The sequence below is a fragment of the Carassius gibelio genome, chromosome B6 (genome assembly GCF_023724105.1).
Source record: "Carassius gibelio isolate Cgi1373 ecotype wild population from Czech Republic chromosome B6, carGib1.2-hapl.c, whole genome shotgun sequence".
NCBI classification, from domain to species: Eukaryota; Metazoa; Chordata; class Actinopteri; order Cypriniformes; family Cyprinidae; genus Carassius; species Carassius gibelio.
Window position 1 is genome coordinate 9,790,762 of NC_068401.1, and position 116,064 is coordinate 9,906,825.

Here is a 116,064-nt window from a genome sequence, read left to right on the forward strand (position 1 = left end):
TGCTATTCCACAGTTCCTGAAATGTTTGAATGATGCCTAAAAACCTGGAAAAATAGAACCCCACATTGTCATTCTAAGATGCACATATTGTGTTATGTAATGACCTGATTACAAAGCGGTTTCCCTCCATCCGCAGGGTCAGTGAGTACAAAGATTACTCCGTCATCCAATATGATCCTACAGAATGGGAAAGACCCTCCCCCAGTACACACCATCACCACAGACTGGCCATTCCCTTCCCCCATGTCTCCTCGCTCTTCAAGACTCTTTCTGTCTGTCACCTTATTCTTAGATTTAATATGTAGTAATTAGACATCATTTCCTTCTTTGGTGCAGCTGATATACTCCGCATTATTCATGACTATGGCAATGGCTTTAATTGTGAGATATGACACAAGGTTAGGCCCTAAATTGGCTGAACTGATAGTGTCAGGTTATAAATCCAGGCAGGTGTTTGGGTGCTGGTGTACGAGAACAATACCTCTCCCGCATGACTGCCTTATACACTGGATAACAGCAGTCTATGGAGGGTGATCACTTTGTTTTAGGAGGGGATTTGTCTTGTCTGAACTGATTAGTGTAGTGTGGCTGTTTGGGGTATCTGATAACAAAAACCAAAAAGAGTATTTAGTAGTCAGACTGTAGCAATTAAACTAATGTCTGGTCACAGTAATAACTTTTTACTTCAAAATGTCACATTTAATTTCATGTGGAACTTGCCATTTTTTGTAATTTTGAAAACGTTTTCTGGAACAATACTTTAACAAACATTGAAACCACACATAGGTTATGGTTTTACATGGTTTATTGAACAAAAACAACAAAAGAAAAAGGGATGATACCCGAGCTAATGAAGCGTCCACAGCTCTAGTGTGCTTTACACAAAGGAAAAAATTTCCAACATTTGCACACTAAAAGCAGAAAGTGTTCCATTAAAAAAAAAAAAATCATAAAAGGAACAACAAATTGCCATGGTCTGAGCAGAGCAGCATCATACAGTGTCAGAAAAGAAGAGGTTGCATAGAGTGCGCTGTACAGTCATAGTTGGAGCACAAGGAATACAAAGAATTGAAGCAAAAGAGATTATAGAACAGGAAGTGAGCTTTTGTTAAACTCGGTTCACTCTCTTCAGTGCAAGTGCAGTCTAATACTGTGGTTCGTATGACTGCTAAAACTCATTTCTCTGTGTTTATGCTCTCTGAAACATTCCAATTGAAAAGAGTCATAATTAAAAGGACAAAAAAGCAAATGCACAAACATTTACCAACTCTTTCCAGGATTAACTGAACCTTGTAAAAGACACAATCATTTAAATTGCCATTCGGGAAAATTAAAGTGGATTTAAAAGAATCCGAAAGAATGTTCCCAATAAAACCAAATAGCATTAGCTGACAAAATAAAAACATAATTGAACACTTAAAAAGTAACAAAACACTTCTTGTTCCCAGGTGGAGAGCCACACAGTCCAGAATCTCTCAAAATACCTTAAACCTGAGGCTGATTTAATCTAAAAAAAGAAAAAAGTATTGATCTCTCAGGCCTCAGGTTTCTCTCACAGCAGACAGCAATAAGCAGTCACGAACAGAGAAAGGGGAATAAAAGAAGCTAAAAGTATTAAAAAGCTTGACACTATAGATTTATTATTAAAAAAAAAACAACAAAAAATAAATAAATTATTCCATCTGAAAAACATTTATTACTAGCCTCACCAAAAAACAGAAAGCACTGTTAGTTTATTTAGTGAATTAGATACTAAAACACACGAGTGCTGAGGTAGAACTATAGCACACACAAACTGTCAGGCAAAACCACTCCAAATTCTTCTCTGTGAAGCATTCAGGACACAGATGAAAAAGAGCTACACTAATGAGCTCACATCCTGTTTTTGAAATCATCAAGTAGTCGGTTAACAAAAAAGAAATATTGGATTTTTGACAAATCAATCTGTTCTATATTGAAAATGCATAAGTAGTATTTCTAATATAAAACAAATAACACTCACACGGTCTTTAACTGCTCCCTTTAATCATAATCAAATCCATATTTTAAACTACCAGATTCCAAGACAACTAAACCGTGAAACTGTAGTAGTGTGCGTGTCCGTGCAGAAGTGTTGTTCACACTATTTTTTTTCATAAGTGACCGCATTATTGTAAATGGGGCACCAGAATGAATCATTTTTTTTGGCCAAAAAAAATTCTCACACAATGTACAAACAAACACCTAAATGGTTAAACTGCGCATGTCTAATATGTAAAGTGTTAAAATATTAAAAACTTGCAAAACGTACTGCATGTCTAAAAGATAAAGCTGTAAAACAAAACAAAACACTACTAGAAATCTCACTTATATCACTAGACTTCAAGGCACCAGGATAAATCTGCGTAATATTGGGTTTGGGCTTAAAATCATCAGCATTTTAATGGCAAATGAAAACCAGGTTAAAGAAAGTTGGTCTTTAATTCTCATGATTTCAGCTATTTTGTTGTGACAGAGGAAAGATAAAGATGATCAAATTTTGTGGAGTCAAGTAAGAGCCAAGTGTGAGACTATGGTAATGACAGGGTTTGTGACAATTGTTTGTATTTGGATTTCCTTCCCCCCCCAAAAAAAATTATAATAATTTGTAAACTAAAACTGAAAGCTTTACTGCTCATAAAACTGAATAAAATAACTGAAATACTTTCCTCATGGTCTGTTTTTATGGCATATGATTGTTTTGAGGGGATGAGCGAGCAGGGAGGCTCTGAGAACAGAATTTTAAAGTCCCAGTCCCTCAGTAAGACTATTAAAGACCTTGCTTGATTTAGCTTGATTGTACTCACTGCATCGTAACATCATTTTTAGCTATACTTCACTCTGAGTGACATAACTGATGATTGATTTAGGCTGAACACTTCTGGGATAACTGAATGATTCGTTTAAATTACTAATGTAAACAAAACAAAAAGTGAACGGTCAGTTGGAAATCTCTTTGTGGCAAACTTTGTATTGGTGTTCATGTTGAGTACTTTGTACTCTTCACATTAAATCAGCAATGGAGGATTCACAGTTTTCCAAGCAACGCGGTCCCTTCTGGTCTGTTATGGAAAGGGAAAACCTAAAACAGAATAAAAAAAATACAAGTCGTTAGGATTAGTACCTGAAATAGTCACACATTTGACTATACAGACATTTAATATGAACTTAAAATGCATTAATAGCTAATATAATACATTTTCCATTGACCATGGGAACCCAGAAGACAGAAAACAACACAACATACAACCTAAAAAGAAAAGAGGTTGATTGACAGGATGAAATGATGTCATAATAGCTGTGCTGTTGCATAATGCATGACTTAAATGGGTCCAAATCTCAGATTGCTTGATAAGTAATCAGATTTACAAGCATTAAAAACATCTCGCATAGAAAAATCTTTGCAGGCTATTTGTAATCAGTCAACACGACTGCCGCTTGATCTCAGATGCATACAGTATAAAGAGCTCACCCCTCCTCATATCCTGCAGCTCAAACTATGTGCTGAGTCAGGAAGAGAGCTAAACGCCCCGCTGCAGTCACTCAAACTACACAGCGCATGCCGTTTCGGATGCAAATCCACCATCTCACGTCCCACACATACAGACCAGAGAGAGAGAGAGAGAGAGAGCAAATGAACCAAGAGGCTCCAAGCAGTTTTCTTTTCCTGTCTGAATGTAGCAACAGAAGAGAAGGAGAGGGGGATGGTGAACAAAAGACGACTGGAGTAGCAGACAGCTGTAATGTCCTCATAATGGCTGGGGAACTCACGAGCCCTTTCATATGCATTCATACTCTTTTTGAGCACACAAATACTAATTTAGTATCCAAGTTAACCAAAAATAAAATACTAAAAGCTAAAATCAATCACCTATAAATGCTACAGCATGATTTGGTCATTGCAACATTTATTTGAATACATTTTGAGACTTGCTTAATAGATTACATTTCACGGTGTCACATTAAATTGTTAGTGTTTTTAAACTAAAGGGGTAATTAAACCTATATCAAAATTCAGTTAACATTTACTCACTCTCTCATGCTGTTTTAAACTAGGGTTGCAAAATAAATCGAATGTGATATTTAATGCACATCTTACTGACAAGCTGCGCTAAACCACAATCATATTTTGAGCATGTTTTAGCACAGCTTGTCAGTAACCAACGGCTCTGTGTAGCTAATGATTTGTTTTACAAAGCATTTATCATCTTTTTAGATCTTTTGTGTTTTGGTCACCTGAATGGAGGGACAGAAATCTCTCAGGTTTCGTAAAAAATATCCTAATTTGTGATTTAAAGTCATATAGATTTGGAACATGAGGTTGAATAATTGATGACAATTTTCATTTTTTGGTAAAGGTTCAATATCGATACCTATAATAAATATCAATATTTAACAAAAAAAAAAAAACATTTAAATTTGATTCATTACTGAAACTGAGAAAGTTCATTATGCACCCTAATGCTGTAATACTTTGACTAAACTGGTTCTTGCAAGGAACTGTCAGTTATGTGTGGCATGTCAAAACAAAAAATCTTTCCATTTCAGGACTAGGAAGAACTTCGAGTCACCTGGTCTGCCTGATGAGCATTGTCCCCCAGGGCAAAGAGTATGGAAAATAGAGAGAGAAGAAGAAGGAGGAATGGAGAGTGTTAGAGGAGGGGTGGTGGAGAATGGGTGCGGTTGTATAACAGCTATCCCAGCATGCACTTTTAAAAACAAAAGAGGCTGTTATAGCATGCAAACAGGAGCTCTCTGAAAGTCATGTCATTAAACAAATCACATCCTGATAGAGTCCCAGCAGAGCTGTCAAAACCACTGTGAAACTGAAATGGTCAAATAAGACACTTGCAATAACGTGCAATAACGTGATAAAAGAAGTCCTTTTTCAAGAACTACAATGAACGGCTCGTTTGGACTACAGCGTTTTTCCCAGGGTTTTGTGATGTCACAAAGCTGTCCTTTACAATATTATTAAAATAATTCCCACCTACAGAAATTCGAATGGTTGGGGGATAGAGAGGGATGAGGTTGTGGTTAGAACGCTTTGTTGAGTGCATCAGACAAGACTACGACGACAACGACGAAGTGCTACTAAGCTTTCGCCATGGTGAAGAAACACTTTTAAAGAGTACTTTTTTTTCACCCCGTGCCTTTTGAATTTAATTGCAGCATAATGTTTTTTTACTCGCTGAGAATTTTAATGCGGTTATTACACATGCACCTGAATAATTATATGTAAATATGTATGTTACAGTTATGAAAACATTTTAGAAATAGCTTACAGTACAATACTGGACAATGATGTAATCTGCAGAACTTACAATTCAATTGTGAGACTATGGTGTATATATAAATTCATCTGTATCACAGTGTCACTGCAAAGATTATAATGTTATAATGTTAGAATTAAAGACCATAATCATTACAAATTACTGCTGCACTTATCTGTACATAGTAAATCCAGTTTTTTTTTTTATCAGTTGTTGACATCGTACCTAAAATGTGATTTAGCCCAAAAGACAACAACGTTACCACTCTTATATGTCCGGCAATATCAGTGTGCAAATTTCTGCGTGATCCACTGACTAAATATTCTTGGGGTCTGAATTTGGCTCAAATTCATATGCCAATATTGACGCTAGGGTTGGGCCCATAGCCCACGCCGACTATCGCCAATGGCTGATAGACATCGCAATTTTGAGCCGACATTGTGATCCCCCATCCCAAACCCAAACCCCCCCCCCCCCCCCAGAATAACACCGCATCCCAATTCAATATTTGAAACAAAATTACTTGTACTACAGAACCCCTAAAAGGAATAAATACAAGATGAGAGGGAAATACATATTTCAATACTTTCTCTCGCAAAGAATCAATTATCATTTGCGATTGCACGGTCTCTGTTTATGCTATGGAGCAGAAGTACTTGCCACACATTTTACAAGATTAGATGTGTGTCAGTGGTGCTGAGGTTCTGCAAATCATTCGCAATCATCCTTAGTCATCTCTCCTTTCTCTGTTTATATGGTAAGTGAAATTTTGAGTACTGTAATATAACAGGCAACCATTAGCAATCATGTGTGTTTCCCCTCGTCTTCCTGAATCACCTATGTATTCACACTTCGGGCACACCCCCTAACTCCTCCCCCCAATGTCATTGTCCAATGTGATGTTTCTCTGTGGACATCGTACAATGCCAATTTTGTAGTCATCGTCAAACCCTAATTGACACTTTCCTTAACGGAGCAGACAGAACTTTCTGCTTTGGTGATGGGCGTGGCAGTCCTGAAACATTGTTGTTCACCAATCACAACACACTAGAACAGCTAATTAATCACAACACATTTAGTTTTTTGGAAGACGGGCCTTCATCAAATCTGGAACTAATCGAGACATTTGGGCCCAGGCTGGGGAAAAGGGTATTGTAACAATGTAAATTATGTGGAAAATAATGCATTTTTCAAACCACCAAGCATGAGAGCATGTTCAAGTACCCCCCCCAAAACAAAATCAAGACTTTGTAAAAGAGCATAATATCAAATTTTCTACCAGCTTTCAAATTCATCCTGCGTTTGTCCTTAAGAGATAACATAAGAATACACAGCATTTCTGCCATTCTACCATTGTCTGTTACCAGCTGTGATTACTGCCACTGGACACAAAAATATAGTCAAAAAACAACATTTCTGGAAACTGCACTGGCAAAGGCTTACCTGTGTGTGCATTCAGGTCAGAGTTCATGCTGCGCAAGTGACCTGTCCCATCCTGCTGTGCAGTTCTAGTGCGTCTGGTCGGTCCTGAGGATTGACGGCCAGCATGTCCTGCAAAAGTTTCCGGAGTGCCTCAGGCATGTGCGAGCGCCTGCGCTGGGGAATACTCAGCACCATCTTTGGGTTCTCCAAAAGAGCCTCTCCAACTGGGACGATATCCGAACCTTGCCGCACATACGTCCCGAGAAGCTCCCGTTTTGACTCGGCGTCAATGAATGTGATTCTCTCTATCATGGCCCAGATGATAATGCCTACAGCAAAAATGTCTGCTTTGGCTGTGTAATGACCTTCCCAAACCTCTGGTGCCATGTAAAAGTCTGAGCCGCATGCCGATGAGAGCCAGAACTTGTTGATGTTAACACTGTTCTTGATTTTATCCCGTCCCTCCTCGGAGTCTCGTACTCCGGCACTCAGACCAGCACACACTTTGCTCAGTCCGAAATCGGCTACTTTCAACACAGGTGCGCCAGAACGCTCCGAGATGAGGATATTATCTGGTTTAAGGTCTCTGTGAACAATGTTGTTTTCATGCAGGAACGCCACAGCGCTACTCAGCTGCATCATGAAGCTGGCGTTGGTACGGGGATCTGGCCGTCGCGACAAGATGAATTGATTCAGATCCCCTCCCTCGCAAAACTCCATAACAAACCACAGGTAGCAGGGCTCATCAGGACACGACAATACACGCTCACCTAAAAGAACACACACAAACAAAAAAGATGCAGAGATGAATATACTTAAATTTGAACGTTTAGGAGATGTTTGCATTGGTATGAAACTTTAATGAAAAACAACCATGATTTCAAAAGGAAGGATTATAATGCAACTTTCGCAGAACCTACTCAAAACTGTTGTTGCCTAATTAAAAGTCTTAAACGACTTCCCCTTCAACAGAAATACTATGGTTTAAACTACCAGTTGTTGCTTGTTGACATTAAGTTAGATTATTTATGATGTTTAAAGAAGGCAAAAGATGGAGATTTGTGGCTTTTAGTTTGTTATTTTGGCTTTGATTTAGTTGATATCCTAGTGCACTCCTACAAGTCAGTCTGTTTGGAAAAACAGACCAAAAATGAAATAAAATGCTCAGTAAAATGAGAATGTCCTTTGCACTAATAATCACATGCCTCTGACTAATAGCAAGTAGTAAATCATGGCTATAATGTAAACCAGAAACTGTATAAGGCAGAGAAGGTCTATTTGTAGATAAATTGTACCACACAATATGGCAGCTGTAGTTTCGCCTTACAGTTAAAAGTACCAATCGTCATTTACAGGAATGCAAATCTTGATTTTAAGATTAAATTAATTTGTTTACCATAGAATGCATGCACATTAGCACAATCTATGAAAACAAGCTGTTGTCAAATTTCATTGCTGATTTGAAATATGCTACGGTTACATAGGTTTGGTCTATCCCCATTCAAGTAGAAATGAGCTGTGCATGCATGCCTAGAAATAGCTTACAAATATGGCCATCAAATGCATCAACTTGCCTTAAAGGGTCTATGAGATAAACGTTACGTTTTTTTTTTTTTTTTTTCTTTAATATGTCACACCCCAACCTTGTGTTTAGGAAAAGAGAAAAAACACATCAGCATGGGAGCGAAAACTGTAGGAAAACCTTCCACATAACATTTGTGTGCTATAGCAATTGAAAACATGTTTTATAAGATGGGAGAATGAGAGCAGCAGATAAAACAAGGAGTTAATTCAATGAAAAGAGTTGAAGAATTGATTTGTCATCAGTTTTAGAGGTTGGATTGCTGTGGAACCAGTTTGAACTGTTGAGGTTTCTTCTCACAGGACTGGACAAGCTCCCATAAGAACAACAAACCGGCTTGTATCCCGATACGAGCCAAAATGCCTTAGTCTAATTAATAAGCATGGTCCTGTGCTTTCATGGGCGTTATTTTTGCCACTTTCTCTGGTTTTGTTGAGCAAGCACTACGTGAATCTGCACATCTGCTGTAAATATAACACACACTGTGAATGTCACCGGTTATTATTACCATAATATCACAAAACAGTCTAAAGGCTTTATCAAGTAGATATTTTAGTTAAAAGTATGAAAAATACTTTAACATCAAGGAAATTGGTTGAAAATCATTTAAATCAGTGATAAAGCGGTGCCAAGTATAAGTTTTATTGTTTGAGTATAAGGTTATTGTTTTCATTAACCTTTTCATTGCATGACATGGTAGCTCACATGATTTAACATACTTTTTCAGTTATTTCCACATAACCAATGGGACTTTGACACTAGTCTTGTGTACCCACCATAGATTAGGTGTTGGAAACACTTTAAATGATTAATTCATAACATTTCACCCATATTAGAAGTAAAACATTCTTCCATTTACACTAAATATAGACCAGACAAACAGCTTTCACGCAAATGCATCTAGCAACACTTTGCATATCATACAGTATAAAAGCCTACATGATTCAGAAGATCTGCATGTGAAAAGTCACACAAAGACATTAAGATGCATGACATCAAATTGGCCTGGAATGTATGTACTAAATCCCCATTGTCTATTTTTCAACAGTAAGATGATTTACACAGTTGTCATGTAAGGAAACACACTTCCTTCATTGTTAGAAGTTGGTATAGCGGGTGTGGAGAAGGTTTGACCCCAACACAGCACCTCCCCCACCTCCAACCTCAGAGTTTCATAACCGAGAGGATGGTGGGGGAGGGCAAACCTGACCGACAGTAGCCACATTCTTACATAAAATGTAAACAGTCTTAATGTAGAACATAGACATGCGCAATATCGACGTCCGGTGTCATCAGTGAAACGCCAGACTCGCTTCCAAACAATGGAGTCTCACCGTTTTATTTCAGAGTAACGTTACAATGGGAAAGCTAATAAAAATTGACATTTCTTATATTTTAAATGGCTAACATGCCATTGCTACCAAATGAGTGAAAGGCCACAAACAATGGCCACTGTTTGAGCTCGTGACAAAGCATTCTCCCATCGCTGACCTTCCAGAAAAACGCCAGGGCTTGAATAAAAACATCTCACCTTTCAACGAGGTCTCGACCAACCTCAAATACTGCTTTGAACGCGTATTACCATGGCTCATTTTCTGGGCCATCCCGTTCCTTTGAAGCACACACTCCTCCAGCTGCACCACATTCTCATGGCGTTTCTCCAGACTGGTCAAAGCCCAAAACTCCGCCAGCGCCAACTCCACGTTCTCAGGCGCGTCACAGCGCAGCTTCTTCACCGCCACTCTTGCACCTGATTTACGGGCAACGGCTTCGTACACAACGCCATAACTGCCCCTGCCAACTTCACGGAGCAAGCTGTACCTCGGGGCGATGAGTCGCTGTTCAAGACTGCCATGTTTAACCAGGTCCGAGACGCCTGCCATTGCCTCATTGTCGTTTATGTTGTCGACGCTGAGCGAGCGCAGGACACTGGCGCTTTCGGTTCTTTTGCAAGCGTTCCGTGTCCGCAGCCGCTCTCTGTCCTTTGCATCCATCGCGCCTCCTCACGTTTTGTGCGTGCGCTTGTAAACACCTTCCGCGTTCATATTTCTAGAGCTTGAGGAAGTTTCGCAGAGCTTAAATGTTCGTTGACATCATCGTTTGTTTTCATTCAATGGGGTAGCAAGATTCAAACAACAACGAGCTTCTAGTCTGAACTGAATGAACCTTGAATGAAGTCAAGTGAGACCTTGACTGGATCGTCCCACTTTCCTGTACAGGGGGAACTGCTGACCTATGAGGACACACGTACACGGTACGCCTCTGTGGCTTTAAGTTACGTTAAATCAATGTTGTTAACGTGGTAAGGTGAACCGCATATGAGAAATGGTGTGAAAATTTGTTTTTAAATAAAAGAACTGTTTGTTCTTTCTTTTTTATATATGTTGGTTTAATGCATGCGAAAATATATGAACGACAATTTACACATGTGCATTTACATTAGGCTACTTAAATCATAATTTGTAAAAAAAAAATTTTTTTTATTTTATTTCAAATATCGTGATTTTTTTCAGTCATGAGTATCAAGAATTGGCCAGAATACCAACAGAACATTTTGACTATAAATATACTTAATTTCAATTTAGAAATTAAAAACAGTCATTTAATGTGTATTTAACACAACTTATAAAATAACATTTTTATGCAGTTTGAATATATATATATATATATATAACTGCTGTTGTAGCCAATGCTGAGTATTACTAGAAATGTAAAGGTCAATGAGATGACGCAACAGCAGTGTTGGGCTACTTCCTCAAAGAAAGTAATATATTACTCATTACTAGTCACTCCTTTCAAAAGTAATATTGTTACTTTACTTATTACTTTCTGGCAACAGTAATTAGTTACACTACTAGTTACATTACTTTTTCTTCATGCCCCACAGAAATTGTAACTGTGTATCTTCCTCATAAAATTATTTTAGGATGTTACTAGAATGTTAGAATGTCTATTTTTGAATGCTACTAACAAACATATTTCAAAATCCACACTGGATCGCAGTCATAAGTTATTACAAACACTCAATAGTGATGTAAGTGTTTCAAGTGTAGCTTGAAACATATTTAATATTAAATATTTTTAATTATAGTGATATAATGTACCACATGGTTGAGGTATCCAAAGTAACTATGTAACTAAGCTGTTTTATGGATGGTAACTGTAATATTAATACTGAAATCTTATTAGTAATTAGTTATACTTATAGTTACTGCAAAACGTAGCTAATATTATTACAGTTACTAGTAACTATTTACCGCCCAACATTGTAAATCAGTGATTTGTAAATGTATACATATTAACATATTACAACATATTGTTATTTTACAATCACAACTTTTTTCAAATAATTCCAACAAGGATCAGCTATGTCACTGTGAAAAACCTATAAATACACGTACATACGTGGACTGCTGTCACCCACCCATGTTGTGGACTAGAATGGTTCAGTCCCTGCAGCACGAGCGTGCATGTGCTCGGTGCACACACGTGGTCTAACACGATGGCGAGCGTCTGGGGTTCCTGAGGTCACCCATCAGTAGAGCATAAATTTTAATTTTTGTTAATTTAATATTGTTATAATTTATTTATTCCACTGTTCATTATTTTGATTCATATACACACACATTCAAATTAATTTTATTTTGATAAAATTATTTTATTTTATTTTCATAAATAAATAAAAAATCATTAAAATGTGTGAGATTCCATTACATTAATTTAATTAATTATTGATTTATAATTATTATTTATTATTTTTTTATTTGCTGGTTATTACAAGAGGGAACAATTTGTAGAGAGAAGACATCAACATTCAGATATTAATGGACAGGATTTACATGGATTATATAAGATGACAGCATTATGAGGTGGCAGCTGTTGCTGCTCACTATCTTGCTTTAGAAGAAAGACTGTCCCACTGTCTTTTTCAGTAATAAATGCTGCAAATATTCGTATAGTTAGATATTTATATGCACCTGCACATAACAGTGATTTGGTTAAAAAAAACCGTCCTGAAACAAACCTCAAAACTGACCTCAATTGTCATCACTCATTCACATACAGGCATGAGGGGATGTCTGAGGATGGCTCACAGCTTACATGGGTCATTGATTTATTGGTCTCCATACAGTGAGGAAAGTCTGAAACTGCACTTTATATGGGCTAGCTAGCTAAACAAAGCTGTTTCTTTCTTTTGGCAGTTCTTTTTGAAACTTGCAGTCTGGAGAATGCATGTTTTTCAATAAATGTTTTCATTTAAATGTTTCATTTGACACACACACACACACACACACACACAAACACACACGCACATATGCACGCACACACACACACACACACACACACACACACACACACACACACACACACACACACACACACACACACACACACACACACACACACACAAACAAACAACTCTAGGCTTTTAATTTGCAACAGTTAAACAGATATAATATAACTTATATTCCTTGACAGCATTGTTGATCCCTGATGGAAGACCACACCAAACATTTTCTGAATAACAGACATAGCCTTTACAACCCACTTTTTGAAAGGGAAGGAAAGAATTGATTTTATCCATTGGCAATTTAATTGTCTATAAAAGTCCAAATTAATAAATGAGTGGTGAAACAACACTGATATGATTCAAGAAAATAAAGAATGCACTGTGGTTTTAGCAAGTCAGTGGGAACAAGGGATCTGTAAAAGAGTGAAGAGACAAAGTTATACTAGTCTCTTGCACCACCTTCTGTAGTAGTTTTAAATTACATTGTTAAAACGTTGCATATTTTTATAATGCATACATTTATGTTTGAATGTACAGTATATGGCTAATATAGATGTAGTCTGAATAAAATTTAGTTACATTTTACAACAACCACAAAGGAATACTTTTACCTTTTTTACCTTTGGGTACCACCCCAGGGAGTACTTTGTACCCTTTTCTTAGAGTGTAGCTAGTTTGCGACCAAATTTTGTAAAACAAATAAAATAAATATTTACTATAAATAACTCACTATTATAGTTTTTTTCAACTGCTTACACACATTTTGCAAAGTTTTCCTCTTTTTTTTCAAAACTTAACACACAAATTCAAGCATTGCACACACAAGATGCAAAATGCCTCACATCTCTTTCAAAATGAAACACCAGTCAAAATATCACAAAAATTTGTCTTACGTTGTAAACACCTTTACCATAATGTTATTTTTTGATTATGTCATATACACACTGTAATTCAAAACCTAAAGCTCTTCTTTTAAAAGCTCACATGTACATGATTGAATGTAATTTGGAGAGAGCTGTTGAACATATAAAGTAAAAACAAAAGCAAAAAATAAAACCAAACTTTATTATTATTATTTTTTGCTCTTTGTGGTTGTAAATGTAGTATTATTGTACACAGTTTGAAAAGAAAAAAAAACACATAAAAAATATGTAGTGTTAGCATGTAGTGTAAAACCAAACATAATGTGTGTGCTTGCATGTGGAGATGGTTGGGTGTATCTAGGATCCATATCTCCTCTGGGTTGGGTCCGGCCAACTTACGTCATCCAAGACACATGCTATATTCTCTCTTGATACCTTACCAAACTGTGACCAATGCAATACACTGTAGTAAATTAATGCAAGGGTCCTACAGTAAAATATATTTATTATAGTATAGGCCTATTGTTTGTTATGGTAAAAAAGCCATTATGTGTACATTAGAACATGTGTACATTACATTAAATTGTTAAATACATTTCTAAAGGTTCGAATTATATCCACCACAGTAAATCTACTCAAAATTCGACTCTCAGTCCAGCCTCTCTCATTGTTAAACCATGGTTTATCACATGATCGACTACTGTAGCCCTAATCTCACTCGGGACCACTCTTCTTGTTCCTTGTCCTCCTCCATTTCTGACTCGTCCTCTTCCTCCCCTTGCTCCCCTTCCAACTCCTCTTAGTCGAACTCGTCCTCTGCCTCTCCCTCCAACTCCTCTTACTCTGTCTGCATTGTTTGCATCCATTGTCCAAAACCTATTACTTGACCTTTGACCTATTTATAGGCCACTACTTAAGTTATGATTGGTTGTTGTTAAGTAAAGCAACAAGTGTTTGCACATGTGAGGAGTTAGTGTGAGGCACTGATGAATAAGTGTGGCATTTTGATTGGTTGTTTTTATAAAAGGAAATCAAGAAACTTCCTGTCAGATTTTTGTGTGTTGCATAGAAAAATGTGTGTTGTGTTTTGCAAAAAGTGTTTAACGAAATTGAAAACTGAGTAAAAGGCCAAAAATGTGTGTATGGTTTTGCAGATTTAGTGTGTGGTTCTGGTGTTTGAGTGTCAGGTTTTAGAAATAACAAGTAATAATTTTGTGTGTAAGCAGTTGAAAAAAACTGTAATGAAAAAGATTATGTCAAATATAAAGTTGGATGATTTAATTGTTGGATCCAGATATAAATCAACTTTACATTCGGGTTTTAAATGAAATATCTTTCATTTCATATAGTGGTAATGAGGAACGGCTTCAACAATAACAAAAATGTACACTGTACAATGCGTCATCATAAGTTGATTTCTTCCGTGCCCTTTTATTATTTTGCAGAGCATCCTGTAGATGGCAGTGATGTTACTTTTTTGTACAACTGGTTGCTACAACTGAAATGCTACTGCACATGAATGAGCAAACATTCAATAAACCTGGGACCTTTATATATGTATAATAAATATTACTACACCAAACATGTTCAAAGAGACTTAAAAGGCCAGAACAGACTTAACAGTTATAGTAAAAAACATGATTCTCCTGTTTAGTGAATCGTAATGTGTTTAAGGATCATGTACTTCAGCAAAAAAAAAAAAAAAAAAGAGATTCCTAGGTTGAAGAATTAATTTATTTTTTTCTTTTTAACACAGCTACAGCTAAAATGTGTAATTATGCAAAGGACACACAGGGAAAAAACAGCTCTAAATTGTTGCAACCTTATTGTTTTGCATCTCTATAGGAAAGAACATACTGCATTACATTATGTGTGACTCATTAAAATGCAGAGACATTTGGCTGTTGTGTGTGTAGTGCAGCCTTGAAGACCCACAAGAACAAGTGGTGTAGAAAATGAGTGTGTGGTACAATAGGATGGTGTATGCTGCTCTGAAGTGGGCAATAGGGTGCAGCGCTCCATGCTTTTGTGTGGCTGCCATGGCAACTTAACAAATATCAAGTCCAACTACATTTCTGCAGGTTTTGTGAATAGTAACCTCTTGAGTAAAATAAAATAAAATAAAAAAATAGTTCAGTGTATTCTAATGACATGATAATGGCAATATCCTCTTTTTATTATTCACTCATAAATAATTAATTTGAATACATTTTAATTATTTTTAAAACAATAGGGCCTACCGCTGTCACCAATGGATCCTCTACAGTGAATGGGTGCCGTCAGAATGGGAGTCCAAACAGCTGATGAAGGGAAAGCTGTGAATTTGTAAGAAACATAATATGTTTTTAGCTAAAAATGTTGCTTCTAGGCTGGCTAAAATACTAGTGCTCTATCCACATTGCTTTCTCCAGCAATAAAGTTGTCTCATCTGAATCAGGACAGAAGTGTTTACAATTGAAAACAGTTTGAAACAGTTCTAAATAATTGGCTGAAATAATTTTGATGTGAGAGGACAACAGGGGATGGCTTTTCACAAGATGTGATTTTGTTTTTTAATCAGATGTTTAAACTCTCATTTTGACAGCACCCTTTCACTTAAGGGGATCCATTATTGAGCAAGTTATGTAATGCCACTGGAATGTAACGACAATGGAAAGAACTGGCGTTGTGAGGATGTTGAGGGATCTGACATTGCTCTTGCCTCTGTCCACCACTTCAGCGCTCCTCTGAGAGATTGTTGAAAACACATCACAATCAGGACACAAGAAGAAGAGAGGGGTTTCACACACACCCACCTCCGCACACACACAACACTTCACTGCAAATACTGGCCACTTGAACTTGAAATACTTGACTTGAGTGATTGGCATGATAATTCCTTCATCATTTCACATATATCTTGGTCGGGGGGTGCTTGTTGGCCTCAGAAAGAATCAAAAACCTCTGATTTATACAGACATCTGTTATGGGTCATTTTTTTAATGATCCAACTCCTTTGGCATCTGAAGATAATTATATTGTGTAGTTTGAGTGTAAAGTCTGAAACAGACCCCCTCTTTTTTCACTTGCCATCATGTCAGTATAATTTGAAATTTGAATACTATATTTCTTAAACGAGCACACACAGCTAGAGATTTATTAAGTTACAATCCATTGATGCTAAGCTCTCGTAAATGTCATTATAATCTAGATATTCATTCTCAGTGTTGTGAAATCCAATATATTTTTAAAGCTTCGACTGCAGCCTTCTATAATCAGACTAGCTGAAATGAATTCCTGTGATGGGTTAATTTTTGCTGCTGTGGGAAGATTGAAGCAGGTGAGCGCACAAGCCTTATGGTTGCCATGGCAACCTTTCATCACCCTAGGAATGCTGTTGGTGTATTCAGCAAGTCGGTTAAATGATGGAAGCTGTGGCACTGAGGTTTGCATAGAAACACCAAAACACCTAGGTGTCCCATTGCAACAAAAAGTCAGAGAAAGATTTGAATTAATAATTTACCAAAAATAAAAATTTGCTGAAAATGTATTCACCCTCAGGCCATCATTAGATAAATTTGTTTCTTCATCAGAACAGATTTGGTTACATCACTTCTTCACCAACAGATCCTCTGCAGTGAATGGGTGCCGTCAGAATGACAGTCCAAACAATTGAAAATTATGTTGCAATATTTCACAAGTACTCAATGCAACTCCAGTTGATCAATTAATGTCTTGTGAAGCGAAAAGCCATGTTTGTAATAAAAAAAAAAATCTATACACTATACTCGGATAAAATAAAAGCAAAAACAGTCTTATGGAACAGATTATGGACTCATATTTTGTCCAGTTTGTTTCTTACAAACATGCAGCTTTTCACTTCACAAAATGTTAACAGAAGTTGTGAGAACTTTACTTTTGGATTATTGTGAATTGTGCATTTTCTTTTAATTACCAGTATTATATTATTATTATTCTATATATTATAAACAGCTGCAACATCTTGTGCACATGGAAATGATACTGGGAATTGTTTACATTTGAAGTTTAAATCTTTGCATGTCCACATGAATCAATTATTTAAAAGAAAAACGGAAATGAATGAAAAACAATAAGCAATTCCTGCATTTCCTGAATTTGCTGCTTAACATATATGTAGGAATATTCTAATTGTGGATTTAAAATAAATGTTCAACCAGTACACAGATGTGAACTAGAAAAGAACAGACTGATGGATGATCTGATTCTGTAGGAGATGTAGAGCAGAACAGGATAACAGCGTTTAATGCTCCGGGTCAAAGCTGTTCTCTTCAAAAGACTAGCAACACTGAGTCATTAACAGAGACAATCAGAGCAGGTGATCAGGGTAAAGATAAGATGTGCATTTGAAAGGCAGATGCTAACACTGAATATTGGTTGTATTAAACTTACAACAATGCTTCATGTCATGCTCCTGTCCCTCGTGTTCCCTGTGTTTGTGTTAGTTGTTTTGTTTAATTCATTTAGATCCAGATCTCTGCTTGTCGTCTCTGCCAGCCATATTATAGTATCTGATTACTAATTAACAGTGTTTACAGCACACTCTTTTTAATTTATGCTGTGTTTGTGCTACACCATGTTTCTAATTAATGCAGTATACCGAAATGTACAATGGCATTGTAAACAGCTCCACATTGCAGCTGTTTAATTGATCTATTTTGTATCAGGTATTTTCCCTGAGAGAAATCAGGAAACAAAAGAGCACACATCAAATAAATATATTGGGTTGGTGACCTCCTGCTGAACTTAAGTGAGTGACAGCTGCAGTTATAATAAAGGTAGTGGTTTTCTCTTCGTGTGAAGTGTAGGGTTTTTGCAAAGATGATTCCAGCTAACAGGAAATGTTCTTAGAGCTTAATATTACGGTAAAAGGTTCTTTTAAAATGTTGACAAATGTTTCTTCCAGTAACGTTAACAGAATATTAATTCAAAGTTATGGTCTTTATTAATGTCTTCAGCATCAGCATAATAACATAGTTTATACATTGTTTATGGAACGTTTTTCTGAAACATATTTAAAAAAAAAATTCTACTAAAAAACATTAATTATATTTTTTAAATACATTTTCATAATGAGAAAATTAGCAAAACATATTTTGATTAGCTGGGATAAAGTAGCATTCTAATCTATTAGAAACTCAATCTAGTATTGCCTCATACTTTTTTTTTTTTGCATTATTACAATTTCCAAAAATGCACTGGTTTCAAATCAAACTTTTTTTTGTACAGGTTCAGTCCACATGGAATTAAATCTGTTAATTGCAGCAGGTATGTGGGTGTATCACTGTCATTTCTAATGATTTTGAGTGAAGCTGGTAACACAATACTGCCGGATTCTGTTCTCTGGTTCTCTGGAGCACACTGGCAAAAAAGTTCCAGCAGCACATAGGGTGAAAGGTGACAACTTGTAACTATGATGAGTGAGTGGGTGAGAAGGAGAGAGAGACAGAGATAGGCAGGCCAAAGAGGAAGATGTGTTTAGAGACAGTGATTACCTTTACCTTCTGGCTGTGTGAGCTAAGAGGCTTTTAATTGAGCTGAACGTTTCTGTACATGATCCCAAACAAACACTCTGCGATAGTTTTATTATCATCATTAAAAACATTCACAATTATTATCTTTAAATTATCCATCCAAAACCTAAAATTGTCAATCACTCAACCTCATGTTGTTTCAAACCTGTTTACATTTCATTCTTCTGAACACAAAAATATCATAAACACAGGACATGATGGTAGACTGTCATGGATGGTATGCACATGAGATTTGCCTTGATGTTGAGAGTGGGAGCTATACTTCAGTATTGGGAAAGATGTAAATTTTGGGACATTGTTGCCAGTTCTATGTAGCGCAACATTTATATGCCTCACTCATTGAGTTCTCCCATGGGACTGTAAGATTAGTGATATAAACAAATTTCAATGAAGGGGACCAAAGAATCATGTCTGGCCTAAGAGTAGTAGCTGCAATCTCAGGTGGAAAAATTAATTGCTTGCCTACATCAACCAGCATCTTCGAATCCCGAGCCATAGCAAGCTGTCCAGTTTCTGGTTTAGTAGGGGAATGATTGGGCTTTTTCTGTCCCTCTTGGATGAAGGTTGGGGCCGTTACGGAATTGGTTGCTCTCAGGTGCAAGGAGTTGATGGTATTCCTCTGGCTCTCAATAGCTTCTGCTAAAACTCTTAAGAACCTGGTTATGTCTCCAGGTATAACGACCTTGTGTGAGGCTGAAAATATATATTTTGAAGAATTGAAAGACTTTAGAGTTTTGATTCCCATTGTCTTTCATTGTATTATTTCCCACACAGTGGAAGTCAGTGGGAACCAAAAATGTTTAGTTACCAACATTCCTCAGAATATCAGAAGAAATATATGCATATAGGTTTGGAACCAAATGAGGGTGAGAATTTTCTTGTTTTTTTTTTTGGTGAACTATCCCTTTAATTTTCAATTATATATAATTTAACATTCATTGAGTATTTTTATTGAGTCCAGTTAAACAGATGTCTGGAATACAATAGACAAAAGGTGCATTTCAGATGAGTTACACATTAGTTAACAAATAAAAAAGTCGGAATAGGTGTTGTCTTAATCTGAGTGTAAATAGAGGCTGTAGTAACATAACATTTGTGCCCAACCAGTACTCCAGTGTGGCTGTATCAAGCAGCTCTAGAAATGACTCCAGTAGAGTCTATTTAGAGGTATTGTGCAAACCTAGACAATTAGCCAGCTAATTATGGAACCAGTGTGAAAGGCAAATAGGCATTAGCTCATAATCTATAATGACATCATCAGTCAAAGTTGTGTGACTATAGAGCGATTGTTTTAATATAAATTATTTATTTTTCTAGGTTTGTATTACAGAGTGTTACATCATGGCATTTCCCCAAAGGATGCAGCAGTGCTGTTTTGCCTCTGCCACTTAATGTCCCAATCACATGAAGAGCTTTAAAGCAGCTGAGCCGAAGACACTTAGCTTCCCCTGAGATGAAAGGAAAAAGGACTGTGTGTAAGGCCTGCACTGCAGTAAACAGATTGGAGGAATGTCAGAAAAATATTTAGTTGAAAATCAATTGGTTTCTGATTGAAGGGCTGTGTCAAATATGATAATATATTCTTCATCTTAAAAGAGGTATTTCTGTCTGTATAATAAATGTTTTATGAGGTATATAAATTATTGAATAAGTAAAAATTATTCAAATAATAACACAATAACACAAAAGTGTGTCTTTGTAGATTTCCATGAGGGTACAAGACTGATATTCATGACTAGCTTTTTTTTAAAGTTATGAATTACCTTATGAATTAGGGATCTACAGTAATGCTTCTTATAACACATATATGACAATCATATAATTCACATCTGAATCCCACACACAAATATATAAACATATTCAGTGTTGTCTTTAATCAAGTTATTACAATCTGGGGAAAGGCAAACCTATATAACAGTAATAGGATAAAAAGACAATTACAATTTACTAGCTATTAAAACCAAGTAAAAAAGGTTATTTAAAAACTTGCATGTCGAACCTTTACCTCGAATTCAGATTTTGAATTCACTTAAGTACAAATCTTATGGAGATCTGTGACAGATGGCAGATGTTAAAGGGCAGCTTAGTCCTTATTAGGGGAACTTAATAATATGCTTTTGGCAGGAGACATTGAAAATTATGTTTCTTCTATAATTCATATTACTTGTTTGTATTTGTGATATGTTGGTTTCTCTTTTATTCTTTTTGACTCATCTCAGACCCACTCAAAACACAGAGCTCCCTTGAGATAATGCCGGAGTTCTCATTCTGCCTTTAGCTGCTGTAATCTTTATAAAAAATAAAAATAAATAAAAAAAGACCATACCATGTATGCTAAACATGTGCAACGTGAGGTCAGCCCAGTTTAACTGGTGCACACATAGTATTTCAAGGGCTGAGGCCAAGAAAGATTATTAGGTGGCTCAGATAGGTGCTCAGGCCTAATCTGGGATTAACGATGCAGCTCCGCAGATTGCCTTAAGGATTTCTCAGGTCTCATTAGCATGGCAGAGACAACCATGTTGACGCCAGAGTTGGTGATATCGGTATAGTGCCACCAACACTTGCCACTTTTTTCAGTGGATCCTTAATCTCTGAAAGTGCTGGTTCATCAGGACAAAAATACTGCCTGGCAGTACAGAAAAGGTGTTCTCACAATGCAATTAAACAAATATATATAAAAAGATAACATGCTTAAAAACTATTTTCAGAAAATGGTCAAATCTAGAATGTAAATGTGTCAATTAAAATGAATATGCCATAATTTCTATACTTTTTGCCCTAAACATAAATTAATAACAGAGGAATTACAAACATTAACATTATGTTTCAGTCAGTTGTAAAAATGGCAGAGCTATTTGCAATTGACCATTGCTAATGAATATTAATGAGCAGACGAGCACTAAGCTCCGCCCACGTCCACATCGAAAGCTCGGAGCTGTCAGTCATCCGAGGAGCCGCGGACTTCTGAACGCATCCTTTAGCAGTCAATAAAAAATTCGGACATCTAAGAATCACACATCATCTCAGTCTAAAGAAAACTGGTGATGGCAGCAAAAGTGGGTGAAAACTGATGGCCAAAAATTCAAACTCGAATTAGTTCTTTAAAGATGGGATTTAACATAACATTGAGCAGATCACCAATTGCTTCAACCAAAGATCAACTTGAACAGGAATTATCTTTGAATCTGGTGCCCTAAACCTGTTGGACTTCTAAATATTGTTGCTTCGCAGGTAAGTTTAAATAGATTACATGGTTACTAGTGTAAATGATGCCATGAAAGTGCTCTTAATTCCCATACGAATACTTATTTGTTGTCCATTGGTGTTTGCGAAAGAATTTGTCGATGAGACGATGAAGAACTCGTCAAGAAGACACAGAAATATTACATAATGTATTATTAATAACTATGGTTCGTAACAAATTTAAACGAGTTAACAGGATTCCCGCCAGTCAGAGCGTTTGTGGCGCACGTGTAGCAGCTTTCCAACTAAACCGTTTAATGAAAATAAACCAGTCCAGATTTTCACCTGTCAATGCAATAGTGACACTTTACATTACAGTGCAAATGTGCATTATACATGTAATATAAAAACTAGCCACCTTTAGGAATATGAATCTTAAATGTAAGAAATAAACAGTTAATAAACTCTCAATATGATTTAGCAAAAAAGACTAAGCATTTAAAACAAAATGATGAACAGAGTTTTTTTCTCTGTTAACTGTGTGATGACAGAACACATTATTGAAAGAAAGACTACATTAGGCATGTCAGAGTGTTCATTTATTTTTTAGGGTGGTCATTGGGGTCTTGGGATCCTCAGACAACAAGAACCCTGTGGGTGGAAATCAGGACCGCAGACAAGAAGTTGCTGTGTGTCCTCAGTTTTAGCATCGTTCTGGATTTGGAATAGATTACACAAATAGCGTTGGTGGTGTTAGTCTAATTACACTAATCTTCCCTCAACAAAACTAAACATCATTAGATAGAGAAAGTGCAGCATCAAAGACCTTGAAAGATGAGGTGTATAACTGGGTTAGGAAGTTTGTTGTATTTTTTTTATTTATTATTATTTCCTGCCATATGAAAAATAAAATAAAATAATAAATTAAATTGCCACTCTGTTTAACCAAATATTAGTCTACAACCAATTCTTGCTATATGCAGACACACTTTCTAAGAGTTCTGTCTACATAGAGGCTCGAGTTGCCTTTAAAGTACCTCTGGGTCAGGATCTACCAGTGAGATGGGCCACTGATCTTGTTTAGTGTTTAAGCAGCAAGTATTTTTAGGCGATGTGTTCAGATGGCAGTGCTGTTAGTGTGAAAACGGGTTTGCAGAGATCAAGCCAATAACTGGTTCTTGTAATCTCTTCAGATTTTAATACCATTGAACTGGGTTCAGTTGATCAAATGTTATTATCTGAAATAATGGCAGCCCATTAAAAGCCTCATTGCAGTATGCTTTTGAGCATAATTTCTAGGATCAAATACATGCTTTAAATGTTTAATAATTCATGGTCTTTTGTTATGGTGTTGTCCTTTTGTTTGACATGTCTCATCAAATGCTGGATGCCTAGGGTAGTCGAGGAGAAGAAAGAGAATGGCGAGGATTTGTACAGAGCAATCCTACCCATCCAGACACATGCTTTCAGTCCGAGCCTCTGAAGATGAACTGGACCAGACTGAAAATGGTGCAAGCAGGTTAGAATAAAATAGTTAAGTTTAGATTGAAATGGACTGGTGTTTTGTAAAAAAATAAATAAAAAATGAATGTTTGGATTCTTTATAAAATATATGGAACTGCAATTTCTGCAGCTTAGTTTCAATAGATGTTTTTTTAAAAACATGATTAAACCTTACTTTTCTTAGGGCACATTCTCTATGTGAGGACAACTCCTCTGACATGCAGGGGATAATTTCTTCTGCAACCAGCCAGATTCAGGAATCCAGGAGAAGCTCTTTCACAGGTGCTGGGGCTGTGGCAAGGTAACGTCAAGTCCATCCAAACCAAAGCTTTAACGTAGTTTACCATGTGATCCGTGATTACCACCAAAGCCAAGTCAACTGCACACTCAGCATCAGTCAGATTTTACCATACAGAGAAGTATGGTCCACACTCATCAACAACACTGTGCAAAATTTAAATATGTTAAGTGTGCGTTTGACATGGCTTGAACAGAAAGCTACATACTGTATAAAGTGTTGCTGTCTGATATCTTTCGGTCTCCCAGGCTTACCCAGTTTCTGGTAATGCTGAGGAACTGGGCATCACACAGGCTTCACAGAGAGGTTGAGCGTCCCGACTCCTTTTTAGAGCGATTCCGTGGACCTGACCTCAAAAATTTATCTAACCGAGGAAGTAATGCCCGATCCTCTTTGGGCCTTCCTGACAGGCCTCATAAGAGGAAGTAAGTCAAAATAAAGGTTTTCTGCATGGTTTCTTTATACAGGCAGAGACACCTTTGGTATAATGTAGAGGCCTTGAAAATAAAAGAATCACGTAGAGAATCATGCTGCATCTGTGCAAAAACAAAGTACATCCGTATTGTGTGCAGATGATTCATAAAACATCACAGAGCTGAGGATTCATGTAATAAAATCAAAATCCCAAAACAGTATGTAGATTTCCATGTAGAAATCCTCCTTTAGGTAAAACAGTATCACACTGACTTGTAGAAGAATAGAAACTAATGGAAACAGCTGTTCACTGTAAATATAGATAATAAATCAGCAGTAGTGATGATCTAAAGTTGTTGTTCTAGAATCAGATCCCTCCGAATGTACTCCACAATAATAACAAGAATCATTGCCTTTTGCTCATTAAGAAAAGCCAATCACTGGCCTCTGGCAGCTTCCAATATGAACAACTGCAACAACACAGATGAGTAAGTACCATGTAGAGATAAAAACCCCTATAAAGAGCATTGTAAATGACAGAAATATAATTAATACGTGGATGTGATAGATACTAGATTTTAGAATCCTAAAAACAAAACAATACTAAAAAGGATTGATCTAAAATATTCAATTAATAACAACAGATGATGTATAGTACATTGTTCTTATAGTGTTCAGTGAGTAATGGTAGTGTTAATGCTGCCCTCTGCAGGTTAACATGAGAGCTTACTAGTGTTAGTTCACACTAGTGACCCTTAGAGACCAGTTCACAAGCTAATTCAAATAAAAACAACCCTAAATGTTAACTTCAGCAAAAAGGAGGACAAAAAGGAAGAAATAAAAAAAGATGAGAAAAAAGATGAAGACAAGAAGGAAGAGAAAAAAGATGACAAGGACGAGAAAAAAGATGAGAAAAAGGATGAAAAGAAGGATGATAAGAAAGATGATAAGAAAGATGATAAAAAGAAAGATGCTCCTCCTCCGCCGTGAGTATGCCACAAATGAAATTTCAATAACAGCAGTTTTAGTACTAATAATCAGATAATGATATTGATTATTCACAGATGAATGCTGCGATTCAGTAGGTGTTCATGTGTTTTAGGAAAGAAGTGTGGATCATGGACCCAGCCTCAGACAAGTATTACAGGTGGCTTTCAGTCATAGCAGCCCCAGTGTTTTACAACCTGATGATGCTGGTGACAAGGTCTGTTCATCCAGAATGTCTCATGAAATCAATAACTTCAGACGTGGAGAGAGATGTGGCTTGTGCTTCACTGTATATATTTCTTTAGGGCCTGTTTTAATGAGCTTCAGAACTCTTACACCACGCTTTGGATCATCATGGACTATACCTCAGACGTAATCTATTATGCAGACACGTTTGTCAGATCAAGAACAGGTATGGTGGTTTTTCAGAAAGAGTTCAAAAATTTTATTGTTAACACTATTAATGTTAATAGTATTGACTGAATATATCCAATATATATTTTAAAATTAAATATCAATGCACTAGCATTCAGTTATTTTTTTTTAATAAACCGTTTCGTGAAATTTCAAAAGAATCCTGAAAAAGTTGTTTCAAAAAAGTGTGAAAGCACAACTGTTTTCATTGCTGATAATAATAACGAAAATATAGCTTTCTTGAGCACCAAATCGACATATTACAAAGATTTTTTTGGAAATATTATGTGACACTGAAAGTTAAGGAATGAATGACATTTTAAAATGTCTTTTTCAGGTTTCTTGGAGCAGGGTCTCCTTGTCAAAGACTCAAAGAAGTTGATGGATCATTACAGGAAAATCCCACAGTTTAAATACGACATGATTTCGATGATCCCGACGGATTTTATAATGCTCCAAGTGGGCTTCAACAACCCTGAACTTCGCTTCAACCGCCTTTTCAAAATGGCACGTCTCTTCGAGTTCTTCGACCGCACAGAAACCCGAACAAACTACCCGAACATTTTCCGCATCAGCAACCTCGTACTTTACATCCTGATTATTATTCACTGGAACGCTTGCATTTTCTTCGCTATTTCCAAAACGATTGGCTTTGGGACTGACACATGGGTATATCCAAACATCAGCCATCCAGAATACGGCCGCTTGGCCAGAAAGTACATCTACTGTCTGTACTGGTCCACTCTGACTCTCACCACCATCGGAGAAACGCCGCCTCCTGTTAAAGACATCGAATACTTGTTTGTCGTCATGGACTTCCTCATCGGAGTGTTGATTTTCGCTACCATCGTCGGTAACGTCGGTGCCATGATCTCCAACATGAATGCTTCTCGTGCTGAATTTCAGGCCAAGATCGACTCCATCAAGCAGTACATGCAGTTCCGGAAGGTCAGCAAAGACCTGGAGGCCAGGGTCATCAAATGGTTTGACTACCTTTGGACGGAGAAGAAAACTTGCGATGAGAAGGAGGTCCTGAAGAACCTTCCAGACAAGCTCAAAGCTGAAATAGCCATCAACGTCCATTTAGATACACTGAAGAAGGTGCGAATCTTCCAGGATTGTGAAGCTGGACTTCTCATCGAGTTGGTGTTGAAGCTGCAGCCTCAGGTGTTCAGTCCTGGAGATTATATATGTAAAAAGGGTGACATTGGTCGAGAAATGTACATCATCAAAGAAGGAAAGCTTGCCGTAGTGGCCGATGATGGAGTCACGCAGTTTGTGGTGCTCAGTGACGGCGCTTACTTCGGAGAGATCAGTATTCTTGGAATCAAAGGCAGTAAAGCCGGAAACAGAAGAACGGCAAACATTCGTAGTGTCGGCTATTCGGACCTCTTCGCACTGTCTAAAGATGACCTGGTGGAAGCGCTTACTGAATACCCAGATGCCAAAAAAGCCCTGGAGGAGAAAGGGAAGGCCATCTTAAGGAAGGACAACCTTCTCGATGAGGCGGCTGCAAGCGCCGGGGCTGATCCCAAAGATCTGGAAGAGAAGATTCACCGTCTAGAGAACAACCTTGATGTCATGACGGGCAAGTTTGCCAAGCTTATGGGAGAATACACATCCTACCAGAGCAAGATGAAACAGAGGATCACCAACATGGAGAACAAAGTGAAAACTCTACGGGTGGAAGATCTGTCTGAGGTTGTTGAGGACAAAAAAGAAGAAGACAAGACCAAATAGTCAACAGTATAGAGATTGGAGTAAATGGGGTTTCCTATTCATGGACATATTTCTTAACATAGTACATCACTTTTAAACTGTTTATACTTCTTTATACATGAAATGTTGTACTAATTGCCATATGTGTGTGTTGAAATGTAACACTGATGTTGTATTTATTCAATATGTGCAGTAAGAACAGCTCAGACTCAGAATTGAGGAGAGATACACTACCATTCAAAAGTTTGAGGTTTTTAAATGATTTAGTATTTTTTTTAAAGATGTTTCTTATGCTCACCCAGGCTAAATTTATATTTACAGCAAAAATAGTAATTCCCTGAAATATCACAGTAAAAATTATTTCATGCAATTTATTCCTGTGATGCAGTGCTGAATTTTCAGCATCATGACCATAGACTTCAGTGTCAAGATCCTTCAGAAATCATTCTAATATACGGATTTGGTGCTCAAGAAACATTTCTGTGCTGTTATATGCTGATTTATACACAACATAAATGTCTTTATATTTATTGATAAATGTAATCCATCATTGCTGAATAAATGTACTTGGTATTATATCTATGACTAGTTTGGAACAGTAGTATCTTTGTGGCGTATATTAAAAGCGTGGCCAAAAGGCTCTTTGTACTGGACAAGGTCTACATTTGTAGGTCAGACTCGGAAGAGGAATAAGGAATAATACTTTTAATGGTTGATTTGGCATAAATATGAAAACATCTATTCTAAATTAATATTTAGATTAATATCAGATTCTGCTCATTAAACTATCACATTATTTTAATAATATGGCTAATAGGGTTGTTCAAAAAACTTAACATGGACAATGTAAAATCATCCCAAACACAAACCAAAACATTTTAGTATACTACCCAAGAGTACCCAAATGTGTTCTTTAATAAATGTTCAAAAGAATGTCATTTTCTTGTTTAGAGGGTTTCATTTAAAAGTCATATTATTTAGTTGGACTATGTAAACCAGGGGTGCTGAGTTTAGCTCCAACCCTGAAAAAAATAAAAAGACCTGTATTCTGAAGACCTTAATTAGGGTTGGAGCTAAACTCTGCAGGGACACAGGCCCTCCAGGATCAACGTTCCCCACCCCTGATGGACTCCAAATTCTCAATACACTAGGCATGTATTATATGTGTATTGTGTGTGTCATGTTAGGGACCACAAACTGTACTCGTAGAGAAAATCTGATATAGAAAAGTTGAAACAGTGTATGTCTAAATTGTATATAAAAATACAAATAAATTTAATTATTTTTTTATAAACTAAGCACCAATTTGAAGCCAAAAAACAGGCGAACAAATCCTAAAGTGACTAAAATCTTAAGTTTATTAAAAGCTAAACTAAGTTTATGTACGAGCTAAAGTATTCCGGCTTCAATATGGTATTGAATATGTTGAAAAAGACATACATGTTAATTTTGTACGTATTTTACATTATAAATGGTTTTGTATAAACTCCTGACACCACGAAGAAAAAAATAAGTTGAAATCACACAATCTCCTCACATTTGCACACTTGGTTTGTTTTTCAGTTTTGAATTTATTTAAGAATAACTCGAAACAATCAAATGTTGTCATTCTCAATATCAAGTCCTGTTTCCCCCTTTTATGTTAGCGCCATCAGCAGTGGAACAAGCCACAGTCACATTTAATATGCAAGAGGGAAAAAAAGTGTAGAGGGCATGGCTAAAGTGGGTTTCCAGCTACGCCTGGACAAACCGGAGCGGCAATTCTCAGCATAAATGTTTGGCACAACAAGATAGTGGTACAATTTGTGCCAATTTCCCCTCATTTTCATCCAACAGTATAGGGCCAGACACTGTGCAGAGCAAAAACAAACAAAGCTACTAAAACAGAAACGGTTTCTTCATGGGGCACTGTCAGTTAGCATTCACTGACTAAAAGTCTGCCATCCTGAATTAAAACAAAGACAGATAACGAAACAAAACACTTGTAGGAAGCCTTAGAGAGAGGTTTATGGGAAGGTTAGATCTCTCTTTTGTAACACTACTCGTTGTCAGAAGTGCACCATAAGCATGGATTGATTTTAACAAACAGATCAATTCTGTATGGGAGAGAAAGACCAGGCTCTGAAGCGAAATGCAGAAAACTGGCCATAAAAGAGCAGCACAACTGGCCAAGCAGCATTACAAACAATGCAGTTCCTCAATAAATACAGATTCCTGGACACAAAATTGAGACTGGAGCTGCTCGGTACCTTTGAAAGCACTGCTGCAAATGGACTAGGGAAGACCTATGAAACACAAGCGAAAAAATGTCATAGGGCAGATCCAAAACAGAAAAGAAAAAAAACAACAACCCTAAGAGACATTCTGAATATTGAGTTAAGTGCACTTTCACAGTTCAACCATAATACATCAATAAAGTTCCACTTCCTCCCTTTGATCGCGTTAAGTTCAGATGGTGATCAGTCCTGCAGGTGATGAAAACGTCTAACCGTCTCTCCTTTTCATGACTACGAAAGCAAAAAGAGTGGATTTCCTGGCAGACATGACAAGAGATTTCATCCCTTAAAATAAATAACCTTATTTCTCAGTGCATACAAAAAGGGAGCCTTAACACTTACATAAGAGGGAGAGAGAGAGACAAGAGTCCAGTGTGGTTTTATCTACTATTTAGGCACAGGCACACGGTCACCAGAACTTTTCCATTTTACCCCATTCCACCTAGCCTTACATTTTAACTTGATATTTACTTTTATTTGTCGATGTAGCTGAATGCTCCTTTGACGCACAAATGAGAGCTCTGAGGGCGAGTGAGTTCTTTTGCGGATCCTGGTGCCTCAGAGCATGCCGAAGCCTTTGGCGTAAGTGATGGCTTTAAGGAGTCTCTCTCGAAGTTTCTCCTTAGTGGAGTATTCAGGGAGGAGCAGCACGTTGAAGCAGGTATGAGAGGTGGGTAACCTGACCATAGGAGGAGAAGAGAGCATTACTTTGAGAAGACTTTGCATATTTATTGCTACAGAGATGTATACACATGTATAATGTCAAATATATGTGGTAAAAGTGCCGTTAGATTCATATGCTTGAATGCTGGTTCATAAAGAGAATGCAATGCATCATTGCAACTTACAAATATGCATTAACTATGCTAGTTAATGTTTTTTTTTTTTTTTTTTTTTTTAATCTTATCCCATGAATTCTTTTTTTCTTTTATTTTTTTTATTAAAAAGAGCTACAAAAAAGCACTGGGTTAATATAGAGGGAAAAAAAAGCTTTTGAGAACCACTGATATTACTGCTTTACGTAATCTCAGGAAAAGAGCCTCAAGACCTTGCTTTTTTTATTTTTTCTCTCCCTTCCACTGCCCACGAATCACATTTTTAAAAGTAAAAAATGTATTCTGATTTAAAATTGAATTGATATGATAAATGACCTTTTTAAACACAGTATGATGTCATAAAACTTTAACTGATTATTGAGCAACAGTGTATTTGAGTTTACCTGTCTGAGTCCGGGCCATTTTTGGCAATAATCATCTTGAGCTTGCCTAAACCTCCAACTGGAGCTCTGTCTGTGCCCGTGGTGAACTGAAGAAACAGCCTCTTCTGCTCCTGCCCAAATGAGTGCACAGTCTCCCAGAAATCCCTGATGAGTGTCAAAAAGACACACTTTTAATCTCACGTAGGAAGTAGTATTTACAACTAGCAGTGGACTGATATTGTGCTTGTAAATACTGATGTGACCATCTGGAGATCAGGATGGCTGATGTGTAATGCAACACTCATAATTAAATGACAACTAGACAAATGAAATGAATTATTTCATGACAAATTAACGGCTCACATAAAAATGTATCAAAAACTTAATGCTCATCTTGCACAACATTTAGTCCTAAAACACCTGAAATACAATCACTACCTGAAAGCAAGATGATTTATTATCCATTGACATGGAGAAACATACAGCTCAAAACCTCAAATGTCAGCTGATCACCACTAGTAACTATGACATCATAAAGAAAATAATAACCCACACAACATTATTTACATGATGTATTTTAATATGCATAAACTTACTTAATAATGTGAGAGTCTTTGTTGTATCCACCATCATATTCTGTACTATCTTCAAGTGCTTGGAAGTCAAGATTCTGCACGAGGAAAAACACAAAGTTATTGGTTTCTAACTAAGGCTGTGCCACATGTGTAAGATCAGCCTGGAAGTAAATAATAACCTATAGCCAACTCACCCTGCTGCCACATATGAGCAGCTCGATCTCCTCCGATCGAAACAGATACTTGAGCGGAGATTCATTAGTGACCATGTGGAACCCTCTTCTGAAGGCCTTGAACTGTTTCTCCACACTTTTGTTCAGCATGTACTCTGCATAGAGTGCCACAAAATCCTGCAGAGACCCACTTCGTGTTATGTGTATACTGGCAGATACAAACATGTTTGTGTTTTAAAATGCTGAATGAATGAATGCATTGCTGGAATCTTCTCCTTAAAGTGGACTAACCTTTCTGTTCTCATTGGTAACTGGGATTTTATCTCCTCCTTCCTTCAAATCATACATTAGTGGGTTTCCAAACAGGTCTGTTTGTGAGATCTGGAAGGTAATCATCATGTCTTCTTCCACATTACCTTCATACTCCAGCAGATCCTTCAGACTCTGATAAAGAACCTGAACAAACAGATGATCAGAACCATTATAGAGAATGTGAAGAGATGCACTCATACCCCTAGGTTTTTGATATGACAGCATGAATCAACTCGCCCCAAATATTTTGATGAGCAGACACGGTGTACTAAAGTCATAATGACAGGGTCTGCCACTAAAGTGCTGATGTACCTGCCTATATCTCCTCCCAGACACAATCTCTGTCCTAGCATACCTCCAATATGAGAACAGGTAATGCATTCCCATTTGCAATAAAGCTGAAATGGTGCTCTTTGTAAATACAGAATTTCAATGTCAACATACAACATGATGTTGAAATGCTGTGGGGAAAAAAATTAGCTTATGTTTCAACGAGCAAGCCAAAAATCCTTTTTCGTTAAAATAAGGCCATGTCATCATAAGACATGCTCTTGAAAAAGCAATTGTTTGGGAAGGCATCACATACGGTCTTGTTTGATTCAGCAGGATCTGAATCTACAATTAAGTTCGTCTGCATGTGAAAAAAGTACAGGCTACTATATCTAAAGTGTAGTTTAATTGTTTACTCAAGTTGAAACTTTAAAAGTGTACACTTCTGTTCAAATGTTTTGTAGACTTAACATTGTAACACAAAATTAATCAAAGAATCCTCAAAGTATCATGGTTTCCATAAAAATATTAAGCAGTACAGCTTTTTTCCACATTGATGATAATCAGAAATGTTTCCTGAGCACCAAAGTACCAAATTAGCATATTAGAATGATTTATGACTAATGATGTGGCACTGAAGACTGAAATAATATCTGCTGAAAGCCACCTTTGCCTTCACAGAAATAAATTACATTTAAAAATATATTAAAAACAAAATTAAGCAAATATATATTACCAAAAAAAATACTATTTTAAATTGCAATTTCTCTTTCATTTTTGATTAATAAATGAAGATGTGGTAAGCACAAGAGACTTCTTTCAAACAAACAAACAAAAAAAAAAAATCTCACCCACCCCAAACTTTTGGATGATAACACAATCTGCAATCTGTTATATTTGCACTTCATTTCTAAAAAAAAAATGTTTGACTAGGAATGCTGATTAACATAAATAAATGTAACCAGGGAAGTATTACCGGATGAGAGTCTGAAAGGTCTCTAAACGTTCCTTTCTTTCCCATTAGTTTTCTGTAAACCACCATAGGGAAGTGCACATCAAGAATGCAGTTATTGTAGATAGCTAAGCCCAAGACGATGCCTATCAATGTGAACTGGCCTTCAGTTTCAAACGATGAAGGGTTGAACCAGAAAAGTTTTGTGATTTCATCATAGGTAAACATGCCTGTGGGTGAAACGGAAAGAGAAAGTGTAAGACCAGGGTGCACAACAGATCCTCATCTCACACTCTCCGAATCAATAAGTTCATCAATATCAATAAAACAAGTTCTAAGAGGAACATTAACCCTCTGGAGTCCAAGGGTATTTTTGGGGCCTGGAGAAGTTTTGTCATGCCCTGACATTTGTGCCGTTTTCAGTTTCTTATAAATATCTAAATGGCTTAAGTCTAATCTCACTGTAATTAGCACAAACTGGGCTATAATAATATGTGCGCAGCATGTATGTACTTGACAGTGTTTTTTTGAGAAAAAAAATGTTATGCATGGTTAGTGAAAAACTAAACATCTTAAATCACTTGAATAAGGCCATAAAACACATACATATCATTGGTTCCCAGGACTTTTGAGAACTGGAGCCTGTAGCCTAGAATTTGTCTTTCTAAATGATGTGAAAATCATCTTGTTTACTCACTCACAGAAAACAATATATTGATTTAAATTTTCTAAGACACATTTTGTTGGTAAAAGTCATATGCGAGTAGACGTCAACTATAATGAATATCATTGTGATTTACACCTGAGAAAACAAAGGCCTGCGTAATGAGCTGCATAATGAGCCTCTCAGTCAGCTGTGTCACTGAGAGGGAGGAGTTACAAGAAAGAATGTGATGACAAAATAAATGATATAATTTTATGTTTCTAGTTTATTTAGAATATATTTAATTATCCCACAACATAATTTAATATTCACTTGCGAGTGCAGTTAAACAGTTTATTAGGAACAATCAAAGCTGACTTTCAAACTAAATTTTTTGCATCATTACTTCAGTCACATTACTACAGTCCGTGAAAAACGGACATCGTGTTGTTTTCATATGGATTACTTAATCACAGAATATTTGTTCTCGGCAGCACTTGTTTAGTTTAAAAGTAGACATGTCAGGCTTTCTATAGATATCTCTCTCATGTCTCTTCGTTGAGTATTAACTGAGTTACAGTTCATTTTAATGACGCGTGTCTAAATGAAGATCAACGCAGACAAAGGCTGCAGACAGCACACCTTGTTTGTTATCTTTATACTGTATACAAAACAAGTAGACCCTTTACAGATTCGATTGATGTATTGTTCTTATCTGTACGATCAAAACTGAAAGTGTAATTTAAGTTCTTTTCAGGGTTATCAGAAGAAAATGCCTCATAACACGTATATGCGTTAAACGACTTCAGAGGGTTAAGCCAACTAGTGCAGATCCATTCCAGTATCAATGAATAGAAATCAAACGGATTAAGCTTTACATTAGTATGGGTAAGAAAAGCCAAAGAGTATATTAAACAAGTCAAGTAGGAAATATTTGATGATAATTACCTATATCTGGGTTAAAGATCTCCTCTACGACCAGTTGAAAGAACTCTTTGGATACTCCCCCTTCGTCTACTCCCTGCTCTCCCTCAAACTCCACATACAGCTGTTTCTTCAGGTCTGCTGGGTTTTCCATGGCAATCATCTCCAACTAAAACCAATCACATATTCATCACAAATGATAAATAATACGTGAGAAATCACTAGAAAACAACATTTGTCTTTGAAAGCTCTTTGGCACCTACCCTGACAAGAGCATCATCTATGACGTGGTCTCTGCGCACTTTGAGTCGCAGGTAAGGGTTCAGCTGTTGTCCCTGCACTAAACTGTAGAGGGCCGTTATCCTGCGCTCGCTGTACATCCGGATCCGGTTGTCATAGTACAGGCCTAGATTCTTAGTCACAGCGTTAAGAATGAACGGGCAGGTCATAAAGGAGAACTTGCTTTCTGTCTCCACCTTGAAGAAGGTGTAGTCTTTGTCCATTTCAAGAACCTCATTGAGCGGTTCGTTGATGAACTCCTCGTACGGGATGAGGGGTTTTCGACAGTCCGAGGCACGAATGCCCAGTTCTGTCTCTAGTGGATCCACCCGAGGGCCTTTCTTGTTGCGCCGTTCCTCGCCGAGCAGTTCCTGCAGGGTCAGCTCGCTGGACTCCGGGATCGGTTCGTCATCCTCCTCCTCGTTGTGACCCATGTCTAGGTCACCACCCAGCACATTTGCATAGTAGACGATTTTCAAGCACTTGGTGGCTGCCACCACACCATCATCCTCGTTGACAAGGTTGTCGCTGCTGAACTCGTTGCTGATAACCGTGTAGGTAATAAGCTGCTGGAAAGTCTCGAGCAGACGTCGGATCTGGTCTGCGCCATACTGCGACCACAACAGCGCAAGCTTGGCCAGAGCCGGAAGAGGTAGCTTGCTCATTGCCTTGCAGAATTGTGGCAGGGCGATTTCTAAGTATTCTGGACTGTGGAGGTTACTGTTCTCCATGACGATGATGAAGACGTTCAGGTAATTAGGGTCGGCGGCATACACGTTGTGGTAGGTGAGGTCACACTCTACATTGGGCGACAGGTAGACTAACGCGTTGAGGAATGCTGCTTCGATCTTCTCATTTGATAATAGTCTGTCATACACTCTTCTTACTGCATCAATGTCTACAGAAACTTCGACGGGACCAAACTTTTGGACATTGTTTTCTTCGTGAGATGGCCCGTCTCCACTTGACGCAGAGGCTTCGGGTTCCACCTCCATGGCTGTGGACGAACCAGAGGCCGTTTCCTTCTCATCTTCATCTTTGTCCTCATCCTTGGCCTGAAGGGACTTGAGCTCTTCCTTGGTGTGTTGATTCGCCTTGCGGAAACTCTGGACCAGACTCTCCGCGCTTGAGAAAACCCTACCGATGACACGGATTAGAGGAGAATAGTCCTCTGTCTCACTGCAGAGGCTTAGGATTTCATACACCTTCTCCTCTGTCAAGTTATTCAGATCTGCAAAAGAATATGGTAAAGAATAAGTGAAAAAAAAAAAAAAAAAAAGATTTGTGTCAAACTAGCTTTCTCCGTGTTCCTGTAGCTCAACTGGTAGAGCTTTGCATTAGCAAGTGCAAGGTTGGGGGTTCGAATCCCAGGAAACACATGATAGTAAAAAATTGTTAGTCTGAATGCAATGAAAGTCGCTTTGGATAAAAGCGTCTGCTAAATGCATACATTAAAATTTAATTTTAAATTTCCACCTTCATAGTGTGCACGCATCTTTTTTTCAACTTTTCATTTCTAAAACTTCTAATTTAATTGCTTTGTTCCTCAATCCTGAATTTTAACTTGAAAAATATGATGCTCTGTTCACCTAATTGAGCAATACTAAATGACTGTTTATTCAATTTGTGATGTATATTAAATACATATTAATATTAAGGTTTAAAAGTTTATTCAGTAGCACATTTGTGGTATCAAAAATTATAGCGTCACATCTTTTAGTATTTTTATTTTCTCTATTTAATTGTATTTTTTATTTTACTCATAACAAAGCATTTGTGACCCTGGACCACAAAACCAGTCATAAATCACATGGGTGTATTTGTAGCAATAGCCAACAACAACACATTGTATGGGTCATAATTATCTATTTTTCTTTTATGCCAAAAATCATTAGGATATTAAGTAAAGATCATGTTCCATGAAGGTATTTTGTTAATTTTTTTATTAGTAATATGCATTGCTGAGAACTTCAATTGTTTTGCACCCATATTTTCAAATAGTTGTATCTCCAAATGTTCTCCCTACCTAACAAACCATACATCCATGAAAAGCTTATTTATTCAGCTTTCAGATTATGAAAATTGACCCTTCTGTATTTGTTTTCCAGGCTCACATTTTGGAAATTGCATTGTGCATATAAGATTTGTGGTTCGTTCCTTTCCTGATCCCCCCCCCCCCCCCCTAACCAACAAAAAAAATCATAATGTTGACTAAGTGTGACAATGTGTTCACCTCTAAAGTCCTCCCTTGCGGGCTGTAGGTCCTTATGGTTCATCTTCCCGTTGCTGCAAGCAGAGAAGTTGTGAGCTCCTTTGGCACTGTTCTCCGGGAAGGCTGAACTGGCTCCTTTCTTAGAGGGATGAGGATCACACAGTTTGGCATTATTCTTATATAACTCCAGGGCCTTGATGGCCGCTGCATTGTTATCCATGCGCTGGAAACCCGGAGAAGAGCCACAAGCCTCATTCGTGCAGGCCTCATTTCCACAGCCCTCTGTTAACTGGTGGTAGTAGCGCTCAATTAAATGCTTTGCAGCCGCTCGCTTCCTGTATCAGACATTCAAACAGGACAGCAGGGGCATTAGTATGGATCAATCCTGAAAAAAAGTTCACAACAGTGCAAATATTTCTATACTTTTATATCTCAAATAAAACCATCCATTTGAATTTCTCAACAGCCATTAAAACATTGATTTTTGCATGTGCACATGATGGAATTAGACTTTTCTATACGTGGATGAACTTCGGGTTACATGTCACCAATGTAATTCATGTCAACACAATAATGTTGAGGTCTTTTAAAATAATGCATATTTTATGCACATTGTGTACTTCCAATAGTTTTACTGTATAAAAAAATGATAAAATTAATAGTGCTTTTCAACCAGTAATTACAGTAACTCTTAATGTGCGGTCACATTAGCAAAAGATCTGCACAATTATGCAGGGGAAAAAGTTCACTGTGAATAGTAAATCACTGTTCACACTTTCAAACCCAGCAGCTTCCTGTTGGTCAAAGTGGCAAATTCACGTGACCAAAAGTGGGGAACTTTTTCACCCTCACGTGACACTCTTGACTGTGTGTGGATTCCTGTTGAAATTAATGGATTTCTCCAGCAAAATGCTGCCTAGCAATGGTATATGTGACCACACCTTCAGGAGAATCAAGTGTTTGCTTATTCTTAGTGTGACCAAAACCAAAACTGAAACTGTCATCATTTACTCAGCCTCAAGTCGTTCCAAACCTGTATATGAATTTCTTTCTTTCTTTGAACACAAAAGATGATATTCTGAAGAATGCTGGTAACCAAACAGATGATGATAGTATTGTTGTCCATAGAAGTCAATGGCTATGGAAATCATTAGCTACTGTCAACCATTTGGTTAGCAAAATTATTCAAAATATCAGTAGAACAAAGAACCGAAGGGTGAGTAAATGATGAAAGAATGTACATTTTTTGGTAAACACACACACATATAGTGTTCCTGTAGCTCAATTGGTAGAGCACTGCCTTATCAAGCGCAAGGTTGGGGGTTCGATTCGCCGGGAACACATGAAAGGTAAAAATTGATAGCCTGAATGCACTGTAGGTCGCTTTGGATAAAAGCATCTGCTAAATGCATAAATTATATATATATATATATATATATATATATATATATATATATATATATATATATATATATATATAAAAAAAACAGGAACACACAAAAATAACCAATCAGCATTTAATTTTGAACGTCAGTCAAGACAAGATATGATACCCATGAAAACAGTCATTTAACACAGGTATAGACAAAGAAACTTACATTAGACTTGCTTGAAGTTTCCGATATCACACTCTTCTGCAGCTCTGAACTCTAAAGAGACCAAAAGTTGGTCAGGTAGCAATCCTGCAGATGAACAGAGAACAGTCACTCACATACACACTGCTATACAGACCAAGATGACTGGAAACAGTTCACTCAGTAATGAGTCAATGACTAATAAAAAGGATAGTTCTTCCAAAAATAGAAACGACCCCATTTAACCCTATTGATCAAAGGTGCTCAAGATTATTGAGAAACACTGTGGTGTTGGTAAACACGAGCCTAACGTGCATGACCGGGAAGAACGTCACCATGAGCAGCGTCTTAAAATCAAACAAGCCGCCTACCTAGACAGTATTCTGAAACCCTACGATGTCCACAATTGCTGTCCAGGTAGTCAGCCCACTAGTTTTGACACAAAGCCCATGTAACCGCAAGAAGAGCAGCGACATAAACCTACACAGAGGCCCGAACTAAAAACATACCGTGTGCTTTTGCAACCGAAACATCCCGTGTACCGGTAAACAGTCAGTGGTTTACCCCGAGCAGAAGGAGCTGAGGCCGCAGTGGGACAGGCAGGGGGGGTATGACAGTGCACAAACAACTTCAGCATTGCACACACACATAGCCAATCTCCTATGGTTCATTTTAAAACGAACGAACGAAGACCTAATGGTCAGTTATAAAGTGTGCTGATGATCGACGCGTTTAAGGCAGAGTGAAAGCAGCAAATCGTGTTACCTTGCAGTAACTGTCATGGGGAGTAACGTTAATAGCAGGAAAGAGCTGAGTAACTAGTTAGCCTAGCTACAGCTAGCCAGTCTGCCATTTCGAAAACACGAACGGATTATACTTAACGGTTGTTGTTGCATAGTCAAAGGCGAGGGTGTAACTTATTTAGGATATCGGGACTGCACTGATTTCGCTTGTTTACCACAAACCCCTTCCGTCCCTCCCCGGAGCTGTTAGCAGAGCAGCTAACTGGCCTAACAGCGCGTATTACGGCTTCGATCAAGCGCGATCGGGGCGGGAGAAGCGTGATTGATGTTTTGACAGCTTACTTGTGAAGATGTTCTGATGCGGACGAATGAATCTGGTCTCTCAACATCACAATCGCTCCGAGTGCAGCGTGTATTCAACTCCAACCCCTCCACAAAATATTCGCGGCCATCTTGATCAACCGAGGCAAACACGGAGAGCGATCCCACAATGCACCGTGGCACGAGGACGACCATCGGCACAGCGTTCTTCTGGCAGTCAGTCAAGATCGAGATGTGATGAAACCTGAGAAGTTGTGTTTTTATGAGCTGAAATAAACAAAGTTTTAAAACACGCACCAGATGTCTTTCTTTTTAACACATACATTTAAAAAACAATTGTAACAATAATATTCATCAGCAGATTGCAGAACCCGAAAGGAAAACTTAAAGAATATAGCTATGCATTTGCTGAAGAAAATACCAGTGCTTGTCTTGGCAGAGGGATTTGGTTTTATCTCAGTGATCTTTATCTTTTTTTTAGTCAGTTCACCCAAAATATTCATAATTTATTGATGTGTTCTGTGGGAGCTGCAGGTTACATGTTACTCCAGTAGGGGGCAACGGTCAATGTCCTGTCAATCATTCTGATTCTATGAGCACAGATCACAGCTATAATATTGTTGGAATCACTTTCAGATTTGTTTATTTTATTATTTCAGCTTATGAATGTTAAAACCACTGACAGCCAATCAAAATCCACCCAACTCCAAAGAAGCATTTCAAATTATATGAAATGACAACTGCACGTTTTATTGTAAAAAGTTGTTGATGCATTGATTACCATTTGTACACCGGTTGTAATATTACCACAAATACCATGGTTAAACAATGGTCAGTCTAGGAAAACAAAGCTTAATTTGTGGTAACCTTGATTTAACTTAGCCTATTTTATTTTTGGTGTTTGGTTTTATTTGTAGTAAAACAATGGTTAATTTTCATAAGTCTATTATGTTTCATAGATGTTCTTGTGATGCTGAGAGAAATACTTTCCCAAACAACATTTTCGGCATGCCATTTTAATTTTTTTATTTATTTGTACTTAATGAATGTTTTCTTAATGTTGAGAGAAAATATTATTATATAATATATTACATATATTATGATATGTTTATTGTTCTTGGTAACAGCTCTTTAGTGAGTTACTGATTCAGTTATTCAACCGTTCACTAAAAACACTCGTCCACAAGTCTTTGTGTTTCACAATTCAATATCCAAATACTGCAATGATATCAAATACTGGTATTTAAACACTGCTCTGGGTGTGTGTTCACAGTGTGTGTGTGTGCACTTTGGATGGGGAGTATGGGTCACTATACTTGGCCGTGTGTCACGTCACTCTCTCTCTCACTCACTCACTCACTCACTCACTCACTCACTCACTCACTCACTCACTCACTCACTCACTCACTCACTCCACTCACTCACTCACTCACTCACTCACTCACTCACTCACTCACTCACTCACTCACTCCACTCATTTTTAATGTTGAGCATTCTGTCAGTATAAAGACATGTTCAAACCAAAAACGATAATTATAAGGAAAACTATTCTTTTTTATATATATGTAACTGTTTGCTGCAGTTATGTCGTCTGTATTAAGGTCTTTTCATGAAAACCTTGAAGAATCATATTAACTTGTGGAAAATGGGCATCCGATAACCCCTTTAACAAAAAATGCAAAGCATGTGATACAAGCCATTACTGAATGCAAGATCTGTGTATCACAATAACACGATGGTACGACTGCTGTGCAACATGGGAAATTTGTTAGATCTTCGAACATCTGAATCTTATTCCAAGCTTTTCATCACCGTACAATGCATGAACATCATGCGTTAGATTACACATGCATCCCACTGTGTGTTTTGCTTATCTCACAGACCTGCAAGAAAAGCACACATTTTCTTCTGAAAGAGACAAGAGACATCCTGTAAATTCAGAAGAAGCTCTTGTGGGCTTGAATAATGGAAAAGGTGACTGTTTATGATGATGCAGCTGTGGAGAATGAGGATCTCATGAATATAGACAGCTGTTTAGCCCGGAGTCAACACGGTTTGAGATCCCACACCACTCATACAAATCTGCCGCAGCATTATTAGATGGAAAGACTGAACTAATCTGAAGTGTGGAGCTGTCGTGCAGCAATTTTATTGAAAACAAGAGGACAAAACTATTCATATTTTTTAACATGCAGACTCTCATAACATATGCATGAAACTAGCATGAGATGTCTGCACTAAAGATTTGAGAAAATATTTTGCTATCAATTTAAAATAAAAAAATTTTTTTTTGTTAGTTTTGTTTAGATTAAAAAAGTGCATAACTTATGAACAACACTCAGACCTTCACGGGGAATTCTGCACATATACAGTATACACTCAAGTATACAAGTCAAGGTCTGTGTTGAGGATGTGTTTCCTCATAGACTGATAGTAGGATTTAGGCAATATGTTGGACATAAGCTGGAAATGTTGAACGCACTGATTTGTGGGTTTGGAAATGCAGGATTACAATCATTTTAAAGATTTATTTTAAACCAGACTCATGTGTTCTTAAGTATACAAACAATGAACTTTTTGAAAAACAATCTCAACAGAATGGTTTATCTCCAAAATGAAGAAAAATAAAAGCTAAACTGTCCTTTATCCATTTATTTCATTTTCATTCCTATAGCCTTTTCAAATACCAGAGGTCTAAAAAATTCATGACTCTGCTATGTGTTGATGAATTAGATTTTTCAAGTAATTTATGATTAACAAAATGGAATGCTGAGGGAAAATTCTGTTGCTGTGGAGGAAAAAGTCATATAATCTTAAAGGACATCATGGAATGAATGGCTACATACCTTGAATGATTTCATTTCAAGGAGAAAGGGACATTATAGCTCCCACAAACCAATAAACAAACAGTGTCTGAGGGGTTCTCTCCTTTACCTCTCTATGTGTGCAAATAGCATCAGTCTTCCAAGTTGTACCCTTGAGCCAAGCACATGTGAAGAAAACAGTGTGTTAACAGTTCAGATTTAACCATCAATATGTCAAAATGTCTTCTGTTGGGAAACAGAGCAGTGGGATATACATGCATATGTCACATATTACTAAGTAATCTGCAAAACCAAATACACAGAAATAAAAAGATAAATACATTTTCAGAAGAAAAAAACATTATATTATATTATATTATATTATATTATATTATATTATATTATATTATATTATATTATTAGTAATACAAATATGTTAGTAACATATTTTTGGGATGGAGGTATCCAGAATTTGTGTATGTTTGCATGTTCTGAACATAATCTAAAAATGTACAGGTGCATCTCAATAAATTAGAATGTTGTGGAAAAGTTCATTTATTTCAGTAATTCAACTCAAATTGTGAAAACTTGTGTATTAAAGAAATTCAATGCACACAGACTGAAGTAGTTTAAGTCCTTGGTTCTTTTAATTGTGATGATTCTGGCTCACATTTAACAAAAACCCATTCACTATCTCAGTAAATTAGAATATGGTGACGTTTTTTTTTTTTTAACAATAATTTTATTTTCAAAGATTTACATACAGATTAAGACAAGAGTTACATTTTTTCATTATGACACACATATATTACCTATATATACATAAAAAATAAAATAAATAAAATAAATAAATAAATAAAAATAGTAATACGTAAGTGAACTCCACAATAACCTTAAAAATACATACATAAATATACTAAAATAAAAATAAAAATAAAAATAAAAAAGAATACAGCAATAACATACTTGTCTATATACTTTCAATGTCCATCAATTCCACAAAAGAGTCACCATCTAGACTCTCCAAAAACTCATAAAAAAACTTTCCAGATGGACCAAAATACTTGAAGTTTGTTTTTCAAAAAATAGGTAATCTTTTCTAAGGCAAGGCATGAGGTCATCCCCTTTATCCATTGAGACACTCCAGGAGTTTCATCTTTTTTCCAAGAACATGCAATTACACGTTTAGCTTCCAGCAAACAGAGATTTAACAACAATCTTTCATGTTTGATCATTTTAAAGTTCAGAGGACAAATATGTAATATAATATGGTGACATGTTAATCAACTCAAACCACCTGCAAAGGTTTCCTGAGCCTTAAAAATGGTCTCTCAGTTTAATTCACTAGGCTACACAATCATGGGGAAGACTGATGATCTGACAGTTGTCCAGAAGACAATAATTGACACCTTTCACAAGGAGGGTAAACCACAAACATTTTTTGCCGAATAAGTTGGCTGTTCACAGAGTGCTGTATCCAAGCATGTTAATAGAAATTTGAGTGGGAGGAAAAAGTGTGAAAGAAAAAGATGAAACTAACTGACAGAAAACAGCAGCCTTATGAGGATTGTCAAGCAAAATCGATTCAAGAGTTTGAGTGAACTTCACAAGGAATGGACTGAGGCTGGGGTCAAGGCATCAAGAGCCACCACACACAGACGTGTCAAGGAATTTGCTGAAACCACAGACAACGTCAGAGGCATCTTACCTGGGCTAAGGAGAAGAAGAACTGGACTGCAGTGCTCCAAAGTCCTATATTCAGATGAGAGCAAGTTTTCTATTTCATTTGGAAACCTACAGTAGGTCCTAGAGTCTGGAGGAAGGGTGGAGAAGCTCAAGTTGCTTGAAGTCCAGTGTTAAGTTTTCACAGTCTGTGATGATTTGGGTGCAATGTCATCTGCTTGTGTTGGTCCATTGTGTTTTTTGGAAACCAAAGTCACCGCACCCATTTCTCAAGAAATGGTATGCTTCTTTCTGCTGACCAGCTTTTTGAAAATGCTGATTTTATTTTCCAGCAGGATTTGTCACCTGCCCACACTGCCAAAAGCACCAAAAGTTGGTTAAATGAGCATGGTGCTGGTGTGCTTGACTGGCCAGCAAACTCACCAGACCTGAACCCCATAGAGAATCTATGGGGTATTGTCAAGAGGAAGATGAGAAACAAGAGACCAAACAATGCAGATGAGCTGAAGGCCACTGTCAAAGAAATCTGGGCTTCCATACCACCTCAGCAGTGCCACAAACTGATCACCTTCATGCCACGCTGAATTGAGGCAGTAATTAAAGCAAAAGGAGCCCCTACCAAGTATTGAGTACATGTACAGTAAATGAACATACTTTCCAGAAGGCCAACAATTCAATAATTTTTTTTACTGAACCAAAATAGAACCAAAGACTTAAACTACTTCAGTCTGTGAGCACTGTGAATTTATTTAATACAGGAGTTTCAAAATTTGAGTTGAATTACTGAAATAAAAGATCTTTTCCATTCTAATTTATTGAGATGCACTCAATAAATTATTGAGATTGAGATGCACCTATAATATAATATAATATAATATAATATAATATAATATAATATAATATAATATAATATAATATAATATAATATAAATTGTATATTAATATATAAATGGTTTATATAATTATATGTAATAGAATTGTTTATATATTATAAATCTCATTACCACTGACCGCTCTAGAAAGTACCCTTGGGACAAAATCTTCCTCTCCCGCCATGTTTAAAATTCATAAGGAATATGTTTCCGTTGACCTTTGGAAGAGCAAGTAGGTCCAGTTATATTTGTCATATAGCTGTCCCCTCAGTGCCTCGCTCCCCGTGACCTTTTCAGCAGGCCTGTTTAACAGGGTGATAAACTGCAGCATTAGGAGTAATGCTAGCTGCATCACTGGACTCGCAAATCATTTTGAAATGATAAAGAGTGGATAGAAAGGGTGCTGGAGAATATTTCTGTATTTTCTCTACAGTCTGACGTCCCAATTCTACTAAATTTTACTTAAACTGATTAACTACTTGATTGTACACTGTGAAAAGTTTTTTTTTTTTTAAAGCTGTAAATAAAACAAAGATTATTGGAATATTTTGTATAAGAAAACACTATTTCAGTCTTCTACAAGCACAACAAGCACAATTTCAATGTCAGAATGACATTTAGGCATTGAAGGGAGTTTTATTTATTGTCCTCCAACAACTATTCCAGCAAGCACACATCAACAACAAAGGTTTCTTGTCTCGGTTTTGACAGCAAAGACATCACTTCAAGTTTACTGTTTTAACTCACTCAGTGTTTTTGCTGTATTTAAATGTATTAAGTCTTCCAGAGGAAACCGTGAGTATTCCTGGTTTGGTGGTAACTGCTTCTTCTTAAAAGAAAGCATCAGCTTGAGTGATTGCAGCGAAAGCCATTGTATCCAGTCTCAGAACAGATATACTTGTAGACATCATCATAATTCATTTGGCGAGATACTAAAAGGTACTTTATAGTGTTCTCAGCATGGCTTAATTGACATTTGATACCTGAACGTGACAAATTATGCGTGAACACTTTAAGCAACATCTGTCCTCTCTTCCCCTGCTGAAACCTCAAAACGGAAGCAGTTCATTCAAGTCTCCTTCCTTCTCTTTGTGTCTACGAAGGTCAGAGGAGACTGAAGAGTTCTAATCATCAGTCTCATAAGTTAATTGATGGCTATTGTTGACGTTGTTCAAGCAGAAGCAGCGAGGAGCAGTCTTCAGTGTGCACATGATAGCTCATCCCTCAGTGCTCTCCTTCTCATCAGCTTTAGAATCTGGTTAAATGGCACTGATGAAGAAGCGCTCATCAATCAGCCAGTCCCTGAGCCTCTCTGACTTAACAATTCATTTGAATCTTGGACGGAAGCCATCAAAGTCACTCTCTCAGAGGCCTAATGGGCAAACAACTTTGCCAAGATCAGCTCAAGACCTTTTTCAAAGGCAGAATAATATTGTTGATGTAATCATCTGAGTGAGAAGGAAAAGTGTAGATTCTTTATGTGTCCCTTGTCTGTGTTAAAGTAAGGGAGAAGTAGTGACAACTTTTACTTAAGCTGTCCTTTTAGGCAAGGAGAAATGAGGTAAAACTAATGTGTTTATTATATTTCAGAAAAAAAATTAACTCAAGATGTGCCATGGCTAGTTGAATCACTGGGGAATATATGAACAATTTGCATAAAAAAAATCTCAAATTAAAGTCTTGTTTTGCTGCACATTGTTCCTTAATTTTAATACACTTGCATACATTTTCATTTAGTAAAATCAAACGGCATTTTTAAAATATTCGTTTTGTAATTAAATGTGGCGGCAAAGCTCTCCATCATAGATCACACTTTACTTCACAACTGCGATTTTGGACACATATTAATGAATAATTGACAATTATTTACATAGTTTTATACACTGACATTTCACCTAAAAGCATCTAGATATATATATATATATATATATATTTTTTTTTTTTTACTTACTTCAAAAAGCTAAACTTTCATATATTCATGATTCATTACATGTAAAGTAAAAAATGTAAAAAAAAGTTTTTTATTGTTGTTAAAATTTTGATGACTTTTGAAAGAAATCCAGTATCTCAAAATATTAGAATATTTACATTTGGAAGACTGCTGACTTAACACTGGTCCAGAAGACAATCACTGACACACGGAGTAGACTGAAGCTGGAGTCACCACGCTCAGACGTCCTCAGGAAAAAGACTACCAAGCCACTTCTGAAACAGAAACAACGTCAGAAGCATCTTTCCTGCAAGAACTGGACTGTTGCTCAGTGGTCCAAAGTCCTCAACTCAGAAAAAAGTTAATTTTGCATTTAGTCTGGAGCAAGACTGGAGAGGCACAGAATCTGAAGCTTCCGAAGTTGATGATTTATGTTGCCTTTATGTCTGCTGGTGTTGGTGTATTGTGTTTTATCAAGTCCAATGTCAATGCAGCTGTGTCTATAGATTTCGGAGCACTTTATGCTTTCATCTGCTGACAAGCTTTATGGAGATGCTGACTTCCTTTTCCAGCAGGACTTAGCACCTGCTCACAGTGCCAAATCCAATTCCAAGCTGAACATGATCTGACTGTGCTTGATTGGCCATCCAACATGCCTGGCCTGAACCCCATGTGAAATATATGGGATATTTTCAAGAGAAAGAGGAGAAACAGTCGAACCATATACTTTAAAGAACATTAACTTTTCTGTTTTGCAAATCCTTTTTTTTTTTTTTTATTGATCTTAGAAAATATTATAATGTTTTGAAATAGTGGATTTTTGACTTTCATTAGCAGTAAGATCTAATCATACAAAAAAATAAAAAAATATTAATAATAATCATAAATACATTAGAATTTTTTTAGTTTACATGTAATGAATCTAGAATATATGGAAGTTTGACTTTTTGAAATAAGTTACGAAAACATTTTGAGATGCACCTGCATATTTTTAGCGCTAGATAAACTATGAATGTCAACACAAAAACACTAAAGATTAACAGGCATTGAGCTAGATACTTGTGCAAAAATACATTTGTTAATCTAGACTGTACCAGCACCGTTGATAATTTATATTCATTTGACGTATTACAGTCTGAATTTTGTTTATCATCTCATGTAAGCACGCTGAGGAGAACATAACTACTCATCATCGAGCTGATGTACGCAGTTCCCATGTGGCTTCGAGAGTGTCATTATTCCGGTTGTATTGAACTGGAAATAGAGTCATATATTCACTGCACCATTTGGTTTAGGCCGCTGTCATGCTGAAAGGCTGTAGACTTTAAATCAAAGACAGAAATCATAAGATTTGAGTTATATATTACAGAAGCGGAGACTGCTGAGCCCTGATGTGAGCCACAGCTCATACACATGCTCAAAGACAGATATCTTCATCAAAAAAGAAGCAGACTAACAGCATGGTATATTAAATCACATACAGATGAATTATTGCTGACCGCTGCTGTGATCTATGACCGCAGCTGAATTTATAGTGAACAAAATGAATAGATATACAGAGCATAGTTGAATGTAGTGTGCATGAAGAGTGAAGAGATGCCTTTGCATATTTCATCAAACTGCAGAACGCTGGTGTTTCTGCGATCACTCAGATGAACACTGGGAGTCTCTGTAATCTCACTGATGCATTATAATGCCAGCATTCCTTTACTTGGTGTCTACTTTTAAGTGTTATGCTCCTTTAAAACTGACTTTGAATTCCTTTTCTTTTAGCACAGAGAGAACAGAAAAAAAATTAAACATTTTTAGGTATAATTACATTTAGCTTTATTTTATTTTTTAATTACATAGTAACTATAATGCATAGCTTTGAAATGTGAGTGCTGGTACTTGTGTAGCTTATGTAAAAATAATAAAATAAAAATGAACAAAATTCCCCATATTTCTAAAATCAGGCTTTAATAGATTGTTACAACATGTTTGGTTATTTTTATGAGCTATGTGATGTAATGCAAGTTACAAATGCAGGATTTAGTAAAAAAAAAAATAGTGGGGAGAAAAAAAAAAGAAAAGAAAAAAAAATAGAAGATGCTAACCTGGAGTTAAACTGCCAGAAAAATATGATGGTCCATTGTATATGCTGTTAGTGCATGGTCTGTCCTTGAAAACATTGATTCAAACAGCATGAGTCATTCAGTTTGCTAAGAATGTGAAGTGTGTGTTCAGCACTGTTTTACAAAATAATAAATATTTGATAAAACTGCATACAAGCAGCAGGGTCCAAGAAAATGAAGAAAATTTGCCAGTTTTGTCAAAACAGATGCTGTAAATACAATAACAGTCCAATAACATGCGATTTTTAGATTGGAAATAGTATGTGCAGTTCCTATACACAAACAATAGAGTCACTTATTATAGCGCCCCCATATGGCTAATTCGGACTAAATTTGGCATTCAAGTTTTGGGAGGAGAGCCTCCACACAAACCTTCATGATTATCCATAATTTAATTTACTGACTCTTGCAGCAATTTTTGTTGATTTATTGGATTGATTCAGATAATTCTTTGCATTATAATCACTACAGTCCTTGAGTAATTTGCTAAAATCTTAATTAGTTTCTCAATAAGCAGAACATATAGTCTTAGCAATACCCAGATCACAATTCCAGATTTTCAGTTCTTGATAAGAATAAACTGCAGTGAGGACTAAACCTTGTTGTTTAACCAAAGGGCAACTTACATAAGTCATAACACTTTTCAGATATGCATGGATAATGTTGTACAATTACGTCTGTTACTTAGTTATACAATAAGCTGATTTCACAGGCTTTGATGGATGACTACTGGAAAAACGCTGACGTACCTTGACTGATTTACAGAGGTCTTTAGCGAGCCTGGTTGATTATACTGTGCAAGAACACACCATATGAGGAAATGCTGGAGAAACCCTTTTAAATATTACTTTCATGTATTATTTACTGAGAATATCCATCACCCATCACACAACCTGATGCATCAACCTCGAGATGCAGGATCCACATTAAATGGGTCATTTGATGCTTATGAGAGCCGGGGATAGCATTCTAATTTATTGAGATGCACCTGTAATAAAAATATATAAAAAGTATTAAGCATGTAGTGCAATATGAATTAGTGTATGCAAGTGTATAAGTTAGAACTAAAATAAGATAAAGGATTAGATTTAGAGAGGCAAAATATACATCTGAGTAATATGGCATAACGTAATCTACATGTGCTGGAAACATCCGATCAGAACAGGTTGGGTGTTTTCTCTTCCATGGTGACAGGCAGACACATATTGAGCAGCAAACACACAGCAGTTCTTGTGTTCTTCTAACAGATATGGCAGTTTCTTCTGGTTTGAAAGAGTTTTAAATGTCTGATGGATCTGTATTTTATCATAGAACACTGTCTGTGTATTTAGAGCATTCTCTGGGGAAGTGCAGTTCTGTTCCCATCTGATTCAGAACACAGGGTGAACAAGCTCTCCTCTCTCTCTCTCTCTCTCTCTCTCTCACACACACACACACGTGATGCGCAGAATTCAGCATTTGAACATTCAATAGCAAATACTTAAACTATAACAAAACATACTTAAAGGTGATTCACAGCAAAGTCAGAGTGACCTCCTCTGTTGTAAGTAATCTTAAAGATTCCTAAATGCATCTTCTTTCGTAAGGCCAAATAAAGTGCCTTTGCCGAGATCCACACAGCATCTCACTGACATGGCTGCTTCAACACTAGCTGCGGTTACTGAAACCGCCTTCTTTCTTTGCATGAAAATTTGGGCGCCATTATGCAAAAATTTCCACATAGTGAGGTAGACATGTGGGGGCATGTTTGAATGAATCGTTTTAGGGGGGCATGGCAGAGTCTTAACTTCGATCAAGAATATCTCTTTGGATTTGAGACTTTAGTCTTTGCAACTTTACAGATCTTCTTCATTCATAATTATTATTATTTTTTTAAATCACATCATATGACCCCTTTATACACTAAATATCCAAATGTCCCTGCATGCATCTAATGAATATTCATGAGCCTGCCCATCATTCCCCACCCCCAGGGGTGGGGTACAGCAGGGGAGTGTTAATGAAGGTTGCTGAATGGGCATAGAAAATATTAACAGCTCTTCTGATCATTAAGTGAATTTTGGAAATGTGCCACAGTTACAATTAGAGAGAGTGTGGTGAGGGACAAAGAGGCAATTAGGAGAGTGTCAGCGTGTGTCATGATCTTAATAAGACCTTCCGTTCCACATACCGGAGGCAGGCTGTCACTCAGAGGGTGTCCTGTCTTGTTTGTCTAATTGCAATCTAATTTTAAACTTAAAACATATCACTGCCATGTTTCAAGGCAATTCTTTGGGGACTCTCACAGCCTTGAGTTACAATGTAGAACAAATGTCCAAACCTGAAAGACCTTCGCTCATCTTCAGATCACAAATTAAGATATTTTTGATGAAATCCGAGAGCTTTTTGACCCTGTAGCAACAAAACTGACAAAATTAAGGTCTAGAAAGAGAGTAAGGACATTGTTAAAATAGTCCATGGGACATTAGTGGTTCAACCGTATTTTTATAAAGCTACAAGAATACTTTTTGTGTGCAAAGGAAACAAAACTTACTTTATTCAACAATTGGACATGCGTTAAGAATCCTATTAAGCATTATATAACGTTTGTTAATGATTTATTAATGAAAGTTATTCTAAAGTGTTACCTAGTTTGGTAAGTAATTATAAAAAGTGTTCATGCACAGCAGGGATAGGCAACTTCAGTCCTGGAGGGCCACTGTCCTGCAGAGTTTAGCTCCAACCCTAATTAAACACACCTGAACAAGGCAATCAGTGTTTTCAGGATTACTAGATAGATACAGGCAGGTGAGTTTTTATGAGGGCTGAAGCTAAACTCTGCAGGATAGTGGCCCTCCATGGGACCTGAGTTGCCTATCCCTGATGTACAGTAAGCTATTGCAAAATAAACCCCTTTAGGACAATAAAAGACACCTGTGCTTCACATCAGGTTCCTGATCTGTCTTTTAGGGTTAGACAGAGGTAAGATCTCTAGTGTGCTGCGCTAACCTCTGAAAAGAGACCACATTAGCAAGTAAAGGAAGACCATTATCTTCTTGTATGTAAGGAAGCTCTGTATGTCAGCATTAGCATCCAAATAAATACATGTCTTGAGTCATAAGAGAAATGTTGGTTAAACAAAAATCAGAGAATAAAAATCAGGTTGTTAAATAAAAAAAAAAAAAAAAATTAAGCAAGCAAAATAGTATAAATGTTTGACATTTACACAGTCATTTGCTGTAACACTAAAAAAACAAAAGAAAAAAACAAAATAAACCAAACTAAAAACAAAACACTAACTAAAAAACAAAAAACAAAAAAACAAAAAAAAACAACCATAAACAAATGACTTGATGAAAAAACAAAACAAAACCAAAACAAAAAAATATACATAAAAAATAAATCAAAATACACCAAAAACAAACTAAACTGTCATAATTCAGCCAACTGTGTGACACTAGATAAAAGGCATTTAAAAAAAACGCCATCATGCCTTTGGGTGACCAAACACTTTTTTAGCTGACAGATGCTTCCAGCCGCTGCTAGTGGTGTACATCATTCCCGAGGGAAATGTCTCCAGCTGTTCCCTGAGGTGAACAGCCACTCAGCGGTCATGTGCAATAACCATCCTGCAGATCTTGTTGTAAGGGAGCAATTACAATATGCTGGAATACCAGTGGAGGGAAAAAAAACACACACACACAAAAAAAACCCCAGTGTTTTAGGGCAATTCAGGACTCAGAAGAATAGCTCACCCAACTCAATTTTACTCCCTTGTTCCAAACCTATATGACTTATTTTGCAAAAACAGAAAACAATGAGTACCAAAGACTGTCAAGCGCCAAAATAATCAATTAACAGATTCTATTTAATATGGTGCATCAAATTCAACCGATGTCAATGAGTCTCATCATGAGAATAATAAATCTGCTTTGACACGACATTTGAATAAATGTGTAAACAAGTTCTGTAAGCTACAACATACTAGAAGACTTTTTTTTTTTTCGTGAATAATGACTTAAATTTGGCCTATTCCCAGGATTGTTACAGTTAACTAAAATCATAGATTATTAAATTATATAATAAAAATATTTTGTTAAAGTAAACAATTTAAATAAAGCAAATTCATTTGTTTAATCTAGTTACCACAGCATTTCTCATTTTCATTTAGTGTAATATGCATGTGATGTATTAAAATAACAAAAACTAAAACAAAAAAAATCTAAAATTATATGGTATAATTTGAAGGAATTTTTCCATATTATATAGATTTACAGGTGTTTTACCAGTATTTAGAATTCTACACTTCATTGCATTGTGTTTGGGTTAACAGAAATGTCCTAATGGATACATTTTATTTTTTTTCTGTTATTTTACGGATTTATTTTTACATTAAAAACATTAATCAAAAAATACAATAGTATTGCAATAATACTAAATAACACTGCGTTTTCCTCACACACAGTCTCCAAAACAGTACTTTTAAAAGAGTCCAGTAAGAAAACGACGAATAAGAGATTGAGAGCCCAAGAAACATTGTCTTACCATTTATTTTAGTTTTATGGTCAGGAAACAAACGCAGAACGTCTGAACAATTGAACAAAACCCTCCAAAATGTCAGAGAATCACTTGAAACAGGTGTTTTCAGAAAGGGCTGGCAGGGTAGTGAGTCTACAGTGAGAGAAAAAAACTGAACTTTTGTGTGACTATAACAAACACCAATTACAGTACAATGAGCCAGAAACAGTCATGGCAGTGACCGTGAGAAAAGTCATGCTAGGTATCAAAAAGTCCACCCAACGCTTACATGTGAGCTGTGACAAACTCCGAAGGACGGAATTCCTGCTGGTGATCTGCCCTGAAGTTAAGGAAAGGCTCTGGAATGCAGCTGTGAATGGATTCGATTACAGCACGGATGCTCGGCCAAGAACCTGACAGACCAAGCACTGGCACATTCCAATCTAAATCAACAAGCAAATAGAAGTACGGAAAAAGATACAGCACAATCTCTTCAATTTGTTAAAAACCAAAAGGATTTTGTTTTCTTAAACCTCATTTATTAATATAACTCCAAATACCTTTACATACACTGCACGTATATAAAATTCACTGTATGTATTGCCGTCTACATATGCGTTCTCCAGTGTTAAGGCACATAACATATATTCCACATTGTATAAAACGGTTTTCTTACATATACTAAAGCACTTAGGCTCATACAAACGTTGCCTTTATCAAACTACGAAAATAAAATAAATTCGGATGCTATATACATCACACTTCCAACGAGACGAGAATATTGCTCAAAGCGGCGAACGCTGAACCTGAGCTGTGCAGAAGAAAAACTGAATGAACAAAGTACTTGTGTGCTTCATATTAGCTTCTTTAGGGTTTTACTGAAGTATCCAGACACATAGAGAGAGAATCAGTCAATTATTCCCCCCACTTACACCCAGCGTAATACTGCATCAGCCTCTAGATACACCTCAAAAAACATGAGGTTGTGTGTTTATGAATGACAGGAAACTACAATCGAGATGCTTTCTAATGTAACACCCATTTTTTTTTGGTCTGAGCACATTCTGTTCACACCATTCATTGTGTAATGAGCACAATAGATCTCATAATCCTCCTGGTAGGCTGTTCATAAATCAGCGGTTTTGATAGCAACTGCCCAAATGAGATCCTGAATGAACAGATTGGCGAGGCCTTGAGGTTATACGAGCACAGCATGACAAATCATCTCATAAAAACTATTTTAGCATCTCTCTAGGGGACTCTAGAATACGCCACACCCCTGACATTTGCGGAATTGTGGAATATTCTGTTGCGGAACAAACGGATAACCACCCATGTGCTCGCCAGAACCATTCATTACACATATTACAGCTTTAAAACAGAAGTCACAAAGTCAGTCCATCAATTCCCTTCGAACAGACTGATCAAAATGGAATGTTTCCTGATGCATGCTGGCGTTCCTGAGGGCGAGCGAGACACTAATGCATACAAAACATGATTCCGGTCATGAAAGAAAATAAAATGGGACTGGTTTGGGAATAGAAACGTGAGCAGTAAGGGCAAAAAGACACTTAAAGAGATGGCCAAGCCAAAAATGTTATTTCTGTTGACATTCCAAACCAATATGACTTACTTCTGTGGAAGACCAAAAAAATATTTTTTCTCCATGCAATGAAACTCAATGAGGTCCAAATTGTATCGGAACCCATTGACTTTCATTGCATGAAAAAAAAAAAAAAAAGATTTTGTGTCAAATATAAGAAATTAAAACAAATTTGGAATGACAAAAGTGTCAATAAACAATGAAAATAAAAGTCATTTCGTCTGAAATATCCCTTTAATAAAAAAAAAAAAAAAGCCTGCCCTGAGCCAATTAAATTACTAATCAATAAAGTGATCAGCCTGAGCAAGCGGTTACAGTACAAATGCTCCAGCGGTCATGTGCTTCTTGTATCTTTGGTCAAGGATCATGTATAGAGTAAACAGTAGAAAAATACAATCACAGCAAATAGCAGAAGACATATATATCTCAAAAGATCAGCTCGTAAAAAGGCCTAAAACAAACAGCGTAAAGTGGCCTTTCTGTTCGCACATGTACTAAATCAAGCCACCTCCCAGGATCCTTAACTGTCAATTCAGCTTGATTCATCGGCCTCGATATCCTAAAGGACTGAATGAATAGAACTATCTATAAAAAAGCAAAAGTGAAATCCTTTCCTGCAGGAATGAGTGTAGAAACAAAAGCAGCAGCAAAAAGTGAAGAAAAAGAGAAATACTTGAGCTGAAGCACCATCTGTATATGCGTGGCAAGAGGACAGTTTCATTTTACACGATAATACTTGACTCTAGTAATTCAGTAATGATGTTGGTGTGAGATACTGACATGTTAACGTCTCGTAGGTGTCTAAGAGCTCGTCTAAGTGTCATGCATAGTCCTTTGGACAGAATCAACTAATTTAGAGTGCATCTCTTGCTCTTGACTGAAGCCGTCAGGGGACCGAACAACACAAACACAACACTTCAAGGAATATTTAAGGAATTCCACTAATACTTAACAAACAGGGTACATAAATCATGTACTAATACTTGAACTAATGGGGAATGAACTCGCAGACGTGTCAAGAACTAATTAAGCGCTAGCATGAGATATGACTGGAATCAGAGGGAGTCATGTGAATAATGGCCACTTTAACTACATGCTTGATAGTTAATGCATTAGATTGGCTGTATGACAAAGAATATGAAGTAGCAAAAAAACCTTAATTAGATCTTAAATATTCATTTAAATGATCCAATAAATGTTCTTAATGAAACAGCAGATATGAATGTGAAGCAAATGGTATTCAGGCATTAAAATCATGCATATTTAATGAAAGTCAGAGCAGGTTTTGCCAGGATTATAGAAATAATTTGATTTAGTTGAGTGTTGGGTATTACAACAAATATGTGCTAACATGATGTTAAAGCTGTGTTTAGTGACTCCCGTCACACATTATTAGTTCTTGATTAGTTCACGCCTTTATTCGATCAGGACTTCTCATGCACACTTTTCGTAAAGAGTTACCGAATTTCCTGTAGCTCATGACATTGAAGGGTACCATGATTTTTTCGTTCTGGGATGGGGAAGTACGAGTGTAGTGCTATCAGCAGTGTCTAACGGGTCTTTAAAGTGCACCCAGGTTAAACATCCAGGTTCAAATAAACAGATAAAGGAATGTCTGTGTACTTCCTCTGCTTTGAGATACAAACCTCCTCCACTTTTGAGATGTTTTAAAAAAAACTAAAATAAAAATTCAGTCATTAATCATAAGACTATCCAGTTTGCATATGCTGGCCACTCTCTCTCGCTCTCTCTCTCTCAAAAAAAAAAAAAAAAAAAAAAATACTTGATAAACTTTACACATCTAAATATATATAAATGTAGTACCAACCTATATCTTCATAAAATAATATTGAATATATAATATTTCTTAAAGCTAACGTGCAAATTTGAATAAGCGTAACAGTTAGAAAGCATCATAGAAACGTTGTTTTGAGTGAATGTTCTTGTAGGCAGCTAGTTGACTGGTTGTGATCCACATCCCCGGCTTGTTTCAGTAGAGACTTTTGGCTCGAATGGTCCTCGTCTTCCAGCTTTTGCCCCCAAAAAAAGGTGGGTGGCGTCATGAGCTGCATAGTCTCTGTTTGAGGAAGCAAGGGAGTGGAGGTGAGCAACCTGACCTGACAGAGGTCTGTCGGGCTCAGCGGGACCTCCAAGCCTGTGCTATCCAAAATAGTCCTGGAGGCTGGAGTGTCTTTGGTGTATGGCAGAGTGTCTGCGGTGGGACTCGAAGGTTCCTTCACGCAGTGCAAGTTCTCCAACAGAGGGCCGTCTGAGCCCTGTCTGCAGGAGTGAACTTTTTCCTGCATTCTCATGTTGAGTGTCATATGATTGTCAGAATGTTTTGAGCTTAAAGGTGTGTCCCGCATGTCCATGCTCTTTGATGGGATGGGGCTGGATACAGCTTTCTCCTTCTGTTTGGTGCTACCCATGTGGGCTTGCTTTACCCTGGGCCTGTAGTCTTTCTGAAAGGGCCTGCAGAGAGGGAAGAACGGGGCGCGGGGGGGAAACAGTGATCCGAGGGAGCCCAGCTTCATCTGACTCAGGAAGATCCTGCGCATGTCCATTGGCAGTTTGTCCAGTTGTCTTCCGACGTGGACAGGGTTTGGGAATAGATTTCCCTGACAAGCTCTGTAAAAGTATCTGAGACATGAAAACAACAAAGAGTCAGCAAAAACTAAAACTCCCATGAGCACTGCAGTTACATGGCCACTGGCAGCAGACACCAGCCCCGACAATATGACTTGCGTTTGTACATCTTAGAAGCACAAAAATATCATTGTTTTAATGACACACATATAATTTTTTTATATTTAAGTTTTAAAATGAAGATTTTTTTTTTTGTCAGCCAAACCCTTTTGACAAACTATGTTCTTGAAGTATTTCCTGAGATTTTAATGTATCAATAACTTCAAAATTGTAACATTTAATAAAACAAATAATATTTTAAAATATTTTATATCTACTTTAATTTAGTTTTTTATTATTTAATAAATTATCAGCTTATTAATGATTAACTACAATATAAAATAATATATACATTTGATTTCAAAATCTAAATTAAATTATTAAACTAAATTCATAGGAATTTTTTTTCTGCATTTTATAAAAAAAAAAAGTGTTTTTACGTTTTTAAAATCGTAATAATATAGTAATTTACTAAATTACAAATTCATATTACGAAATTATTTAATATTACACAAAATTCTAAAGAACTTAGAACTAAACTGCAAAACATTACTGGCCCAAATTCAACTTACAGAAATATATTGGCATAAATATTCCTCATTTGAATGACAATATATAAATCGGTGTGCAAAAAATGTTTGGTTCAATTAACTTCATTTGCATAAAATATTTCCAACAGGGTTTAAAAATGTTTACAGTTACCTGGGAAGAAGTGCGGCAATAGGTGTGACAACACACAGCAGGTAGAATATAGGTTCTCCCAGCAGCCTCTGCATGGTCCAATAAGTGTTGGAGGGAGAGAAACAGGTTGGGCAGGAAGCATTGTAGCACAGTGCCACAATAAAGAAGAGAGCTATACTGAAGCCAATCGACAGCCAGTTCATCCATGTCTGTGAAATAATTAAACACAAACAAGGCAGGCTTAACAAAGAGTTGCTAAATTGCCTGAAGTAGATATTTTATTATTGAGAACAAAGAAACCTAAGAACACTGGATCAAACGTGTTTCTAGTTATTTCTGTTACATAATTCCAGCTCCAAATTTATGATTTTCTCCTTTATGAAAGCAAAGCTGTAACGAAAGTAATGTTTGTTGTTTCAATCCTGCTTTTCTCAGTCAGTCACATTTTGGAACTGAAATAAGCTGCGCATGGAAATGCACTTTTACTTCGAATGCGCACAGGGCGATGGCCTTCCACATGTACTTTGGCCTCAATGTTGCCCTCACCTCAAATAACCTAAAAGGCGTCCGCTCACTTTCTCCAGTACATGTGTTCATTTTCCCAGGCAGCACGTGGAACGATGAAGCTGCCAGCCCAGCTATTGGAAACGTTTACTCTGTACTTGAGCCATTTACTTTGAAGAACAGCCTCTTTCACACCAGAAGCCATCATCATGTCCGGAAAGACAGTGAGGCTTCAGAGGACATTTTTCACGCAACGAGACTTGTCAGCTGAAAATTTACAGCGCCGGTGTAATGGAAAAAGCTGTAATCCAATTCACGCTCATAAATCTAAAACAGCGACTCAAGAAAAGAGGGGAAAAATGGAGGAGATTCAGGTAAGAGCTGCACACATACATAAATGCAGTTCACAATACACCACAGGACATGTGTAGGAAAATCCATCTATGAGCTTTGGCCACCCTGTGGGTGACGGCCATTGTACACCACCATGGTTAGCGAGAGAGACGAGCACGGTCGGCTGGACTGAGGCTGCCTGCATGGGCTGTCAGGCTGATGTATGGCTCCTGATGGTGCAGTATCTCCCGGTTCAAACCAATCATGGAGGCTCCCTGCATAAATGTCTCTGGTCGTGTCAGCATCATCCTGGTCTTACTCGCCATAGAGTTCAGCCTCATTTTGAGAAACAAAAGAAAGGCTTGCTTTCTCTATCCCCTTGTAGATTTGTCTGAGAAGGGTTTTACATTTCAGCATCTCTAAAGCACTTAATTTCCTAATCCTAACCATTGTCAGATGAATCGTACGTAAGTAGTATATCGAGGGCTTGGAACCAGAGGGGCATAAGTGGCATGTGACAAACTTTACAGGAGAACCAAAACAAAAAGGAAGTTTAAGCAACAGTGACATATGAAGAAAATGGGTTAGCTACAAAGGTGTTAAAGAAAATAATAAAATACCATAGCAGTACAAAGTCTGTATCAGGACTGCTTGCAGTTAAAAAAATATAATAATAAAATAAAATAATAAATATAGCTGCAAGCAGCAATTGTGGGGCCAAGCACTCCAGAGGCAAACTGAGGATCTAAGCATGGAATGGAGCATCAGATGCAACGAGTAATAAAAGCAATTTTAGCATAATTGTAATTGAAATGGCTGAAAAATCAAATACAACCACTAGTAATATGATTAAATGGCTTATGACTTTTGACCAACAGATGACGCTGTACTCAAATCATTTTTGTGTGTTCTGTGTGAGGTGACAATGGCACACACAAATTTTGTTCTCATTATGTCAAAGCTTTGAAGAGATATATCCTCAGAGTCATTTTGGCACCATTTCAAAAATTTGTAGCAACGCTGTACGAAAGCGGTTTCGTCTATAGACACACAAAATCCATAACATTTTGTCAGCACAGTCTGAAGATGATTTGACTCCATTTTGGTGAAAATCGGAACTAGGCTTGAGGAGTTCAAAAAAGTAGGATGTTTGGATTTGCCAAGGAAAAATTGGTATGTCTGTTGTCGGCATAAGCCAAGCAATATTTTGAGACCACTGCAATAGGCTAATGCAATCAAAAGTTATTAGCATTTTTGTAAATTTCATAATTAATAATAAATCTAAGAATGTGACGGTTGCTGCGACAACCGCGTCACCATGGTTGTCTACTGCCAGCGGCGGTAGTGCACGTGATGTCATGCACTCTATAATAAGCATAATACAACGTTTTGTATACAAGTGTAATAACAGTAATAGTTGCAAATTGTTATATTTAGACTATGACCACAAGGCGTCGCTGCGCCCAAACTTTTTGAGTGCCACCAAGGCATGGTGCCGAAGATGCATACCGATTTTCGTAATAAAGTCTAAGCGTTATTGCATTTTTTGACAAATTCCAAATGGCCGATGCCCAAAATGGCTGACATGTAAACATTTGGTATGTTTCAACTCTGCATAAGGCACTGAATCTAAAGAGACCGGTTTTATAATTTAAGGCTAAACCGTTCAGAAGTTATAAGCAAAAATATGTATTTTTCATATCTCCTGACCACTAGGGGGCACTGTGCATAAACACTGCAGGTCGTTCCAAGTCATGTTTATTATAACACACAGGAAGTATGGTCTCAATATGCCAAACTGTTGTGGAGGTATAGCCTCACATCCATTTTTACATGCTTTTCATAGAATTCCTTTGTGTGTTATTGGAGAAGGGTTGGGAGAATCACCTTGAATTTGATAACTTTTTGCCAGCATGGTCTAAAGAGGATCTGAGACTAATTTTGATGAAAATCTGACTCTGACTGATTCAGAGGAAAACACAGAACCAGAGACCCTCACGAATCATAAAAAGCACACAACCTTCTCTACACTGCAAAAGCAGTACAGAAGAACCATGAAGATTGAGTTTTAGGAGTGAGTTTGACAGAATTTTAGCCACTACATCCTATTACATTTAGAATATTTTTTAAAGCAAGACTCACCCAGGTCTTGGTTTCTATGCCTAATTGCAGCAAAATGGTGAAGAGTGCCAAGGTGGTGATGGGAGTGCCCCATGTAAACAAATCCACATCAGAGTCAACGTAAGCCTGCAAATATATGACATGCAGACAATACTGTTGATCACTTACAGACCCTTTTTTATTTTATTTTACATGCACAGCACACTGCAAAAACTGCAGTTCTAATATATTAGAAAATTCTTGAAAAAAAAAAAAGTTTACTTTAAAGCATTAATTATAAACTAAAAATCTGCCAGTGCAATAGACAAAATATACTAATATTGAAGACACAATCTATGCAAATCAGTCTTAATGCTACAAAGTCTTTCTTGAAATTAGTTTCTTTTTATTTTCTAGTTTCATTTCTGCAGTGCATTTAAACTTTAAATACTGCACTAAAAAGGTTCCATCAACATCAGATGGCATCAGATCTTAAGGATGACATACATTTGAACGGCCATGGATTTTGCATGGAAATTTCAGAGAACACTCAAAACATTCTAATCACACTTACAAAGTAAGGGATGAAGAAACAGATGAGGCTTTGGTAGAATGCATCAATCATGTTCATCCAGAACATGTAGGGTTTATATTCCTGTAAAAGAAATTCAAACAATCAGATCCAGGCACAAACCATTCCCCGATTCCAGACGACCATGTTTTGTTATAATGTCATTGGATGTTCCACTAATGGAGTCACAGAACGCTAATAAATGGTTAGTGAATAAATCAAGTAAGAGCAAGACCTCTGCAGAGGCATATGGTTAAAAAAAAGTTTAATTATCCCAGGTTACAAAATTTCACCACTCTCAAGACGATTAGTGGTTTTTAGAAAATGTTTGCTCTTGCTTGTGCCGTTTTCTCCCTCATGAAACTCAGCACAGAATAAAAGACCCATTTTAAAACGGGTCAGCAAAAAAGAATGAAAGCAATAACTATGGCAAGCGCTGCACAGGTAATATACTTCATCTGCTTATAGAGGAAGTGCTGACGCACATGTGGCAAAATGGGTTTTTATTTACCATTTACATTACACTTTCCATAGTCTTTTCGCTCCTAATTATAATTCAATTTACACAGTTCACGGATGGTGTGAATATGTTCAGTCCAATCAGCATCTACCTCTGAGTTTTGTCCATTCATGTAGAGCTGCGGGAACTCCTGCAGGGTTTCTGCTGACACGTCTTTGTCCAGGGTGCCGGTGACGAGCTGAGGGAATGCGGAGAACATCAGGTTGAAGAAGATCAGGTACCACTGATCAACCATGGCTGACCCAGAGAACCCACAGTAGAACTGATACCAGAAGATGAGGGCAACGAACATCTAGGGTGAGAGAGTAACACAAAAAGACAATAGAGGACAAAAAAAGGTGAGAGAAAGACAAAAGATAAATTCTACAATGAGGTCTGCAGCTGTTGCCTCATTACAAATCATGCATCTTCATTATGTCCAAGACATTTCTAGGACCTCCCCAAGAATAGATCTTCATTAATCAAAAAGTATATGAAGAACAAACAACATTTAAGAGCTTCTAGCAATAAACTATTCACATAATGAAACTTCAACCTGTTAAATTGGATACATTATTACACAGCACTCTGGAATACTCCATTCGAATGAAGATGGTGCAGAATTTATATATATATATATATATATATATATATATATATATATATAATATTCATAAGACCAACATAAGACCAATTCATTAACAAACCAAATATACAAACTCCCATCTAATTATTAAACACTGGCTGTTCATGGGTTTTTATTTACCATTATATTACACTTTCAATAGCCTTTTCAGTCACAATTATAATTAAATTTATGCTGTTCATGGATGGTGTAAATGTATAATTTTGTAATTTAATGTTTAATGGTTAAACAGTATAAAAGTAACTCTAACAATTAAACTTTAAACAATTTTAACACATCAGAATGTTAATTTGAAGATTTAAGATATTCAGAAAAGTGAATTTAACTTGTAGCACTCATTGTCTTTTTTTAATCAAATATTTCCAAATCAAAATCAATGTTTAAAGGGAATGAAAATTTGGTCATTGATCACTTAATCACCCCATGTCGTTCCAAATGCATAAAAGCTTTGTTCATCTTCGGAACACAATTTACGACGACGACTTTTCATACATTTTCTGGACTTTGACACTGTTATTTACTTGGCAGTCTACGGGACAGTCTCAAGCCTCCAGTATTTCATCCAAAATATCTTAAAGGGGTCATATGATGCGATTTCAAGTTTTCCATTCTCTTTGGAGTGTCACAAGCTGTTCCTTATAGATAAAAGTTGCATAGACTAAAGTCTCAAACCCAAAGAGATATTCTTTATTAAAGTCAAGACCAGTCTATGCCCTCCAAAAATGGCTCATTCAAAAATGCCCCAACGTGTCTGTCACGATGCCGCCCAAATGTTCACGAAAAGAAAGAAGGCGTAACTTTGATTCTCGCTATGTTGTGGAGAAGCAGTTTCATTGTGAAAGCGAAAATACTTTGTTTGGTTTTCCAAAAGAGGACACAACTAGAAATCAGTGGTTATGTTGTATTTACAACACAGTTCCAGAACAGTTCAAACCAAATATTCAGATGTGTGCAGCACATTTTATGGAGGATGAGGACTGTTTCCTGATCCTGGGAGAGAAGACTACAATGTCGGCTGTTCTAACTTACAGTCTGTAAGTACGTTTACATAGTTAAAGGATTCGATTCAAATGCGAGTTTTAAGAAGTGTAGTGCTTGTTTCTCTAATCATAAATGCAGACATGGTTTTATGTTTACGTGCCGCGATGCAACGTGTAAAAAGACAGTACAAGTCATTATAATCCATAATTATGTCCCCACTGGATACAACAAATGGCTCATAAGTAATGGGTTTTATTGTTTTTGTCTCATCGCTCCAGTGTTCTGAGCCGGACATGCATTAAAGTATGGCAGGGGGTGTAGCATTTCCATCACACACTTGAGGTATTTGGCCAATCACAACGCACTGGATAGCTGGCCAATCAGAACACACCTCGCTTTTCAAACTGGGAAAAAACGTGTGTTTCAGAAAGGAATTGAGGAGAAATAATAATTTCTAGTATGTGGAAAATAATGTTTTTTTTTTTTTTTTTACCTTTATACACCCACAAACACAATTCCACCAAATACAAAAAATAATATTATTTTTAAATTGTGTTCCAAAGACGAACTAAGCTTTTATGGGTTTGGAACGACATAGGGGTAAGTGATTAATGACAACATTTTCATTTTGGGGTGGAGCAACCCTTTAATAACCAGTATTATAATGCTAACTATAATCAGAAATTAGCAATCTTCAGGGTCTCACAGCATTTTTGTAGAAGAAGTAGAGGATCATGTTGGCGAGACGAGAGTAACACCAATGGCCGTGGACCAAGAGCAGCTTCTGCAGGTATCGAAACCTTGGCAGGGCAAAGTCACTGGCCATTACTGCCTATGAAAACAATGTGAAAAGAACAGTGAAGACAGTAACTGTTAATACAAGTACTGTGGAGTTAAAAGTATTTTCACAAAGCAATGGACCACACTAGTGAATGAATAGGCAAAGCTTTAAAGATACAAAAATTGGTTTTATTTTATGATTGTGCAAAAGTATATATATTTAAATACATGTTGGCCCACTGAATTAAAGCATTCAACCACATTCAAATGACATCTGCCTTGAGGCCCAAGATCAATCAAGTGAGACACACAAACATGGTGGCATGGCATCCATATACATTCATAAGACAAAGATTAACATCAGCCTGGTGACAAAACACTTGTAAGGACTTTTTTGCATAAAAGAATTATGAAAATCCTTTCTGACTGGAATCTGTTGAAAATGATACCCCTTCCCTCACCCATCTATTCTTTATCATATGTTTTTGACAGCTGCAGGCGTCAGGCAGTTAACATGTCATCTATCAGCATGACAGATAACACCCCGTTGCCTCTAATGGCATTTGGGATTTTAATCAGTTACAATCGGCCTGACAGCAGCATCAGCTATGTTCTCCATCCTCGTTGTCATTCTCTTCACATAATGAAAGCATAAAAAACAAAACAGGTGAGATCAATTGTTACTCTACTATGTTTGGTACATTATGGTCTATGGGACAGAGTCATAAACAGATTCTCATCAGGGTTGTCAATACTGAGCGCTGAACTCAACGAGATCTCCGATAAGAAGAGCACTTTGGCACAAAGCAAAGTGTGGTGCCTCATTACGTCCAGATCTTTCGCTGAATAAATTAATCTGCGTGACGCATAGGACAGAGCGTCAAACAGATGATCTCATGGTGCTTCCTGTCTCTCTTCTCACCTTAACAGAATGTATACTATGTAGGCCTGCCACTAAGAACAGAGCTGGGGGTGGGTGGAGGTAGGCCATTTGTAGGCAAAGTGGAGATTTTCTGAGAAACCAGAACGAGATAGGCTGTACTCAGAGACGAACAAGAGGAGGGCGCTTTATAAATGATCTGCTAAAGGAACCATATGCTACATATCGCCCAAACAAAGCAAAACTGCTGCCACTGCACACAGTGCATTTAGGTTAACTCTCCTTAAGAAAAGGCATGGGTCAATATATCAAGGGAAGAGTCAGTTTTTCAAATAGTTCTACTTTAGGACCCAGACTTCAAATCGTGTGGCAATTTAATAAAGTACCAAAATTCTTTATTGTAAACAAAATTTAACACAGCGTTTCAAAATTCATCAATTTATAACTGAATGCAATTTATACTGCGTACATGTACATTACCATTCAAATTTGAATGTAAAATAAGACTTTTATTTTAAAAAATAATGCATTAAACTCATTTAAAGTGATAATAAAGACCATTATAATGTTACAAAAGTTGAATTCGTCTGTTCTTTTGAACATTCAATTGATCAAAAAATACAGAAAAAAATTTATACATTTACATAAAAATATAAATAGTTAGCGGTCAATAAATAGTAGTCAATAATAGTTAACGGTCTTCAACATTGATTATAAATGTTTCTTAGGCAAGAATAAATAAAATTTTAAAATATATTAAAACAGAAAACAATTATTTTAAATTGAAAAAATAGAGTTTTTTTAAACTATTTTTGGTAAAATAAATTAAGACTTAATGAGCAAAAGACTACTAAAAATATATTATACAAGGACTACAGCATTTTTTAGATGTGTCGAACACATAAAATCATATTGTGATAGTTGTTATTTAGCAAAGTACTTAACATACTTAAAAAAAAAACAGGTTATAAATTGTGTTCAAATTGTGTAATTTATGCTGTAAAATGCATAATTTATGCTGTATAATTGGGTCGTGAACCACTGGTGTAAGGTACTATTTCTTAACTTTCTGAGTACAGGCTGTCTCTGTATCTTGGCCAAAACATCTTCATAAAACATGAATTATGTATATCCAGAACCATGGTGCATTAAACCCTGCAGTCCTGCTTTGCAATGTTCATTCCTCTTGTGCTTTACACTTAAGGCAGAGTGTAAAGTGTGTCCACAATGTATGGCTCCACCATCCCCTTTCGCACACATTTATCAGCATTACTTCCCCTTGATCTGTTCAGTTTCTCCTTACCTGCATGCCCTCCTGTCCAGAGATCCCCACCCCTACATCAGCCACCTGGATCATACTAACATCATTAGCTCCGTCACCTATAGGATGAATGAGAAAAACAGACACAAAATGAGGGTGAGAAAGAGGGGTGAGCGAGTTATCAATTCCGTTTCACTTTGCACAATGTCAGCCTGTATTAATGCAAACATTGCATCAGCAGCAAAGTGCTCTGCTGGCAAAAATAAACAACATAAATTATCCACAAAAGAGCCAAGAAACAAGCTGCAGTTTCTGAAATTAACTGGAATGACAGCGCATTAGCAGGGTGACATGACTTTACATCAATGTCACCTTTTGCAAATCTGAAAAATGCTTACTATAAAGTCAAATCACAAAGAATACCAAAGAATGGCAGTCATGATAAATTTTGCATTCCATTCATCAGTTCAAGTCTGAGGCTACAAACTTGTACAAGAATGCTCAACTAGCAAAGGATCTAAACGTTTCAAATTAACTTCTTGACTGAAAATCAAATATGTTGGCTTCGTTTCATCCTGTTCTATATAAGTTTTAAACTTCAATTAAGACCTATTTAAACTAAATGAGGCACACTGTTAAACTATTAAACTGAAACCTCAAACAAAAAAGGGCATAAACACAAAAATGTTGGCTTTAAGACCTATTTGAAAGTATAAAAGCTTCAAAAGCCTTCACTTTTAATGGTTATACAGCAGTAAGCAGACTACTAGTTAGTTAGAGTGGGATAAAAGGTTGTTTGTGTTTGATTGCTGGAGTGTGAAATCATTAACATTAAGAAACAGACTCAAAACATTCATAACTCTTGAATATTTCTGATTGTCTCCTGCATGAAAAGCCTCAGTCCAAACAGTTAGAAGTAGTAAGCACATCAAGTCAGAACAGAGACATGATATTCAGAATATCTGATCACAAGAAATCTTAGTCGAGTTAGACATTAAAAAACACCCAGGGCTAAAACAGAACTACAGCAAATTTGGTGGATATTAAAAAAAAAAAAAGGGCTCCTGGAGGAGTTAAAATGAAATAAAATAATTTGATATAAATAAAACAAAACAAAAATAAAGCACAAAAAAATTCGTTTTTTTTATTTTTTTTTTATTATTAAAACCCAGTCGGATTGCCATGCATATAAACATGAGAATTAAAGGTGTGGCCAATTACATCATTATGACAACACAATTACATGATTATGAACTGTAAATTGACAACATTCTGTCTGGTGAGAAACAGAGTGTACTTCATAATATGTGTTCAGAGACGTTTATCTTGGACCTAAAATCATCATCTGTTGCCTGAGGCATAAGGTGCAGTGCTGACTTGACCCCAAGCTGTCATCAAAAGCTGACTTTCAAGCTAAAAAGCTAGTAGGCTTTGAAGTATATAGAAAAGTAATAGCCCGCTGAGACCATCAGTCGCCTTTGTCCAAACTGAAACAAACAAACATGGCAGCCAAATTCAACAAGACCACCTTTATTTGAAGTACACCAACAAAGCAAATATGCTCAGCATGAGAGCCGTCAACATCTGCTGCGAACGTGTCTGTACACCATAAATGTCCGTTCATTAGAGTCGTGCGGTGAAGGCGGCAAGGCTCCGATTCATTCTGTAATGAAGTCTGTCAATTTCGAGGCAAAGGAGTTTATTTACAGCACCGCTGAGGGTCGTTTGAGCACTACCTTTCTCATTCCCATCCAAAATGACAGTGTTAATGTTTAATAAAAACCTGCTCCTGTCTTTCCATGAGACATAAATGAATTACAAAATCTTTATCAAGGTGGGGGGAATGACCTGAGGTAACCTGCTCTTTCTGCAGGCAGGTGACTCAGTCTTGATGCACCTTGCACCTCTCTCTCTCTCTCCCTAAAACCATCTGGATAATTAGCTAGAGTGCTGCGTATGCTTGTAAATGTGGCATTCTGCGCTGGGGAAAGGACAGACAGGTGCTATCCAGTCACCACTGAAATGTTTACTTGTCAAAACAAGGGAGACCATTCATCTCCAAATACAACTCGCCAATCAAAAAGTACGAGAAACAACAAAAAAAAAGAATATCTATGCTACCCATTTGACCCATTTTGGGCATCTTATAAAGAAACAACCAGTTATTGTTTAAAGGGACAGTTGAAGCAAAAATGAGAATTCAGTCATCCTTCACTTCAAAGCCATTTGAGGACGTGTTTTGTACTGGTCAAAATTCTCCATGCAATTACAGTGAATGGAGTTGGAAGATTGCAAATTCAGCTAAACAAAACACTGAGATTAAGCGAAACACTAGATTAAAAAAACGACCAAACACATCCACCACTTACCTATTGCAAGCGTCATGACCTTGAGCTTGTTCCGCACTAACTTGACCACCATGCTCTTCTGCAGGGGTGTCGAGCGACAGCATAGAACGGACCTGCAACTTCGAGCCACAGCCAGGAAGTCATCCTCCAAACTCTTGTCCAGAGCGTAGGCCAAGGTTCGACCGTCGATCACCAGCCCTAGCCGGTGCACCAGGAAGGGGCTGGAGTGGCCAGAGGAGGCCGGGGAACACACCGGAGAAGAGAAGTGGAGGCCAGCATAGTCTCTAGCTGCTTGAGGATCTGTTCGAGGGTCGCAAAGGAACTTCTTCTGGATGTATTGCAGACTGTTCTTGAGCAATACAGCACAGGCCTCCTAGTTCACATTCAAAAAAAAAAAACAAAAAAAAAAAAAAGAGGTAAAAATCAGGAAAGTCATAAAAGGACACAAAGATCTCATGAGAGTTAAACAACATCTGGCAAACAGAAATTACCCTCAACCCCATAAAAAAGAAAAAGAAAAGATGACTCTGCTCGGAAATGCAACAAAACAGATGATAATAATGGTGTAAATTATATAACATATTTACTGTACCAAATCCCTTTTATTGAAGGGATACTCCACCCAAAAAACTAAATGTTGTCATTGTTCAGTCACCCTCATGTGATTCAAAACCTCTATGACTTTCTTCAGCGAAACAAAAATCACTGAGACTGATATTCTAAAAATGTCTTCAAAAGTAATCCAAACAGCTCGGTTCCCAACCTTTTTTCGAAATATCTTTTGTTCCACAGAAGAAAGGAAGTCATACAGCTTTTTTAATGATGCGAGGGCGAGAGTATGATGATGAACATTTTTATTTTTGGGTGAACTATCCCTTTAAGCAAAGAAAAAGTTCTGACTAATACAGCAAGTCGGTGATTAAGACATTCCGGTATGACAGCTCTTTGCCTGGGTGGTTTTTCAAAACAAAACTCACGTGGATGCATCACGTGTTCTCCAAGGAGACAAAATCATGAAACACCATGAGAGCTCATTCAAGACAGTTCAGCTGTTCTGTGAGGGAAACACCTACAGTCTAATAGTGGACATGCAGGGGAATACGCAAATAGTTTGATATATGGGTGTTTTTTTAACTATAGACACTTTTGGTCCTTTAAGTCTAAATAAATTACCTTACCAAATATTTTCATTTGTGATGGCCAGATATGGATTTTTGATGGCTGATAGCTTATAGAGCAGGTTAGCTGATAAAAAGCCAATATATGCAATATCAGAATTTAAAAAGGCTATTTAAAGTAATAATTAAAGATCTGGGTATGGGCAAATTATTCATAATAAACACTGCAATATCCCATAAGTAAAAAAATGGTCATGACTGACTTTAATTTAAAGATAACACATGCTGTTGGCGCTGATAGCCTCGTAGGCAGCGCATCGTCTCATGTTCGAGTCCCGGGTAATGGGTTCAAGTAGCATGCTACAATTTAAGTAATATTAATATTAATATTTACTTAATTAGAACTTTACATAATTTAATTTGGTCCTGCTGATTTTCTTTTCAGTGCTGTCGGTGTAAAAACAGAAAATCTTAACAGCAGTTGCCGATAATTAAACTAACTAAAGATGAGATTTGAGAAACAAATAAAGTAAAAGGGATTAGTTAGTTGTATAATAATAATAATAATAATAATAATAATAATAATAATAATAATAATGTTTCAAAAATAAGTAATCAGCCCTTGGGAGATTAAAGTGCCCATAGTGGAAAAAACGCTCATATGGTAGATGGGTGAGGGGGAAAAAAGGTACAATAGTGGGAGAAACAGAACTACAGTTTGTGTTTTCAACTGGAACAATCAGGCCTACAAGTTATGGGCAATACCTTCAGACATTTCTGTCATTCCTGGTTGCAAAAAGCAAAACAAGAACAATAATCAGATCAGAGAGTAAATAATTAAATACAAGATCAAGCAGAATCCACACCAAAGATATAATGGAATTATAAAATGCTTTTTAACCCCTTGTGAGAACTGATATTAAACATCTTCCAAACTCTGTGGTTGCAAGCAAGTTGTCTGCTGGAGTGGGCAGCCTGAGATTAATAGTTACAGTTTTAATAAGGCATATGTGAAACACAATTCCCTGTAGTGTTGGGAATTCTGAGACACTTCAAGCAAATCAATTCTTTCAGTTCAGTTCAGTGATTATCTGTGGCCTTCAACTTCATATTGTTTGGAGATGAAGCCTCGGACTAAATGATTAACTGCAGAAGTAATCAACAGATAAATTGTTTATCAAACCATTCTTTAGATGAAGAGCGTGTCTCACTAAGTCAGCATTTAGAGGGAGAAGGAAGTGAGGCGAGACTGCAGAAGTGCATGCTGGGTATACCTGTGAGTCAGCATTAAGAGTGATTATCTCCTCCTCTGGGTCCAGCAGTTTGCATGCATAGGCAATGTTGATGGCAGTCTCTTGTTTATCTCCTGTCAGCACCCAGATTTGAAGGCCTGCTTTCCTCAGAGAGGCGATGGTCTCGGGAACCCCGTCCTGAAGTCTGTCCTCAATACCTGTTGCTCCTATTGGAAAAGACAGACAGAAAGATTTTAAGTGTCTGTTACTAAGAACCTCGAGATATTAAAAGTATAGTTCACCCAAAAATGAAAATTAGGTCATTGTTTATGGACTGTTAAGTTGTTTCAAGCCTGCATGGCTTATTTTCTTTTGCTGAACATAAAAGAACATTTCCTGAAGAATGCTGGTAACCAAACAATTGCTGGTCCCCATTGAATCCCATGGAAATATTACTATGAAAGTCAACGGGTACTAGCAACTCTTTGGTTACCAGCATTCTTCAAAGTATCTTCTCTTGTGTTCAGAAGAAGAAATAAACTCTTACAGGTTTGGAATGACATGAGGATGAGTAAATGATGACACAAATGTTATTCTTGGGTGACCATCCCTTTAACAACAGGTGTAAATTAGTCCTTGATGGACTAAGAGTGCTTTAGGAGCTATTATTACCCAGAAGTTGGAGGTTGGTCTCTAGTCGTAATGCAGACTCAAATAGCAGCTCCTCCCTCCTCTGTATGGCTGTCTCGGCTTCCAGGTGGAGTTGTAGCCAACTGGCATACTCCTCCTTAGTGAGAACCTGGATCAAACAAACACCAATCACATCACTGTTAGAGCCGCAACATCAGCATTATTTGCAATAAATGAGTTTTGATAAGGCACTGGTTGTCACAATATTTCAAAAAGATCTTCTAGCTTTGAAGGGATGCGTGAAAAAAGGAAAAAGAGAGAAGAACGTAATAAGGTATTCTGGTTGCAGGTGGAAAAAATAAAACTAACACAATAAGAGGCTTGTAAATTGTAAGCAGCTCCATTTATGTATGAATTCACACTTAGCTGTGTGAAAAATAATTGTATGCAAGCTGTTCAAGGCTTACCCTTCCTTTTAAAGTGACTGTTTAGCAACAGCGATAATGAAGCATGCCAAAAAGAATAAAACATAGAATGCATACTTTTATTAAAATTACATAGGAAGTGATAGATCACAACTGGGCTTTAGTTAAGTTTTGTTTCTGATCAATCTGAAAATCTGCTTCAGTAGATCCAAGAAAGCATGTGAAAGTTTGTTGAAAAATTGGGGGGAAAAAAACAAGAACACCACATCTTATCACATCATATGGCAACCAGACTCCCACAAGGAGCTCAAGACACTGAATTATCAAGTCAGAGAAGAGCGCGAGAGCATATATTACTATCCATGAGATGTGGAAAAAGAAGAGACATGAGAAAAAGATGTACAGAGAGTGAGAGATCTGTCACGCAGATCAGCATTCTGGAAAAAAATCTCAGACTTGTAAACCATCGGTGCAAAAACACTTTTACATTTTCAACACAAACCATTTGTTTTTACCCAGTAAAGTCCACCCAAAAGTGTAAATGACAATACAAACGAGGACTGTCAATTTATTAAAGATTCATATTAAAGATTAAATTAAATGTATATCAAAATGAAGGTAACTCAAAAACATTATGTAAGATTATATTAAATGAAATTTTCTAATTGTTACTGAGTGTCTGTGTTACCTTTTTGGCGATACAGAGTGTCCTGAGACCGTCTGCAGCATAAAGATTTAAGTAGTTTTGAGTTTTGTACAAGATTTTCCTTTGTCGTTTTCCTTTGCAATCATCTGCAATACAAAAACACAAAGAAAACCAAAAAGAAAATTAGACAATCCATTAAAATATTCGAACATTCAGAGAAGGATTTACTAAACTAGTATTAAACACACACCGCTTGAAAAACACATACTGTTTGCAGACAGCTAAACTAATCACTTCAGCTCTTCAAGGATGGTTCTCTATGTTTCCATTGGCTTCCTCAACAAGGCCATTAGACTGAATCAAGATGGCAAAAATCAAGGGTGTTTTGACAGGTTGACTGGATAAGCTGGCTACAGAGCATTTTGAGGTTTATCGCTCCTGTGTTATAGCTCAGTGCATAGCTTCCTGGCAGGTAGAGCAGAACAAACTGTTTGGGATGATAACTTCCCACCATGAACGACCGTCAGCCAAGACGAGGGGGCGAGAATGCCAAACCTCACTACTTCACCGAAAGATTCATCACCACTCCTGCAACTGTGGGACGACTGGACGAGTTTTTTCAGAGATTGATGCATTGACTCAGGTATTAAATGTCCTTAATAAACCTATAGATACAGTAAATCCCAATATCATGCCCTGACATGACCCTTCAAAGAGTAAAAAGGAAATGTGTATTAAAGACTTTCATAACATATGCAACAGAATCTTTAAAATACTAGCAACACAAATGGAGTAGTATCTTTCATGTCGACAGCCAACTCCATGTAGGATGACCTGTGAACCAAAACTGAATGCCTCAGAAGTATGTACAAAAGAAAGTAAAAGTATGTCTTGGAATTTAACCAGAGAGGCAGCTACTCACAGAAACAAAAATGATCACAGAAACAGAAATGATTGCTATTCGCTTAGTAAAACATGGCGTGCTTTCCAACATTGGTAATGGAGCACACTTTGGAACATTTTTGTCTATGTCCTTCATTTCAACATGTTACATAATGAGTGGAAACACAAAAGTACTGTTTGTTTTCCCAAATCTTTATGGTTGCCTGGTCAAAACAGCTTCATGTCAATGAAGTTGTAACAATTTTCTTTTCAAAGACTTGAAAGCTGTGTGGCTCAGGCTGGCACCTGTAGTCTGTTTTTTGTGCATTGTGTCATTGGACAAGCATGGCAAACATCCCGCTGCTTCTGAATGGAGCAACTGTATTTTCAGTTGGTCTGCTGCGTTAATTGGAAAGTCCACACCCAGAAGTGAACAGAGGCTCTAGCTCTTAAAGTACAGGAATATACACTTACAACAGTACATAGGCTGTAGTGAGTCACAGTCTGGGTGTGTGTGTGTGTTTGTGTGTGCAATTTTATGCTAACTAATCCCAACATAGGCTGGACACTAATAAACCTGGGGTTTTATTTCCAGGAAGCCACCTAAACACATGGCAGAAAGAGGAAATGACATAACTACTCACAATGGCTCTAGCTTATTGTCCATCTCAACTGCACAAATCTTTAATGCACTTTCATTGGAAATCTATAGGGTAAGATATTCGCTATAATCTTAAAACAGGCAAACAAACAAACAAACATGTATAGCCATTATTAAACATGTTAACAATTAGACTTTACCACAGTTTTTTTTTTTTTTAGAAAAAAAAAAAAGTATACTAGGGATTTTTATTATTTGTTTGTTGATTGTAATTTGAGATATGAGCACTGCACTCAAAAAATATTGCGAGCTCTCGGGAGATAGTGGTTATGCAGGGTTTTAAATTTTGAAAGAAAATCAAGTTATGACATTAAAGAAAAAAAAATCCTTGGATGAATCGCTCACGATGATATCTACAATAGGTTTCGTGCTGACTTTAAGATTTTAAGTAGCATTTCATTTTTATTTTTTTACACTTAGCAATGTAAAACTCAGAATGTCCTTGAAAGAAAATGAATGTACTTGAGAAGCAACACTGTATTTTATTAAGACTTGTACTAATATACTCTTTCCTGAATATGTGTTTTGTCTTACTCCGTGTCTTATTTTAACGTTTTCTTTTCATATAGCACAAATAAAAAAATATTAAATATAACAAATTAAACACAAGGGACAAAATATGTCTGTGCAGTAGTAAGATGAATGCACCTAATATATTATGCGATGTTGCTTCAAAAAAAAAAAAAAAAAAAATCATTTTTCCCCCCCGGAAAATATTAGTAAATCTTTCAAATGCACCAGGAAACTAGAAAATTCCACCCAAAGGAAGGGTGTTGGCAACACACAACCAGAAGTTTTTCTGTTTAGAACAGTATACAAAAATATCAACTTCACCTTACTGCTTATAAACCTCTTTCCATTGCTATATAAAAGGTAATATAAGCACATTACAACAATGTGCTTTTTGTTTTTATGAAACAAGTGACAAATGATTCTCTCTTCTAATCTGTAACATACTGGAAAAAATGCAAAAGAAAGAAGTGACACTGAAAAACATCCATGTTCTGATTTATTCTGCTCTTTCATCAAAAAAAGATGAGCAACCAGACCACTTGTGAACTATTCTAAGCCATAGATTTCTATCTTTTTTTTTTTTTTTTGCTGTCATCTTGACATTTAGATATAAAGCACAGGGCTGTGCATGTAGTATTTCTGTTCAGTCATTTATGTACACAGCATTAGAGAAAACTGCCACTGGAGCTGTTCTCGTGCCTGGAATACTAACAAGCCAGTCTACCTATGCTATTAGGATAGTTTATTACTGCTAAAACCCTTGGCTATACATCAAGATCCGAGAACAATCTGGAAGCCATCCAGAAGATGTCTATCAGCATAGATCAACAGTGTACATCAAAATCCAGAGGCCATTTGAAGCATTCCAAAGACATGAAAAATTCAAAACATTTCCTTGAAAAATCACACCGTCTCACTGTCTGCTCTTAGTAGCTCTCTCTCTTTCAAATACTTGGAGACATAAAAAGAAATCTAGCCATTCAGTGTTCTGAAGAAATCAGATGACTTTTGGCCATTTGGCTGTGATCCGTTATTTATTAATTCTGCTGGAATAACTGTCTAACTGGGGCACGGGGGAAAAAAAACAGACTTCATTAAAACTTTAGTATGATCAACAAGCGTTCTAAAGCATAATCACCACTGAACATCAAAATAAACCAACCCAGAATATTAGATTCATTTCATAAGGGGGAAGGTTTGACAGCATGCCAGGCATCTGTTAATCTGAATTCCAAATATAAAAGAGGAGAGCCATTAAAAAAAATAAAAAGAATAATTCAAAAAGTTACAGACAGTTGATATCATGATGGTGAAATTCATAGAAAGTGTCTTTTAGAAGCTACATGATGGATGGATGGCCATGGGCAAAACGGTCAGAAATGCAGCTTCAAACTTTCAATAAGATAAGGTTATGAGTTTTTTTTTGTTATATCTGTAAAAATAATAGAGAAATAACTGACAATGGGTAGGTGAATTAATGAAAATAAATAAATAAAAAAAAGCAGCACAACTGTTTTCAGCATTGATATTAATAAGAAATGTTTCTTGACTTAAGCACTAAATTAGCATATTACAACGATTTCTGAAGGATCATGAGACCTTGAAGTAGAGATCGACCGATATGGGTTTTTCTATAGCCGATGCCGATGTTTAAAGGTCAGGGTCAGCCGATGGCCGATATGTGCTGCCGATTTTTAGGGCCGATATCTTGGAGTCTTCCTCTTGATTTGCATGCTAAAATGTCACACTAATAATAAGTGTATGCACAACCTTTCTAAACTTATCATCATTTATTGAGCACTGACTTGAACCATCTCTCGAATCTTAATTTAGTGCACTGCACGGTATTAAAATAAAAAAATTTATCCAAAGTTAACCAAACAAATAAATAAACTGACCAAGTATTAAATATATATATTACCTGTTTTATATATTACCTGTTTTATATAAGTCAATCATTTACATAAAAGTTTTAGAGCATTTACATTTATCAAGTAGAATTTTAAGTTTGTTGGAACATAAATGTAAACGTAAATATAAATTTAAATAAATACAATTTTAGAAATAAAAATCAATTAAACTGAAAAATATAAAAAAATAAATATATAAAAAATAAATAGGCTAACAGTAGTGCTGCAAACACACTAGCAACTAGCAACATTTGTGTTTGGTATAAATGACACAGAACATCTAAAGTTCATTCTAATTTCAAACTTACATCGCAGTTTGTTCATTATTAAAATAAAGTCCAGTCAACCAAACATTTAAAAGGTTACACTGTTCAGTTTAAATACACCATATACCGGTCCTCTCTGGTGTTATGCCAAGGACGTTTTGCTCATGTGAAGAGGATGATTTGTTCCATCTAGATTACACACATACATACATAAGTTTTATCTTTTTTTTATTAACATTAAATTATTAAATTAAAATATATGAAATCAACTTCGTGCACATGGCATAATATCTTCTTTTTAACATAATACCCCGACTTCTTATCTCTCAGTCTGCTGTGATGAAGTGTTATCGTCACATAGCTCTCAATCCCCTGAGCGCAACAGGGGATGCTCGGGATAGTTCATCCACAACTTTTTTCTTCTCCTGTTCATGAAGATCTGGCACAATCTTTTCACTCTGACCTCTTTCCTTCATCATTACATCTGACAGGGAAGCCAAAATGCGCAGGGTGTTCAAGCTCCTCCGCTCCGCATTACCACTGAGTGTGGACTGAACATGCGCAATTTTTTTTTTTTTTCTCCATAATTCAATCCGCGGGTCACATGTGTGCCGAACCGAAGATATTGATCCGAACGGATCACGGATCAATGATGATCCGTTGCACCACTACTATAGTGTAATTTGAAAACACTGCATTTTAAAATACAACAACGGGCACCACGAAACAGTTTAAAGAGGCGCATTCAGCGGTCTCCTTGACGGGAAACAGTCAACAAAGTAACATGAACTCCAACGTATGGCGCGCTCTCTTCATTTTATCAAATGATCATAATCACATTTATTCATTTTACAGTCCTGCTAGTAGCATTTTATTCACACTAAAACCCCTTTAATTCTTGTGATAAGGCTTTTTTTCCAAGTGGCTTTTGCACATAATAATAATAATAATAATACCGCTGCAGACGGATTTTGCAGAATTAAGGTTATCACTTGATCGTTAATTTAAACGACGATCGATCATGGAAATTAATAAATGTTGACATCCCTAAATACAAATGAGTTGGATGGAAAACTGGTTTTTGTCTGCATCAAACCATGCTTCCGAACAAATGTTATTCACCGTTCTGGGCAGCTCCAGGACAGCTGTCTCTCCGAGCGCGGTGCTGTCTGTGAGTGGGGCGGAGTAACGGAGCACTCAATCACGCTGCAGTGTTTGTGAGAGCTGCCAACTTCTCCACTCCATTTACAGAGTGAAATTCTCTGACTACCTTTATCTCCCAGGTCTGTTGTTGAATCTTCCAAAAGTTTTGGCTTGGGGTGCTTCACATGCAGTGGCAGCAGCAGCACTTTCCACAGTGCCAATAACACGGGGCTGCCCGCAGACTTGCCTGACTTTAAATTGGCGCTACTAAACACGGATATCGGCAGATATATTAAAAAAATGACAAATATCGGCCCGATATATCGGCCAAGCGATATATCGGTCGACCTCTACATTGAAGACTGCTAAAAAGCTGTTAAAAATTCAGCTGTCATCACAGAAATTTTTATTATTATTATTATTTTATATATTAGAACAGAAATCAGTTATTCTAAATTATATTTGTATATATTTTTTTGAATTATATATGACAACATTTCACTTCAACTTTCAACTTTTTGAACAAATAAATGCATATTATCGACTCCATGAAGCATAATCTTTTGAATGAGAATACATGTACATATACATGTATAAACACATACATGTATATGAAATGGAGGGAGAGAAAGGGGCATTGGGATTGGGACATGACATGAGCCTGATTCGAACCTGTATTACTATAAGCATGTAAACTTCATATTTTAAATATACACTGCATTGCATCCATATTATGCATTGAAACAAAGTTTGGGAACAATGTGCTCATCAATGGTAGCATACCTGTGGCTGATCTGATCAAATCCATGATGACTGAATCGGCACCCTTGGTGTAAACTGTGATTTGCTCAGTCAGTGGGTGTTTTACCACCACTGACATCCTTTTTCTTGTGGAATCAAACCCCAGTGTGTGCAGAAGCTCAAAGCTCAGCTTGCCCAAGTGTGGAAGCTCCACGGTCACCTGGTCCGGTAAACGGCCGACAAGAGCACACTTATAGGCCCGAGCTGCATAAACCAACGCTGCCTCGTCTGGTGACTCTGCCTCATATCTGAGCTCGCATTCATCCTGAGCCAAAGCTTTTGTTTTATCAAAGTTGGGTGGGACGGGACTGAAGGCATGCTGCAGGTCATGCTCCGGACGTTTCTCCTCCTTCAGCTTTGTGAGTGTGCTTTCGGCTGAGGGGGAGGACAGCATGCTGCAGCCCACTTTATGGGAGGACGAGCGGTTGGTGGCCAGACTGGATGAGCTGCTGTTGTTGGAGCCAGAGGTCAGGCGGCTCGGAGTGAAGCGCTTGATGAAGTCCTCGATGGTCTTCACCGGAGACTTCAACTCGTAGCGACGCACCTTGATAAGATCCAAGAAACATTTGTCAAAACAAAACTCCTTAAATATTTGTGTGCATTTAATAATGTAGCCAACTGGGAGGATGTTTTGTTAATCATTCTATAACAGATGGCAAGGCAAAAAAATTTAACCGCACATACAACGACCTCAATAATTTTTGGAATACTTAAGCATACTGCATTCTGAACTCAAATAAAATATCAAACCAAGAAAAGTGTTTATTTTAAATGAAAGATTCACAAGACTAAAAAAATAATTACTTTTTTTGTTATGAATTATTCTTTTTTTTAATAAAAATAATTAAGATGTATTTAAAACAAGAAAAATTTAATAAATTAAAAATGATAAAAACATACAAACACCAGATCAAAATTACAAAAACTATTAAATAAAATTAACATTAAACCAGAACACTAAAATCAAATTTCATTAAAATTATGAACACAAACTATAATAATAGTATATCACCTAGACACTAAAATAACACTGGTGTGAAATAAATCCACTAATAAATCACTTTAACAGCAAATGGTTCAAAATTATCGCAAAAACTGGTTTCAGAAAAGTTAAATTGGTTCTAAGAAAAGCTATTAATTTGTTTGTAGATGCTACTTGGTTTACTTTACATTTTAATTAAAGTTAATTTATATATTTATTAGGGCCAGGTAAGTTAGTGCGTTATTATCATGCTAACGCATTAACTGATTAATGGCGATAATTATTTTATCGCGCGTTTATTCTTACGAAAGGTCCATTGTTCACTGGCTCTGAATACACATACGGACAATTCATGGGTCACAGGAAGGGATGCTTCTGATCAAATTATTTAGGCCAAGCATCAACATTCACAAACCACTGTCCACTGTTACTTTTAACATAAAAGAATGCAACGAGCTTGTAATCATGGAAATAGAAAGTTTCATTTTAGGGGCTAATAACCCCTAAAATTGTTTGCATTGGGGTCGCTTCGACCCGCGGACATGAGAAACAACTGCAGACTTGGCAACACTGGTTGGCCTTTACTACACAATCTACACAAAATTGATTTAAAAATCGGAGGCGATTCTTTGTCGATTTTGTGTAGCTTGTTGGTGGACTATGGCTCTGTGTAGTAAACGCCGCTCCACCTGAACCAGTGTTGCCAAGTCCACTGTTGTTTTTCATGTCCGTGAGTTGAAGCGACCCCAATACCAATAACGTGATGTTTAGACCCTTTAAAATGCGAATTTTACCAAGGCAACCCTGCCAAAAAACGTGTATTCTAACTCGGGACACAATTTTTATCGGGGGAACCTCCTGGAAATGCAATTGGGCTAGTTTTGGACTAGTTTTGAGAAGCAAGTGGGCAGGATTTGTTTTAAAAAACCTGGCAACCTGGAGATGTACTTCTAATCACAGGATTGCCTTTACTGACGAGATGCGCATAACAATCGCATTAGATTTTTTGCACAGCCCTACTTTACAGATAGATTGCTTTTACCGCTCCGAATATTCACACAATCATGCAGCACGTATCAGAAAATCTGATCTCCGGCACGGTTAGCGCGCACAGTTACTGATCTATATATAACTGAACTGCGCTCTGGCCTACCTCTTCCAGCAGGAACAAAACGATCACACTAGTCAAACCAGGCTTTGGGGTCAAAATCACGGTTGAGAATGCCTAGTGGTAGCACACCCTAATTCTTTTCCCGCATCCCGCACACACAAGTCTCTACCCGCCTATCAAGTGTTGTCCTGCGCTGCACTCTACTGCGATGGGACCCACGATCGTGCAGGTCTCTTATAGTAAAGTCCCTGTTATAATGTAATGACTTGTTTTTCTATTTTCTATAAAAACTTTATTGTCCTGACAGTGACAAATAACTTGTTTTATATTTAATTACATTAATGTTATAAGTTGATATTTTGTCTACAATAAATATTTTAACTGCTACTATGAAAAAGGAATATTGCTATAAAAAGCACCTTATTTACTTTTGTTCATATAGCAGTAAGCATACTATTAAATGAAAAAAAGTGCACAATACACTACTTTTGAATGCATTCTAAGTTTTGTGCATAATGTGATTAAATCGCAGACAATAATGGGATTAATCACGATAAAAAAAATTGTTGCCCAGCACTAATATTTATATATCTATTTATTTATTAAATATTTCATTAAGATTGTGTTTGACAAATGTAAATTAATTTACAGAATTAATTTATTCACAACCGCTCTCAGAAGAGAGGATTAATTAAAACAACTGCGATAGAGAGACTGCAAGTTAATGCAAATGAATTATGGCAGAACTTTAAGCAGCCATCAATTTAATCAAACACCAAATGCAAATCACTCAGCCCAAGATCAGACTTGTATTATAAAGGGAGGACACGTCTTTGATCGCAGTATCTGCCTGGTCTTAAATACACGTGCTAATGCTGGAATGGCTCCAGAAAAGGTGGATTTTGAGGGCATCTCATGCCATAAACTAGTAGAGGGCAACATTACACATTTGAAAGATAGAATATTAACATCTTTTACTCAGAAACAGGAAGTTGCTCCAATTCTCACAGCACAAAACCACCAAAGGAAGTTAACTGCGGCCAAAAAACACCACAGCTACACACAAGACATTAATAAATTTGTGTGATCAAAATCTGACATGAGACACTTTAGTTGTCCTGAGATTTAAACGAATCTCAATCTTAAACCGCTATTTAACCGATATCCATGACCTCAACAGCTATTAGTAAAGCATGATACATGACAAAAAAGCTACCAGGATTGAAATGACTATACAACTGACTATTTACTTTCTGCACAGACTTCCTCTCAACGGAATGTCCTGAATTGCATCACATTACTGACGTAAAGTAGGTTGCAAATGTTTCAGTTAATTCCTGGTGGTCGGTCTGCTTACCTTCTGCCGGGGTTGATTGGGTGAGGACACAACCACAGTGTTGCAGATAGTGAGAGCAATGAAGAAGTCAAAGACGTCACACAGGTCAGGAGGGATCTGGTTCAGGGACTGACTGTGAAAACGCATGAACTCCATCTGACTGCTGCACTCATTGACTTTATCCATGAGCTGGGGATCTGGAGTAATATCCTTTTCCTGTCAAACCGATAAATAAAAAAGAGCAAATATGGTTAAGCATTGGGATACTGAGTGATACATGTACAGCTTAAGGTGGAGAAGATATGTTTTTTTCTAACCATGGGACTGCTGAAGGCAGTGTGTTTGGACAGAATGCTGGCCCGTTTGGCTTCGGCTCTGCTCCCGGTGCGACGGTGAGATTTGGTGCTTTGTGATCGCAACACTACTTTTCCACTCTGGTGGCTGGTGACGCTGTCCCGCCGTGGAAGGGTTCCACCATGAGATGTACAGTCCTCCTCTTCTGAATCCATTTCTTGGTACATAGCAAGCCTCTTCGCTGTGGGAAAGACATTCTTTGAAACATTTGGCCTGTACGTTGAAGACCTAAGGCTTCTGCCACTTTTTTCTTATGCTAGTGTTTAATCTGAGCTGCCTTACTGGCATTCATTCATTCATTCATTCATTTCAATACACACGCATTTTAGTGCGTTTAGTTTAATAATTTTTTTAATAATTTAAAGTCTTTTGTGCTAACCAAGGCTGCATTTATTTGATTAAAAAACTATAATATTCAGAATTTGTATTACTATTAAATGCACTGTTTTCTATTCTAGTGACATTTAAATGTATTCCTGTAATGGGACAGCTAAATTTTCAGCAGCCATTACTCCAGTCTTTCTAATATATTGTTTTGGCGCTTAATAAAAACATTTCTTATTATTCTCAATGTTAAATATTTAATATTTTTGTGGAAACTGCAATCTGCAATCCTCCCAGAATACTCTAACAATTGTAAAGTTTCAAAGTACAGCGTTAATTGGAATAGGAATTTGTAAAATTATAATGTCTCTTAATTTTGTTTAATTTATAATTAATTCTTGCTGGATAAAATTATTAATTTCTTTTAAAAAATAATTGTGGGTAACACTTTAGTTAAGGGACCAATTCTCACTACTCATTTGTTTCTTATTAGCATGTGTATTACTAGTGACCATAATTTACCCCATATCTAAAGTTAACAACTACCTTACTAACCAGAATTTATTGAGACAAAAGTAATAGTTAATAGTTAGTTAATAGTGAGAATTAGTCCCTGAAATAAAGTGTGAGCTAATTCTGCTACATGTATTTGAATGATCTTCATTTGCAGGCTTTTTGATATGTGCCATTAATTGTAATCACTATGATTAATTACATTAATTGGCATATCATGTAATTAAATCTATTAATATTTTACATGATTGACAGCCCTATTGTTTATAGAGTGTAATGCTCATTTACAGAGAATTAATGGTGTTCTAACTACATTGACCCTTGCTTTAAAACTGAAGATGCTGAGAAGCCTAACCATTGGCATCATGCGAGTACTCGACTCCTGCCACAGTACAACGGCGAAACACCATCTTGTTTTCTGTGAGAGTGCCGGTCTTATCAGAGAAAATGTACTGCATCTGGCCCAGGTCTTCTGTGATGTTCAGAGCCCTGCACTGGAGGTGAGAGTCTGTTTCCTCATCGTACAGCTCCATGTCCTGATGGATAAAGTACACCTGGCATATCTTCACTATTTCAATGGAAACAAAGAGCGAGATTGGGATCAGCACCTGCACCAGAGAAAAAGAGAAGTAGAGAGGTTTGTTGTAGGTTCGTGCAGGGTCATCATTTCAACTACCGCTGAGCCTACAAACCAGGTGGGAAATAAAGGAAACGTTCATCCAAAATTGAAAATTCAAAAGTGAATCATTATTTAATTGCATGGTGACTTAAAATCGAAAAGAATTAGATTTCTTCTACATACGGAGCATCAATGATAATCTGAAGCACATGGTAACATTCCCCTTACACAACTTGCTTTTCACCTGCAAAACTATAATCATGGTCAGGAAGAGATAAATGGCTGAGACCACTGGAGATAAATCTGTTCCTTCTGGGCTCAGGACGTCAAAGACAGGCCTCTTATCTCCATACTGGAACATCCACAGGCCATGTCCTAGAGGAGGAGGTTTCAGAGACAAACACTTGACTGTATATGGCATGGTAAAATGGAATCTTTTTTTTTTTTCACTGAAGATGTTCAAGGAATCTAAAAATGTTGAATTAAACCAGAACAAACCACTGCTTCCTCTAAAACGCTTCCTCAAATCAGATACATTCAATCAGTCACTGAAGAAGTATTTCTATTGTGGTAAAATGCATAAAAATATAAATCTTTTGCTGAAAAAGGAATTAGAAATGGTTTATACTTTAAAATAATGAGATTGTCTGAAATAAACATTTCCACATGCTTAATAAAATACTTTTAACTTCATCTTGTTTGATTATGTTTTTGGTTTTAATTTGGGATATAATACAAAGATAAGATTATTCATAACAGATGAATCAGCATAAGAGCTTCACATCACGTAACACTTTAGTTAAACAACAACAACAAAAAACAACTTAAAACAGTAACTTACACAATAGTAGGTAATATTATATGGAGAGTTTTAAAACAGCCATTATATGCAATAGGGACTTCACAAGCACTTCACTTGACCGCATTAATGACTTAGAAGAAAAACTGCCCAAATGCATTACGTACCGATGGCGGAAAAGAGGCACATGACCAGAAGGATGATGACACACCAGAACACATCTACATTCATCTGCCGCTCCAGTTTGCTGCGTTTATAACGAGGGCCGTTGTTGTTCAGCATTGCTTTTGTTTCATGACCTAAGAATCAGAGCAAAGCAAAACATTCACTTTTTGTAAAAATGACATTAGCTGCAGCAGTCAGTTATCAAACAATTTCTATGTAAACATGAAAATTACAAAATCACACAATATTTGCAATTTTTTTTTGTCTTAATACAAAGTATTTAACATACCTTTTTGATTCTTTCATACCATTTGTAAAGTTTTTTTATTTTATTTTATTTTTGGTGACATTTAAATATAAAAATGTGTAAAATTTATAATACTAATGATAATGAACTAATGATAAAAAAAAACACTTTTTTGTGATGGTGATTTAATTACAAAGATAAATGAGCACTGTTTGACATAATACATCATTTGAAATTTGGTGGAAATGACACTTTAGTGGACAGCATGTAAAATGAACCCACTGTAGAGGACATTTCCAGTCCTGATTAGGGAAGAAGCAGCGTACAGTACCTGCATAGATGACGATTCCTACAGCCTCCTCTGTGTTTCGGATGGTGCAGCCCCTGAGCAGCAGATTGTCTTTGTACAGGCCGTCTCTCCTCCCACTGCGATGGACTCTGTCATATACACCATGCAGGTTTCATTTATCACAGTTGCAACACAACAGATCTGCGAGGATTACACACAATCTAGCTCCAATTTGAATTCATCATTTGCTAGAACATCATTAGACAGGAAGCTAACAGAAAAAGTATGCTTTACGTAACGTATTGCCAAGGGATATCCACATAATTCTGCATCCCTTGTTGCTGACCACACCGATCCATAATATTTGACAGTGCACAGGGTTTCCCTCAGGATCCCTCTTTGCAGCACAAAATCAACAGTAAGCCATGATCTCAGTAAAACTGCTCTGTACACAGGTAAAGCCCTGAGGCACTGGAGCTCACATTCAGTCAATGCAGCACTTTCTGTAAAATCCCAAAGCCGTGTCATAAAAGAACTGAGCAAAGTGAAAAGATTTGCAGGATAAATAAGAGCGAAGGAGTGGTGGGGAATGAAATCTTAAATCCAACGAGACCTCCGATCTGAAGGTTGCGTGTGATTCCAACAACGGGAAAGGGTTCAAAAGGCCCCAGGGCTAAGCTTTCTGTTAAAATGCAAATTAACTCATGCTGAATGCTAAACACCTGTGGAGGGAGCTCAATAAGCTTTAATGCAAGCACTAATTCCAGTGCTAAATTCAGGATTACATCCGTTAGTTAAAAAGCTATTCACTGATGCTTAACTTTTCCTTTTTGTTTTTTATTATCCGACAAGGCCACTAGCAAGTTTTTTTTTTTTTTTATTCCATAGTAGTGCACTTATCTTTGGGCTTGGCCCTGGTTCATGCCCAATCTTGCCATATTAGCTGTATGTACACCCCATGCTGTCAATCACAGTTCTGGTTTAGCTCAGAGCCATCTTCCTATTTGTTAGTTTGGACAAAAGGGTTAAAGTATGGTCCAGTTAGACTTTGATGGTACAGTTAATATTGTGAAATATTACTACAATTTTAAATAACTTTTCCATATTAGTAGATTTTAAAATGTAGTTTGTTCATGTGATGACAAAGCTGATTTTTTTACAATATTTAGAATTTTTAAAATGGAGAACAGTTGTACTTATTTTTGCAATATTACTGTTTTTACTGTGTTAAAAAAACAACAACCCTGTTGTTTACAAGAAACTTGCTATAACATTTTAATATTAAAAATCACTTTTATAAGGTGTTTGAACACAGTTGTGTGGAAGCAATGTGAAAACAACTAGCCTATAAATGGTAAAAATCCACCCACTCATTGTTTTATAATCCTAATAAATCATAATCAGTCTCTCCACACTAGCAGTTCCAATTTATCACTACTATGCATCATAGTCAGGGAAAGTCCCACCCATTTGTGACGTTCTCTGCTTTATTAGTGCATACACAGTCCTGAGTGAGAAGCTCCACCATTACGGTTTTCTTGATGTAGCGCCAAAGAACCATTAAAAGTGTTGTGTGTTGATGCACCAACAAACACATGAGTCTCCATAGACCACTGAGGACACGGTGGTTAAATTTCATTTTTCGAATAAATGGAAAAGTCCAATATGAGTAAATACAAATCTGCTTGTTCACTCATTTGCTCAAAATTACGATATTTTTGACTCCATTTGAAGGGCACATTAGTTACATAATATTTACCATTAAGGTGATTGGACCAAACAACATGCCCATGCCCCCTCCAGGTATCTCCTTAGCATGCATTGCACATATTCGCCAGCTGGGATGGGATGATATCTTAATGCAATAATCTGTCTCTCCAACAAGACACAGTCCTTGGCGCCCACCATGCATTATGTACCCCCTTTTGCTCCGGTAAGCCACTTTGACAAAAAAAAATAAAAAATTCTGGCAGCACACCAGAAGCATCTGTTCTCCATCATCCAGGGAAATAAAAATGTCATAATCCTTCTGGTTCCTGTCAGCTGACTCACTGGCCCGGTTTTCATTACTATACCATGTGCAGCAGGTTTTCATCTGAACACAGGAGATATACTTCAACCTATACAGCTTTACTACTGCTACAGCAGTCTGCTCAAATATATTATGCATGCTAATCTCAAGCCTTTGGCCTGTATGTGTTAGCCACCATTTAAGACTTTAAGACTGCAAAATAAACACTGTTCAATCTTAATCCACACTTTGAAAGTCTAAATACCATATTAACAAGCCTTTTAAAAAAGTGAGAATAGAAGTATTCCTGGCACCACTCAATGAAACAGGGGCATTTTCCAGTTTGATAAAGTGATTTAAAGAAGATTTGGTAGGATTTTAAATATCCCATCAGATAAATTGACATATACTGAAAGATACAGGCTTGATAGTAAAATGACTGACAGTTTTAGAATTAATTTTGTCATTACAAACCTTAAAGCGTTAGTTCAACCCAAAATTAAAATTATGTAATTAATGACTCGCCCTCATGTCGTTCCAAACCCTTAAGACCCCCGTTCATCTTTGGAACACAGTTTAAGATATTTTAGATTTAGTCAGGGCTTTCTGTCCCTCCATTGAAACTGTGTGTAAGGTATACTGTCCATGTCCAGAAAGGTATGAAAAACATCATCAAAGTAGTCCACGTGACATCAGAGGGTCAGTTAGAATTTGTTGAATGATCTAAACAAATTAAGACTTTATTCAGCATTGTCTTCTCTACCGGGTCTGTTGTGATTGCGTTCACAACACTGCAGTTCTATTCTATTCTATCAATTCTAACTAACCCTCACGGGGACAAATACTTGTCAATACTTGAGACAAACAAAAAATCTTTTTTGTTTGTTGTTGTTTTTACAGTCAAACACAAAATAAAACAAAAAAACAAATATCCAATTTTTTAATGTTATTTTTGCTAATTAAATAGGTTAAACATTTGTCTTGTTTCCTGAGGCCACAGGAAGGGCGCAATGAGCAAAATAATGCAGCTCATTAAATTGTCAACGCAAGGAAATTGCAGTCTATTAAAAAAAGTGCATTCCCTCTTACTTACAGATTCGAAAGCTATATTACTCTTATCTGTGTGACCAAAAACGAGGGAGTATTTCAGGAGTAAGTGAAAGTAAACGATTAGTTGACTATTAGGGGACAGCCCTAATATTTACGGATATAGCAAGGGACAGTGGTGAAGGAAAATTGTTATTGTATTGTACTGTATTACTGTACCCATAGTAAAATTATAAGTGTCTATACTAATATGGCATAAATTGTTACAGTCAATAATATGAATAATAATAACAACATAAGGAAGGATCACACATTTTTTCCTTTAGAAAATACATTTAGCATCTAAAAGCATCAGTTTACAACAAACGTGGAAAAACATTCCACTTCAGAAGCAGCATGTCAGCATTATTTATAGCCTCTTTCCATCTCAACCATAACACTTACAAGCAAAGACCAATTCCTACAGCACACCAGCAGAGAACGTTGCTGGTGAGAGGTGGCATAAGGTACAGTAGAATAATTAGGTAGAATAACAAGGTTGAAAAGTCACCAGAATAATGCTAGAGTAAGGGAAATACACACTGCCTCTCCATTACAACTGTATTAAACTGGATCTATGTGGGTCACAAAATAACCATCCAGCCCGTAATTCGAATCTCGGCAGCTAATGGAATTTTAATCACTGCCAGCAAAACAAAACAGTGAAAAGATCTGTTTTGTCTAAATGGTTTGTAGAAATGATGATTAAATATAATGAAGGCGTACAAATTTCCAGATGGGATATTAAGTTATTAGCTATACATACACGGTTAAACTAATTTACAATACTCTGATTTAATCAAGTAAAGATTTTAGAGTGTAGAGCTATGAATTTTTTATTGGAACTAATAATGATTAATGCCATTAATCATGATTAGGTTGGGCCATAAATTAAACAATAATGTAAATGCAATTAAAATACATGAATGTATTATACTTACATGTATCCACGAAATCGGTTGAGGTCATTGTTGGGCTTCTCACATTCAACAACACTGTTGTATTTAAATGGGTCAAACTCACAGTCCTGCAAATGAAAAACAGGTTTGCAATTTGGGATCTGAACATATAAATATTTCAAATTAAATGATCAAAGGACAGTTCACCCAAAAATGAAAAGCCTGACATCTAATCAATCTCATGTTGCTAAATTTAGTCTATTCCTCAAACAAATCTTTTGGAAGACTCTGAATACGGACACAAATAGGCAAAAAAAAAAAAAGTTTTAACAATTTAATGTTTCATATTGTTCAGTATCGATAATTATTGACATTTTTTTATAACAATAATAAACCTCCAAATTTGTGAACGGTTTTCTAAAAGTTTAAACCGTTTCAACTTTGCATGGCTTTCTGTATATCTCTTGTGTGGCACACGAGCGCAGTCTAGAAAGTGCAAGGAATATGCATTGTGCGTGAATGGCTTGGTTTTGGTTTTAACCCAATTAAGATCTTCTACGCATTGAGCTACTATATTTGTCTAATATTTTGATTGAATGACGCAGTAACTGTGTGTCTCGTGGGCTAGCTAGAATAACAAAACATTAAACTACGACCGCACTTACACCACCACATCTCATGCTCCACTGATGACGCTCCCTGACGTGTCGCACACCTAACATTCGATTGTACTATTTTTGGATGTGCACGTTTATTTTAAATTCGACTAATACACTTTTTTTTATTCACAATCTAGTCATCATCACAGGCAGACACAGAACTCATGTTCGTGTTTGTGTGTTCTGTCTGTGTCACTCAAAGCACGTGCCTACATCGTGCACTATATCAAACAATTTATATATCGTAAGGTGTACAGTCGATAAATATCAATACCCTTTTATCACCCAGGCTTAGGCACAAGATCTATTAACTAATATTTTTGTATGAAGCAATAGCAGATGGAACTTTTTCTGACATTCACTTTTTTTTGCCACACCACTCCTTATCATTCAGTTTTTGTTGTCAAACTGTTCAGATAAACTCTCTTATTGACATCTTGAGACGTAACAAATAAAGGGGGGAGGACCAGTGAGGGAAAATAATATTTGACTTTGGTGAGTGGTGTGGAATTACTAAAGTTTTCTCAGTGGGCATGCACAGACCATCTGTATACACACACTCTCACATTAACTGTTCTTGACACTAGCATGCTTCTATTCCGTTCTTTACTCAACTTATGGGATTTCACAACAAACACACCACAGTCCTGAACACTCACCAGGTCGATAAAGCTGCGCACCACCTGCCTCTGCTTGAGGTTGGTTTCACCATCCAGTGTGGCCGTCTCAATGTGACACAGGCGGTCAGGGTCGCTACTGCTGAGCAGCAGAACATCCGCCGGGAGAATCTCGTTGCAGCGCAGACGAATGAAGTCTCCGACCCGCACCTCTTTCCAGTATTTCTCAACATACCGTTTCTCACTCCTACAAAGCACACAAACAAACAAATGTAACTTACCCTTAATCATGTCCCAAAGAAAAGAGGCTTTGTTACTTCACAGAAGCCGTTGTGTCCTAATGCCTTCTATTATTGAATATTCAAATCATTAAATTCAATTTTACTGTTCAAGTTTAGTTGGAATTGAAAGATGGATGGAAATGTTCTAGAAATATAGAAAAACGTCAGATTCACTGACAGATAATACCACAAAAAACAAAACCGAGTCAGACGTTGGTGAAAACATTTCGAAACTTCATCAGGACAGACTATACAATATACATAAATTTGTTTTTCTGACCCACTGGAGTAGGGGTGCTCCGATCATGATCGGCCGATCGTTAATGCGCATCTCATCAGTAAAGCCAGTAAAAAGTTGTTAACTGAGAAGATGCGCCAAAAAACGCTGAAAATGAAGTGGATTTGCGCATCTTCTCTATTAACAAATGGCTCTGTGTAGTAACAGCTGCTCTGTGTGAAATCACGCACCTGATGTAATTAACCGCTGATTAGAGAACCGGCTTTACTGACGAGATGCGCATTAACGATCGGCCGATCGTGATTGGAGCACCCTTACACTGGAGAACTGTGCTCTTAAAAATAACGCTCTAGAAAATGTTCAATTTTCTCAATTTGCTTAATTTAGCATAAATGCATTTTGACACTTGCCTCTGCTGCTGGTGTTGTTTTTTCTGCCATAGCAGTGAACGGATCCGTAAGCAGTAAAAGCGAAAAACAACAAGACCAAACAAACTCCACACAGGACTGAACAATAAACAAACCACAACTGCGCTGTGTTCAAAACTGGGAGGTTAGTGTTCATGGTGCTGGCCTAAGATGATGGGCAACATGACGCCTATTTCAGGAGGACAAAAATAATATTACAGGGCTTTGGCAAACATGGCTGCAGGGACTCTGGCTCTCTGAACGCCGCTGCTGAACAAACCTTCCTTCTGTTTCTTTTCCCGCCCTTCTACACATAAGAGCACTCTTTTACTGCCACGCGGGAATGTAGGGTGACCTCTTACACAAACTTGGCTTCAAGAGTTGTACAAAGTAAAGGAAGAACTAATTCTCCATGGTTTAAGAGGAAGGAGAAGGATTCACCTGATGGCAAAGGAGGAGAGGTGAAATGATGGCCACCAGGTTTCTTTGAGTCTCTTGGCAAACAATAGAGCGCTGCAGGAATGTATTTTTGTAAGCCGGTTTCATCAATGGGTTTTTTTTTAATGGGTTTTGGGTGAAATGTCTGAAATAAGGTCTGTGGTTAACACAAGCTCAAGATATTTAAAAATGTTTTGGAAAAAAAAAGCCAATGGAAAAAGCCAAAGGAAAAATCCAATAAGGGTTGTTGTCAAAGGCCCAAGGATGATATGTCTCTCATTGCAGTGCTTTTGAGGAAGACGCATAAATGACAAAAAAAAAAAAAAACTGCCAAAACCACTCATATTTTCGCGGTATCTCAATTACATACTTCACCTTAAAATCAACTCTGAACCTATGTTTAACTGTACTACTGATTACAGGCACATGACTTTGAGGGTTAAACAGGTCGGACAACATCCAGCTCTAAGTATATAAACATATCACTGAGAGGAAGCAGGGGCAGACCACGGTGGACATGAGGATGTTACACTGATAATGCACAGTTTAGCTAATTCTGGTTAATTCTGGTTACTGTTAAAACTGTTGAAAGTTAAGGATTTGGAGGAGGCGCTGGCTTGTAAACATACATAACTCAGATAATGACACATGGACAGAAAAAAAAAAAACAGTCAGAGAGAGAGAGAGAATTAAGATTAGTGAGATAATACATTTGTAAACAAGGATGACCATGAGCACACAAATCAACAATTCAGCTTCAGGTTAGATCTTTGTTTAAAAGTTATCAAAGCTACAGGTATATGGACTAAAAGTAACCAAACTCCAATTTAAAATTCTTTGATGTGATGTCATGAAACCTTAAGCGTTCAAATAATATAGGCGACTTGTATGGAATTACATTTGCTTCAATAAAAATGAACAAAACTTTATAAAACTGAACGTAACTTTTTCAGAAACTATCAAAAATATGCCATAACAAAAGAAGAAAAACACAATGAAAATGAAAAAAATTAACTCAGTCACACAAATTTAACAGGCTCTTCAAATATGCTTCATTCTTTGTTAATGTTTTTCAAAGATACGTTTTCGCTAATCGTGGATTCTGAATGCATTGCCACAGATTTCGCTTACGGTTTGAAGTTTTTCGTTTGGTGTTTTGACACAAACCTCTCGTGGGGCGGGCTTAACAATGATCTACTCTGATTGGATAGTGAGCTTTTGATGGACAGGTGCTCTCTGACTGGGAAGTACAGACGTCACTAAGTGGCGCACATATTGGAAAGCTCTCGCGCTGATTTGTATGCAATACATCGTGCTTTGTACTACTAAATATGTAAATAATATCTGACCTTCAACCGTCTCAGTCTGTAAAGATGAGGAGGAGGAAGGAGGAAGATGATGCCGCTCCATGTCTCTCCTGAGAGCTCATCTTTAAAGACTGAGACGTTTGAAGGTCAAATATTATTTACATATTTAATATAACAAAGCACAACGTACTGCATACAAATCACCGTGAGAGATATTTTTCAATTATTAAATGCAGAGAACAAAAACATACATCACACAATATCAACCACAAAGAATAAAATAGAACTAAAGAAAAGAGGGCCAAAATCTAAACAAAATTCCACAAGAAGATCAAAGGCAGGGCAAATCTAACAGTCCTTAAAGCTTTCTTATTAAAAACAAGTTCACAATAAAACCAAAGTAGCAACAGATCTTTTCTGTATTGTGATGGCAATCAGGGTTATTTTCGACAGATTGCATTTTGTTCAAATATAATTTGCACAATAAAATGCAAAAGAAACATTTTAATGGTATGATTTAGTAAGATCTGTAACATGCATTTATATGCATAATGAAATATAATTTTTTTCTTTAACCCTTCAAGCCAAAAAAATTCAATACACTTGGCTGCATAGTTTAATTTGAGCATTCTGAAGAATAAGGTCTTTATAGTGTCTCTGATGCCGTGAAAGGCTTTGCTTCATGTCCAGACAGTTACAGCACATACAGCCCTGAGGATGAACTCTACTATGTGCTCTTTTAAGATGAGTGTGTGTATCTTCCATTTCTAGATCTTTGATTTTGAGTTTGTATCATTGAAAACATGGGTCCTAGTTCACATTTTGGACACAAGTGAATTAACTCGGTGAGAAAGAGAAGACGACAAAAGCTAAACTAAATGGCTGCTTTTGGCATAAAGATGAGCATGATAAGTGAGGTTAGAGGAAAATATGACCAAGTTATTTATAAACCCTTATTTATAAAACTACTAAATAATGCATGTCTAACCCCATGTCTTCAGTAACGTTCTGTATTACTAATGAATTCACACTAATATACAAACAGTGAAGTAGGGCATTGCAGCACAGCTATATCCCTAAATAAGCATTCACCAGATGAAGGAAACACAATATATGTGCCATTTCCCTATACGGTGTTCTAAATACAAGAGTTTGGTTCTATGGTACAATGAACCCCCATGTGGAGAGAGCGATTGTTTTTATCTGGAGTTTGAGGTCATACTCTAGAACCCTTTGTGTCACCAGCAGCATAACTAACACTAACATCAAGTAATTTAGAAAGAAATGTGCCAGGAAACACAGTTGGGATTTGAGATGGATTAATATTCTAGCACAGTCCTACAGATAAGGCCACTGGAACTGAACTTTAAGGTCATTTCCTCTAGAGACACAAAGTGGAAACGGTCCACAAACAAGACTTCTGAGAGAAAACAAACTGCTCAGCAGAATGAAAGCTTCTATGGGTGTATCTATTCAACAGAAAGCAAAGGTCGGTCTTTGAAAGGCAGATCAGATTTTGGTATACACCATTCCTACAAATCCAAATTGTCCCATGCATATAAGCCAATAATGCATCAGAGCCAAAGCTGAAGATCCAATATCAAAGAAAAACAATTACTGAACAGAGTCAGACCACCCAAAGCAAGCCTTCGAATCATTGACAGAAACTAGTGTGCATGGAAAAACTGAGTGGGACAGAAGTCTCAAGGGAGCCGATGAGGAAAATGGCAAACTGTGGTTGCTAAATTGTTGCTGTAACAAAAGCAATGATTATTTGAAAAGTTCACATTTTTTACACAGTTTCAGTATTTCGTGTTTCAGTCAGAAAATGTTCTTTTTCAAACATATTTATTAATTTTAGTTGAGCTGCAGAAAGGCCACATTTTAACCAAATTATCAAACACACTGTAAACCCTAATAAGTTGAGACTACTCAAATGATTTGAGGAAAGTGGTTGCGTAAGTAAAATTGAGTAATGGCAAAATTGACAACTCAATTCAATTGAGTTGACCTAATGTTGGTCTCTTCATTGAATTAACTTAAATGTTCAAGTACAGATAACTTAAAAAGGCAAATAGACTTAACTTAAATTTTTGAGTTTTATATGGTTTACTTGTTTTAATGATTTAATACAAATATTGTTTTTCCATTAACAGCTTTATTTGGTTTATACACTTACATTAATTTAAGAAACATTACTAATATCAAGCTCATATTTTTAAGTCACATTTAGACACTTGAATAGCACTTAAGCTCACATTTTTAACAGCAAGCTGCATTTTTAAGTCACTTTAAAATATTGAGCTCATGTTTAACAGTAATCTTACATTTTTTACAGAACATTACACTCACATTAAAACAAACAAACATTAAGCTCATATTTTTAAGTCTCATTTTCAAAAGACCATGTTTAATGTAAATGTGTTGCAATTAAAAGTGCGCCAAGCAATTTCTCGATTTTAGCCAAACAGCTGGTTTGCCAACGATTGTGTTTTAGGCTGCAGGTCTTTCTGCCCCAAGGAAAGTAGAATCCACTGAATGAAGTCAAACATGTATCCCAGTGACTTTGGGTAACTCAGGTGCAATGCATATAGAAGTCCGAACATAAGGCACATTGCTTCTTCAGGAAGGTCATGTAGATTGTCCATCACTAATTTTCCCTCGATTACGATTCCAATCGAAGAGGGAGACCCATCTTGTCCCATCTTCAACTATCAAAATCCCCACTGGCACATAAAGAATTGAGCGGTGATCATCGGACATCTAGAGAAAAAACATTAACAAATGAAAATTAATTCACATACATGCAAGCTAATTTACATTTCAAAAAGGTGCAACTTAAATGGTTAGTTCACCAAAAAAATTAAAATTCTGTTAGTAATTACTCACCCTCACGTTGTTTCAACGCAGTAATACATCATCGGAACACAAATTAAAATATTTTTGATGATCCGAGTTGTCTCACTCCTCCATAGGCTTCTCTGTAATTTAAACTTGCCAGCCCAGAAAGTTTGTAAAGACATGTAAAATAGTACAAGTGACCACAGTGGCTGAACCAGAAATTTATCAAGCGTAGCGTTACGTTATGTAACAGCGCAGCGCCTCTGGGTTGTACATCAGAACGGAGGCTCACGCTGGTCATGTGTGTGATGCTGGCCAATAGTGAGCCTACGTTCTGACGTACAACCCAGAAGTGCTGCACTGTTAGACTACTTGAACTCACTCAGAGAAACAAAGAGGACAATGTATAGTTGAATAGACGTTATTTTGTTTGTTTTTTGCGCACAAAAAGTATTCTCATCGCTTGATAAACTTCAGGTTGAGGCACTGTAGTCACTTTGACTATTTTAACAATGTTTTTAACTTTCTGGGCCGGCAAGTTACAATTACAATAGAAACCTATGGAGGAGTGAGACAGCTCTCAGATTTCATAAAAAATATCTTAATTTGTGCTCCGAAGATGAACGAAAGTATTACAGGTTTGGAACAACATGAGGGTGAGTAATTACTGACAGAATTTTCATTTTTTATTACACATTCACACGATGTCTCACATACACTGCATCAATATCAACCTAAAAGGGTTAGTTCACCCAAAATGTTAAATTCTGTCATTAATTACTGAACCTTGTGTCGTTGCACATCTGAAAGACCTACGTTCATCTTCGGAACATATTAAAATATTTTTAATGAAACCCATGAGGTTTCAGTCCCTCCATACTAGAGATCCAATTCAATTACCACTTTCAAGGTCCAAAAAGGTATGAAAGACATAATTAAAGTAATCCATGTGACTCCAATGGTTTAACCTCAATTTCATGAAGCTACACAAGTAATCTGTTTGTGCAACAAAACAAAAAAAAAGTACAACTTATAAAAAAATATAATCTCTAATGCACGGTCACGCAATTACGTCTGCTCTCACATGAATACAAAACTCACACGTTGTGGTGCTATATGAGATACTGTCTTGAACGGGCGTTGCAGATAAACAATTACACTGGTAAATTATGTTTTTTTTGCACAAACATAGCACTCGTTTTGCTTCATAAAATTGAGGTTAAACCACTGGAGTACAGTAGTACAGAGTACTGCAACAAAGTCTTTCCTATCATCCTTGAAAGTGTAGTTGTGTTGGATGTCAATGGAGGGACAGAAAGTTACAGAATATCATTAAAAAAAAATCTATTGTGCCTTAAAGATGGAATGACACAAGGGTGAGTCAATGAATTACAGAATTTCCATTTTTGAGTGAATTAACCCTTTAGATTGATACAGTGTGTGTGAATGACCGAGATTGTGAGTGTGTATAGAGGGTGAGAGGGTGCCTTTTGGACATTTTCTCCTTGGAACACTTACCAAACACATCTTAAAGAAAGCAGGAGTCATCTCCAAACCAAAGGGGTAGTCCTTGAAGCACCAAAGTTCAGTTTCAGTTGGCTCTGATAGCTTGTGTGAAAAAAATTAAATTTTATTAAATCCAACCACTTGATAATAATACATTATTATAGCCTTTAAACATTTAATCAGAGATCAACTATGAAGTCTATATTGCAGTTTATAAAGAATCAATCTACTATCTTCTAAGATATATCTAGGATAAATTATTGGGACTTCTAACTAACCTTTGTTGCTTCAGAAGGTTCATCAAGAGCTGACCAGCAACTCCCGTTCTGGCTCTGAAAATGTCCAAGAGCCATGTACTATGTTGGTCAAGGGTCTCGTAAAATTCCCTTTTCAAGATCTTACCAGCAATCCTATTAAACTCCACGTAGACCTGAAAAAATTAAGAAGGGGAAAGTAACAACATGCATGCATGGTGTGCTTGATTATTTTTTAAGATAACAAGTTAATTCCAGTCAAAGGTACAAAAATGTATTAATTAAAAAAAGGTTAATTATTTATTTACTTACATTTAAAAGGATTTTTCATTCATGAATACAAATTTGCTGTCAATTTACTCACTCTAGCCATCCAAGATGTGGGCGACTTTATTTAGCAGAACATTAAGGGAGATTTTTAGCTGAAACTGTTGTCTTTGGCTATTGATATAATGAAAGTCAACTGTAACCATCCCTTTGATTGTCAAAAAACGTGTACAAGCAAAACAAAATCAATAATTGTGATTCCTGATGATATATTTGTGTCTTATGAAAGGAAACGATAGGTCTATGCAAGCAACATTATTTATAACATTATTACCTTTACCTTGTACAAACAGCCCTGAGTGTATTTTCTACAGTCTGGAGTGCGAGTGTAAAGATATATCAAACTTTGGGAATATGTGAAAACTCAATCTTCCCAATTTGAGATCACTCATGTGAACAATCTTACTTTTTATACAGGTTGCAGCATCAAGGATAGTAGCAAGTACCATTTTGCACATCCTGCTAGTTGTAAATAAATCACACATCAGGGTGCTTGTGCTCCAGGCTGTCAGGAGGAGATGGGTCTGTTGTGTTGTTCATCAAAATAATACTTGCTGCTATCCTTAATTTTGCAACCCGTTTAAAAAAAGCAAAATTACATTCACATGTGTGATCTCAAATCGGGAAGATTGACAGATTCCCAAAGTTTGATATACGTTACATCTTTACGCTTCTGTTCCAGACTGTAGTAAACAAATTCAGCTTTGTTTGCAGAGGCTGTGGATTAAAGGTAATATATGAGGTTTAGCTTCTTGCATAGACCTATCATTTCATATAATTTCATTGCACATAACTATTCATTAATTAATAATATCTCTGTAAATGTGTCGCAGGCAGGAAAAGGTCTGCGGTTTTTAGTAACATACCGGCCAAAGAAATTCTTATAACGATTAACGTTAGGCATAAGTCAGTATTCACGCGGCAGCCCAATTTTACAACAAATAAAAGAAACGTCCTTTCACAAATTACACAAAGAGACATTTCAGTGTCTGGAAATAGATTTTTCTCGAAGTTCAAGCCGCAATATCACGCTTAGGTCTATTGTAAACAACAGCGTTAAGTTAGTCTGTAAAACATTGGCTATGTTTGGAAGTTAGGGGATTTTAACTTAAACGCATTTATACCTTAAGTCCAGTTGTATAAAAAATAAAATAAAACATAGCAGACAATAAAGCAAAATATACCAGCGTAACGTTACTCCTGTGGCCTCGACTCTTCCCCCTCCTCGTCTGCTTCATAACCACCTGCCTGCTAATGTTACTGTCCCTACAGGAGGAAAACGGGAAATTCAGATGTTCTTACAGAAAGTTGGTAACACGAACGTGTTTATAACTCGAAAATACTCAAAGGCAACTAAGCAAAATTTAAATATATATTTTTCCATTATTCTACCTACCAGCGTACTCTGGGTCTTTCACGACGACTCTCTTCCCGCCTGCTTTAACGCCTGTCTGGCTGCTTGTGCAGCTGGCCCGCTGCCAGAGTAAAACGGAAAAGTATTTTCAACATGCAAATAATATGACAATAAAACGTATAAGGAAATAAAAAAACAACGTGTGTATATTTATGCGTTGCGTTTAAACCTTTACTTACCTATTTAACTTTAAACTGTATTATTTATTTCTTCTTTCAGGTGTTCCTGCAAATGATTGTGAACCGCAGTCAGTGCTGCGTCTTCAGCAAATTCGACAAACAATTCCCGCCTTGTGTTATATTGGCCAATCGGCGCTGTTGTCAAGGCAGAATTTCAAGCGCGACCAATCATTTTTAAACAGAGACGTACGAATAATTTAAATAAATGGAAATTCTGAGTTAATAACACTTAAAATCTTAATTCAAAAGATTTTTACTGCCAATGAGTAATTTAAACACACCTGTTTAAGTTTTGATGGCAAAACTTTGTGTTATAAGTAATGTGAAGTTATGTTAACTTGAATTCTTTATTAATTACAACATTAGGGTTTACAGTGCATGTACATATAGACATAAAAAAATACATTGAAATGTCATGTAAGATAGTAAACATGCACTGCTCAGAACTAACGTATTAACTATAAAAGTGAAGACATCATTGGTAATGTTACTGTTTTAGTGATTATGCAAACAAAAAGTCATTTTATATATTTGTTCTTTTGATTTTAATTTAAATATAACACTTGGTGAAACGATTTGTGTGTCAGTACTTTTTAAACATTTCCAGCGCATTAGGGCTGCACGATTAATGGCATGTGATTGTCATGCCTGTCTCTTTAGTAAAGCTGGTTCTGTGATTAGCAGTAAATGTCGATCACCTGCTTTCAGATGGAGCCGCACTTAATATACAGTCGTAGTTCGCTGACAAGCTACGCAATATCGTGTTCATAACTGCATGCGATTCATCTGCGATTATGGTGTGGTATTGCGTAGCTTGTCAGCGAACTACGGCTCTGTGTAGTAAGTGCCACCCATGATCATACTAATAACTGTGATAATTTTGGTAACTATAATCAAGATAAGAAATTAATACGATTACATCCCTAATTTTATGACTAATATCCTTTAATCTTGGTAAATTAAACTAAAACACCAACCATCATACTACAGCCAAGGTCTTTGTTGAGGGCTTCTATAATACAGATATCCACGTTAAACCTGTACCAGAGATTTACGAATATTTGAGGTAAACCTGAGCCATCTGAAAGAGCGTGAGCCATCGCACCCTGCAAAAGCTCAAAATTCCTTGAGTTCCTGCTTCCTGTCTGCTCACAACTCTCACAGGAAAAAACAAAACAAAGCATTGATATCAAAAAAGCCCAGGAAACTATGTCACAATCTAAACAGATTTTCGTAAAAACAGTGCGATATTTTTGTTGTAAGCATTTGAAAAGAGCAGCAGGAAACACAAAAGAGAGTCTTTTGATCCTGCTGCTGCCCGCTGAACACAGGAAAGGAGGGGACGCACTCGCTTTCTAGACATTTCTATTGTCTTCCTGATCCCACTGTCTCTCTTGAAAAATTACTTGCATTATTTTACGAGTTACACTTGATAGTGCTCTCACACATACAATAGGCCATGTCAAACTGTCGGAGAGGCAGGTTATGAAGGTTTTAGTAATTTTCATGAATAAAAGGAAAGGAAAACAGCACTGATTCAAGATGTCCCCATCACAATGCTCACAACTGGTCTTTGCTGCAACATCAAAAAAAAAAATGTCATGCATTTCAATGCATCATCCACACAGTATGTATCCTGATCTTGCATAACCCTTTTTCTTGTCACCCTACATGAGCATCTACCATGAGTGCTGACATCTCAGAGACCCTGCAATGTTAACAAATCATCCATATGTCTCCAAGCACTGTTTACCCTCAAGCTAAACAGGAACTTCATTTGTACAGGTCCCCGCCAAAATAACCCTTTCTGTCCGAACAGAATGAAATCCAAGTTCCTTCATGTGCACAGCCAATTAGCAAACACAGAAATGTTATGGCTTGGCAGGCAAGGCTCTAATTTATATTTAAGATGGTGAAAATATGAACAAACAAATCAAAATAGAAGAGCAACTCATAACAAGAATTCACAGACAATGCCTGCATCCTCTGCGCTTCATAAATAGGTCAAAAGGTGGAGGTTTTCCTACACACAGAATCGCATGCACACACAAAATATTCAGCATATTGATTGTACTAGAATACGATACACATCCTACGACATACAGAAGGGTTTTTGCTGATCTTGCAGGATTCATGCAGTCCAACTGTTTAAACAGCCTTCTGTGAGTCTCATGCTACAGTAAAATGTCAAGGTCCTCAGAGACTAGAGTCTAAACCTTGAGCCTGAACTTATAAAAATGAGCAATCAGCGATCAGATTCAGTGACATTTGGCCTTAACCAACAGACTCCTTCCGAAAATGAAACCAAGGACTTTTAAGATGCTGCTGATACAAGACGCTGATACAATATTACAGGTGCTGGTCATATAATTAGAATATCATCAAAAAGTTTATTTATTTCACTAATTCCATTCAAAAAGTGAAACTTGTATATTAATTCATTACACAGAGACTGATATATTTCAAATGTTTATTTCTTTTAATTTTGATGTTTATCAAAATTAGTTCAGTTTATCAGGAAGTGATGATTTATGTTCTCTTTGACTTGATGGATGGAAACGGTGCTTGTTCGCAAATGTTTTGCAAAACCCACAAGTTAAATTCGCAACTTTGGATGGAAATCCACCTTATGACAAATCAACAACCTAGAAAGCTTGAGAAATCACTTTTAAGATGGTCCATAATATTATCAACATTACTTAAAATGAAAGACTTCTATAATTTTTATTTCGACGTTTTTGTGCAGTCAGACATTTAATCCATGGATGAGGCAATATGCAAGGCATGATGAAAGACAAGAAATTCTGCAATATCCACATTCCTTTATCATTTTATCCACTTTTACATCATTGCACTAACATAATACAAAATGGAAAAATGTTGACCAAATATTTTCATAGGCACACAACGCTGCGTTGTCTAACGACAAACCGTTTTATATTCAGAAAGTATATAAATTATCTCCCATATCAAGCTATTAAATCTCTTGGTTATTTCAATAACATCAGGTAACATGACACTAGCACCAGATGTCTGTAGTTAGAGTGTGGTGCCTGGATGCCACGCACACGTGGAAAACATTGCTCAGATACAGAAACATCCTGTAAACCCAGAGGAGTGTCTGGTCACATTGTACAAATCACACTTGGAATGATTTAGACTCATAAGCACTAATTGAAAATATGTCCTTTAAAGTTCAACCGGTGACTTATTCAGGTGGGAGTTCCCGTGGCAAACTTTGCAATCATATTAAAAGGTCAAATCAGGTTCAGCTGGGATGACATCATTCTGCGAATTCAATCTACAGTAATTCAGTGTGGCATTGTTAGCAACAGGAACAGTTTTCTAAAGAGAGTCATTTGCTTGAGAAAATTCAATCAAGCCCAACCCTTGAGAGCAACATTGATACAGCACAAGCTCAGATTGTGAAGTCGGAGAAACACTGTGGCTTTTGACAGAGTTGATACATGGCTGACAGAGACGCTTTTCATCAAGAAATACAGTCTCCAGACTGACTCTCTGACTCCAAAAAAACAAACAAGTGGAAGCCCTCAAAAACACAGATGAGAGACGGGCTGATCTCCAAACAAGGCCATTTTTTTTTTACTGGGAATACAGGAGAAGCATGACAACGTCCTTCATTTCTGTACAAAATGAAATTTCCTGACCTGTTTATCTGCTAAAGGAGCTGTAGCTCAATTGGATGGAGGTGAACACTATGAGCACACTGTGTTTATCACCAAGGACAAAGTGAACTTGAACAGCATGCAAAAACGGTCTATCTTGATCAGAAACTAAGCTAATCTTCAGGGCTAGATAATTTGAGACACTTTCACAATTAAGGTTAGGCCTAATGTTTTTGTCACATAATGCCGATGTGTTAAAATGACTGTTAAAATAACTTCATTCACTCAAGTTTTTTACGTTTGAAATTATATACCCATGACTTAATTGACAGAATGAGCAAATTAAACCCACATGTTGTTTTAGTATTATAATAGATATAGTACTTTAGATCTTATTTATATTTTGAATTAGATAGGTTGTCTTTTTTCCATTTCGAATGAAAATAATAAATAAAATAAAAAAAGTATTTTTTTTTCCATTTTATTTAGAGGTTTTATTTTTAAGTTTTAGCTTACTACAAGAACCCTGCACTCAACGCAACCAAGTGAATAAAATATATTAACCTAGGTCATCAGCTACACTTAATAACATACCTAATACCAAGCCTATACTTATTTCCAAAGACAACCATGGCTAAATATTCAAGAAACTTGTTGGAATTTAGAGAAGACATTCATGAGACACTGAGGCCTGATATGCACAATCATATCAGCCACTCCGACAGCAATTATTTACTCAGAGTATGAAACTTCAATCACTGGTCTTTCTCTTTCGCTTATCAGTATTATGTGCTTATTATGGGTGTCATGTGGTGTGAGAGGTTTCACTCAACAAAATGTAGCAAAATATAAAATAAAGGCAGCACACTAATACCACAACCCAAACTCCCCAACTTGAGCATCATATATCAAGCGAGTTGCCAACCTAGACCGCATTTCTTTTTTACATACTGCATTTAACCCTAGGCTAAACTCCCTCCCTCCTAGGTAAGCAGTTTCACACTTTTTCAAGGAGGGTGAGCATCACTTTAACCCTGGGTTAATTAAACCCAGCGTCAAATTGAGTGGCCAAAGGCATTCAAAGAGTATGCTAGAAATTAATTGGAAGTTGTTTAGCAACACACAACCAGTCAGAAATTGACTCACTGCTTCAATCAGTAAATATTGATGCATTATAGTGAAAAGTTTCATATGTTGTTTAAATCAAAGTATGAAGGGAAACGTTATACATGTCAAAATATGCAAATAAGAACGCTAAACCGGCCTATCATAATGAAGTCTCAGAAGATTAGATTACCACACTAACGGGCAGTGTGAAAAAGGGACGAAATAAACCCAATAATTACAACTTTAAAGAAGGGACCCCAGCCGGTGCCTGTTCAAAATGTTATCGCTTAGGTAGATATGAGACACATCCGAGGCTCCTCGTTCAACAGGTAGACAGGCCCACAGGTCCTTAGTAGCAGCAAAATCGTGTCATAGAAGTGCATCTGCGACCATTCTCGACCAGGAAAAATAATCAAAAAGACTTATGGTTTTACAGCACTTTGTATCGTGTTGGTTTTCAAGCACGTGCTTACCTGCAGTAAACGAGACAATCCAAATGATTTATTTCTTTATCAGATCGGTGTCGTCTGTAATCTTCCCATAAATCCTTAATAGCGGTAACGGACAAAATAAAAACCACAGGGGCAAGAGCCAACTCCGGTTGAAAAGCATTGACCACAGGCACGAAATTCAGTAATGCTATGAAAACAAAATACACGTTGGCAAATCGGTGGAATTGCTCGAAGAGGTTCTTCGGTAGGAAAGAAAGCAGAGTGTATTTTGTGGTTTTGATCTTATTGTTTGCATAGTGTCTGTTGGGGTTATCCACCCCTTTGGTATGATCATACAAAATGTTGGCGTGTACAATCCTGGTTTTGCTCTCCTTTTTGCTTTTCCTTCTTTTATGCTTTTTCACTTTGTTACTTTTCGTTTCTTCAGACTCTCCGGTCTCTTGCGCCATACTTCGCCGAGAACTTTTGACTCTTTTCCTTAAACCAAAAGATGGTATCTATGTGATCATGCTGGTCCTCCTTGATGACGAAGGGCCGTGAGAAAAGTTCTTCACTCTGTTTTATCGTCCTCTGCCATCGTGTCAGTTCTCTCCCTTTTCTCTCGTTAGCACTGAAAAGTTTTACAGCGGCATCTTTTTTTTCCCTTAGTAGCTGAAGATGCTTTAAGGCAGGGCCGAACGATTATACATACGCGCTGTTACACATTTTAGCTCTATAAATCATTAGGAAAACCCTACAGACAATAAGTCCTGGTTTTAAGTCCATCCATATGATTGTACACGCTGTTTTACGCAGGCCGTGGCGAAAAAAACAAGCCAATCACGGGAGGTCCAAAAAAGAACGTCACCGCCGACGCAAATAAAGCTCCTCCCACCAACCAATGAAACAACTTAACTGGAAGTGCCACGCGTTACCATTGAGAAAAAGTTTTTCCATTTGTAAATTCAGAGAAACCGAGAAACCTGTAAGATTGACCGCGTCAGTCAGTACTTTCATTGTACAGATTAAAATATGCTCTTATTCACTTAGTATCATTTTGACTAACATGTCTCTTTGAATCTGGATAAAGAGCAGAAGGGTAAGAAATGAACTAGAATCTAGATAGTCTGGCTTTAAAGATCTGACCCGTAGCAGTCAGATTTCTGCATTCATTGTTAGTTAGGCAAGTAATGTTGAAATGAAGCTATTATGAAACTGAACATAAAAAACCGCAACAACTTGAAACAGAGATTTGCATGAAAACTACTGTCAGGAGGACAACAGAGAGCTGTGGAACTTAACAAATATGGCAATAACAGTATCGGTGTCTACTATAAATATAAAACCTAAGGACTAGAGTTTTATTTAAGTTTACAGAACAAAAACATAAACACATCTAAAACTTTGAGAAAACAGGGAAAAATCTAAACATTATATTTGTTTACGTGTCCTGATATCTGCAAAATGCATTGCAGAAGGTTCACTGAGAACATGAAGATATAAAGCATAAAATCGAGCTGGATGCATGACAGGGAAGACAAAACAGATAAAACAACAGCAATAACAGAAGACAAAGGCAAATGTATTGTACAAAACAGTCAAGACTTTTTTTGGAACAAACTGAATGCCATCATTTTTTGAAAAAGCCTTCCATAAATGACAGAACAAGATGATATAAACAGAGCAGGAACAGGGACCAGACAATATTAGTTGTATTGTGTACTGTTTGTGTTACTACATGATGTTTTGTGCACTATTTACAGTTATTTTTGTCATCCATTTATTTTCTAAAGAGCCATAGAGCAATTTATATATTGTTTACTATTGCAAAAGCTTGGTAGCAGTAGAGTAGGTTTTATGATGGTTGCCTCCCCACAGGACTATTAAACAGACCACACCAAAAATGTGGATATTGCAGTACAATTAAAAATAGCACATGAACGTTTCATGACATAGTGATCACACCAAATCTACGCCCTTGTTTGGTGGAGACTCCTGTAGCCATGAAACTATTATCAATTCGTTGTGTTTATATTACCGCTACAAACAAGTTAATCAGCTTCCCTGTGACTCAGGAGCCTGCACTGAGACGAAAGCAAACGTGATGCCCAGTGCAGTTTATTAAACTCGCTGATCTGTTTATCCCTTGTTATCTTTTGATTAAATAAGACCATCTGTCTTAAGAATGCAGAAAAACAACTTTGCAATAACACTGTATGTTGAGGCCTGAATTTAAAAAGGTTTTCTTGCACCTTGTAAACTGACAGACAAAAGAGTGGATATAAGACCGTTGCAAATGCATAAGCAGACTGGCAAAGTTTGATTACAGGAATAGGTAGGTTATTAATAGGACAAGCTCTGCACCATGAACGGGAAGAACTGGTTCAAATTCCATTCTGGATATATCAACTTTTTTTCTACTGATACCCTTGAGCAGAGAAGGGAACAAAACAAGTTGTCCCTGTGCTCAGACATCTGTCTGTGGCATACACTATTTAATTTCTAGTTATCTATAAAATCTAAGCGATAAATCATGAAGTGAAATCTAGGTTTAAATAGATAAACCAGTTGCTATCACTATTGATCAGGTGGAAAAAATACATTTTGACATCAACAAAGGCAAATACATTAGTAACTGTGCGTCTCTTTGTTCTTTTATGAAAATGCCGTGCATAGGTCATTTTTTCCCCCCATACTTTCTTCTGTTTAATACCTGCTTGTGTAAATGAAGGATATTTCTGCAGGGATTGTGCTACATGGTGATTTATGTGTCTGCCTGCATAGTCAGAGATTTTAAACTTCTATCTATAAACTATTTATCTTAAGGGCATTTCAGTGTACTATGCTTTGCTTTTTTAAACTCAGCTTGGAGTGTTTTATATACTCTCTTGGGTGTAAATAAAAAGCAGCACTGCGTTTAGAATAACTCTGAAACTTCTTGTATGTATAGTTGGCTGGTAATAAACTGGATCTGGTATACTTTAGACAAGCTGTTTGGAATCCAGTTCAACACCAGTTCAGTTAAGGCTTGCATGGCTGGCTTTGATGAATTTAATTAACTTTGCATTGTGAATTGCTTGAATTTGTCTGAATACATATATTTTTCTTGTTTGAATAAACACCCAAGCAGTAACATTTAATACTTCATTTACACTGCAAGAATTGCAAGGTCAGTTCCAACAACATGATGCTTTATTCAAAAAAGTTATTTGAAATTGGCCTTGGATGGAGATTCTTTAGTATCAGTTTGTTTTTTTTTTTTTTTCCTACAGTCAATTATGTCAGAATTTTTGGGAAAGCTTTTTTAGAGGTCCAGAAAATGAAATTACATGAATCACAATCAGCCTTTCGCCAGGCTTTTGGGGTCAAAACAGCACATGGCTTTCTCTCATCTGGGAAAAGCGCTTCATTGCAGTGGCTTTTTGGCAGTCAGCTCGAATGCCTGGAAACGCTCCCCTGTCTCACTACTGTTTATCAGGTCTGTGTTGGGTCTGTAGCAGTGTGCTGCAGTGTCTCAGAACTGGCACTCTTTGACCATCCATCAAGGGCAAATTGAATTGTTCCCCAATGCCAAGATGCCACAGAGTCCAATCAGCCATTATTTTTTCCCAAACCCAACAGCTGGACGCTGGTATTGCAAATCAAAGACGACAGTGGGCCGGATAGGGCCCTGATTGATCTCCCCCTGCCCCATATGCTCAAGGCTAAATGACCCAGCACTTGCAAATCTGCTGAGATCTAGAGCTCTGGATAGATGCAGCCTCCACTTTCAATAAACCTGGAGAGTGTCCATGCCTGCCGGCTGCCTTTGAAACCTGATTCAGCATTTGCCACTGTTTTGCTGCTCTACATCATTGAGCTTAGCAAGTAGATTAAGTATGGTCGTTTAGCAGATCGAATGAATCTTGCATTAGAACATTTAGCTGTTGATGGTGTTTATGGGTTCTGTCTGAAGAAGCTGCCCCCTTGTGGCACAGCTGTTGTCATTTTTTTTACTAGAGGTGTGCGATACCGCTAGATTTGGTATCGATCCGATACCAAGTAAATACAGGGCCAGTATCGCCGATACCGATACCAATACCGATACTTTTTAATAATTAAGGTGGATGCGTCTTCAACCTAAATCTAAGTGAATTTTCATGACTTTTAATTTGTTTTAGTGATTTGCATTTTGGGTTATTAATCAGTACTACAAAAGCTTTTGTTCAGAAACAACTTTTGGTTACTTCTGATTTATTTAAATAAACAAAGTTACAAAATGATTATGTCACAAATATAAAAAATGTAAAAACAAATTCTCTTTTCAAGTAGCATGTTAATAAAAAAATGTTTCTCCTCTTTAGTGCACTTCTTTTCAGGATTTTTTCTTAAAGTCACAAAGTTTTACTTCAAAATGTAAAACAAATTCTCCTTATACAAAATTCCTGAAGCCGACATCTTCCACTATGGAAAGAGGTTGCAGGTCCTTCACAATCATTTCTGATAGGCGCCTTGTAATATCCACTGCTCTTGGAGAATCAGCTATTGATAAAATAATACAAATAATTAAGTCTGGTGCACATCTAGGTGAAGTTTAAATATAGAAACTAGTATCCCTTTCACAGCTAACACAAAAAGGGTAGATCGGCCTGAAAATACAGCCATACAACGCTCCTCTTTCTCTCCGCCTCTGACTGACTGCTGTTAGAAATGCGCGGCTGAGCGGTGCGCGCGTCTGACTGCTGGTGGTAGCGCTAGTGGTGAGTCACGTGACGGTACAACACAGGAGAGGGGGCGGAGAACAGTGTCGATCACGAGCAGCACTCTTGAGAGCTTGCTCTGCTCTGTGACAGCAGCAGCATATTGACAAACACGGCCAGGTCGCAAAACGAGAGAAACTGAAACTTAAGTATCGATATTTTCCCGTTGGTATCGATCAATACCGATACCAACGTTGGTATCGATATTATCGATATTAGTATCGATCTGCCCACCTCTATTTTTTACAGCCTGTTTTACACTTACTGTCTATGGTTTTACACGTGCTGCTGTGTTTTGGAGATTGCGGTGTTGTCAGTGAAAATAATTTTTATCACTCATTAATGAGTTAATCGTTTTACACATCTCCAGTGTTAACAAATTATAGCATCATTCACCAATCGTATGAGCACAGGCGAATTAAAATGAAAGCAGTATGATTCATTTGAGTCGAATCATAACTAAATGTTTCTCCATAACGATGATGACTGACGTTAAGGTGACGTGATTAAATGGTGAAGACAAAACACAAACTTTTAAGATGATTCACATTATAAAGGTTTAGTTTTATTCATTAGGGAATAATTTAACAGTTGGGAATCACTTGCTTTCTTTTAAGATTAGCAGAGAGAGAGAGAGAGAGAGAGAGAGAGAGAAAGTCTAGCTATACTGCGGATTTGTTAATTCACACCTGATTTACCAAGAATGCAATTTTCCTCCAAATTAACCACCATTATATTCTGGCAGTTCTCCAGGCAACCTGTCAACACATACTGTCATTCACATCTGATAATTTTTTTCATCAGTATTTGCTTTTTAATATTATAATCAGCCGTTACAATGAACCAGTGAGCCATGAAATTTATGTAAGTGGTGTGAATATCTCCACATTTCACACCAGAATGCATTTGATGCTTTGCAGTGTTTTTCAGGAGAGATGTCATCGAGTTAACTTAACTTTAATATGCTCAGAACAGAGCAGAAATTATGGATATTAAGGCATTTAGTGTTTATTAAGCCATTTCTCAAGTCACAGTGTAGGTAGTTTCTTGTTTTACTATCCTTTTGGGGATATTCTGCTTTCTTTCTGCTTTGTGAAGAGCAGCAGATGACATTGTGATGAGTCCTAAACAGAGAAGTACTGGTAAGACAAAGGTACCGTCTTCTGGCACCTTATTGCGCATATAGCACAACTTCAAAAAACTACTTTGCACATATTATTCAGCTCTATTTTGGTATTTCGTGCTGCTCACAATCTCAGCACAAGGAATGAATCTGCAGTATAGACAGTGATTTTCTTTTTCTTTTCTTTTTTTGTCCTGCATGTGAGATTTTGTCCTTTCAGCAAATAAAACAATGCACACTCCCCTCAAACCTCGAACTACCTACTCTTTGTTAAATTAAAGGGCTAGGTCATCCAAAAATGAAAATACTGTCAGCGTTTACTCACTCTAGACAGACTAGATGACTACTTTTATAGTCTTTTTGGTCATTTTTGGAGTTTGGTCACCTTTCACCTTCATTGTATAGAACAGCTTCTTGGCTGGGGCAGAGATTCCTGTAAACTAGTTACCAGTAATTGGTGCTCAGTTTTTAATGAGCATTTGTCATGTGACTGATAACTCTTGTGGAGAAAAGGTGGAAAAAGTAATCTATTTGACACTTTTGATATTTTTATTCACCAATGCCAGTAGAAATGTTATATTCACAGACAGCCATGATTAATTTTATTCTGCAAGTGAGTGCGTCCAGTAAATTTTCCTAATTTTAAGAGGACTTTCTGTCAACTTCTATTGTTTGCATACTGAACTACTTAAAATTTATAAAACTTTAAAACCTTTACTTCACATTTTTATTTATTTATTTATTTATTTATATACTCATCCTCAAAATGAAAATTTTGTCATTAATCACTTCGTTCATCTTCGGAACACAATTTATGATATTTTGGATGAAAACCGGGAGGCTTATGACTGTCCGCAGAACGCAAAATGTGTACGCTCTTCTGTGTCAGCCGCGCTGCATGGATGCGCTATTTTCGTTCAAATAAAACTGTAAATACAAGTAAAAAATGACTGTGTGGTGCGACTGACACAGAAGAGAGTACCAAAGTACCATATTTTTCGGACTATAAGTCGCACCTGAGTATAAGTCGCATCAGTCCAAAAATATGTCATGATGAGAAAAAAAACATATAAGTCGCACTGGACTATAAGTCACATTTATTTAGAAACCAGAGAAAACATTACCGTCTACAGCCGCGAGAGGGCGCTCTATGTCTTCAGTGGTAGACTACAGGAGCACTGAGCAGCATAGAGTGCCCTCTATGTTGTGTTTCAGCGAAACCCTGAACCACAACACCAAAAGCAAACATTTGTCCTTTAAGAGATGATAAATGTCATTTTTATTTAACTGACAATGTGAAAAAGAGAAAAAAAACTCTATAAACTAGATATCTATAACATCATGCAAATTCATTTTTCAACACTGACAACAGAGTCAACAGTTCAACATGGTTCATCATAGTCTTCTCTTGCTCAGTCTGTGTATCATGTGCTGCAGAAGTGCTCTTTTGATAAATGATCCTACAAATTCAATACCTTTTTTGTGTCATGAGAGCATATTTTGTTCTCATCATTTGTCTGTAGCTGTGCTTTAATGAGTAACAGAGGGCAGGCGGTGTTGATAGTTGCACACACTCATCCCAATCACTACAGGTCTTTTACAGCCATTTTTGAGCCATTCTCCAGAGGATGCAGCAGTATCTGTTAAAGATGAGTTATCAGGGAGCCGTCAGGTGACAAGAACAGAAATAGCAGGAAAGAGAGACATGCTGAGGTTTGATCTAGAGAAAGAGTAAAAAAAACAGGTTGCCCATGATTAACCTGAAAAAAAGCTTGAAATATAATAATTGATTTTTAATATATCGGTAGTCAAACTTTTTGTTTTAAACCTAAATGTTTACTTTTCATGCATTGTTTTTTCTTGTTTTCGATATTTTACTTGCTAGCTTGGTGAAGTGATGTATAGCTGACTTCAGTTGTGCTGCAGTCTAGTAGAAATGACAAGTATGTTATGCACACAGATATAAGGCTAGTCAGCAGAGGGAGCTAGACTCCATCCAGTACGCTCATAACACTTTCTCAATAGAGTTTGGCTTTATTCAGAATAGAATACTAGCATACTGCTTACGGCATACTGCACAGTATATATTGAATGTTGTGAATTATTTCTTCAAAATACTGTTTTATGCAACAAACATTTTAGACAAACAATAGTTTTACATTACATTCCTTTAAAATGTTATTTTAAAAATACATTTATTTTTTAAAAATGTAAATATATTTTAATGTAAAGTTTGTATTTGTTATTATTTTTTCTAATCCAATTTTGAGTTAAAGACTTTAAATCTTAGGAATACTAATATAAACAATATAATACTAATAACATTATTACTGATAAATAATAATAATAAAAAACACACTGTGATAGATGTAACTAGTATATACAGTATACTATAGTATATTACAGTGTATTCCATGCAGATCTTTTCTATTGGAAACTACACATAGTCTATTTCCTCCAGGTTTTAATATGCTGTGCAGTATGTACATACTATATACTGCATAAATAATATGTCTAGTATGCTAGCATGCTATTCCAAGTTATAAGTTAGAAGCGTAAATGTGTGAGTGCTCTGAGACAGAGCAATGCACCTCTTAAAGTCTTAAACCTTAAAGTGTTAACCTCTTTAGCGAGATTCAATTCTATGTTGTCTCACTCGTTCGCTGCAGACCATTTTGGTGCAGTGAGTGAAACAAGGTTATTTTGAACCCATCGGCACCATAAGTGTTACACCGCGAGGGGCATCGCATTTCAAAAACCCCAAACCACTCATTCCTTTTCCTGCTTCCACGATCAACAAACTGTTGTGGGAGTATTACCGAAATAATCAATGCTAGGTAAAAGCCAATAGTAATAGCCAGCAATGAGACGAGCTCTTATGATATTAGATTCATCTGGTGGGGAAGATCCAGGAGGAGCAGAAAGTTTACAATCGGGCGATGGTCCTGTCAGACACCTTACAACTGTTCCGAACAGTTAGATAACATCCTCCTAAATCTGGTCCTGGTTGCCTGGAGACAGGAGGATGATTTGGATGGTGTTGATATGTGAGACAAAGTGCCACTCTCTGCCTGCACGGAGAAGCTCTAATATCATCTGAGGGTGCTCGAAAATGCCCTTTAAACTAATGAAATAATAAAATTGACTAATGGCATGGGAAACACGCACTGCTATTTCTTCCCCTTGTAAATATCAAGCATCTATTTTCGCTCTGATCGTAAGGAGATGGCAGACAGCTCAACCCAGTGCACAGAAGAACAGGTTAACTGACAGCAGTGCTTTAAGAGAGACAAACTACACTGCGTTATTCTGGTGCCTAACCATGCAACATTTCGTTTCAGACAATGATAAAGAGTCAAATCAAAATAAAATCATCTTACAACGCTCTCCACTGATCAGCCCACACAGCCATCTGTAGACATTTGATGGCTTCACAAGACTCACCCAGAGCATTTCGGCACCAAATGCAATTAACATCATCCAAAGCCAGTTGGAAGTAATGTCAGGAAGAGTTTTGCACTGGGGAAAAGCAGTTCATATTTTTTCATATATCACTCTGCAGGGTGCTTGCTAATGACTTTCTTGTGACCATCACTCTGCATCTGATCAACTGTGCTGATTTCCATTTCTAAAAAGCTGTTGATGAGATTGAGTACTATACGCATCAACCATGATAGAGAAATGAGAAATATAAGATGATTGATGGGGTCCTAACCCCCCAGTACTTTAACATGCACTGAAGTATTGTTACCCCCCTCCCCCCCACACACCTTAATTAGCCCTTCCACAGTTTAAGGCCTTAACATATCTTAAATCATAGTAGAAATTCTTAACTGCATAAAGTCATGTAATTAAATATTGT

At 36.9% G+C, this 116,064-nt stretch overlaps 4 protein-coding genes and 1 long non-coding RNA gene across 9 annotated transcripts; 1 reads left to right on the forward strand and 4 right to left on the reverse strand.

Moving 5' to 3' along the window:
- Positions 1-787: 787 nt before the first annotated feature.
- LOC127959894 (serine/threonine-protein kinase 35) lies at positions 788-10,473 on the reverse strand. The gene is made up of 3 exons (XM_052559315.1): positions 9,827-10,473; positions 6,735-7,483; positions 788-3,100 (listed from the first exon to the last, which is right to left on the reverse strand). Exons 1-2 carry the CDS (start codon positions 10,287-10,289, stop codon positions 6,759-6,761), a joined length of 1,188 nt encoding a protein of 395 aa, XP_052415275.1. The 5' UTR covers positions 10,290-10,473; the 3' UTR covers positions 788-3,100; positions 6,735-6,758.
- LOC127959892 (cyclic nucleotide-gated channel cone photoreceptor subunit alpha-like) lies at positions 10,415-28,443 on the forward strand. Of its 3 annotated transcripts, XM_052559314.1 has the most exons (9): positions 21,884-22,235; positions 23,583-23,706; positions 23,875-23,991; positions 24,237-24,413; positions 24,831-24,890; positions 25,215-25,388; positions 25,505-25,606; positions 25,695-25,801; positions 26,141-28,443. In XM_052559314.1, the coding sequence occupies exons 2-9, from the start codon at positions 23,606-23,608 to the stop codon at positions 27,541-27,543; spliced, it is 2,241 nt and encodes a 746-aa protein (XP_052415274.1). In that variant the 5' UTR covers positions 21,884-22,235; positions 23,583-23,605; the 3' UTR covers positions 27,544-28,443. The 3 variants fall into 3 exon arrangements, with proteins under 3 accessions (XP_052415273.1, XP_052415274.1, XP_052415272.1); XM_052559313.1 differs by lacking the exons at positions 21,884-22,235; positions 24,831-24,890; positions 25,215-25,388 and adding an exon at positions 10,415-10,549; XM_052559312.1 differs by lacking the exons at positions 24,831-24,890; positions 25,215-25,388 and having other exon boundaries at positions 21,925-22,235.
- A 630-nt stretch (positions 28,444-29,073) lies between these two features.
- Positions 29,074-40,175, reverse strand: LOC127959778 (ubiquitin-protein ligase E3A-like). 3 transcript variants are annotated; one of them, XR_008154291.1, is made up of 12 exons: positions 39,996-40,172; positions 38,935-39,018; positions 37,358-37,671; positions 35,109-36,355; positions 34,870-35,014; positions 33,303-33,508; positions 32,036-32,200; positions 31,766-31,921; positions 31,593-31,666; positions 31,018-31,161; positions 30,270-30,477; positions 29,074-30,029 (listed from the first exon to the last, which is right to left on the reverse strand). XR_008154291.1 is itself a non-coding variant. In XM_052559156.1 (11 exons), coding segments are annotated over exons 2-11 (2,574 nt in total). In that variant the 5' UTR covers positions 38,937-39,018; positions 39,996-40,171; the 3' UTR covers positions 29,074-30,356. The 3 variants fall into 3 exon arrangements, 1 of the variants encoding a protein (XP_052415116.1); XM_052559156.1 differs by having other exon boundaries at positions 29,074-30,477; positions 39,996-40,171; XR_008154292.1 differs by lacking the exons at positions 29,074-30,029; positions 30,270-30,477; positions 31,018-31,161 and having other exon boundaries at positions 31,589-31,666; positions 31,766-31,952; positions 39,996-40,175.
- Positions 40,176-53,888: 13,713 nt separating this feature from the next.
- Positions 53,889-107,121, reverse strand: LOC127959626 (phospholipid-transporting ATPase VA-like). Its single transcript, XM_052558908.1, has 21 exons — positions 106,383-107,121; positions 92,027-92,231; positions 90,751-90,836; positions 86,755-86,861; positions 86,179-86,310; positions 85,457-85,587; positions 84,949-85,201; positions 83,720-83,937; positions 83,424-83,618; positions 79,956-80,517; positions 73,840-73,943; positions 72,769-72,895; positions 72,139-72,323; positions 69,768-70,119; positions 67,441-67,517; positions 65,184-65,309; positions 62,963-63,163; positions 62,355-62,435; positions 61,823-61,927; positions 58,865-59,052; positions 53,889-58,117 (listed from the first exon to the last, which is right to left on the reverse strand). The coding sequence occupies exons 1-21, from the start codon at positions 106,808-106,810 to the stop codon at positions 57,391-57,393; spliced, it is 4,590 nt and encodes a 1,529-aa protein (XP_052414868.1). The 5' UTR covers positions 106,811-107,121; the 3' UTR covers positions 53,889-57,390.
- LOC127959627 (uncharacterized) lies at positions 97,034-101,383 on the reverse strand. The gene is made up of 6 exons (XR_008154280.1): positions 101,177-101,383; positions 100,980-101,058; positions 100,768-100,849; positions 99,281-99,432; positions 99,015-99,104; positions 97,034-97,418 (listed from the first exon to the last, which is right to left on the reverse strand). It is a non-coding gene; the product is annotated as an uncharacterized LOC127959627 (long non-coding RNA).
- Positions 107,122-116,064: the final 8,943 nt, after the last annotated feature.

Excerpts from the sequence above, each read along its gene's own strand:
- LOC127959892 (XM_052559314.1), top strand. The coding sequence starts at position 23,606 with ATGGCGAGGATTTGTACAGAGCAATCCTACCCATCCAGACACATGCTT. Across the intron at positions 23,992-24,236 it reads GGTGCTGGGGCTGTGGCAAG|GCTTACCCAGTTTCTGGTAA; the intron begins GTAACGTCAAGT and ends TCGGTCTCCCAG. Across the intron at positions 24,891-25,214 it reads AACTGCAACAACACAGATGA|CAAAAAGGAGGACAAAAAGG; the intron begins GTAAGTACCATG and ends TGTTAACTTCAG.
- LOC127959778 (XM_052559156.1), bottom strand. Across the intron at positions 31,667-31,765 it reads TGCTCATATGTGGCAGCAGG|AATCTTGACTTCCAAGCACT; the intron begins GTGAGTTGGCTA and ends TTCCTCGTGCAG. Across the intron at positions 31,162-31,592 it reads AAAGACTCTCACATTATTAA|GGATTTCTGGGAGACTGTGC; the intron begins GTAAGTTTATGC and ends GACACTCATCAG.
- LOC127959894 (XM_052559315.1), bottom strand. The coding sequence starts at position 10,289 with ATGGATGCAAAGGACAGAGAGCGGCTGCGGACACGGAACGCTTGCAAA. Across the intron at positions 7,484-9,826 it reads GGTCGAGACCTCGTTGAAAG|GTGAGCGTGTATTGTCGTGT; the intron begins GTGAGATGTTTT and ends GTGTTCTTTTAG.
- LOC127959626 (XM_052558908.1), bottom strand. The coding sequence starts at position 106,810 with ATGGCGCAAGAGACCGGAGAGTCTGAAGAAACGAAAAGTAACAAAGTG. Across the intron at positions 86,862-90,750 it reads AACCGATTTCGTGGATACAT|AGTCCATCGCAGTGGGAGGA; the intron begins GTAAGTATAATA and ends TGTATATGACAG. Across the intron at positions 67,518-69,767 it reads GGTCATGACGCTTGCAATAG|GTGACGGAGCTAATGATGTT; the intron begins GTAAGTGGTGGA and ends TTCATCCTATAG.